General features: G+C 40.4%; 3 protein-coding genes across 15 annotated transcripts in view; 1 reads left to right on the top strand and 2 right to left on the bottom strand.

Moving 5' to 3' along the window:
• The first annotated feature begins 64,922 nt into the window (after positions 1–64,922).
• PKN2 (protein kinase N2) lies at positions 64,923–114,704 on the top strand. Of its 3 annotated transcripts, none has more exons than XM_080623563.1 (22): positions 64,923–65,260; positions 88,298–88,595; positions 97,047–97,198; positions 101,387–101,504; positions 103,072–103,217; positions 103,318–103,531; positions 106,078–106,263; positions 106,545–106,654; positions 107,119–107,262; positions 107,426–107,501; positions 107,825–107,999; positions 108,267–108,396; positions 108,844–108,980; positions 109,073–109,148; positions 109,236–109,327; positions 110,235–110,411; positions 110,976–111,038; positions 111,141–111,217; positions 112,011–112,153; positions 113,079–113,186; positions 114,267–114,347; positions 114,428–114,704. In XM_080623563.1, exons 1-22 carry the CDS (start codon positions 65,213–65,215, stop codon positions 114,629–114,631), a joined length of 2,955 nt encoding a protein of 984 aa, XP_080479689.1. In that variant the 5' UTR covers positions 64,923–65,212; the 3' UTR covers positions 114,632–114,704. The 3 variants fall into 3 exon arrangements, with proteins under 3 accessions (XP_080479689.1, XP_080479690.1, XP_080479688.1); XM_080623564.1 differs by having other exon boundaries at positions 108,267–108,400; positions 108,812–108,980; XM_080623562.1 differs by having other exon boundaries at positions 103,315–103,531.
• Positions 108,635–140,222, bottom strand: GTF2B (general transcription factor IIB). Of its 11 annotated transcripts, none has more exons than XM_080623571.1 (12): positions 140,179–140,222; positions 137,611–137,717; positions 127,715–127,848; positions 122,231–122,377; positions 121,965–122,094; positions 121,119–121,400; positions 118,979–119,848; positions 118,417–118,492; positions 114,698–116,046; positions 112,579–112,706; positions 112,359–112,489; positions 108,635–108,967 (listed from the first exon to the last, which is right to left on the bottom strand). In XM_080623571.1, exons 1-7 carry the CDS (start codon positions 140,193–140,195, stop codon positions 119,715–119,717), a joined length of 951 nt encoding a protein of 316 aa, XP_080479697.1. In that variant the 5' UTR covers positions 140,196–140,222; the 3' UTR covers positions 108,635–108,967; positions 112,359–112,489; positions 112,579–112,706; positions 114,698–116,046; positions 118,417–118,492; positions 118,979–119,714. The 11 variants fall into 11 exon arrangements, with proteins under 11 accessions (XP_080479697.1, XP_080479700.1, XP_080479693.1 ...); XM_080623574.1 differs by having other exon boundaries at positions 112,359–112,706; positions 114,698–115,050; positions 115,874–116,046; XM_080623567.1 differs by having other exon boundaries at positions 112,359–112,706; positions 114,698–115,050; positions 115,890–116,046.
• Positions 140,223–143,690: 3,468 nt separating this feature from the next.
• The window catches only part of KYAT3 (kynurenine aminotransferase 3), a 20,495-nt gene continuing 20,006 nt past the window's right edge, over positions 143,691–144,179 (bottom strand). The window contains exon 14 of the mRNA XM_080623724.1: positions 143,691–144,179. This exon is cut by the window's right edge and continues 1,213 nt beyond it. The gene's annotated coding sequence lies outside the window, so the exon portion shown is untranslated.

The following is a 144,179-nucleotide window of genomic DNA, read 5'->3' as shown; positions in this document are numbered from 1 at the left end:
AGTGATATACAAAGGAATATGGAATACCACAGTGCTGTTATAGTACAGGTATTTCTAACAGGAACACTACCTTAATGACTTCTTTGTAGACGCTTTGTAATTTAACCTATCTTTGCAACATGTGTCTATGTGTATCTGTGTGTGACACCTTCAGTGTCATCCCTAAAACCAGGTTTAATCAGACGTATAGGCTGTAAAGACCGACGGAGCTTTGACATCTCACACCTTTACAAGGCTTTCTGTGACCATGAGCACCTCAATATTTTTATAAACCTGGTCTATGTCCGCTGGAACACATGGATTGGCTCCCACATGAAAGAACACAGCAATGGACGAGCCGCAACTGCAGCTTCTTGTAAAAGACATTTACTCCATCTCTTTCTAAATAACTGCAGTTCTGAAATATAGAATACACAGACACTTTAGATTAACAAACCTTTATCACTTCTAGAAAAACTCTGATCCCGTTGCCAAATAGAGAACAATATTTACAGGAAATTCATTCAGACAATGGAAAGCAAACCTTCGGAGCCCCATACACTTTAGAACATGGGTATCTTTTAAAGCAATAAAACTTAATCTCCCAGATCTGTAAAAACAAACATATTGCCTTAATAAATATTTTCAATTGTGTGCCATGTAAAGAATCTGTTGGCAGGCTCTGGACCCTTTCCACAGCAAAACATAACAGGAAACTCCAGAGAAACAGAAACATACCAGTGCTGGACACACAGTGGGAGGTGCTCACAAGTCCAGCGCAGACTGTAAAAGGTGTCTAAAGGAAATTGTCCCATTTATTACTTCTTATTTAAAAAGCAGTATATACCTCTGCTCAGTGCCTGGAAACCAAAGAACATATGTGTAGGTAAGGCAGAAGACTGAACGTTCCTTAGCCGGCAGAACTTATCCACTCTCTTCACTGAAGCACAAAGCAGGGAATGTGATACCCCCTTGAACCTCCCGAGTGTAAACTTCTCCAATGCCTGAGACATCACTGGACAGAATGTGTGCACAATGGTTCTAAAATGCTAACACTATGAATGGATTTTCTATTCATGTTGAACATAAATATGACTACAGAATTGGCTTGAAGTATTCCTCATCTAACACTATTCCTATAGGGTCAACCATAAACAGCAATATAGATTTTCTTCTTTCAATGAGAGGTAAAGGGTCAAAATGTCAAGGATTCTCAATGGCATGAGATGACAAGCTTAAGACAAGATAAAGATGCCTGATCACCTTTAAAAACCAAGAGCAGGCACCCATGACACTCTCGGTTCCTGAAAACATGTCCTGCTCTCTGAAATGGCAAAATAAAGAGCTTGTGCTGGTCATACAAGTGGAACAGAGGAAAGTAATGATGGTATCGAGGTGCCTAACTGTGGCAGAGCTGTAACACACAATGCAAAGAGCACAGTCCCACTGCTCTTCACAAGCATTGACTTGCCTTGTCGCTGCATTTCAACAGGGAGAGGCACAAGGCATCATGAGTTGCTCCAAGAAGGCTGCAGTACCCATCACTGACCAAGGGCTGTCTTTGGGCATTCAAAGGTGCAAAGAGCAACTTGCTACTGCTCCTCTGTACACAGCTTCTTGCAGTGAAGTGAAATTGGGGCTTTTGATACAAGCCACATTATAAGATTATTTCTCCTAAAAAATAAACTCATAAAAAATGCTCTTAAAAAAATGCCTGATCCATGTTTTCAGCCCACATAGATATTAAACCGAGTTTCCTAGCCCCTGAAAAGCTAATTATGCATTCAATTAGGGTTTCTTAATAAAGATTAAAACTCTGAAGTCTATTACAGGCCCATATTTAATTCAACTGCCATTTTATCCATGCCATGAAAGTGTGAGTGGTAACAATGAATATAAATTATAACACATGCCATAGAGTGAACGCTATTTGTCCAAGTACGTTACTATAAAGAATTAAATTTTGCTATCGGTTCCATAATCTAGTTAAAATTGGTATTCTTTATTTGGTCTTTCAATGTAGTCCAATTTCCTACTTTGAAAAACAAATTCTAGGGAATAAAGAAAAGAGATTAATTTATCATTAAGACTCTGCTTAATTGAAGTCAATTCCGAACAAACTTGAATTCAATTTCTACTCATTAAATTGAATGTGCTCTGCGTTTCTCTCTGCATTGCTTTGAGCAAGCAGCTGAGAACAAGGGACTAACATCAAAATTATTAAATTGAGGAGATTTTATTTGGTCTTCACATGCCAGAGCCGCTTTGATGAGGAGCTGTTTTGGCACTGAAAGGAAACGAGAGCAGCTGGAGGAAAAATCAAATGAAACTAAGCCTCGGAAAATTGAAGAAAACGCAAGCTTAATAATATTTAATAATTAAATTTCCACAAACAATAGCGGCAAATGAAGTAATCTGCAAAGTCTGTGAACTCATTTGCATAATTGATGCCGGTCCCCTGTAAATGAATAATGAAGATAATAAAAGATGTTGCTAAAAATGGGCACAATAACAGCAAATTTCATCAAGCCGCGCGCTCTGATTAATCTGCTCTTGCAAATCAGCAGTGAGAGGGGGACGCGTGATTGCCTGTGCAGCGGCCGCAGCCGCCAGCAGCCGCCTGCCCGGGCCCCATCCCCTGTCCCTCCTGGTGGGTGCATACAAAGCTCTGTTGCTCAGGCTTGGCCTGGGCTAACCACAGTGTCCTTCCTGCTTGGTGACCACGCCACAAGGTCAAGCCCTCCCCTAGGAAATGCTCTGCTGAACTACCCAGGGAACAGGACAAGGTTCCTCTGTGTTACTGCCTGGTAAAGCTCTCAAAGCTGGAGAAGGTCTGCCTGGGGCAGCTGTGCACCTGGATCTTCTGCTTAGCCTGTCAGCTGCACCATCCATGACTCCTTTATTCTTCCCTGTGAGGGTGCTGAGGCACTGGCACAGGGTGCCCAGAGAAGCTGTGGCTGCCTCATCCCTGGCAGTGCTCAAGGCCAGGTTGGACACAGGGGCTTGGAGCAACCTGCTCTAGTGGAAGGTGTCCCTGCCCATGGCAGGGGTTGGAGCTGGATGAGCTTTAAGGTCCCTTCCAATCCAAACCATTCTGTGAATCAGAAGAATAAAGCTAGCTATGTGTGTAACCATCTAACCTTTGCACTGATGGAGCCCCCTTATGGCTCTGCTAAGGCTCATGACATGGCCCAACACCTCGCAACTCAGTCTCCACTCCCCACGGATGAAGAGTTAAGTGCCACAAGCATGAACTGCTGGCCAGGCTGTAATCAGTAGACATAAAGTAATACTTTCAAGCTTAATACTCAGTTATTACTCAGTATTCCAGTAAGTAGTAACTTTCCATTATACAGCCTCTACAATGTCTTAAAGCATTTAGTAGTAACCATTTAGAAAGAAATTACTTCAGTGGGGTAACTCATAGAAATATTTATAGGATCAAGACCCATGCTGTTATCTGTACATATAATTTAATACTCTGTCGCCCTGAACAAGTGATCTCAGATCACTGAACAATTGCAGTGAGTGAGAACTTTTCACTATATGCAATATTTTAGTGTCCTATAGCCAAAGTACAAGACACCCTCTATTTTAATTGGGTTACTTTGCTCAAATTCTAGGTCCACCTTACCAACTACCACTTGATGAAGTAAAGGGCTTGTATTTTACTATAGAATGGAAACTTCAATACTAGACAAACCAAAAAGAAGCCACTGAAAACCAAAAACCCCCATTATTTTCTCCTGTTTACGGTCATTTGCAAGCTGCATTTCCATCTGTTTAATTTAGTGAGCTTTCACTCACAAGCTACCATCTCACTCCTTTAAACATAAAGGTGAAGAGTAGTCTACCCTTTGTGGCAAATACATCTCCCTCACCTTTCCTTCTGCACTGATAGTAAACAAGTGCTTAAATTTAGTTATTAAATCTATGTACAGCACTGTTTAAACATGTAACACAGCTTGATATGTCATCATTCACACAAACATATCATGGGCAAACTGCATGCAGTACATACAAAAGCAGTTAAGCCATTCAACATAGAATGAGCAGGTTTTCTCCCCAGCTTGACAAGGAGGGCAATAACCAAGCTTATGATACCCACAGATCTAGATGGCAAGAAAGAAGGAGGTTTGGTTGTTCTATTAGGCATGTAGGGAATAGTTTTATTGGTGAAAGAGGAACCAATATAGAGGAAAGAAGAACACTGTATAGAATACAAGTCCATACTGTGCAGTTAGGAGAAGAGCTTTTAATCATATCTTTTTTATTTTTCTATTATTTGAGGAATAATTCAGTTCCTGGCATAAGTCAGGGCAACCTTAGAACTGCTACAAATTCAGTAACCTTGACATTGATCCTAAGGATCCTTCTTTTGGCTCTGGATCACTGAAGCACAACAACCTGTGGCTGTAAGTACAAGACAGCCATGAGCCAAAGGGAGTACTGAGGCACATAAACCAGTTTCATATCAACCAAAATTCCTCATGATAGGCAGTACAAAGACCATGGAAGAGGACTACGGATTCTCAGCCTTATGGGTTTGTAAACTTAGGAGTCAAAGATGCCATTAATAAGGGAGACTAAGTTAAAAAACCTAATGGAGATTTGGATTCCATTTCTGATGGAAGTGATGTATTTGGGGTGAAAGCTAGCTATTACAGGTGCAGCTCAATGTGAGTTTAAAGCACACCTTATGGTCACTCATAACTTGAATTACATTCAGTCTTGAGTCAAAGCGGCAGATGGAAGAGTTCCGGTTGAGCTCATTTCTATTCTCAACTTGATGAAATTGAGTCAACAAAAGGACATGATGACTGCTGAGTGAGATGTGAAATAACGGAAGAGCCACAATGACGAGAAAACAAAGATGGCTGTTGTCATCTGCAGAATAAGCATTGTTGAATTCAAAATGGAGATCAAGGGAAAAACAGAACAGGAGTTGCACTCTGAAGGATGTTACATCCAGGTTTATCAGGAGAACTGATAACCAAATGATTGTCCTGAGTGATATTTATGAAATGGAGGGAGAAGGCCACAGGGACCTAGAGTAAACACCCACCAAGTGCTCAGAGTATTCACGCTGGATATGGGATCATGAAAAAGGAGGACTCAAATGTGGGTCCTAGATGCCAGGCAAAAGTATTTCCATCCCTGTTCTAACCTACAGTCAGGCTCATTGAAGAGCTGAGGTTTCTGCTCTTTCATCAACAAGTCATTCTTATGCTAAAACCATATCCCAAAGACCAGTGGGGATTCTGAAAGGGAAATCTGAGGAGTATTTTTTGCAGTGTCACCAGAGCTGACACTTGAACCTGCATTTCCCAGTTCAGAAACCTGCATTTCTTTGTGGCTGGCACAAGTCTCCATTCTTTCTCCCACAGTGCAGCCTACAAATCATTTTCCTCACAGGAAAATGTCTGAAACTGGCATATTCAATACTTTCTCATCAATGCTCAGCATTTTCTAATAAAATATATCGTTATATTTTATTCTGATAAAATATGTACAGTTGCACTGTCTAATTAAATGGGAATTAACCATAGTTTAACACTAAAATATCTGGGCAAAAATAGTAATTCCACTGAACAAAGCTAGTAGAATCGTGCTTTGCACAGAAGCCAGACATACGGGTATATCATTTGTCATGACCATGGCAAGATGGGGGAACTGAAATCAAAAGGAAAGGTTTTTAAACATGTGATTGTCTGATCCACAAGTCACAAGGAGGGCTTACTGGAACTCTCAATTGCTAAATATTCGTACCTCGATACCAGGCTGTAACTTGGCATATAAGGACTCAACCAGGAATGTAATTATGCTGTTTTCACATCAGTTTGGGGCAGAGTTTAGTTCAGTCATTTTTAACTTAAACAATTGCAATAAAAAAAGAAGCCTGATGACATCTATTGTTTTCTTACACTTTTACAGCAAAACTTTGATATTAAAAATCTACCTTTACACATGGCAGTTAAACCATCATACTACACGTTGGCGATTCACACATTACCCACTCCAGAACCTCTGTAGCACAGCCACAGCTGAAGAATCTGCATGCATCTCACCCCATTGACAGTAACCAACAAAATTAGCTTGGGGGTTGTTTTATTGGTTTTGCACTTTTTCTTTTTTTAGTATTCCCACTTTTTTCACCTAATGCATTTCCCCAGGTGTTTTTAAATCCTAAAACTTGGGGGCTCAGCACATTTGTCCAAAGCAGGTGACAGCAGAAAAAACTGATTCCATGTGAACCTTCAAGCAGGAAGAGCAAGAGTTTGAGCTTCTGAAGGAGACAGACAGCTGTTCCAATCTGTATGAATAAAGGTGAAAAGAATGAAAGGCAAGATTTGCTCCACTCTGCCCTTCCTCACTGCCACACAGACCTCTCCTGAGCCAAGGCCCAAAGGTGGGAAGCAATGTGTGACAGATTCAGAATTACTTCTGTAGCCTCAGTATGATGATTCATTATTTTGTGTAAAATAAGTTCAACAGTCCAAGTGAGTGAGTGTCAGTGTGTGTGACACAGAGTGTATCAGGGGCTAAATGCAGTCATGGTCCTTTTAATGTGGAAAGTTTGAAAGCTATGTCAACAATAGCCTTTACAGTCAGAGCCAATGGAAAAGTTCAGTGGGACAGTAAAAATCAAAAAGCAGGGGTTTGACTGGTTTAAGAAATGGCACTCGCAGCTTCCAGCTAATAATACATGTCGATATAAAACTGATTTGTTTTCCAAGAATCATCTTTTATTTCCTCTTCTTTGTGAGCTCTACCATTGTTACACTGTTAGAAGTCATTATCAAAAAATCTCTGCCTGATAGTAGGACTGGGAATAATTAGATCACGTCCAGTCCAGCCCAATGGCTTTGGTGCATTGACTCAAGACCTGACCTTTGTTGACTAATTAATTAAAAGGACCCTGTATCAGATGCAAGTGTTGTGATTGGCTTTAATGCCCTACAGCAATCTTAGTCAGAAAAAACATTCTAGTGTGCTATTCTCAGCGTCTTTTAGTACAGGTATTTTTCATCTTTAAACATGAACAACTGTGGTTTTAATTACTTGCCTTTCCATTCAAAATATTGTTTAGCAATGAATTAGATACGCTCTCACCTCAATGGAACACTAATTCAGAGATGCTGAGACTGGTGCAGTATCTGGAGAAACCTACGATCTAAAAAGGCAGGAACAGCTTTTATTAATGTCTGCTTTTTCTTTCCTTCCTTCCTTCCTCTCCTCCCCCAGCTGATTCTTGAGATCCCTATGCATTCCGTGTTCTGTTCAACCACGCATTCTAGTATTGCATCTACACAGACTCCACCCAGAGAGCATCCTGCAATACAGATCTTCAGCACATCCCTGGTTTGCCCCACAGTGTTCCAAAGAAAGACTGACAGAATTTAGCAACTCTTGCAGGAAATTGTTCCATTTTAAGTTTCCCTTGATCTTAGCTGATAGTTTTCAGGCAGAAGCAAATTACATTGCTCTTAGTACAAGTAAACTCACAGACTGGATGAACTCCCCTGATTTCTATAGCTCCTGTGTGGAGCTGGTGGGTTTTACCTGCAGAGGCACCCAGGAAATCTGGCCAATGTCTTCATAGGCTAAGTCAATCTGGAAAGCTGTCTTAGACCTTTTTTGTACTCTTTGTCATTCAGCTGCCATGTTTCCCTCTAGACATAGTTAACTCATCAATGTAACTGCTAGCAAACAGGCTTTCTTTGACCACTCCAACTGTTCGTTTTCCTTGTATCTTGAAATTGCATATGATGCTCTTCCATGCTAACTGGCTCTGAAGACTGTAAACTTCAACTACATGTTCTGCCATGTTTCTAGGAAAGAAAAACTAAAAATTGCCCAGCCAACAGGACTCTTAGAATACTTTTGGGTCAGATTTCTTCCTGTGGAGGATTTCTCTTCAAACCTTACACCATTACATAGTCTAAGTTGCTTTTACTAAGTTAGTAATGGAGAAGACAGGTAAAAAGGTGTCACATAAACTTCAGGCAATGGCTTAAAGATTGATAAAAGTATCACTAGAGATCGTACTTCTACCAATTCTCATAACTACAGCTTTGGCTCATACTGCCATATATTTAGTCAGAGCTGGTGACATTTGGTTATGCAGTGTGCTTTTTTCTTCTAGTAAAGGAGGAGATTGTCACGCTATACCAATTCCCATGTAACTGCAAGTAGCGATGGGCAATTAAAATAATCTTCTTGGAAAGCTGTTGCTGAAGGGTTGTTTTGCCAAAAACTACAAGTCACTATTTAATTGTACTAATAACATTACATATTTTTCATTCAGAGGGAGAATCTTTACCCAAAAATAGTCCTGTCGCTACAAAACATCAGATTCTGGAACAGTTTTCTCTGGCTTGTTCAGCACCATGAAACCATTAATTCTAGATGGTACTTTCAATGACACTCCCTCAGAGGGACAATATTAGACATTCACTTGTATGATCTTTACCTTGTATGAAGAGAATGAATAAAAAATGAAGTTCTTCCTTGTGAACTATGCCAGGCTATTTTCATTTTAAAAACTGTTTATTTTACTTTGACAGTCTGAAGGTTAAATTAACTCGGAGTTTTCTGTTCTTCTACTGTGAAGCTAGTGGGAAGACTCAGAGCATACTGCTGCCTTTTAAGATGGTAGAGGAAGCTATAACATATGGCCCAAACATTAATACTCTAACAAAACGTCTAAGTTTCATCAAAACCTTTCTGACCAGTGATACAGTGTTCTCAAGGGCATACAAGACCTTCATTACTGATACAGAGCTACTGGAAATAAAAGTTAATTGTGATGCTCTTTCAAAATAAACATTTTCAGTGATGCAATTTGAATGCCACATGATGTTTCCTACATTCCACAACACACACTGGCTACGTACCTCCAGTAGAGATACGGTTCCTGAGTCAGAAACAGAAAGGTTTAGGTTTAGGTTCCTGGACACAATTTAAGAATTTGATCCCAATGCTGCATATACTGCCATTGCCTAAACAGAAGAGAAGGTTTTGACCACCCTAACTATGAAGAAAGCGTAGAAGTGTCATGCATATTCCTTTGCCCTTCTTACTAACCAGCTGTAATTAGAATTTGGGCCATACTCTGCCTCACAGATTTTGTAATTGCCTCCTCCCCATCATTAGTGAATCTTAACTGAATCACATGGAAGCAGAGTTTTCTGAACAGCAAGGAGGGTTTTGAAGAAGCCAAAGTTCCCAGGCTTTTAGCTGAGCTTATCAGAATCTATGTGGGGAATTGCACATGTCACTGCAGTCATGTCACAAAACGCATACACTGCACTGGGCAGCTACACTGAGAGCACCAGACCAGCTTTTGCTAGACTAAACCCATAAAGCAGACCAGTTCAGGAGGCATTTGCCTCCACCAGACAGAAATGAGCTCAGAGCCTTTCCAATTATTTGCTCGGTGCTCTACGTGATAAACCACAGCCTATTTACTACACTATTTATGCCTCATTGTTCAAATTCTACTTGCTTATCGTGAAAGGCTGCTATACTGTAACTAAATGCAAATCTTAAATACACAAAGTCCTAGCAACTATATGCACAGGATCTTTTAAAAGTATATCTTCAGTTGGATATTCAGAGTGACTACTTGCCTTAATTTATGCAAATATAGCCTATAGCTAAAGGCTTTGTATATTTGTTTCCCTATGGTATTAGTATGCAAAAAATAGGACATTCTTTCAAGGGCATTTTCTACACGCAGAACTATAATTTATATAGCAAATTAAAGCTCATACAAAATGTGTGCACTGAGGTACAGATTAACATATTTAATTTCAGTATTACCTGCAAACCTATTTTTTTCCATGCACTGCTCTAATTAGCCATATAAAATCAAGTCTGTATATTGTAAGCAATTATTTTAGTGGGAGTAGAAAGAGAATCTGAATTAAATATATGGTAAGAGATAATATCTTATGGAAATTAATATACTCATTTGTGTCAATAAAAATGTGTTCTAGCTAAATTTTATATGATAGTTTGGAGTTCAGAAATATGACTCATGTGGAAGTTGTAGTTTTATAGTTACTAAGATGTTAGACTTTGGAACTGCTTTTAAGTTCCTTACTAATGTGCCAGTGCTCATTCTTTGATAGCTACAGATTGTCAGTAGCTACTAATGTCATTTCGCATTGTGAATTTTCTCCTATTATGAATATTCACTCCCCCTACAGTCAAATGTGTAAACTGTTAGTAACTCTGTATGTTAGAAGTTTTTCTCCCATCACTCAAATGCATATATCATACTTAGCTCTTCGTATTTTTCACTTCCACAACTATTCACTCGAGAGAATTAAATGATGGTGAACATCAAAATGCAATTTTTGTTCCATTGAAATCTAAACGTAATCCTACAAGCTGGGATTTTTTCTTGCCCACTTTACCCTCAAAAAGTCTGACAGCTAAATATGAAAATTATGTGTAAGGAATGAGAAAACAAAACCTCATCGATGTGATAATGGACTTCAGCTGCCTCCTCCCAGTGCAGCTTCCAATTGCGATGGGATTCAGACAGCAGAAACCATTCTCTAGCAGGAAGAGCATTTAACTGATTGAGTTGCTGTAATTCAGAATCTTACACTCAATTTCAATTGTAGAGTCAGCAATATGTGCCATAGTTAAATTCCCTTTATAAGAATAATAGACAGACATTTCCTCCTACTCCTTGCTCACAATCTCAGGATACCCACTGAGTACTAAACCACATGGAAGTCTGATGCCTGCATAACTATCACGGCCTTAAAACAACTCTTCTCCATTTCTTGGCGCAGAAGTTGCTGTCTAACATAGCTGCCTTATACCTCCACTCTGCCCTGAGAGAATCATAACAAGGAATTTTATTGCTTGGAAAGGCCCATGGAAAAAAAGCAAGCAGATAATAAAGCCTTTTAGAAGAGAGGTACAAAAAATTGAATTATGTTTTTGACTTCCTGCCTCCAGCATCACACACGAGTAGCTAACGTGCAAGAAACTTCCTGGACCTAGAACTGTGAAGAAAAGTTTTCCCATCTCATGAAAATTCAAAGGCTTCAAAAATGCTTCACTGTTTCCTATCTGGATAAACCAGTGGCCACTATAAGAACACAGTGCACACAAGCATGTTCTAATTCTTCCTTTAGCCTCCTCTCACATCCCAGCTGAGCACCCTGGCCACTTGGAAGTCTGAGCCAAGTCGTTCTCAAACTTAGCACTGGAGCCTTTTCATCTTGTATAAACAGAACATTTCCACAGCAAGAACCTGTACCTGGACAGAACATCAACTACCGGCCAGTCTGAAGCAGATGTATTTTAGACATAGTTGGGGTTTTTTACATATATATATATATTTTTATATATATATATGTACAAGTGGGAAAATACTATGTGCATATATACACACACATATATATGCACAAACACACACACATTCCTATGAAACAGCTGGATTTGGACAAATCACCATCTCTAGTTAAACTCATTCTATGCTACATATTCCAAATCGTTTCCCCAGCTATAGCAGGAATAATTCCCAATCCTCTACATTAAATTGTACAAGTAAAAGAAGTGCAAACAGACTGGTTTTATTTAAAACTTCCCTTAACACTGTAGGACAAATTGGCAACGTGGCCTCAACCCGACCTCTCGAAATATGTGGAAGAACTTCAGATGCGATAGCTAAACCTTGCAACTCATCAGAAAGCGCAGGAGGAGTGACAGGAAAAAGTGGCAGGCAAATTAAAGAGCTACCTCTGTTTTAGCAATCTTTTGTGACAGCAGTTTCAAAGTTTGCTGGGCAATTGCTCTGAAATGACAGTGTGCTGCTGAGCGGGTGGTGTGCTGAGTCCAGACAAGAACTTGTCAATGCCTGTTTCAACAGGGACTTTCAAACTCCCAGGAACTTTAGTATCCATCATGGTATCATTAAAACAGTCAATTCTTTCAGCTTTCACAGATGTAAAAGTTTTGCTGTGCCGATCTTGCTAATTATCCCTGACATTTATGCTCCAAGCATAAATGTTACATAGCTCAGAGATGGTTCATTTCTACATGCTAATTACTAGTCTGCGCGTCGAGTCAACACACTTGTAATATCAGAAGCAAAAGTTCCCAAATACACAGAACTTTAGGCTCAGCGATGCAGTTCTGCATTGCATTTTTCTTCCTCTGTTTTTTCAAGTGTCCGAATCCATCTTTTGTGATACTCTAAAGAAGTTCTCTCCATGTACAATCTTAAATGCATTTTAGTCTCAGTGTAATGGAAATTATGTCAAGTAAGAGTTGTGATTTTGTTTCAAAACAAAATGTTTGGCTCACAAAATGAATACAAATATGGCCATGTATCACAGTATCACAGTATCACAGTATGCTAGAGACTGGAAGGGACCTCAAAAGATCATCTAGTCCAATCCCCCTGCCAGAGCAGGAACACCTAAATAAGGTTACACAGGAATGTGTCCAGGCGGGTTTTGAATGTCTCCAGAGAAGGAGACTCCACAACCCCCCTGGGCAGCCTGTTCCAATGTTCTGTAACCCTCACTGAGAAGAAGTTTCTTCTCAAGTTTAAGTGGAACCTCTTGTGTTCCAGTTTGTACCCATTACCCCTTGTCCTATCGTTGTTTGCCACTGAGAAGAGCCTGGCTCCATCCTCGTGACACTCCCCCTTTATATATTTATATACACTAATAAGGTCCCCCCGCAGTCTCCTCTTCTCCAAACTATAGAGACCCAGCTCCCTCAGCCTTTCCTCATAAGGGAGATGCTTCACTCCCTTCATCATCTTTGTCGCCCTGCGCTGGACTCTCTCCAGCAGGTCCCTGTCCTTCTTGAACTGAGGGGCCCAGAACTGGACACAATATTCCAGATGCGGTCTCAAACAAGAGCCTCTACAAGGTCTCTTGTAACAAGAAATAATCAAGTAACATGAATAAAGGAATATTTTCCATCTGCTCTATGTTACTTACCTTCCGTGTGCTTTTTCATACATATTTGTTCAAAATTAATAATGTACCATTTTGGCACTATGGATCACAGCCTTGCTTGAACAGCTTAGAGATCCTTTGTGTATTTCAGTCAAAATGGAATAGGTTCTGTCCCACACACATCAGAGGTTTTCCAATCACTTTAACAAGTACTGTCTAAATCTCCCCAGCCAAAGTGACTAGTGACATTTTTCGTCACATTACTCTGGCTGATGAGGTGTTAGAATAAGAATGATCCAAACATAGCTTACATCAGAATTATTCCAGTGATTTCCATGGGATACAGCCCTAGAGGGCAGGGGGGCCCAAGACTGTTGGTTGTTATTCAAGGATCACCTGCTACAAGCTCAGGAGTGTTGCATCCCAACTAGAAGGAAGTGCAGCAGGAGGGCCAGGAGTCCTCCTTGGATGGATAAGAAGCTGCTCAGGAAAATTCAAAGGAAAAAAGAGGCTTATAGAAGGTGGAAGCAGGGACAGGTGGCCTGGGAAGAATACAGGGATGTTGTCTGGGAAGCTAGGGACCAGGTGAGGAAGGCTAAGGCCCAGTTAGAATTGAACTTGGCTAGGGATGTTAAGGATAACAGGAAGGTATTCTATAGGTACGTAGCAAATAAAAGACAGACTAGGGACAATGTAGGCCCCCTCCGGAAGCTATCGGGAGAACTGGCTACCCAGGATTTGGAGAAGGCTGAGGTTCTTAATGACTTCTTTGCCTCGGTCTTCACTGGTAAAGTCTCTGACTGCACCACCCAAGTCTTGGAAGGCAGACGCAGGGACTGTGAGAATGAAGACCCTAGGCCCACTGTAGGAGAGGATCTGGTTCGAGACCATCTTAAAAACCTAAACGTACACAAGTCCGTGGGACCTGACGAAATCCATCCACGGGTCCTGAAGGAGCTGGCGAATGAAGTTGCTAAGCCACTGGCCATCATATTTGAAAAATCATGGCGGTCAGGTGAAGTTCCCAACGACTGGAAAAAGGGAAATATAACCCCCATTTTCAAGAAGGGGAAAATGGATGATGTGGGGAATTACAGACCAGTCAGTCTCACCTCTGTGCCTGGCAAAATCTTGGAGCAGATTCTCCTGGAAGGCATGCTAAGGCACATGAAAAACAAGGAGGTGGTTGGTGACAGCCAGCGTGGCTTCACTAAGGGGAAATCCTGCCTGACCAATTTGGTGGCCTTCTATGATGGGGCTACAAAACTGATGGACAGGGGCAGAGCAGTTGACATCATCTACCTGGACCTGTGCAAAGCGTTCGACACTGTCCCACACGACATCCTTGTCTCTAAATTGGAGAGACATCAATTTGATGGGTGGACCACTCAGAGGATAAAGAACTGGCTGGATGGCCGCACGCAAAGAGTTGTGGTCAATGGCTCCATGTCCGGCTGGAGACCGGTAATGAGTGGTGTCCCTCAGGGATCGGTGTTGGGACCGGTCTTGTTCAACATCTTTGTCGGTGACATGGACAGGGGGATTGAGTGCGCCCTCAGCAAGTTTGCTGATGACACCAAGCTGTGTGGTTCAGTTGATACGCTGGAGGGAAGGGATGCCATCCAGAGGGACCTCGACACGCTTGTGAGGTGGGCTGATGCCAACCTGATGAAGTTGAACCATGCCAAGTGCAAGGTCCTACACCTGGGTTGGAGCAATCCCAGGCACGGCTACAGGTTGGGCAAAGAAGAGATTCAGAGCAGCCCTGCAGAGAAGGACTTGGGGGTGTTGGTCGATGAGAAACTTAACATGAGCCGGCTTCAGTGTGCGCTCGCAGCCCAGAAAGCCAACCGTATCCTGGGCTGCATCAAGAGGAGCGTGACCAGCAGGTTGAAGGAGGTGATCCTGCCCCTCTACTCTGCTCTCATGAGACCTCACTTGGACCACTGTGTGCAGTTCTGGTGTCCTCAACATAAAAAGGATGTGGAACTGTTGGAACAAGTCCAGAGGAGGCCACGAGGATGATCAGGGGACTGGAGCACCTCCCATATGGAGACAGGCTGAGAAAGTTGGGGCTGTTCAGCCTGGAGAAGAGAAGGCTGCGTGGACACCTCAGAGCAGCCTTCCAGTATCTGAAGGGGGCCTATGAGGGTGCTGGGGAGGGACTCTTCATCAGGGACTGTAGTGACAGGACAAGGGGTAACGGGTTCAAACTTAAACAGGGGAAGTTTAGATTGGATATAAGGAAGAAATTCTTTACTGTAAGGGTGGTGAGGCACTGGAATGGGTTGCCCAGGGAGGTTGTGAGTGCTCCATCCTTGGCGGTGTTCAAGGCCAGGTTGGATGAGGTCTTGGGTGGCATGGTTTAGTGTGAGGTGTCCCTGCCCATGGCAGGGGGGTTGGAACTAGATGATCTTAAGGTCCTTTCCAACCCTAACTATTCTATGGTTCTATGATTCTAATGCCTTTGGTAATGTCGTGGTTTAAGCCCAAGCTGTAAATCAGAACCACGCAGTCTACTGCCCCCCCCACCTTTCTTCCCTCCGCTTCTGGAGGGACGGGGAGGAGAATCAAAAGAATGCAGCTCCCACGGGTTGAGATAAGAACAGTTTAATAACTAAGGTATAACACAAATCACCACTGCCGCCACCAACAATAACAACGACAAGAGAAATAACAAGGGAAGAGAATACGATACCGCCCGCCGGAAAAGACAGCCCGACCGACCAGGGGACGTGCCCTTCCGGGTAGCTCCCAGTTCCATCCCCTGGCATGACGTGCTGTGGTATGGAACACCTCCTTGGCCAGTCTGGGTCAGGTGTCCTGTCCCCGCTTCCTCCCGGCCCCTCCTCCTCCCTGGCAGAGCATGAGACTCACAAAGTCCTTGGTCAGTCTAAACATCGGTGTTATCAGTTTTTTGTTCCCAAGCCAAAAGTCAAAAACACAGCGCTGCAACAGCTACTAAGAAGGAAAAAAAAAAAAACCTGACTGCCACTGCTGAACCCAGGACAGGTAAAAAACGTTAATTCTGGAAAGACTCTGCTGATAGAGCACCCAGCCACAGATAGACACATTTTTTCACTCCCACATCGCCAGTGTGAACGTTGTACTTTAGTACTGTCCAGAAACTACCACGGCTGTAAGCTGGGCTGTTACTAATAGGAAACCAGTATAAAAACCGGTTGGAAGACAATCTGAAATACACAAGACTACAGCACTTTGTTAAATACTGAAAAGCCTGAGCCACCCAAGACTCTGTTCTATCCCACCAAACACATTCAATGTTCACATGCAAATGTGGGTAGAAAAATAAATGCTATTCAAGAGGACTTCCTATCAAGCACCACAAGTATTTCAAGCTGTGCTTTTTCCCCAGTCCTTCATATGGAATTGTACATGGCATCACTTCATGACTCCCACTTGCTTGCTTGACCTTGCATTCTGCAACAGAGAAAGTGTGACAGCCTACTGCGAGTCACATGAGTTTTCTGGATTTCTTACATATTTCTAGTTTATAAAAGCCACACACTGGGGTAGTACTTGTGGGGCTACAGCCACTTTGGCATCTTCTGAAACTGGAGTGCCTTTTAAAGCACCATAATATATACCACTCCCTGTAAATAGAGAGAGGCTGTAGCTGGGTGAGCATGTGCCCCACACTAGTACATGCTGAAGCCCGGACTCAGATCAGCTTCTGCATTCCAACACAAAATACATGGAGAAGATGCTACTGGTGAAAACATACCCAGTCCTGTTAATTAAAGTCCACACTAGAACGCCAGTGCACTGGCTCTGATGTGTCACAAAGTCCTGTATCTACCTCAATCCCTGCCCTCTACCTGTCCACAGACGCTGTACTGCTGAAGAGTAGCACACAGGCTCTCCTGCACCACCCACAAAAATAGATGAAATCTTGCACCTTAAGATTTGGTTTCACTAATTCTAACTCTAAACACCGGAGTGGTCAATAGTTTTACCCTATTCAAGTATTCAAAGTCATCCTCATTGATTTTGTAAGAAACTGACCAAAAATCACAGCACAGCAAAGAAATAGGGTGCTTTTTAAAATGATACATTGGTTACAAAACAATTCACAAAGCGATTAATAAAATGTGTTCTTTGAAGATTTGTACCATCTCTTCAGTCACTCTCATAGTAAGCAAAATAACACAAAACTAACGGTACAGAGTTTAGTTAACACTGATATCAAGCTATAGATCAGCTACTACATGCATAATGAAGTAAAGTTAAACCTACAACACCAAGGAAATTCAGCAGTAAGAAAACAGTTTTCCTCTGATGAGTACAGAAGAACTTGCAGTAGACATCTATCTCACTGAATTAACTTCTCCCCAGTTACAACAGTCCTACTGGAGTGTCAAGGAATTGGGTTTGTAACACATGGGCTCAATCTGCATTCAGGCAAAACTCCCGTCACAATAACTGGGAATCTCTTCTACAGGTCTGATTCTGAAAACACTTACACATGTGCCTAACTTCAGGCTTAAGTAGCCCCACTGAAGCCCACAGGACCACATGCTTGAAATTAAACCCACATAAATTTGTGGGCTCAGAGCCTAAAGAGGGAGGACAAAACTGAGCCTTATATGAACAATTGCTCAGAGTTTCCAAGAGGAATTGCTTACAGCAACTCACATTAAGGCTGCAGTGACTAACTCTTCTAGTCTATTCATTTGCCCCAGCTATTTCCTGAATAGTTCCAGGCTCTTGTGGGCCAGGCAAAAAAGAGATATCCTCACAGCCTTAACTAACACCAGAATCCATGCATCATATGACCAGTTTTGATCCAGATCAAGTTTTACACTTTATCAAATGGCATAAACATCCAATATGGTAATGCCAGACCTGTATTTATTACTGCCTTAGTAGATGGGGACATATGTTTATAATGGTAACACATGCTCATTTGGGAGGGAAAAGATCATTTTGTGACAGGCAAATTATTGCTCTATCTCATTAAGAATGTTATGAGTTAAGACATACCAATTGCAAAGTGGTAATCATCATAATATCATCAAGATGTTGCTATATTTGAACATGATATGAGCTCACCACCAGATCAGTCCATTGTCACCTACCAGCCTGGAGTACAGGGAAGACGCTGCTCTGACTCATGCACAGAGGGGAAAAAAAGTATCTACTATGAGAATCTACCAGAACATGTGTTTAATAATTTGTTTCTAGAAGCCTGTGATTTTACAACTGAAGGGTGGAATATTATGGAAGTTTCTGATCCTGCAAGGAAAAGCGTCTGATTTATCCAATACTGCAATCTGTCTACAGCATCTAATTATGTGATAGCTGCTATCTGAAAAAATCACACAAATCTGCAAGCCTGCATTAGTTATATACTAGACTATTTTGACTGAGAGTTAAAAAGGCCACTACAGCTATTTGGACTCCTTTTCCTGCTAGCCAGCTCAGGCAGACTTTATTTCATGAAAACTTGTCCCCTGCTAAAGAGCAAACCTTCAGATGCAGCAGAATTGTCTCTGACATCAGAAGTGCCACAAAGGGCTCAAAGCCTCTTACGTCTGATTAAATTCTCTCTCACATTAGAAGGTGTAAGCATTTAATACATAGAAAGTTAAAAACATTTTCTCAGTGATCTTACTGGAACGGGAGTTCTTCAGTTACAGACAGTGACGTGTTTCTAAAGAGATTCCAAGACAGTGCCAAGTGACAGAAAGCATCTCCCTTGTTAAATCTTACTCACAGAACTGCAAGTTCATTTGTGACATTGAAGAAAGAGGTTTCAGCTGCCCCTCAGTGCCTTTGAAACTCCTGCAGACATGGTGACAGAACTACACAGTGATCCCCGGGACCTCACAGATCACTGTGAAAGGAAGAAACATGTTCTCTTCTTGCGAAGCGTACTCACTGGGGCACTTGTTGGTCATTTTCTTATTACCTTTTCTCCTACAGAACAAAATGACCTCATACAGATTGGAGAGTAAGTGTGTTTTCCTATGCCCATAACAGCACAGGCACTTCAGTTACACTGGATCCAAACACAGGTAATTTCTTTCTTGGAGACCCTAATACACCCTTCTTCAGTTCTCCCTAGCAGGGGCTTATCAATTAGATAAGTCAAGATTTACATTTCTATTTACCTGCAAATTCTGTTTTAATTTACCTATCACACATTTAGCAATATCTAATGATCAAACAGAAATTTAAAGATTTTAAAACTAAAAGAAACCTGTCATTTCCTTATGTGTTTGGCAATCATTCAGCTTCACAGCTGAACAATGGTATTCCACCCCTTCTGCCTGTGTCCTATGCTTCTGCCCAAGGACAATCTCATCTAAGTTCAAATCCTTGCCCTTCATTGTTTTAGGCTTTCTCTTCCCACAGCTACACCTGTGGAGAGTTAAGCACAAAATAAAATGAAGAACACAGAATCAGTAATCTGCTCCTTATTTCTCCACCACTACCACAGTGGTTTCCCTTGATGAACCAGAGGAGCCTACTGCCCTTAGACAAGTGGAACCAGCGCTTCCTTTTCCTCAAATATCTCGTCAAGAGTAAAAACAAAATAGGAAGCAAAGACCTGAAGAAATTGGCCTCTATTCTTCTAAAGGGATCCTGTGCTTATAGATACCAGCTGTTTCTCTAGTACAGAATCAGCTGTGTTAGTATCATCTTACTCTGCAAAGAAGTCTTAGAATTGGCTCTGCCTGATGCTAAGGAGAGATGATAGCTCCATTGGACCAAGAGGGGTCCTGAACATCACCTGAGAGTTTAGTTGGTCTTAGAAGCAATTCTCTGTTTCCACACTCTCCTGACTGTACCAGTCTTACATGGGATTTTGTTGGATCCCTAAAGAAGACCACAGAAATTTGGGACCTCAGACTTTTAATTAGGAATACTAACATCCTTTCCTTCTCATGATACAGCTGAAATAAAACACACATAATAGCAACACTTCTAGTATCAGGCATTTTAAATGCAACTAAGATTTCCTGTAAAGGAAGTCAGTTCTTTCACCCTGATTTACTGCACTGACAAAGGAACCTCCTCCTGATTTACATTACAGTATGTGAATGAAAAATTGGTACCATATATGTCAAAATGTTACCTGATAGATTTTTTCAGAATGAGAGCTTACACCACAAATACCTTTAATGAAATCTAAAACCAGAGGAGTGAATTTAAGCATCTAATTCATTAAGAGCGAAACCTTCAAGGCTGAAGGCTGTATATCACTGCTGGAGAATTCCAAAGGAAACTGAATTTTTCACCAGGATTTCAGCACCATAGGAAAATGTGACAGTAGTAATAATACATGATATTATATACTGCTAGACAAGTTGGATAAATTACATCTGCTACTAAATAGATGTGGAAAGAGTCTCTATTAGAAAACTTCCTGCTGGGTCACAAACATACATCAGTAATGGTTTGTTTTCAGCACAAGAAAAATTGCCATTGTCATATTCCAAAGTGAGTGTAAATCGTTTTATTATAAACTCCCTGTTGGTCCCTGTTTAACTGAGAAATCATTCAATCTAAATTTATCTTTTCTCTCCATGGCATTGCTGTGTTGGTATCACTAAACTCTGCCTCAGTAACGAAACCCCTATTCCCTTAAAAGACAGACTGCACTCCTGATCTTCAGCAACCTTGCCATACATTAACTCTTGGTTTGCCCCCACTTACTTTGAGTTGTAATCCAAGGCTCTCAGCTTCACGAAGTCAAGGCTTCATTGTCACTGATTCACAAGAGAACCCCTACAAATTTCCACTATGCTTCACAATTAGACATTTATATTTTACATAGATGTATATTAATACATAAATTTGAAAACATATTTACATAACTTCCTGTAGCTTCAATAGAGAGAAAACCCTAGTCCAGATGAGCAATGATACCTATTCCTATTCCTGCCATCCTCCATACAAATCCCTATTGAATCTGATCTCTGAATAAGCTGACCTGTTCAAATAACCACACAAAATAACAAAATTCAAATGATGTACACAAAACAACTACGTGGCCTTTGCATTTTTCACCTTCTCTCACATTTTTAGCATCGGACGGAAACAGGGTAAGTGACAAAGACCCAAAGAGCACCACAAAACAACCACTCAGCCATCACAGAGGCTCTAGTTAGCTTGAGAAGATCTTACTGTTGTTTCCAAGAGCTCCACCAAGGAAAGCTTTGTTGAAGATGTAATTTTTCATGCTCAATGCCATGAACTGTCAACCTGAACAAAATCAAACCCCCCACACATAGTGTCACAAACACCTCTATTATATCAACAAAAGCAGAGCTGGGGAAAGTGAATGAATTTGGACCCACAGTAAATATTTATCTGTTAAAGATTAAAAGTGTGATACTTGCACTTATTTGTATTGGCAATATTATAGGTTTGATTTTCATATGTAAACACCTGCCCACATGCATAAAGGGACAGAGCCGTTGAAAACAAAACAGGAGGATTTCTTTCCTTTTCCTTAGCTGGTCATTACAAAGAAGAAAGGCATTACACAATACTTCCTCACTTAACCTCTGGGGAATAGGAATATACTTTGTAACTTACCGCACTTCACTGGAAACGTGGAGCAATTTGTATACTTTCTTTAAGAAAGGAGGTTGAAAGGCAGGATGTTACTAGAGTATAAGGTGATCCAGTCTTCCCTGTATCCAGCTTGTCCACGTTCTCACTGCCCAAAGTGTGACGTGCGAAGTCAGGCCAAGTCAGGTGATAGATGCTGTCTCAGCAGGAAGGCAGAATTGCTTCTCTAATGATGCTAATCAAGTGCATCCTTAAAGCATATCATTCATTCCTCTTTGATAGGGTTTTCCAGAAGAGGGAAACTAAGGAAGGGCACAGCAGAAGAGCTTTTTTTCCTTTTGTTCCTTTTTATAAGGAAAAAAACCAATCCATGATTTACTGGGTGTGAAAAACAGCATTCCTTCCAAATCTCTTTATAATGCGATTCTTCCAGTTCCTCTTCCGCACCAGGATTTTTATCAGGAGAAAGTAGAAGCCTCAAGTGGTGAAAAACAACAGTTTACTTCCAGGTGACTATGGGGTCTTCTTCCAAACTAAAAAGGGAGTTTGCCCATTATTGAATGTACAAATGTAGGTGTTTCTCTGCAAAGTGAGTGTTACACTATGGCTTTCACCCAGCTGAAACTGAGTAAGGGTTACTTTCCAATGAGAAGAAAGGGAACCCGAGTTTGCCACCGCCCTTCTCTTGCCTGAGTGCTGGTTTTCAGTTCAACAGCATGTGATGGAGGAGCTGTGACTGTTCCTAATGCAGCCTGCCGCTCTCCACCGGCAGCCAGTAGGTCCCAGATAGCCCAGTTGGGGCTAATTTAAGAAGTCTCAGGTGCAGCAATAATCTAGCAGCAGGAACTGTGTCATTGTGGTTGTTCTTCCGGATGCAGAACTGCAGCTACGGGCTGAGACCTGTCTTGAGGATGAACTTCCATCAGATCCTGGAAGAGAGTGAAAGTAAATCTTCAGCAGGAACCTCAGAAGTTAAGAGAGGGACAGGAGATCTAGCTGTACCCTGAATTTTGGGTGTGTGTTGTATACTATATTATCCTGAAGTTCCCCCAACCTAAAGTGAGATAAAAATTAAGACTATTTGTAATAAAAAGCAGTGACAAGTATTCCTGCTACTGGCTTGTCTTTCCTATTGGGAAAAGCAGTACGTGAAATATTACTAGATAGTTTGCTATAGCTGCATGATATCTGTTTATTAGAACCCACTGATGTAACTACGGAGCATAAACACTTCATTTGCCAATAAAACTATTGCTACAGAAAAGCACACATCACCACAGTTATAATCTTCACGTGGGTATGTTCCACAGAGATTTACACTGGACTAATCAATAATTTGTGGGGTTTCCGTCAAAAAAATCAGTGTCTCATGATATTTAAACATAACTTTAATCTTCCTTTGGACAAGCATCTAAAAATGAAAGAAGAAATGATGCATCTGAATTTAAGAGCCTTACAGGAAAAAATGATTTTCTATTAATCCAAGTCAAGAGCACATCAGAAATGCATCCAAAATGCATTATGCTTGGTGATAGGGTCTCACTCATTCCAAAGCTACCAAAATCAGAAATCTCTTCATGAAATAGAACTGTATAATTCAGATGCAAAAAGGACAAAGGGGTTCATCTTGTGAGAAAAGCAGCACAGACACCCCATTAAAGGAGAGATTAGAGCTGGAAGATGCGAGTTAGGAAACCAATACAGGTCAAATAGGAATAAAAAAGAACCAGCACACATTTTATTCCTGCAAACTTTGGGAAAAGCACTACTTGTGAAAAACAAAGGAGAAGAAATCAAAACAAAAGCTTGTTTTCTAACTTTCCCCTGCCAGGACCAGAAGCATGCAGACAGAATAAAGAAAAGCAGTATCTGAGGATGATGTAAATCCACTCATTGGCAGGCTGCAGAGTGAGTAACTGAAGTGACTTAAAGGTGAAGAACATTCCGAGTGCCAGGACAAATTACTTGTATATTAATCATTTACAATCTGGGAAAGAATTAAAATGCCACCCACTCTGCAGTGAGCAGCATTTCTGGGGTTTATTGTGGTGGAATTACTACTTAAATGGCAAAACATGAAGAAGTTTAAAGAAGTATTTTCTACTTCACCATACATTTCAGTGCGACCATAGTTCAAGTCGCATCAAGTCCTAACAAGAAAAAGTCTTTTTGTACCTGAATCTCCTGCTCATTTCAAAATTCAGCCAGGCAATGCATTCATTTCTATCTGCACATTGTAAAACACGTTTTGAATGAAAACTATCCATAAAGGTAAGTTCAATGCCACGCTTTCCAAGGCTTCTCTCCTCCCATCTCCAGTTCTGTTAATTCTAGCTGTTTGTTACTGCAATAACTGTTGTGCACTATGAACACTGTGGGTGTGAAGGGGTTTAGAAAGGGCATCTGGTTCAAGGTTAGGCTGAGATAAAGCCATAGCTTGCTTTAGACTTATCTATGTCTCATTTCAACTGTGTGATATGCCCGTATCTTCTTGCTGAACTGAATTATCTGATTTTGATACTGGGTATCAGCTGACAGACTTCTTGTTGAGCTTTACTCTTGCCACTGTGGTTTCACAATGAAGTATGGAGAAATGTCTATCTAAGACATGTCTATCTAAATAAATCTAAGGAAATTTGGGAAGAATTTTACTAGATAGTTTTAGAGTAAACTATTTGATAATAGTCACTATTTTTCAAACACGAGTCAGCTAAATATGGTTTTTGTAATAAAATAAGTACAATTATTCTCAGTGAAATTCATGTTTCATTAATTTCCAGTTCATTCTTAACAGTGGCTTGCTATTTTTATGTTAATCCAGACTACTTATACAGATTCTGCTGTTTGAAGTGTCCTATGCAACATTTGCAAAAGTAACCAATTGGAGAAACAATAGGAGCACAAGTTTACATAGGAAAAATCAGCAAGAGAAGAAAGGGCTTTAGGGCTTTTATTTAAGAAAGCCAAACACTGTTTTAAGAGCAGGAGATGGCTAGGTTTTGAGATTTCAGCTAAAGTCTGGAACTAATAGGTAGGAATAGGAACTAAAGTTATCCAAGCCACCCAACTTCAAGAGGCTTTCCAAGGGTTCAGCTTTGACCCACTTCAGTGCAAAAGCAATTATGTTGATTGTAGAATAGTTTTGACTTCCTGCATTACCGAAATGGCTAACAGTGCTCTACCATTAAAGACTGATCAGAGCTCCATGCTTCAGCTGGAACAGGTCCAGAGATGCTTACATCTGTTTATATACTTCAGTGACCGCTGAGTCTCAGTAAAGAAAGGAAATTGGTCAGATTTTGATTGTGTTCTACTCTTGTGCCATAACTGTTAAAGAGAAATCCATGTCTTCGGTCTCCCATCAACCATTCTAAAATGTCTTCTCCTAAGCCCATGTGTTTATTTATGAGAGCAGCTTCAAAGGGTTTAAATGCTGTGTTCAGAACAAAGGACACTAGATGTCATTTATGTTGCTTCTGCAGCACCCATACCTGACATGCTTTGTCACAGCTTCTGATTTATAGAACTTGAAGTTATACCAGAGGACAACCAATGGCCCAGAAATACCCTAACTGTAAAATACCTCCTTCTGGCTGATTTGGTTTACTCAGTTTCTTCGATTGAACCTTATGAAAGGATAGTTAGGCCTTCATTAAAAATGTTACACATCATGCAAAACTTGTAGGTTTTGTTATTCCACCACCTTTCTGAAGGCAGAAAGAAACTCCTAAAACAAGGATAAAAATTCTTGATGGCCTATCCCCTGCTCTGTTTTTCATTCAGCATTGAAATATTCAAGGTAATCCAAAGCTTAACCCCACACGTTATGAAAACTAACATTTAAAATTCATTTATGTTTTAAATGACCTAAAAACCTTTCTTCTGAATCTGGGTTGAGATATCAGTTGCTTCAATATATTCAACACATTTAGCAGAATCCTATCACCTTATTTAATTAAGAATTACCTTTGCCAGCCACAGGAGAAACAGAAGAGCTTTCTTTTGAGTTATTCACACAGTAGTAAAATAACACACACAGATAGAGCAGCTGACAACATAAGCAGGGTCAGTATTAGGACAAACTGGCCAAAAAGAGCAGCTTTTGGCATAATTTTAATCAGTCCTTGGGTGCATGAAATGTCATGGAGTTTCATATGAAATGAAATGATCCCTTTCTCTTAGCTTATTTCTGTTCCAACTAATCCTCTAACTCTTTATTAAACATTATCTTCACCATCTGCTCTGAGTGAATGTTCAACACCTTGCAGAAGAACTCTGGGCTGATTGGTTTTTATGGGCAACATGATCTGAGTTTTATGCACATACTTAGGATTATGTCAAGGACAAAAAGGATGAATAATCCATTAACCATAATAAGCAAGAACCCATATCAGTGCAGCTAGAACATGTGTTATGTTTCAAAAACAAAAGATGAATTAGAGATATGTGGATCATAAAATACCCATAACCTAGGACCCTCTCTATACTAGGGCATCGTTTCCATCTATACACACTCCGCTAAACAGCGTTTCTGGAAGTGATGTTTCAGTCGTGATGAATCAGACTTTTTAGTGCTGAAATGGCATTTCCAAGCCTACAACATGCAAAGAAATAACACCACTGAACTGGACATTTCCTCTAACACAGAACAGATGATAGCAAAATATCTGCCCCATACACAGGACTTTCAAGCACATCTATATGGTCAATGACTGTACATTCCTCTATCTTCATACTTTTTGTAAGCCTCTAAAATACATCGAGGAACTGCTCCTGTTTAAGTCACAGTCTAAAAATTTACATTTTAAGAAGTAATCGTCAAAGGTTAGTCAAATGTTGCTATCAATTAGATCCACTTATTGCTTCCACTACTTGATAACCACAAACATTAAAATAGCATTATAACTATTAATCATAATATTTAGTGTAATGTGCATCATCCTACCAAGACCTGACTTGCCACAAAACACATAATTGTAAGGGTTTGGTTCCTTGCTCACAACACTGCATGCAATTACTCACCTCTTTCACCTTTATGCATCTGTTGCAATAATTTGTCTTCCTTTGGCTAACCTTTCAGGCCAAAGTATTTATCCTCCCTAACACTATAAAGGTTTATGATCCCATAATGAACAACAATTATGATGGTATTTGATCACTTGGTGTATATTAATGACAGAAAGTATCTGGACAGTATGTCTTCACTCGTATCCTTGCAGGTTTGCACTAGATGTCCTCACAGTATGCTCTAAGCTGTAGGGACAGACTGTTCTTGTAAACCTTTTCAGCAATTTGCAGATAATTATGTGACCCAGAGTGAGCAGTATATTTCACTGCTACATCATTCTATACACAGAGGGGAAGATCAAGGTTTTCTATTGCTGTAAACCATCTGGATTTTCTTGATTTCGGCAGAACTACGCTAACGTAAGGCAACAGTGTGATCTGTACTGAAAGAGCCCAAAATAGCATTATATAAATTGACAAATGATAACCTAGTATCTTCATGTCCAAGTCCTTTAGCCACAGGCAGCATTCAGTGGTAGTAATAGGAAGGCAAAGAAAGTTGTGAATGCTTCATCCCTGGTGGTGTTCAAGGCCAGGCTGGACAGAGCCTTGGGTGACATGATTTAGTGTGAGGTGTCCCTGCACATGGCAGGGGGGTTGGAACTTGATGGTCCTTTCCAACTCTAACTATTCTATGATTCTGTATCTTAGAATCCTTCCATTTCATGGGACTATGTATGTACCCGTGGAATAAATACAACATAATATGGCACATATTCTGAGTGTTGTCTACATTTCTGTAGTTAAATATGCTTATGTCACAGAATTTCTCACGTAAATAACTGACTCCTTAACACACACACACACACAGAGAGTTCCTAAACTAACTAGTTTTTGTGAATCCCTCGATTCAGAATACAAACACCATTACTAAATGAAAGTCTTCCAAATAAAGGTACACTTAATACTCAGAGTAAATCCCATTTAAGATAGGATACTTCTATTCCTGAGTAGACAGAAAAATGGATTCTAAACACTCAAGTCTGTTCAGAGGCCTAAGCCACTCACCAGAAGGCACTTCTATCAGCTCCCATCCTAACCGCTGAACTTCAAAGACTCTTCAAAAGTAAGGAATGGAGTTAATTTTTGCCTGCTAATGCTTCCATTGAACCTCCTCATATGAAAGAAATTCAATTTACTTTTCAGACTGCCAATGTTCAAGCCAATAGGAATTTTAAAACAACAGATAACCTTAGTACTCATTGTCATCTAGCAAATGTCTCTTCCCTTCCTCAAATCTTGTTTACGGACATACATACATGCATGATATATCTAAGGTAGGACAGTGGGAGATGTAGAAGAACCCCCTCCAAAATAAAAACCTTGAAAGTATAACAAGAGGAAAGCAGAAGAGTTATGTAAAGCATTAAAGGGAAATAAAGATTTGATACATCTCTTAACTGTTAGCATGAGTAATACACAAAATGGATTTAGTTTAGGTTACCAGTTTTTATCCAGATTATCCAGACTATCAGCATCTGGTTTAAGTCCCCTATGTAACCATCTGTAGTAATGTCATATGAAGGATTAGCCTTATCTGACATTTGTAATGAATATATGGATGGAAGAAGAGGGATGAGTGTGAAATGGAGTACAATTGTTAAAACTTAAAATCAGGTGAAACCATATCTCTGTTTGCTGATTCTGATAATAACTGTGGGGGTGGGTTGACTTTTCAAATATTAGCATATGTATTACAAACACAACATTCTCATTGATTTTTTAATAGTAAAGCAGGCAAATTGAGAAAAAATGATCTAATATATTTTCATATTTGACCTTTTAAACATAACTAGAACATTAAATAAAATTAAAGCCTAATTCTCCATGTTCAGTTATGACAGATGGGTGTGATCACAAAAACATCAAAGGCAGGCTTATCCTAATCCTGTAAAGTGATAAGTGCCTCCTGAAAGGTCCTGAGTGCCTTCTAATCCTACTGAGGATAGGCTGCAAGTGCATCAAGAGGTAAGGGGAGTTGTAACAAGGGTAATAGCGGGCCTTCCTGTCTATGGGAGGCACAATATGCATCAAAAAGATCTGGTATGTTAGGAAACAACCTGATTTATCAAAACATAGAGATCAGAAAGTAGATGTATGTTTGTTTCCCGCTCTCCATGAGCTTATATTGTATGTATAGCATGTCCTTAGACACAAAGCATGCAGCTCTTAATTCAGGAAATCTGGCTTCTCTTCCAAGCTCTGTTATTTGCACGATATTGTACAGTGCTCCAGGCCAGTATCTTTACCTCTTGGCATCAGTGTCTTCTTTCCACAAATGGTGAAACCGAAATGACCTTGACAGATCATAAAGTTGTGCAAAAGGGACAAGACATAAGAACCTATGACTGTAATTAGTTCTAATGCATCAGAATGTACGATGAAAGCTGAATTTCTGAAGCAGAAAGAGAAACTCAAATTAAATCCCAAGAAATATTTTGATTTTGGGGGGTTCCCTTTGGTGCAATCAAATATTCAGGACAGAGAAAATGAGAATAAAGGATCCTATAGACAGGTAGCCCTACATTTGGAAGAACAACTGAATTGGAATGACTGTCAATCAGGTCAAGTTCACCAAGAACAACCTTTTTATTGTAAGATGGTCAGGTGAGAAGTCTAAACAAAGACTGGGCTGAGCATTTTGAGGCTAGGTGGTATGAGAACACAGTAAATAGTGCTGCAGTAGAACATAGCAGCTAATCAAACAAGGTATATTGTGACAATGCCAACCACTCCTCCCCAGCTTAAAGCAAGCCTGCTAAGTCATGAAGCAAAAATTCCTTGTGCAGAGTCACAGATGATATCTAGGGCTTAAGAACTAAGCCTCAGACAGTTTCCTCTCTTCTCAATGAAACTCTGCGATGATTCCTAATGGTCACATAACACATGGGTATCTCATTTCCTTTGGTGAAATGGCCACAATTAATAGCTGATATTAAACAAAGGCTTCTTCATATATGTATTATTAGATGTCACATGCCCATGAGGTAGTTTGGGTTCAGGGTTCTTTTGCTGTTACCAGGCAGAATGTCACTAATGACTACCTTTTCTAAATCTGTGTGAGACATTTTTATAGCACATGCTGTATTGGCACCATTGCCCCATACTGCATGCAACCACTTTGTTGTTGCTGTTGTTGCTGAGGGCCAGGCTCTAACAAATTAAATTTAGAGAAGGGAAATAGGCTTATATGCAAATGGAATTAAATGCTGACACAAGGATAAAACAGCACTGGATTTAGAGACAGGGCTCTCCCCCCGACTTTTTAACCAATCATTAGATTTAAATTGAGCAGACAGATTCATCTTTGATTTAACTCCACTGTAATCAATGGAACTGAAGCAGGGATGAAGCCAGAGCAATATGGTTTTGACAGGTTTTATGCAATGGCTATCCAGAATGAAGTAGATGAGACAGATTTTTTTTTGCTTATAATTTATGAAAGTATTTCCCCATCCCCAAATAATCCCTACATCAAGGAAATTAGTGCATAAAAATGGATAAAGTAGGCAGCTGCATTCCAAACACCAACTGCTGACCACAGGCTCTGTACCCATAAGCCCAAAGTCAAAGTATTTATCTGACTTACCTGTGATCCAGAAAGAATTCCCTAATGGTGTAAGTACAGCTGGGTAATTGCATGGTTTCTCTTCAGTATCGCTTGCACTGTGTAAAAACAACAAAGTACATTTAGTGTTTCTATAATATTAGTATCACATATAAATAATATTCTTTGGTGATCTATAGAAGACCTAGGAAGAATAACGACTGTTGGCCTGATCATTGCATTAGACAAGATCTGTATTGCAGTAAACTTTTAGAACCCCTACTTGCCTTTTGTGCCTTTCTTACATAACTGCTCCTACTCACGGCTTCCTCCCTTACCTATCTTCACTGGCACTTCTTGTGGAAAGAATAAATTGTTTATCACAGTACTTTGTAAATTAATGTAGGACCAAAGGACTCCGGCAACATTCACTGTACATGGAACTAATGAACTAGGGATCATTGCTCATTCCAATCTGCCAGAACCTGATTTTTTTGGCAATTTGTTCTTTGGCACCTAAACCTCTTCATTTTTCTCTCTCTTTCTAGTTTTTAACTGCTTCTTTTCAGCAGACAGTTCACTGCTTATTCATTTATTCATAGGTCTTATTTTTTAGGGGGGTGGGGTGATGATTCTTTATTCAGTGGTGAGTTCAGAGGAATTACGGTTTGTTATTCCACACAGCCACTTCTCTGTATTAAAGCCATCAAGTGGTACAGAACTTCTGTACAGGCATGAAGTTTTACCCTTATTGTGTCACGGTTTTCACTCTTACATTACTTTCTCCCACACAGATTTCTAGCTTCTTCTTCACTGGAGACTATAATGCTATTTCAGGCAACTGCTAATGGTTAACTACTCATATGTGAGGGAAGCATAACTTGGAAAGACTTTTAAGGCTCTTCTGACATGATCAGCATCAGCCAGAGTTTGCAGATGATCTGGATGAAGTATGAGAATAGTATAGTGCCTTTTACCTTGATGACCATGGAGCCCTGGTCCACAATAGGAAATCAAGAGAGGTCTATTGTCAAGAAATAAGTCCATGCATTGAAAACATCTGTTAACTGCTATAGTAGAGTTATCCTTAGCTGGTAGAGTAACCTTGGGACTGTAGGTTCTCTAGGCAAAGACAGCAAGGCAGACACATTGCAAAAAGGAAACTAATTTCAAAGCAAGTCTCACTTCAGATCAAATAGCCTTAACAAAGCATCTGTTTCCTTTCCACACCTTAGCTCTCATACATATAAACAAGAGGTAAGAATCAAGACAAATACCTAGTTAAACTACAATTGGTGGGATTACAGGTCTTTCTTTACATTTGCTGTTCTGTAGCAGATCACTGGGAACATAGCAAAAGAGTGCATATCCCCACTATTATACTAAACAAAGGTGCTAGAATCAGGTCTGAAGCACATACAAACCCTTCTCCCTTGCCTCTAAGCATATGTATTTCCTTCTTCCCCACCCGTCTAAAAAAAAACTCAAACAGATATTTGCTACCAATGCATTTTGCTTACTGGAGATTTCTGAAAGCATAATCAGAATTACTTTGGCAACATGCAGCCCTATCAAACTATGAATAACCAAGAGAATCACTGTAGTATCATGGTTTTTAATGAAAAGCTATTTTCAAAAAAGCCCACTTTAACTAAGTTATGAAGATATAAGCCAATAAAAAGTGAGGAAACCAACTGCTACATCCAGCTTTATAGAGAAAGAGGAAATACCTTTGCAACTACTTAACTGTATAAGTTACAGGAAAATTAAGATTTTAGAGGTCAGACACAGTAACTTCCAGCACATGAAGCATGAAAGTCTGAGTATTCCCCTTTTTTCAAGCAGTAAAGGCTTCGAGTTTCTACCCTGTTTCCATTTGTTACTACCTTCCCATCATTTAGATTTCATTGATTTCAAACACAGAAAATGGTCCATCAAAAAAAAACCTTTTACAGACATTACACACTGTATTACAATCCTTCTGAATTTTCATCATGGGAACTACAGTAATTTTCAAGTAATACAACTTTATGCTTACTTCCTAGAGTTCTAGTTCTAAACATTTTGTTCCGTTCAGTGATTCAGTGTGATCTCTTATTACCATACTCCAGAGTATTCATTCTTTAGAGAATTCATTCTTATGAGAAGAAAGCAGAGTTCTAGATTGTAACTAAGATTAGCATGAACTCAAGGTTCTAAGCAAAACTAAGATACAGGACATCTGTTACTGGAGAAGTCAAAGCTACATTAAGCTGTCCCTTTGAATATTACTAATATTAGTAAGTTTTGAACTCAAGCATTACAAGCATTTTCTTTTTCTAGTCTTTCAACACAGAGCATTTTAAGGAGAGAAACTTGCATTGGGTCTTACATCCAGGAAAAAAACAATTGCTGGATTACTCTCAGCCTCATAGAGTAACATTAAGAGCTTGAAACTCAAAGGTAAGTGCTCCATTAATTTTTAGATCCTTATTCTGCTCTAGCTTTGAATTTCTCCTTTTTTGTCTACCAAAATACCCAAATTGATTCGTAGTTGCAAGAATGTTATTCTCCGTGTGCTTCTTATGTCTGCAAAGAATCAGTTTCAAAACCAGTTAGGGCATTCAAACTGGAAAGAGGCTGTCCATATAATGAGTTAATCAATTCACACACATATTAGAGGGTTTTACACTGAAATAATAGGTGAAATTAATCCATGTAGTACTCTAAGATGCCTTTCAGCTCTGGGGGGTGACTGGCTGCTGCTCAGCGGAAGCTCTCCGCTGCTCTGGAGCCCCCTGCTGTAACGGGAACACAAACCTTGCCGGTGCCAAGGCGACAAGGGCGGCTGCCTTCGCCTGGCCCCTTCATCTGGAAGAGCTACCCAATTAAATCCACAGCTGCCAATGGTGCGCAGCTCTCAGTCATGTCCATAACATATTGTACTCTGAATACTCCCTCTTCATTTTATCCCAGTACTAGAACCTTATCTCATTCTCTCACCCAAACTAAATGATGTTCCTAAAGAATGTTTTATATTGCTTTGGGAATAAAGCAGTAAGTAAAGAAAATGAAAAAAGGATTCAAAATATTCAAGAGTTCAATCATCATAAGAATCAAATAAATATCCAAAATAGAATCCAAAAATGGGTTCATGGTGAGAAACCACCCCATTAACAGATGAGCAGCCACAACATAGATAGGAAAAACAAATACAAGTTAAAGGAGTCATCCAAACACAGAATCTGAGTATTCAGCGAAAGGTTTTCATCACCTTCCATATGACGAAACATCCAGCTTGCAAATACACAGCACGAACAGCGGGGGGGGGGAGAAAGTTACATTTGCAACTCAAGTTAAAATGAACCATTGGATGGCACTGAACTGTGAAACAGGAGAATGTGGATCCTGTTTGCAGTCTTGACTTGTTTTGAAAGCTGAAGGGGTCACTTCCTGATTCACTGCCTCAATATCCTTCATTCCCATTCTCAGAGCTACAGAAGGTATGGACCAGTTCTCACAGTGGGCACAACTATGCCAAAATCCAAAGAGTGACAGAGGGGTATGAGTGCAAACACTCCCTGACTAGCTTTATCCTAGCCCGCTCCATCATCCTAGTGAGATTTTAGTTGCCCAAATAAGCACTCAGGATATCTGGCAGGATTCTGCATCCTGTGCTGTAGTCCATGCTTCCTGTCCAAGTCTCTTGCTAAAGTTTCTTTCAGCTGTGCCTACCAGTCCCTCACTACTACCATTTAATTACAGCGTGCAATGTCACTTTGTATAGGTGGCACCGATCAACCAGATCTCTTAAGTACCACTTTACAACGCATAAAATTAGGTGCTGCTGAAATACAAGCAACTTTCTTGCACTGATGGTTTGTTGTTGATAAACTAGCCCTGATTTCCTTCAAATTTGGTATTTAGAAGCATTCCCTGCAATTCTGAGCAATTCACCCCCAGCTGCCCAGCATGTAGATCCTGCAGTCAGCATACTGAGCAGCCAAAGAGCCATTCCATGCCCTCCACACCAGGCCCTGCAGAACAGAACAGACACATACCCACACCCTGCCAGGTAGCAGATGTACTGCCTCCTTGTGCAAGCACTGCAACCGCCACTGCACAGGTGGTTGGTTAATGCCAACAATATGATGCATATTTCCTGTGCTGAGGGGAACTACGTCTTTCAGGAATTGTATCAGGCTCTGGCAAAAAAATAACACAGCTAGGGAGAACATATTTCAATATGAGTGAGCTAATTATAATTTTGGCTCCTAAAGCTTTCTAACAGCCAAAATATAAAGTCCAGCTGGCATGTCCTTCCGCCTGCCTGAAGGAAATAACCCCAATTTATAGCATAATCAAAAATCATGTTTCCATATTTTGGGGGGTTTATAAGTTACTGCCAATACATCAGCCTATGGAAAAGCCTCAGCTAAGTGATAGAGTGCCAGGAAGAAAAAGTTTCAATGCATACACATTTTACTGCCTCCATAGTGGTTTAAAAAGCACACGGGATTGCCTGGCTGGAAGTGAGGGGAAGAGAAATACCAGTCAAGTCAGGACTCTGTGAATCACATAGTCCTGTGCAATTAAGGGGCCATTGTTAATTTTCAGATTGTTATAAATCCATTGGAGAATTTGAGACAATCCAAAACCCAATTACAATAGAATGAAGAAGAGATTGGGCAATCAACTGAAATGAAATCCAGCCCACAGAAACAAAATGCTGCAAGAAATCAGCCCTGAAATATGCTGGAAGAATAAAAAGCATATGGAACTGAGCAACTGTGCACATATAGTCTTTAAAAGACGATGGTTATTTGGTGTGAAGGCAGAGGGTGTTGCTGAACCCTGTTTTGCTCGGGTCTTACTTGTTTCAGTCAATTATATGCTAAGAATATTGAAAGTATCACAGATGTAGAAGGAAGCAGTCGTATGGTCTTCACCCACTATACCTGTAGTAAGAAATAAAGAAATCTCTCTCAGAAATACACTATAGCACTATTTGCCCTTAAACAGCATTCTAAGTACACACCTGCATGGATAGATACATTTCTCTACATCTCATAACCAAAACAGTGCACCACAAATAGCAGTTTGCAATGATCAAAACAGCATTCATGTCTATTTTTAAGTGATGTTTCTTTAGAGACATAATTATGATTTTGATTACTTGTGCATCAGTGTAAACTAAATGAAACATATTCTAGGGTTTATTGAAAAACAACATAAGGGACCAATCCTCCAAACTTTGCTAAAATGAGCAAATCAAAGCATAGATTTCAACATGGCTCTTGTATGTATGTGAAAAGCGTACATAGTAACCCTAAATGACTTAAAGCCCAGATATGCAATCTCAATTAGTAACCTTGCAAACTAAGGATAGGAAACCACATTTACTCTTTAGCTGATAGTCATCTTGTGGGATCCGTAGTACCTCAAGTGCTGTAAAGCTTCAGGTTGGCTCAGCTTCTGAGACTGGAAGTGGAATAGGGTATGCCTCCTGCCTTCTGTGGTGCATTGTGACTTGAATGCAGTTTTCTTTGCCACACTCATCATTTGCATGCTCAGGTATTCAAATCCTTCCCATTTTAAGTCAATGCTTATCCAAACCATGTTAACACCAGAATCTAGATGGAGAGGGCTTTGTTAGCTGAGTGCCTGAAGAAACTGCTTAGCTTCAGCAAAATTCCGTGACATTGTTGCAGTAGTTCAAACTTAAAGCATGCTTTGGATGGCAATGAAGACAGAAAAGAAACCTGCCTCTGCACGCTGCCTGCTGCTTCAGCCTTTGGCCTAACACCAAACCCTTTGGCTGTTCCCTGTGCCTTTACACTATGCAGGCTGTACTTTGAAGTACCAGTATTTTCTGACCTCCTTGTTCAATCTACTGCTACATTATCAAAGCATACCTATCTGTTTAAGCAGCAAAGTAAGTATTGGTCTCCCACTAGTAATACCTAGTTACTTACAAGCAACTACAGCCAGAACCTTGAATTTTTCTCAGGATCCCTGAGGATTTTCTCTCTTATCAGTTACATACAAAACTCTATACATCTTTATATACCTTGACTCTCTGGGTATCTTAACTACGTGTCCTTCTGAGATAACATTTCCTTGGTAGGGATCAAGTTTGTAGCCAACCAAAGCTGAGGAATAGCAAGTATTCAGGGACAGCAAATACAGCAAATTTACTGGTAAACAGCATACAAGTGAAGGCTGTGTAGCATTGAAAACAGCCTCCTGCATGCAGAGACAGAAAATACGAGGCCACTGAGCCACTTGTCTGGGGGTAGTGGTGAGGACAGGGGAAGACAGAATATTCAGAAAGCCATCATTGTCACATAGTGGGAAGGAATGAGCTGGCTTCCACATGGACAACAGCATCAGTTGGAGCAACCACTCCTAGTACATCAGAGGTCTTTACTCAGAGAAGCTCCTGAGGGAGGATGCAGCTCTCCAGGTCTGGCTGCAGAGATTGTCATGGTCCTCTTCCTGAGGCTGGGGCAGGGAGGCAGTGTTCCTGCCTGCAGCAGTGAGCTAGTAGTGTGTCTGGCACTGAAGAAAGCCCACATCATCCTGAACTGGATTAAGCATAATCAGCAGGCTGACAGAAGGGGGTAGAGACTCATCACTTGTTAGATCACATCTATGGTTTGGGATCTCTACCACTAGAAAGACACTGGTAAACTGGTGAGACACCAATAGCAACAGGAACAGAAATATATATGCATATATATATATTTATACATACATTTATTTATATATATATAAAAATTATTCCGTGGAGGTAACTAACTGCATAGACACCACCATAAACATTTCTTTACTCATAAGTGGCTATAGGCTAGAGAAATATATAGGTGATATATTTGATGCATATTTTCAGCTTTTTCTCTAGGTGGGGTTTTGTTAATGGGGTTTATTTGTACTGTTAGAAATAGGATACTGGGCTAGACAGACCTTAAATGCGATATGAAAGGCTTTATCACATTATTCTCAACCGTGTCAGTAACATGCTAAGTTTACTATGACAAATATGCACATATCATAATCGAAAAGAATCCCAATAATCTACAAGGTTTGGATTAGCTCCTGTTTTCCATAAGGAAAACACGAGGTTCAGGAGACGGGGCGACAAGACATGCCATAAGAGAATCAGTCCACAGACATGGCCCACGAAAGTCTGAGAACTACCAAATCACTCAGTACTCAAAATTGTGTGCAAAATATGAATAAAATATTGATTTCATTAAAAATGTTAAGGACTACTTAATTCAACAACATTTTATATGTTTGCATATTTATTTCCACATTTGCATATCTGTTTGCATATATCTTGTAAAGCCGAACGTTAATTATACTTTAAAATCATGTATAAATTGTAACCAAGGCTGTTGTATGAATTTTTGAAAGAAGAGACACCCTCAAGTACCATTAATTATAAGCTGCCATTTAAAGCACACTGAAGCAGACCTCATATTGAAAAAATATTGAGCCCTTGACAAATAAAAAAAGGCAGCAAGAGTTATTAACTGGTCTGGCTGATTAAATGGTGCCTCCTACAAGCACAGCATAGATTTGTTTCCCCTTCACCCTCCAGAGCATGGCTTACTTTCACTCAGAAGAGACACATGGCAATTTGCTGGCCAAGATAAATCCTGCTCTGTCCTGCAAGTGTGATACACTGGTTGATAATTTCTGGTTAGGGCCATTCTCTTTTGGAAGTTTTCTTCTTATAGCAGTGACAGTAATAGGTAACAACAGACAAAACTTCATGGGTTACTTGACTGGACTAATGTCAAATGAGGTGAGTTGAAGTGATTTTAGCACAATTAGATGAGATTTGTGAAAGTATTATAAGCAATTTTAAAAGTATTTGCACAAGATTGAATCTCAGGCAGCTTTCAAAAGCCTAGAGTTGCTAAATATACAAGATATGATTATCTGACTACCACTTCAAGTGGCAATGACAGAGAGCCAAATTTCAAACAGTTTCAGATATAAATCCAAGGCCAGGTCAGGTATCCCAGTAATCATTAAGAGCCAGGAGTTCCCTAAAAAACTGTTCCTTAAGAATACTGCAAAAGTATTAGTTGCTCTTTTCAATTTTGAGAAGATGTGTAGAAGATCCATTAATAGTGAAAGAGCAAAATGCAAACCTACAGCTTGAATAGAGGAGACTTGGCAAATCAATGTTGCTGCCTTTAACAGCTAGCTACCTCTGCAAAAGTTTACCCCCTTAAGCAGGGACAGCAGAAAGGTAAAAATCAACAGCTCTCTCTACTCACTCCAAACCTGACATCTTAATCTAAATGAACAATGAAGCTGAGTTTGCATTAATCCATCAGATTGGAAAGTATATAAGTAGAGATACAAACTCATGTATCTTGTTCTGTCAGCTTTGCCTCAGGGGTTGTAACTTCTGTGAAAGGAGAAGAATGGCAGCCAGGAGCAGCTGAGTTCCAGACTTCTGCAAGTGAAAAGGACCACATCCATCAGCTTTAGTGATGTTGCACACAGAGATTCAGAGTGGCCTGTGTAGGTCTGGCCTAACACTGGCATGTTATCAGCCATTCACAGACATGGTCAAGCAAAAGAACTTTCTTCACAACTAAAGAAACTTCTTTGTGTGATCTGTATTTCCCATTAGAAGTAACAGACCACTACAGTGAGAGGGAGAGCCAAGAGATGCACCAGGAAAACACAATTCTGTGGTAATCACTGCGCTTGGTTACAGGAAAATTGCCAGACATCAGCCACCTTACACACACAAACCTCTCACTTCACTCTGTGTTCTGTGAGGCACCAGTTCTCTCTGCACATCCTTTCTTCTTCAGCCTACACTTGAGACTAAGCAAGTGGTTCCCTTAGAGGCCAGACATCCTCTAGCACGGAGGACTATGGTTAACATTTAACCTTGCTTCTACCACCATGCAACTGCTGTTCACATTTGCAAAGTTGAGTCAGATTTGCACTGTATTTTAATAGCTCTGGATTTATGGTCTAACATGTCAGCGGTTAAAAATCAGGGCCAATTTTCTCTGCGGGAACACAGCATGAAAACCCCATGAGTTTGGACTTTCAGTTTTCCAAGATTTTCTCATTTTACTGACTTTTCTTTCCCTTTTCCCTTCTGCAGAAGGAAATACCCTAACTCCTGTGCCCTTTCATAAAATCACGTGCCAACACTTCTAACAGTAACTGATCTTGGCTGTGGTTCTTTCTCCTATATCAGCCACATAAGTATTTAAAACAAAAGAAAAAAGGCACAAATGAACAAAGTGTACTTTTATCAACATGGCTCTGAGTTGTTAGTGAACATTAATTAACCTGTTTAGATCCTGAGGTCAAGTATATTCATATGTTAGATGTGTGTGCAAAGTAAAGCAAGATAGTAAAGTATAGAGCTTAGAAAATATAGTCTTTAAAATCAGCAACCAACACAGCATTAAGCATGGCTGTATAGAGCAAAAACCTTCCACCACAGTTGAAAATGCAATGAGTAAGTTACCTGCCATGGGATGGGTGCTTGTCTTCCAATGCCCATGCCCTTCACCTATAACCATGGAACATCTATTTTGAAAACAGAAGAAAGGAAAAGGGTGATTCTGCTTCTTGAAACTAAAGACATTGCTACAGATGGGAGAGGAGAACCTGACAGGATCCTGTAAATTTCCCAGCTGTAATTTTCTATTCTAATGAGGATTTATAGAGGATGAATTACTACAGTGCTGGACAGGCAACAAATAGTTCTTCCTGATAGATTGCACTCTAACAGCAACAAAATGTCATGGTTGAGGCACTAATGAGTATCAAATAACCCATCTGTTTGCAATAGGAGCATCCTCTCATTCCTGTAATAGAAGGACATCATACTGATATTTTGTTACAGCAAGGTCTAGAACTAGATTGCTTGAAGAACTGGGATCCAAATGCAGGTCTCTGTTGTAAAAGTGCCAATTGCAGGGATAAGCCAAAAACCTGATTCAGAGTTGATTCAGAGCTCAAGCTCTGGTACAACTTTAGATATCTAAGTACAGAATCCATTTCTTTCATTGAGCTTTCATGATTATAATTATCTATTTAGGTAAACAGGAAAGTAATATGGCAGAATGATTTTAAAAGATTGCAACACATGGTAAACTAATATGGCTCAAACTTTAATTTCCTCTGTTCCTTTATTATGGTTTGCTACTCTGACTCAAAAAGAGCAATTGTATCAAATTTGGGACTCAATCACTAAGGAGTAGGTGTTAGTGATATTAGTTAATAATGGTTCAGAAACCTTACTCTAGGAATTCACAGTTTGTGTCATCTTTGATTAACTTTAGTGTAGTTAAGTAATTCTTTATGGTCTGATAATAATCATTGTAGTTTGGCATATCCAAGACTTACGAGACTAACGGGGGTAAGATAATGGCTAACTAAAATCTTTCTTGATTTTTCAAGACAATTATCTTCTGCAGTGTTTTAGCTGAAAATACTTTACCTGCAGCCATCACTTCTTTGTTTATGCAAACAGCACAAAAACTAGTGTAGCAGTTGGGGATTTTCATTTGCAGCATGCTTTAGATGACTGCTTTGAAGTATGAAGCAAAAAGTGAGAGACCTGATAAATGTACTCTTTACTACTCAGCAGTTTAATTTTCAGTTTGATTCCCAATCATTGAAACTAATGGATAGAGAGGAGAGAGAAATGCCATTTTCTCCTTTTTCAAACTAGAATAAAGAATAATTAATTCAGAAAGATTCCTGTGAGAAAGCAGAGGAAATTTTTAGGATGACTGTTGTACCTTGTCATTGAAGTCTTAGCAACAGACTATATTCTGATCCCATTTCATGAAGAACTGTGCAAAAGTAATTAAGTACTATCCTGCACTTTCAGGTACTCTACAATGTGTATCCTCTGTCTTGGATCCTCTAAAGACACAAAAAAGACCATAGGCCTTAAAACATAGTCCACCAACCTCTGGACCAGCCTGCTGACTGCAGTTGTTGCCATGATTAAAAGAGATCTCAGGCAGAGTTTTCTCCATTGTTTTCATTTTACAGAGAGCAATCTGATCATAACAGTGACCCACAAAGGAAAACACAGGGCCCCTGCTAGTTTTTTACTGTTTTACAGAATGCCAAGATAATGTTGTATTACAAGATGCTTAAAAGCTTATTTTTGCTTTTTGAAGTACAAGGGAGACCAGGTTTTATTCAATACCAACTGGAAGGTGATGGAAATGCTGAACGTTAGTCAAGTTCTTTTCTCTCACAACTGTTGTTGCTCAGCATTTGAGGCATACTGAATATACTTTTGTTATGCTTGTTATAAACTTGAAGACAGCATTTTATGTAGTGTATCACCAATTGCTCAGCAATGGGAATTCTGCCTGGGAAAATATAAGGCTATAATATATGGACAGTTTGTGGTGGCATTCCACCTTTTCATGCACTCTCACATGCACAGAAGGCACTAAACCAACAAAAACTCATTTGATAATGTCAGGAAAGATAGTTTCTAATCTTAAATAGCTTGAGTTCTGCAACTGCTAAGCTAAGTGCGATAATACTACTTCATCTCTGAACAGCCTGTTCTGTAATTTGTAAGCAGTGATGTCAGCATTGCCAAAGGAAGGTCTGTATGGCCCTTTTAATGATCCTTTGACCTGCTTTCTAAGTGTCACTTTTCAATGGTAGCAGAAACTCTCACAGCAGAGCCTGTCCAAAACTCAGTAGCCATCACTTGATATACTTACCTTTGTATAGCCTTGGCGTTTTTAAACTAACTATATATTTCATTCTAACATGACATTAAAATGAGGCTTATGGACAGAGAGAGAATATGGTCAGGAGGAACCATTCACAAGTTGAATACAGTAACATTTTTTCTGGATGCATACAGGGTTGACAGACTCCAAGAAATTCCTGTGCACAGATCTACACTGAGCCATCTGATCAAGGAAGGGGCAGGATCAATGCCATTGTGTATATAACAGAACAAAGTCTTAACTACATAGAAAGAGATTTTCCTTCTTTTCTTTCCCAATAGTGAAATGGCCAGTTTGATGAAGATAAAACCAATGCTACTGGCTTATTTGAAGATCAGTCTGTTCTATTAACTTAAAAGGCAGAGTTCTCTTGCTTTGAGAAGTGCCTGTGCAATATATGATGCTCAAGACAGCACAGACCTCAATGATACTTGCACTTGTAGGATCACTTAATTTGTCTCTGAAAGCATTTATGACTTGTAATCTAGTCTTCAGATGAGTTTTGCAAGCTAATGCATATAGCCTCATACTTTCAAATGTTGTACCAACCTAATTAAAAGGAACAGAAAATTGAGATTGCTTCCTTAATGCAAGGTACTTTTCTAAAAAGATCAGTATATGAACATATATCCATAGACATACAGATATCCAAAGGTATCCATTCTTAGAGTAACTGCTTAGCGGAGCTGAACAGGGAATTCTGGAGGTGGGATTCCCCCCAGCTGTGTATTGGAATCCCCCGGAAACTTTCGCCTTAGTCATGTTCTGCAAATGGTTTCAGCTAGGGGGCGTCCAGCCAACAGTTTTACATTGCTGCACAGGAACCTGACAGCAGCAAACGGGAAAGAAGCCTCCTAATGAGACCTATAAGAGAAAAACCCTCATAGGCTGTGCCGATTTTACATTTCTCCATTACTCCGTATCCAAGGACCCACAAATTCACTATGAAGTTGTAACAACACAGGTAAATACGTATCTCATACAGAAATATGCTTGCCATTTGTCCTTTCTATAGCCATACCGTAAGAACTCTCATACCAGGATACCCCCAAAAGTTTTCTGATTGTGAATGTGACAGTGATGTGCATTACACCAACACAACGAAGCCAAAATCCACAGAACAAGTTACAGCAGCAACAATCCTGCCAGTGTAACTTCATGTACACAAAACTTCTAGTGGCACACACTGGACAGAGAACATGATGTTACCCCCGCTTTCCTAATTGTTACAAGTGACAGCAGGAGCATAACTATAACCTTAAATATTACCAGTGCAACTATTTTAATTTGGGGTATTACATTTGAGTTATTTATTGGGGCAAAAGCTTCATATTAGTTAAAGCTTGGCTTCCCTGACCATGTGGCTCCTGGGCACCAGCACCTCCACCTTCCTGCTTACGTTTCCTTGGTGGACAAAGTCAGAAGCAGTTTCCACACCATGTCCAGTCACCAGGTTCTGCAGGAACAGAACATTTATTCCTGCCTCTTCAGTGGAGGCAAGATGAGTGCATCAGCACCTTTTAACTGGCTGAAGTAAGGGACCCAGAGTTCAAAGAGTTGGACACTTTCTAAGTATGTAGAACCTGGATAACCAGCAAAAACCACAACTATAGGTGGGTCAATAAGCATGGGTCAGATAAACGTAGCTAAGCACTGAGGTAAGGCTAGTTAAATACTAAAACCTGCCTACCGAATCTGTAAACTCTTCAATATTGATAATTCTCTGCCTTAGCTGACCATGTTGGGGCATGGGGTCTGGTTCAGAAACTGCTACAATACCCCTTCAATTCATTTTGTAGGAGATTTCTTTTGCTGCCACCTCCCCTTCTGCAAATGAAAACCACAGGAAAATACACATTGCAGCAGGTAACTCATTATACCAGTAGATGCCCTGTGTTAAATTTTACATATGAGAAATCCCACCATTTCATGGGTGCCAATTTAAGAAACAAAATACACTGAACTTTCATTGTGCTGTGGGAAGCAAAGCTGAACAGCCCACCAGCAGTTACGGTATTACATATGGACTTCTGCTTCCTCCTGGGAGTTGTTTTCCTTAGAAACAAAGCTGATTTCTGTTTTCCACTTTGCTGATAGCTATGTTCCTGCATAGTCTGTGCTATGGTAGGAACTATTGTGCACCCTTCCCTCTCCCTCCCACCCCTGCATACCCACACACTTCCTCTTTTCCAGAACAAAAGCCGGTTCCAATTATTTAAGGAACTTGGAAAAAAATATATCCCTATCCTTATATAGTGATAAAAATGATGAAAGAATTAGTTCTAGAACACACTTTCAATAGGGAAGGTATAACTGTTACCCAAAAGCTATGTTCCTACCAACTTTGTGTTTTGCCTTAGAACAGTCATGACATTAAAGCTTTTGGGAAAGATGGGCTCCTATATCCACTTCTAGTTGCACTACCTAGGATGAAAACAATTCAAAGTCAGAGGATTACATACACAAGGATTCCACAACCAAAACTTACTGTAAATTATCGTTATCTTCAGATATTTCCCGTTACTGTCTTATGGAACTACCATTTGGGATTTGGTTCACAGCCTGCAAGCAGTAATGACAAAAAAATCAAGATAGGGCAGGTTAGCAGAGCTTAGCTACCAGACTCCTTGAAAATGCACCCTACAACCTTTAAAAAACAAGCTTTCAATAAACACAAAAAGCAGTTTCCAGTCTATGATCAGGAATTCTCTTATCTCTTAACCCTGGTTCAGAGGCTAATGAGACTACTTTGAGAAAACTGTCAGTGTCTCCCCTTTCTGCTTTCCAGAATTCTGCAGGCTGTGTGGCTCATCACAAGTTTCTCACAACACTGACTAGCCCCTGCCATAACCTGTCTCCTTGCTGCCTGAGTGCAGAAACTCCTCACATCACATTAAAGGGCCAGAAGCACAGGACATTTCAAGAACGACAAGGAGGTGGCAAAGACCGCTGACTCTACAGGGAGCAGCTGTTATATTTTAAGGGAAGTATTTCATCTACTCAGGAAGTCTGGAAGATGTCCTTTAGATGTACTTTACATTAGGAAGAAATTCTTTACTATTACCTTGTTTAAAACAGCCAGCCACACACAGAGAACAGGAGTGGACTACTCGAGATGAGGCAGTTCTGGGGCACCGTACTACAGAAAACACACAGAGCCACAAACTGATCTGTAACTAGCACAAGACAGTGGAATAGCTCTTGATAATCAAGCCTCAGGATAGGATACACTAAGAGGACAGCTCTTCTTGCCTTACTAGGAAAAGCACCACCATTCCTCTGATTTCTAAACAAATAAATAAATGTTTTATTTGATTATGCCTTTCTTTTTGAAAGTAAGTTTTCTAACAGCATGGCAGAGCTTAAGCAGTGCTCACTGTAAGCCTAGTTCAGCTGCCAGTGAATTCAGCAAAAGGATTTTCTTTTACATTACTGGAGATATAGTAGGCTTCACTGGGCCAAGTTTATAGGGTACATGCCTATAAACGTAGTCAAGTTGAAAACAGTGCCACTGCTCATACAAGTAATGATACTTCTGTGCTAGAAATGCTCACAGGAAGGAACGTGCTCAGGCTACTGCTCTACTGATAGCTTCTGTGGCACAAAATCACCCCAACAAAAAAGAGTAAGACTGCATATACTGAAGTTTAAAAACAGAGGAAAATTTACTTTGCTGTATAACAGACAAAACTGGAGTGTCTTTGGATACTTCCTTATCACACAAACCCCAAAATACCACAGAAAACCTAAGTCAGCAGTTTCAATCATCCATCCAGCATGAACCTAAGCACTTTCTAACAATTTCATAACAATCTGTGATGGTTCTGGAACAATAAAGAAAACATGTCAATTACACCAATACAATAAAGACTTGATTATGCAACTGCTTTGCCTATTTCACTGCAGCAATAAGCAAGCAAATAAGAGACTGAATGGAACACAATTTAGCAATCTTATACTGCAAAAGAATATTCAGTTGTGGTACTGGTCCAGCTACTCAAAATAAAAAATTTTAGTAAGTCATTACCATCAGGGGACCTTATTTAATGACTTTTCACAAACTACATCACTATAATCCTGAGACATGTTTCACTGTGTTTGAGCTTCACTCCAAGATTTTCGAGAGCGATGTTTTGCTCTCAAAAGATGGCACCATACTTTTTATATACCTTTTAGGTGCCCAGCATTCCATTCTTCAGAATTAATAAACTCAGTTATTTCTTTTTTCCTACTTTGGCAAGAAAAGACAGCAATGATGCGGTTTATGGCAGTGATAGGAGGAAAAAGGTACTTTCTATTCACCTACATGACATCTACATTTAAGAGAAGGTTTCTCTTCCCTGGTTGCTTCTCCTCAGAGCCACGGACCTTCCCTCATCACTGTGGGAGAGATTCGACATTTAAAATGTGATTAATTAATGCTGCTTGAAGCATCATCAGGTCATCCTTCATGACCTATGAGCTGTGAGAGAAGGGGTCACAGAGTACTAGTGCTGGCCAGCAGCCAGTGACAGCATGGCGAGCAGCCAGCCATTCTGCTAGGGACTGGAGGGGGTTCCGGAGAGAATTTTACTGTTCTTCCCTATTTCCAACTCTATTACAGCCCAAGATCTCCTGCAGAGCTTCATGTACAGCCTAGAGATACACAAGGCTATGCTCCTCTTGTTGGATTTTTGTGCTGTTGACTAGCAGTTACTTGTTCACTGAATGCTTCCATAAGGGAACCAAATCAGCAGTAAGACTTTTACACAGTTTCACTCAGCTCAAGTGCATGAACTTCTTTTAGCCAAATCATATCCACACATGATTCTACAGATTTGGTAACTTAAGGTATTCCTGCTTTCCTTGCAAGCTGAGAAAAACAAATATAGGAATTAATGATACTATCTTGTCCGAGTTTCCTTTTTAGGAGGAAAATAATCTTCTTTGTTGCAGTTTCCTGTACTTTAACCTTCTTACCAATGAATCACCGGATTTGGTCCTGAAGCACTCTGTGGCAAGATTTGGAAAATCTGTACATACATTATGGAATGAAACCACGTTACATGTGGCTTCCAAGAAAATAAATTCATCAGAGCTTGTATGCAAGGGAAACAGGCAGTACGGGTTATGGGAGTGGAGGGAGGGGGGGAAATGCATTTTGGCATGGTACAACAGAAGCAGGCAGTATCACCAATACATCATTCTCTCCTGCACATTTATAAAGATCCATATGTAAAAGCTTCCCCCTACAAGTGCACAACACACAAAAATGCATAGTTCTTTGGGAAATGGGCTTTGTATAATCTGATAGAAAAACTTTACTGCAGCATACTTGAAAAGAGATTGAAAATTACTGCCCCACTTTGACCATTTCCTGAAATGCACTGTAATATCAGTACAAAGCTGACAGCATCAATCAGGAATCTTCAGAGATGCTTCATTTGATTTTTCAGAGAGATGAGAAAGCAACGAAGTGACTGGACCAAGCAATTCCAAATACTTAGAGAACATTAATCAATTTGAAATGAACTCCTTTTGTCTGCAGCTGTAATGGTTTAGAAGACATTTCCTAAACAGATAATATTTTCTCTTCTATTACAACTGATCAAACTCCGAGACTGCTACGAGAATTGGGTTTTTTCAAAACCACCAAACAATAGCAGTGCTTTTTTTATTAAAGAGCATGCTTACAAATATGAAATCATGGTAACAGAAGTTCAAATAAAACTTATTTTTTACATTCTATCTGACCTTGTAGCTGACAAAACGGTATATGGGTCAAGATTATGAAAGAGCTTCCATGATGTGAAGTTATCTAAGTATTGTTCAGATGATGAAATACTAGCTGAAGTTTGTATTTACTTCATGCACAATCACTTTAACCTTGCTATTTGCACAGCAGATGTCTTCTTCACAAGACTACAGAAGCTATTGACTATAAATCTTGATAAGCTGTTCATTCCTTGCTTGTCAGAGCGCTCTAAAAAGTCGCATAAAAGAAAACAATTACTGAACCAAGGGAAATACTAAATGCTGATCCTAGAGTTCTTATGGGGACTTCTATAGGACTCTGTCCGAGTACAACCAGCAGAATTAGAACCATTGCAAGAAAGTCATTATACAGAATTCGACTCACTTGTGAAATTTAATTCATATGAATGCCAAAACTGCAGTTACAATTTATTCTAACTGGCACCATTTCTGAAACCTCAGTAGTTAAAAAGAAGATGAAATGAGCTGAATTACTATGCTACCTCCTTTATCCTTCCATCTACCCATTCAGTCATCAGTGATACAATGTGTGGCTAAAGCAGGAGTCAAAAAGCTTGTATTTCACATCCTATGGGGAAAAAAGAGTGGCCAAGACTGCCAACTCAATAGTTTAAATTAACAAAAGCCTACACTGAGTGCTTTCCACTACCTCTGGAAATAGTTTTGAAAAGCAGGTTTCATCCAGCTTTCTGCTTTACTTAGTTGATTAAGGAAGTTTGTTCCACTTACAAAAATGACACCGAATCAACACAGGAAGAAGGACTGAGGGCTCAGACCTCCTGTTAACAAGAGAAAGGTACAAAAAATACACAGCAGATGGTATTTTGAGCACGTGTGTCTTCACAACAATGGCTGAAAAAACCCTAGATGAGGTGGAGTACCCTGCAGAGATGGGAAGAGTGTTCCTTCATCTGCAGAGTTATTAGTGTGCTCAGGGCAAAGTTTCTAATAGAGCCAAAAAAAGCTTGGCATCTTTGAATCTAAATTAGTTGCCTTCAAAGAACTCACTGTAAGGAGAAAATTTTCATCTTCTCAATCCCTGTCCACAAGGCAGAACAGAAAACCACCATTCCTGTTATTTCAGTTGTCTTCTACAAATGAACTTTGCAGAAATACAAACCTGATTCTGCTTTTATTTATGTGATGCTAGTGAGCTGCTCCTGAACTTTCCGAAGGCAATAAGCAGTCAGGCTTTTTTCTAGTGCAAAATAGACTTTCTGTGGGATAGCAATTCACTAATGCTAAAAAGCATCAAAAGATACATTGTGATTGAAGTTCTTTTTTATAGGATACCATGCTTTGCCTTACAATATTCTACAGCCTTAGACACCTGAGAATCACAGAACAAACATAAATGTTATCCACAACCTTACCTGAAAAGAAGACTTAATGAATAAAATAACCAAATAATTGGCCAATCACTCAAAAATGCCATATTACAGTACCACCTTTAAAGCATATGTACATAGGGACAGGCCTCAGAAAACAACATTGGAACTACTGTGTGTATGCTGTTCAGATAATCTGTGTATACTCAGTTCAATCAAATGGATTTTCTCCATTCATACAGGGGATTCAGCACTAGCAAAACCAGAGTCAACATCTGTATGCTGCAGTTCAGTCTGCTTTGCCTGCATGCTGCTCTCAAAGCCTTCTGAAAAGCAGAGATTCCATGTTGTATTTTCTGAATGTTAAGAAACAGAAATTATGGAAGTATGCAATCGCTGCTACATCCCTTTTAATACTTTATTAGCTATCCAGTCAAAGAGTGAAACCAAGTCAGATGATATATCTGATTGAACTGACCCATTTCGATTATTTATCACACTGTTCTTCTCCAAGTGACCACAGAGACTTAACACAACTCATGAAGAGAACCATTCATCGGTTTCTTAGAATCAAAGTGTAACAGATCTGCTGGTAATTTTCCTAGCTCCCCTTCTCAGCCTTCCCAAGTTTCTTTTCAGCAGACTAATTCCCACTGGTTTTTGCCAAGTCTTCAAGTTTTTACCAAATTTAAAAAGCATGATATATCTGTTATATATATAGACAGATCTTTTTTCAGGCATATCTGTCCATAATTTTTCAAATCTTCATAGGAGTGGTAGGCCCTACTATCTGAGTACCATGACTCAAGTGTTCATTCATTCCTGCTGCACACAGCAAAGCAATTGTTTTGAGGCCATTTCCGAGTTACCTCTTCTATGGAAAAGAAGAAAATAGTCATTAGATCAGATACATAACCTTCTGAGGACAGGAAGTTACATGGTGACAATGATGTGGGTGAGCCTTTGAACGAGGTTTGTAACTGGAGAGCATTCGTAATAGGCCTAAACCCAGCAGACCGAATAAATGTGATGGTGCACATGAAATCCATGATGCAGACCTATTTGCAGGAGAAAATGTGCACAAGTGATTACTGTCTTAGAGCAAATAAACATGACATAACATTATCCTTAAAGAAGACAAATTTCAAACTAAGTTAAACATGATCTATCATCCTTCGTGGCAAAGTGCCTTAGGAAACAAATAATCTCATCGCTAGAAAGCCACAGGCATTGTTTCTATTTCTCAGTAAGTTAGGTGCACTTCCTTTAGCCCTGTTGGACTGCTATACTGCCTCCTTGTACATTTTCCTGATGTTTCTGTTACCTGTTAACAGGTACAAGATTATATGATCCAGGTGCATCAGCCTTCCAGACTCCCACATTGTTCAACTACAATAGCTAACAACTTTTAACTTCGGTTTGCACAAGACATATTGATACATACGCAGCTGTATCTGTATGTATTTCTCTGCCTTGGTTCCCACAAAGGCTTTTGGGGGCCTTTAATCAGAGGTTAAATTCCATCTCTTGCATGTTGTGGGCACCAAATACAGACTTTTTCCAGAAAACTGTTACTAAATAGATCTGTGTGCTTCAGAAGCAAATCCTTTCTTTATGTAGCAGCTTCACCTGATAAGGTTGGTGACAAACCTTTCTAAGTACCATCTTCTCCCCTTCTAGCACATACTTGTTACAACATAGTCAAGGATTTTCATGCAAGCTGGTACCTTTTTCCAGAGATTTGGCTACTTTTTACAGCATATGCTGTTCACTGACTTAATTCATATGTTTATGCTTCCAGATAGCACTTCTCCAAACCAGATACACTCCCATGATCTTCATACTTAGAGCATACTTAGCTCACAGATTTGCTCTTTGAAAGACCTTCCAAGTAAATTCAGACTTCAGACTAATAAGCAGAAGTTTCAAAGGAAAAACTAAGCAAACACCAACATTGCCACGTTTCCCATGAAACTTAATTCCCCCAGACACACAAGTACCCAAACACACCTCTTCAGTCCACAAGAAACCACCCACAAAGTCCAGTTCTAACTCACAAATCTAATGCTAAACCTGGAGAGAAGACTGAAATACGCTACTTCTAGGAGATATCTGCCTCCATTGCAACCCCCTGTTCTTTCCTACTCCAAATCAGCTTGCATATTGTAAACCACCTCCTACTCACAAGAAACGAGGCAAAACTTAAAGCCCACATTTCTACTTTGGGAGAATAACAGGACAAAATTCAGTTCAGAGAAAAAAAAGGGAAAAAAGATAGAGTCCTTAAAGAGTCCTTAAATACCTCAGTTTTCTCTACTATGCCTGGTTCATATCTCCAGCTGCCAGTCTGTCAAGTCTGACAATAACTGCCATGATAGAAATCTGCTAAAGAAAATAGGATGCCACAAACAGCCTGGTAAACGAAACAGTGAAAAGCTCACATTAGCAATAAACACAGGAAGTGTGAAAAGTCTTATCAACAGACGAGTAAAGAGATGCTTTTTTGCTCTGTACTTGAGCAGTCCTTTTCCTTGGTTATCTTTACAACGGAGTGGAGAAATTCAGGACTTTACACATGGATTCACAGGTATGTTAACGCAATACTATATATAATACTATTCCCCCTGTCCAGGATAAGAATGTTTTATTTGGATCCAGATGCTCTGCTTCTAAAGCTTCAATTCATGGGAACATGAATGTGGACATGGAGAGTTTGCTGGACTGGAAATACACCTTTCAATACGGACTTCTGCTTTGGTAGCAGTAAATCTGGAAAGGAGCAACAAAATAGCCCATGATCTGTTCTACAGTCACAGGAGAAATGCAATGAAAATCATTTCAGATGAGCTACAGTATCAGGACTGAAATTATTCCTGAAGACCACAAGGTATCAGAGGTTAAAAAGCCAAAACAAACAAAATGAGCAAAACTATTGAGTTGAATGCTTTTTACCTGTCAGTACGAAAACATGTGTAAGACCAAGTCATGTGCTTCATGAGAGAAAAGCAAGCTTTTCAAGCCCAGAATAAAGTTGAAATGACCCAACCACTCTGCAAGTCATGAACTGTCCTGTGGCAGCTGTTGAGAGAACAGGCTCGGATATCTATGCAAAAGTAGAAGAGTATACATTAAATATGCTCTCCCTTAATGCACAATTTGAAAGCCTACTTCCCGAGACTGCTGTTGTTTGGTTCAGGCTTGAAAAAAGTATCTCTCATGAGAAAAATAACGCATTTTGGATAGGACAAGGAGTACAAGGGTTTAGATGTTTTTCAAGATCAAAATAAGTAGAAAACCACAAGGCAACTCTAGACAAGAGCAGAACTGCACCAGTACAAACCATCCTAAGGCATACTCTGACAATGTATCTGTCTCAGGAAACAAGAAAAGTGTGCAAAAACTCCATATGCATATTCTGAATTCATTCAAAGGAAGTTACTGGTGTTTAAAGATAAAACAATCCCCAAACCCTGGAGTGTTCAGTACCACAGTAAACACTTCAAAAGTTGGAAATCTAACTAATTGAAAAACATCCCTCACAGCTGAGGACCTCACTGACAGAAAAAAAGCTATGTTGTCCTTGGCTACCTCCGAGACGATAACTCAGCATGCAACAAATACAACCAGACCCAGATAATCAGAGTTCTTTCCTAGCAAGAAATGTGTGCCAGGCTGAGAAAACTGGCATCAGTTAGCTGAACCATAAGGCACTTCCTACAACTGCCTAACACTGCCTAACAATTCCCACCAGTGAATACCGATCTAGGTTTGTAGCATACAGAGACAAAAACTTGCCAATTGAATCTCGATAACGGATTAAAGATGGGTACTTCTTAAAATGAGATGCAGATAAAATGAACTAATCTATGGCTTGAAAATATTATGAAAACCTCTTCTTTCAAAATAAATACAGGCCAATTGCCAAAGCAATCAGGGTAAGAACCTACCCCCCTCAAAATTACAATACCCATTAACTTGTTTCCAACTAGAAAAAATTAATTGGGCTCAGTTCCCAATGAAAAGTTTGTTCAGAAATACTAGAAACATGCAATTGTGTACGTCACATGATTTTTCAACAGGATACATATCTGAATTAGCAACACTTATCAAATTTGTGTCATGTTAGTGTAATAATTTCAAGTGACAAACTCGATGAAAGACACTACTTCAGACTGAAGCGTCCTTGCAACGTGTATTCCAAAGTATAACCAGGGAACTATTCAAGCAGCAGACTTTCTTTCCTCACTTTTGCAACCCTTTAGTAGTCACTCACCTGCCTTGAATCTTGAAAGTCACCAGTTAAAAAAAGAGAGTTACTGACACCTTTCAGCTTACAACAGAAGGAGGTGCAAAGGCCAAGGCTTTTTGTTTAGTTTTCTGTCAGTACTGCTGTAGGTGCCAGTACCAGGGAAGCAACTCGACCACAGCAACACTGATAAAGATTATCTGCAGGAACTACACTTTCAGAAAGAATAACCTAAAATCCACCAGGCGTTAGAAAAAGAAAGAGGTGGAGTACACCTAAATGGCTTTATTGCCTGAGAAAGCCTCAGCTATATAAGATGAAAAGCACCATTCCAATTCACAGCAATGTTAATTACTTGTTCATGCACTATTTTCAGGATGTGTTACCTTGTATTTCAAACACTGTAAGTTCAGCCAAAAGTAGAACAGCTGAGGTTAAAATGCATGCTGCAAGGAAACTTCAGTTAGCATGTAGGGAAGTTATGCAATTGTGATATTTAATGTGTTCATTTGCCTGGGAAAGGAAGATAGGAACAGTGATCTGCAATTTTAAGTGACCAAACTAACTGGGGAGAGGAAGTCTGGAAAAATGCACTACACGGTTCATGTTCCATTATTCAAGTGAATAATAACAACAGTCTTGGAATAAATTGTAACTTTTCTAGTCTTACAGAGCAGTTTCTTAACACAAAAGTATTCAGACACGGACTGAGAAGTGAGAACTAATCTACTAGGAAATTAAATGTGTACAATTTTTATGTAGCAGATTAACCAAAAGTGAAAAATTCCAGAAGTAAAAGACAGGGAGTAAACAAGTCCAGTGAATCCATTACATTCTCAAGAACAGCCATCTTCTTAATTTAATACCTAAATTTTATTTTGAAACCATTTTAGTACTTTTTCTTGCTTCTCATTTCAAATATTCTTGGTTTTCTGCAGGACTTCAGCTGCTGGCTGCACAGTTTGGAGCTCCATTCAGAAAGAAAACACCAATAGTGCTCAATCACCCTGAAACCAATTCACTATTGTATGATCTTTCATTCTTAAGTGCCTCAGTCCCCTGCACTCCAGTGGGCAGAGGGAAATGTCCAAGCTCAGGAGCTCCCTTCTTCTTTGTGTCTTTTCAAGGTGTGCAAAGGAAAAAGGCATCAGAGATGTCTGAATTAAGCCTTTCCTAGAACTCTGTCCTTTTCACTTTTCTCCTTGTTTTTGTATGACTGAGAAACATGGTAGGTTTTGCCTTGATTGGCATAAGAATTCCAACTGCTTTCAAAGTATGCTGGCAGTAACAAATTATTCAGTTAATCCAATCTTATTATGAAAAGTACAGTATCGATGCCAGTTAAGGTTTGAATGAATCTGCAACAGAAATTTACCTCATGTTAGAATATGAGATGCGTCTCAGTACGCTGTACTCAGTACATGATTCACTGTGTATTTTCACACTTTGCCAAAGACTCTCAGACTTCATCTTTATTGTATTAATTATTTATGCAATCCAGCTTCTTCATATTCCCTCCCAGCCCCAAAGAGAACTTGAACCAAAGATATCGTGGCACTAAGACCAAGCTCTCAAAAGCAGTTCACACGCATGGACACATGAGGCTTGCTTCCACTGAAGTAAACAGTTAAAATCCTCAGAACTAACTGGAAGGAAAATCAAGGTTTGTGACTGGTCACATGTGGAGTTCCCTTGCAGACAATTACCCATAGAAAAGAATAATTCAGTCTTAAATTCTTAAAAGGAATAATCATTACTATAGGATAATAATCACTAACAGAAAAAATATTCGTTTTAGCAGTTTGCCACTAGATGGAGCAATTTAATATTAAAATTTCCATTTACAGAGACAATCCTCCTGACGTTTTAGATCTTTCACTAATACACCTTTCCCATTACTCAGTTTGTGGGATTTTCAGGAATACTGTGTCCTTGCAGATTTTGCAAGTAAGAAGCTGCATATGAGTAAACACAAATGTTCTCTATTTAACCTATTTTAAAGCAGAGACTGGAAACAGTGTGAGGTAAACTGCAATTCTAATGCACTTCAGTTAAACTATTAATTTCATTTAACCATCAATCTACACCACAAAATCTTCAGAAAACTTAAGTATTAAGAAATATTAAGCAGCTGTTCACAGTATTATGCTCTCTATTCATCAAAGACACAAGAAGAACTTTCTGCCAGTTTATTCCAGACTAGAAGCCTTAAATCTACCCTGAACTTCAGCCTAACTATTAAATATTTAGAAATCTTCTATATTTTAATATCAAACCTGAAAATTAAAGATTTTGTACTGGCACATGAGAAAAAGAGACTAAAAATTTACACCAGTTTAACCTAAGGTCTCTGTAGAACTATGGGGTCTGTGTCAGTACAAGATCAAATGCTGAACCTATGGCTGGCTAAATTTCAAATGTTAACTTCAAGCAACAATTTACAGCTGTTGCTATCCAAAATGCTTCCTGGTAACATCCCTCTGTACCTTCTAAAAGGGACGTGTACGTTTAAAAACCAAATAAAACAACAGCGTTGTTGCTGAATGCGGTTCAGAGGCACCAAGGGAAGTAAATCCTCAATGATTACATGGGGTTTACAATCCTTCTTAAACATTGGATTTGCTGGGAAAAAGGGAAGCAATAAGCAGAGTTAAGGATAGCCTGCGAATGGCAACCCTCAACTGACCTCAGCTTCATTTTTTTCTTTTAAATTACTTCTCTTATATTATACTTATGAAATATTCATGGTTTTAAAGTATTATTTGATAATCTGAATATTATGAAAACAAGTTATAATATACTGTCTACTGTATCTGAAGTCTGCATGCCTCATAATACAGTACAGAACTTTATTACCCTACCTATTATTGCACTTTTCTTATGTTAAATGAACAACTTGCATAGCAGGTATTAATAACAACTGGATTTACTGTTATATTTAGCTTCATGGTGAGAATACACACTTTCAATGTCTAGATGTGGTGCTTTCTTCTAAGAATTGTTACTATTATCTATCATATTAATAAAAAACCCCATTAGGCTGCTTATGCAACTCTTGAGGTGCACCTCTGTCCTAAAAATTCAGCCAGCATTCCAAAGATACTATATAATACATATAATTGATGTGTCCCATTCACCTCCATCATAATTATGACCACAGTCAGTTCAGGTCCAGTTCTCTCCTACCTCAATCAAATAGTCTTTAAGGACACTGCAGTTCAAGACTGGCCTAGTAGATGGACCTCAGTATGGAGAGGAAGAATATAGGACAGAAGGAGGATAAACCTTATTATTATTATATTTATAGTCTTTTTATATTATTTATATATTATTATTTTTATATTATTACATTTGGTTTTCATGCTTTGCTCCATCACTGCATTACTTCCAGTAAGGGGGGTTTGTATGGAATGTGTGGTGTGTGTAAGGAACAGACAGAAGAAAGCAAAGAACAAGTCAAGAGGGAAAGAATGAGAACATGCTGAATTAGGTGGAGACATTTCTAACACTTGTGTAAAAGCTGCCTTCACTAAAGCTAACATGTCAACACTGCAGCAAGCAAAGAGGTAAATGAATGTAAAGAAAATCCAGGTTATCACATTTCAAATACCAACCCAGTACACTTCAGCCCTCTCCTCCATTAACTCCACCTCTGTGTTTGCCTCTGGCTGAATGCTCCTTGACAGAGTAGATAGAGAAAACAGATTAAGGCTTCAAAACGTTTTTCCACATGTTCTTCAGTAGCTTCTAACCTCATTTTTCTTACGAAGAAGAAACAAGTTTACTAGCTGCAAACTACCTGCTAGGCAGCAAACCAACTCAAAAGTGTTTTGTATTTCTAATGCAATATTTCATTATGTGACTATAATAAATAGTTCAAATCAGAGGCCATAGTGACAGCATGGGATTTCAGTGAATGCATTTCAAGATACTTTGAAGCTACGTAACCCAAATCAATTCAGCTTAGTCCTCTAGACATCAGGGGTTTGCCCTAAAATATAAAACCAGGCTAAACCACAACATTGTTTACAATAAGACACCTTACACTTAAAAAAATAAATCACTGGCATCTATGTATCTAAGCAAATTACAGAAGCACAAGAATGTAATTGTTGTAGCTCTTTTGGATACATCATCATTTCACTTTTCAGTCAAAAGAGCCACTCCACAATTAACTTGCCTGCTCATCTCCAGTACAGGAATCCCACCTAAGCCTTTCTAAGTCGTGTGTATTTTCAGGCAACACGAGAAGGACGCAGATTTATCCACACAAGAAAGATACTACTCTTACTTCCTCACTTGTGCTTAAACAACAGTTTATTAAGTGGAATACACTGTAACAAGGCATCTCTGAACCACAGGGTTCAACAGCAGTAGGACATGAATCAAAGGGCTGTGAAGCTGCACTAAATTACATGAGAGCAAGTTTCTTTGCCACAGCATGAGAATAAAAGAGTTGGGGGTGTGAGAAGACATGGAGTGAAGATAAGGAAGAGAGAAGGGGAAGCAGTAATGTATTTGGTATCAGCACTAACATTCTTTCAATGTGTATTTCTCTTGGTGCAGTTTGATTGTCAACTGCCATTTTCTCTGAAAATTGTTAAGCTCTCTTCTCTCCTGGGGATGTCAGTCCCAGCAGAGCAAGGAAAATGCAATTAGAGCTAGCTATAAACCTGCCCGGTAACTCTCTTCCTCTAAGTGTTCATTAGACGAAGATAGATCTGCCCTTTTAATTCAGAGACATTGCATACTAAGTACAAGTTAATAACATCTTAGGACTTCAACCCCTGACAGGGATACATATGTAGGCTACTGTCTCTGAGAGAAGATACAGACAGAGAGAGAAAAAACAGCCATGAAGTTAATCATGACCAAAAATCATTATCATCTAAGACTGAGTGTCTGATGAAGTCTGTTTCAGGATCATTTGGCATGGCTGCTTATAATGTCCACAAACATATTAAACAAAACTTTAATGTAGGGACACTACATCACCAGACACTGCACTGCAGCTGTACATGTTTTAATGCGAAGGACTTCCTGTCAGTCTTTGCTGTAGATTTCAAAACATCAAATTAAAATGGGCTGAGGACAACCAGAAGTTCACGAGTCACATACATCAACTTCCACAACACAGGGTGAAACCAGTCTGTCAGTACCAGGATGCAGAGGAAAATGGATGCAACCTTCTATCTTTTGCATACCCTGCTGAGAACTGCTAGCAAATCTGCAGTCTAGTATCGCTGGCAGCAACAAACTTTCCAAAGGCAGGTCAAATCCCACCTGGGAAGCATGCAAGAGACATCTCTGCAGCAGCCTTTCAAGCACACATCTCCTAGCTAGCAAAGATTTCTCTGGGGATGTCCATGTCTGACTCATCCTTTGCAATGCATTTTCCATTCCTCCAAATGCACGCTAGGATTTCAGCTATGCTGTGACTCCCAAACTATTTGTTTTATATTTGCAAAGCCTTTTGTAGGAACTTTTCCTAGAATCACAGAAAGTTGCACACCTTAAAGCTGCACGTGAAAATTCTTCCATTATCTCCACAGCTCCAATTTGTTAATGTCTATTCATAACAACTTCAGGTCACAGTCACTTACACTTCTTCAGAAAGTCAGTCTTCTTCATAACAGGATAACATATTCTGAATCACTCTTGAATGCATCTTGCCTTGTTTTTGTAATGAACTAAGGTTCTTCAGATTAGTCACCATCTGAATTCGTGTGCTAGCAATTGACAAAGACAAAGCAATGAGACCAGGAACAATATGAAGTTATAGTTACTTTGCTTGTACTCATCTACATTCACAGAAAATAAGGCCCTGATGTTACCAATGCTGCACTAGCCCCTATTCACTTCAGTGCATTCAATGAAAGCACAAGAATGCATCTGTTCAGAGGACATTACAGAAACACCACGAAGTATGTTAAGCTTGATCCTATAATCAAGTCTAATTAGAATCACTGGGACTTAGCATAGGTGTAAAGATCCATCATGTTGATCCACTTGTAGGATCATAGCCTTAATGTAAAGCATTTTGTTATTACTTCAAATAATCCAAGTTGATCTCCTTTAGAGACATGAGGTCTGATCTTACAGCTGGTTCTGCACAGGTAGGGCACTTCCTCTCCACAGAATGCCATTGACATTAACTGGCATAAGGTAGATTTTCCTCTGTAAGAGGAGGGAAAAGAAAAGGAGGCATTAATAAGAATGAACCTCCTTCCCCCAGAACACTTTTTGCACTGACAGCAAGTCTTCCAAAGGTCCAGAATTAATAAAAGAGATGGTAAGGTATGGCTTGTTGCACTTCACTAATAGCATCTCCCTACCTGGCTGGGTGACGATATATCCATACCTACCCCTGGGTAGTAGTGTGTAAACACAGAAGAGAAATTCTAACTAGAAAGTGCATGGCAAACTAACAAGGTTATGATTACATCACAGTAATCCACTCACAGTTGTAAGATAGCTGTGGAATTAAAACAGCAATAAAGGAATAGCTTAAGAATATGCAAAATTTTCAAGAACCACGAGAGTTCAATAAACTTCCACATTCATATTAGTTTTCTGTTGACATATCATCTCCTCTTCACTGGCAGTGGTACATCAGTAAGAGCCTTGGAGAGCTCTCATGCTTTCTCTCTGGAGCCTTTTCTTACATGGAATTCCCTTTAAGAAATCTGAGTGAAAGGCGGGGCATTAACTTCTAACAAATGCTATGGAAGAAGTGAGTTTTCAAGAAAGGAACCAACATTCTCAAGCTAAACACGCTAAAATTTGAATTTTGTTCCTCCTGTTCAGCATTTCCTTTATACAACAGCAGCAAGTTGCTGCTCTAAGAAAATACTAATTTCTTTCTTATCTCAAAGTTTAACCTGATCTAGACACATTTCTTCATAAATCTATTGCAAGACTTATTACTGGAAGCTTTTGAAAGCAAAGCCTTCTACTATTCCCACAATCATTTGACAAACAAAACAGGAATATGAAAAGTACTATTCTTCACTAATATACTATTTTTTAACAACTCCAAGCTGAAGTAAACAAAGACATACGCATTCTCTCATCTCTTTTTTCCTGTGCCTCATAGCTCCAGGATTTGATTAGGTTTTCAGGGGATCCAACCTAGAAGGACAACTGTGGGAATACAAGAGTAATGCTATGTCCAGAAGTCAGGGAGAACAAATGATTACATTATTAAAAATCTGCTTGTGTTCTTTCCTAAAAAAGATTTCTTTGACGTTGTCTAAAGACTACATTGTCTTTATTCCTAAGCAAAAGGACTTGAAGAAAATCCTATCCTGAAGTAGACTTGAATAGTGAATATTAGTGTTCCCACGCTGGTGTGTGGTGTGTCAGTCATTTAACGGGTATCAAGATTACTGGTAAAATTAAATCTTTACCCCACCCCATCAAAATGGTCACTACCTCCTAGAGCTTGGTCTGTGCCTAGAAAGGCGGTGGACTGGCCTTGTAGTGCTTTGCTCCCACTCACTTAGTAGCACTGTGCATGTAGATTGCTAGCTGACTTCTTCCTTACCAAGAATGTCATTCCCCCCCTTCCCAGGCATGTCTCTAGAGTGTTGTCCTTCCAGAACACATCACTAATTTAAACATGTGAGATTAACCAGAAGCTTAAACAAGAACTTAATTTTCCCTGGTAGTGTCTTGCTGGAAGGATAATAACACCTATTTGACGTTCTTCACATGTCCTTAATCCACATTTCTATGTTCATCACCATGTGAAAGCAAGTTCTTCCTTAGATGGCACATAGGACTAGATAGAGCTATTCTAAAATATACCCTAGATTTTGCTTACAGGATATTTTTCTAAGAGGTTTTGTACGATGTTCACAGGCTCACAAGGGATGCTTTGCACCACCTGGAACACTGGAATTCTCAGCTTTTCCAGGTCTTCGGGACAAAGACCTTAATAACACAACCAGAAGAAAAGAACTAATTAAATAAATTAAAATTAGCAAATGTCCTTTCCATTCAGTTTAATTTTCTAGTTAATTGAGGGTTGGGAATGAGCTAACAGAATAACGGCTGAAGAAATAGCATCCAGATATTTTAAGGCATGGGCTGAACTCAGGATTTCATATAATGCTAAATTCTCGGACTTACGTACTTAACTGCCTTCTATTTTGGGACTCACTTGGAATGTTCTTTCTTGTTCAGTGATTCACTGTCACAGTACTTAGACGTAGAGCTACAGTAATCCAGCACTGTCTTGTGCTGGAGGAACAATGGTTAAGGAACAATTCTTCTCGAGGACGAATGGTTAAGTATGAGAGATTTAGCTAAGCTAATATTTTTTCAAACCAGTTCCTCTTTTGATTCCTGTACCACTACACTTCTATCAAAAAATCTAAGACTTTGTCCTTCCAAGTTGTGGGAATACAAAAAAGAGTACAGGCCCTGTCTTAACAGGGATAACAATACATTTTAGGCTAGGTTAAGCATGCACTTAAGTCGGCTGCCTGTATCAGATAGAATCTCAAAGCTTCATTAACTTTGTTCAAGCATCCACCCATGTAACTATGATTTTGGAGAGCGGGCACAACCTGTGTTTCTTTCTGACCACATCTTGTAAAACATACATGCTAGCACACTGACTTCTCCTCCTTTGCAATGGGAGCAGGAGAGCAGATGAGCTGCAGCACTGGACCACATACACACTGATGAGTATACGAAGTCATTAAGTCAATGTCTTATCCAGGCATTTCTGATTACATACATATATATATACACACATATATATATCTCATTAAAAATCTGTTCTCGAAAGCAGTTCCAATGAATTTTAAGTACCGTTTGGCATCATTCTGTCATTGTCAAAATGAGAGAATGTTGTATCAATGTCTTTCTTTGCCACTCCCCTTCTTCCCCAATGTGCCCCAAACCATGCCATGCTCCACAAGTGAAACCAATTCATGCCTTTTGACACGTGACTGCTAAACTAAGAGTACTTCATATATGTAAGAGTAAGTCTGTGCTAGCCCAAATTTTACTGGATAACGTGAAGCTTTGGCTATGGGAAAAACCGAGGCAGGAAGTCTGGTGAAGAATAACCAGGATTCCCTCCCACAGCCTTCTTCACAACTGAGTCACACTAATTATTTCTCAAATTCTTCTTTATAACAAAGATATGCATTATGTATATTTTGGCGCTTGATCCCATAAAGATGATGCTCAGACTCGGAAAAGTGACCTGCATGACCTCCCAAGTTAACACTCTTCAGGTAGCTTAAAATCACACTGTCACTCAAGAACCCAAACTGCTTTTGAGGAATTTACTTTCACCACAGAAGGTGAATATGCCTCAAATCTTTTATTCAACTGCTGAGCCAGTTTCAGTACAATTTAACACAATTCACAATTTCTGGTGTCCTCAACATAAAAAGGACATGGAAGTGTTGGAACAAGTCCAGAGGAGGGCCACGAGGATGATCAGGGGACTGGAGCACCTCCCGTATGAAGACAGGCTGAGAAAGTTGGAGCTGTTCAGCCTGGACAAGAGAAGGCTGCGTGGAGACCCCATAGCAGCCTTCCAGTATCCGAAGGGGGGCTATAAGGGTGCTGGGGAGGGACTCTTCATTAGAGACTGTAGTGACAGGACAAAGGGTAATGGGTTCAAACTTAAACAGGGGAAGTTTAGATTGGATATAAGGAAGAAGTTCTTTACTGTGAGGGTGGTGAGGCACTGGAATGGTTGCCCATGGAGGTTGTGAATGCTCCATCCCTGACAGTGTTCAAGGCCAGGTTGGACAGAGCCTTGGGTGGCATGGTTTAGTGTGGGGTGTCACTGCGCATGGCAGGGGGATTGGAACTGGATAACCTTAAGGTCCTTTCCAACCCTAACTATTCTATGGTTCTATGATTCTATGTTTTATCTTCCTTTATGACAGCTACGATATGGTTCCTGTCATGTACTAATGCAGCAATGAACAGTAATTAAGATCTTACATTAGAACACTGTTAATCCCAGATTTATGAACTTTCAATATTGTCTGTAAGATTGGCAGTTGGACAACTGGCAGGTAAAGTCTTCCTCTTCTCTACTTTACCCTTTTCCTCCCAGCCTGTAATTGTCTGGCCACACAGACCAGAAATAGAGCCATTGGCTTCAATTGGACTAAGTCTACATGTAGATTTGTGTATGTGCAGGACTACGAACCATATCAACACAGCTACTCAGGCGTAAATCACTGAAAAAGACCACTTTCTGTGAAGACGTGCATTGTTGCTGTAATACTATCTTAGTATTTCTCTTATGTGAAGTTAACTGTGTGCATGTGTTCGTAAGCTTCTTGTCTGTTTGTTTGGTGCTCAACAGTGGAAGTATAAGAACACTTAAATACTTCGGATTTACTAGGAATAGTAGTGGTAATTTAACATCTACTTCTCCCATTCCCTTTTTATCAATAAATATAAGTAACCCCCAAACCTTCCAAACTAAAAGCACAGTTCTAGAACATTCTACTATGGGCCTGTAGCCAGACAGAGAGACACAAGCATAAACAGAACGAATGTTGATACCTGCCTGAAAACTGATCTATCAAAAATGCCTCATCTTCCACGACTTTGATACGAACTGCACAGATTAAAACCAGGCGTTGTAATTGCCTCCAGACAGCGCTTTGCACGAGTTCAATTAGCCTAATGTAACACCCAGTAGTAAGGTGGAATGAGAAGGCACACAGGTACAGATGAACCAACAGACAGTATTGTCTTACGAGCAGGTGACAATGAAGAAAACAGGGGACACAGGCAGGAAACAGAATAAATGCAAGTGTCACATGCTGCCGAGAGGGAAGAGAAACCACTTCCTCCAGACACTCAAACTGAAGCTCTCAGAAGCTTATTCCTCTTTGGACTAAGTGAACAGTGTCACCCCTCCAAACCCCCCTCACCAAGCACCCCAAGGACACCCTCTGAACTCGTAAGAACGCCATTAACAGCCCTCACTCACCACAATCTCCTAGGCCACCGCTCCAGGTCCCCATGGCAGCAGATGGCTGCCGTCTCTCCAGGCGCTTGGGGTACGCATGACCCCTCTCTGCTTCCTGAGCTAGCTGCTTTGGCTACAAACCGGCCACGAGGTTCTCACCGTAGGCCTGGCGGAGCCAAGCCCCGGCAACCCTTCAACACCGGGGAAGCAGCAGACGCCTCCTTCCCCCGCCAACACCAGAGGAAAGGATGGCAGCGAGGGGCCGAAGGATCTGAGGGGCCTAAGGGAGCCGAGTGGGCTCTGAAGGCGATGAGGAAGCTGAAGGGGCTCTGAAGGGGCTAAGAAACCTGAAGAGGCTGTGAGGGCCCGAGAAGGCTCTGAGGGGACCGAGGTGGTTCTGAGGATACCGAGGCGGGCCTGAGGTAAACAAGGGGGCCGAGGGGGTTCTGAGGGAGCCGAGGAAGGATCTGGAGGGACCGAGAGGGGCCTGAGAAGCCGAGAAGGCGCTGAGGAAGCGCTGAGGGAACCGAGGGGGCTCTGAGGGCGCTGAGGAAGCGCTGAGGGAACCGAGGGGGCTCTGAGGGCGCTGAGGAAGCGCTGAGGGAACCGAGGGGGCTCTGAGGGCGCTGAGGCGCTCGCGCCCTCGTCGCTTTCCCGCCCTCAGGCGCCTCGCGCCGCTGATGCCCGCGGGGGAGCGCGAGCCGCCGCCCCACACACACACACACATACGCCCCGCGTCACGTGCTCCGGGAGCCGCAAAGCAGCGACGCTTTTTTTGCGACAGGGTGACAGCCAAATGGTGCGACATCCGCGGCGGCCTGAGGAGGAGTAGCAGCCGCTGCTGCCGCCAAGCGCTGCCGGGTAGCCGAGCGCCGCGCCTGGGCGGGGGAGCGCACCGCGGCCCGGCGGGCACCGCTCCGCACCGCGCCCGGAGCGACCCCCATGAGAGCAGGGGGAGCTGCCCCCTGCCTGCCCGAGCACGGAGCGCTCCCCCTGCCCCTCATGCGCCCTTAGTCCCGGCCCCGGGCCCGCCTCCCTCGCTCCCCTCCCCGCCGGCGGCGGCGGCAGCGGCAGTGTCCAGGTGCGGACTTCAAACCCCAGCGTAATGGCGTCTAACGCGGCCGAGAGGGAGATCCTGTTCACCGAGCTACAGGTAAGCGGCGGCGGCGTTCTCGTTCCTCCGGGCACCGCCCGTTCCTCGCGGGGAAGGATGGAGCCGCCGCCGCGCCCCGCCGCCCCCTGCCCGCCGCTCGGCGCCCACCCCAGCCCCGCGGCAGGGCCGGGGAGGAGGCGGCGGCCAAAGCCTGTGCCCACCCCGGGCCTCTTCCCGCTGCTCTCCCCTTGGGAGCAGAGGCGCCGCCGCCCGGTCACGGCCCCACCCCGCTGCCGGCCGCGACCCGCTTTTGTCTGCCGTCGGCTCCCTCCTTCCTCCGCCGAGCCGCCGCGTCCCTCCGGCGGGGCCTGCCCCGGGCCGCGCCCCCCGCGGCTGCCCGCTCCCCCGGCGCGGCGAGGCCGCTGCGGTGGCCGGGGGTTCTCCCCGCCGCCCCGGGCATGGCGCTCGGTGGGGTCAGGCAGGGAGCTTCCCCCGGGTACAGTACACCGCGCAGGACCGGGAGCAGCTTCCTTTATGTAGGCCTTGAACCGGGAGCCCGTGCAGGGGAGAAAATGGTGCGGGCAGCGTTGTTTGTACCTGGCAAGTGTTTTTGTCACCTCAAAACCCACCCCAAACAGACCCCAGCGCTGTAAAAGGTGTTGAAAACTCAAAGGTCGGTTGTTTCCATCGGTGTAGTTTGAGTAGTTCGGGTTGCCTGTGGAACTGTTGCTTTTCTGCTTATCAACTGCAGGGTTAGATGCAATTCGGGAGCTTCGCTTTTGTGCTCTTATCTGTAAAGGTCAGCTCAACCTGCTGGCTCTTCCGCTTCCTTGTCCAGAAGAAAGCGTGCCTTTTTCCCTTCTCTTTATAAATATACCCTGCTAAATCTATGCGAGTTGTTATGGTTAACCAGGCAAAGAATGCGTCCCTGAATTTATTAGTTGGACAATTAGCCAAAGTAAGGAGTCCATAAATGGAAAGCTTCGAGTTTAATGCTCGGATAGGAATTAGAAAGGCATGCATTAAAAGGCAGAAAATTAATTTCCTAAATTCTTCTGTTATGTTAAACATTAGCAATGTGCTCACTTGAGTGACAAAGGAGAAGAAGGCACCACAGAGGTGTAGCAGTCTGCTTACTGTTGTAGCATACGAAATGGCTGAAGGCTAAGAATCCCTCTAAAATGCTGAACTTTAATCAGTGGCTCATAAGTGTCTAGGAAAAATCGCTATGTTAATACAGACTTGATACGATGATATATAAGCTGGTGAACCTGTTTGAAGTGGTGAGCTGTGTGAATAAGTGACTGTGGTAGCGTCACAGGTGAGCTAAATACAAGCAGAATTTCTGTAGATGTACAAAGAGTGGGGTTTGGATCAATTTAAACAAATGAATGGGGGTTTTATTTGAACAGAAACAAATAGGGTTTTTTTGCTTGGGGGGGGGTGTGCTGTTTTGTTGTTGGGAGTGGAGAGGGTTGTTTGGTTTATATTATTTCCTGTATCGCTACATAGAGTTCTTTGTGCAAGACAGAAAGGTGGCAAAGTTAAGGTGGAAATTGCACTGGGGTTTAAGCTTTGTGAATTGCTAACTTTTGGGTGTATTTAAGAGAAACTTCTCCATCAGGAAGAGCCACTGTGAAGCTGGTCTTTTGCTTGCAGTGGCACATATCAGCAGTGGAGTGCGAAGGCATCAGTATTATTTCTCTTGTGAATTCTTCAAAGCAAATTATTCTCTGTATACCTGTGCATAAAAGCTAGTTCAGTGGCATGTTCCCAAGTAAAGGGGACTACAGTGAAGCGTGAGATACGCCATTTCACTCGTGTTTCTTCAGGAGGAAACTTCCTCAATCTGAAGAACTCTAACCTAAAAAGCGCTTATATGTGAAATGGGCTTTTACTCGCAGAGTGCAGTCTTGCACAGGAAGATGAGGAAGTTGTAGAACGCATGGCTACAGCAAAGGGTGCAAGTGTCACGTCCTATATCATGAAGGATGTGTGGTTTGGGTGGTTGGTTTGTTCTCAGGAAAGCCTGCTGAAAACAGGCTAAACCCAGCGTTTATCCCAAGCTTGATCCTGACGTGGAATCTAAAGTGAGTATCAGTCGGTGATCAATACAACACATTGTTCATTGATATGTTCTCCTTGCACTTGGTTATGATAGCGCTGTGTACTCCAGTGTGCTGTTAAGTAGGTAACAGCTTTGGAGGAAGTAAGTAAAAGGTCATTTGTCACATATACATTGAACTCTCCTGATACAAGGGTTAGCAGACTTTAACAACTACAACACAGTGTAAAAGAGTGAAATAACCAGCTGCTAAGAAGAAACCAGTAGATGTGATGTGGTGTTAGTACTTGTCCAAAGGGTACTGCATTTAATTAAACAGGCCTTAAACAGGCCTTAGATACCACTTCTCACAGGCGGAGTTCTGTATGTCTAAAGAAGTGACAGAGAAGTTCTTTAAAACCCTCTGCTAGCAAATACCCACTGAGCATTTCTGTTCTGCTTTTCTCCAGAACGTTTCATCCGTTCTTCTGTATCTTGAACCATTTCACAGGCAGTTAATAGGACGTGGAAAGTATATCTTGCTTCTAAGCAAGTTCTCATGTGTGTTCGCTCAAAGTGAAAACCACAACACTTACTCTTTAGTAGTTAGCAAATGCACAGTATGAAATAAACCTGGCAGTAAGCAAATCCTCTTGTTAATTTGTTCTATTTAATAGCTTCACCAGAAACTTACCTGGTTAACAAAGATTGAAAGATTACTTTACCTTTTCACCTCCTTTTATCTCTAGTACAGGTCCTTTTGTTGGAGGGGAAAGGAGCTTGGGTAAGAACCAGTATTGCTGATGATGCCTTCCCTTCCAAAACTCTGTTATCCTTCTCTGAGCTTGCATCCCTTTAGAACTTGGTCTAGCAGGTAAACCACTGCTTGCTTTAGGTTAGCTGCACAGCTTTTAACTCTTTGCTTCCTGGTGGAAGGGGTGATTCTGTTTCCTCGTGAAATTAAGCTTTAACTTGAGATGCTAAAGGCTGTTAAATAAGGCATCCATGGACTAAAATATTTCAAGTTTTAGATTATAAAGGCCTTTTTTTTAATCATTATTTAAAAATAAATGTTTTATGAGCTAGTGTGTATTTCTAAAGACATGTGCTTTCTTGGTGGGGATCACAGATGTCAGCATAGTAAGCTGCTATGGCTGGGGTAACAGAGTTATTACTTAGAGCATTTAAATGCAGCTATTGTGTATGCAAAGTGATTGTACTTTTGAACTTCTGGGTGTTCTCTACCACTTCTTCTCTAGGCAGTAATGGCGATGTTTTAAACTTCAGACTTCTCGTGTTAATGTTACGGGATTTAAGAAAACTTTAGGTTCACTCAAAACTGTGCTTTAAAACCGATACCTGTTTAATGGCAGCAAACCCCAACATACTACTTCGTTCTATTTGTTCAAATGAAATTGTTTGGTCAAGATAGAGAACTTGGGCTGTGCCCTAAAGTAAATAAGCAGGTAACAGACCCTCATTTGCTTCAAATGGAAGTGTTAAAGGTCTACCTGGAATGAGTTTTTCAAACTCGGCCATAATCCACATTTCTAAAATTACAAAACATTGGCAAAAATGTCTTTATTTCTGTATTAGTCGGAATAAAGGGATTATTTTAGTGGCTGTTCTGTTTTAATGCAGGTATTATGTTGCATGATGCATGCCTATTCATGTAATTTGCTAAGATGCTGTATTCAGGGAGCCTGAAGTATGAATTTCAAGACAGGATCGTGTTTAAAGGCCATTGGTGAGTTTATTTCCTTTAAAAGTAGGGATGAAACAGTGCCACAACTGACACGCATGTAAACGATGCTTACACAGTGGCACATCCGGTACAGTTCTTAGTTTGTGTTTTTTCCGTTTCATTAAATGAGTCTGATTGAGAAATACTCAGTATTTTGTTAGTCTGCATGGTATAAATCAGGACAGTTGAGTTTTAGGCTACACAACTAGGTTTTGCATATAAAATTAGGCACTTGTGCCTGGGTTAAACTACTAGGTGGGACTCTGAAGACCTGCATTTCATTCCTGGCAGCTCTGCTCTCAGTAGGTGACATTAGGCAGATGACTTTGCTTACTCATGTCTCCCTTTCCTCTTTAGAGTAGAGGTAATGGCACTTGCTTTTTTAGAGATAAAAAGTACTGGATATTTATTATTAGCTGTCACCAAGTGCCTAAGGACACCTTAAAAAGGTTCAAGTAACCTAATTAATCTGTTTTGAACAGACACTGTAATTAGGCTGAACATTCCAAAGTAAGACTGCCGTCCAATACTTGTACAGCTAGGACAGATTAGCCTCAAATCATTTGGAGTTCTTCTTGTTTCTTCAAAACAATGAAATGTCCCATTCAAGTGAATGTATCCTGAGCTGGTCTACTGCTTGTGATGTGTTTAGGACTTGTCAGGTCCCTACAAATGCTTCCAGAACTGGTGGATTTAGGGCAGCACTTCAGGTTTTTCTTCCTTCTGTGGATATATATTCCTCTTTAAACAGGGCTCTGTTCAGAACTTGTGTTAGTAAAATATACATCCTGTTCTCAGTGGAACATCAACAGTCCTTAAAATACCTGTAGGTAGGTGCATGGGGTGGGGGTTTTGGTTTTAGTTCAGTTTGGGTTTTTTCCATCTTCTTAATTCTGTCAGTCTGCCTGTTAACATAGGAACTTAGATACAGTATAGACTTGGATACATTGGACTTCATCAGAGCAGATGCCTTTCTAAGACCCAGATCTGTTATTTTAACTTGAGATAAATTATTAGTGATGGCAAGTAGAAAAGTGTATTTAGTTACAGCATGTGTAGTAGTCCTGCTGGAACAGTTTTATACATTGTGGATGCTCATTCATTACAATGTAACCTAAAATCTGTGGTAGAGTAACTAGATAAACATGTCCTTTACATTGGGAAATGGTGGTTTAAGGGCTTAATGATGGGATTAAGACTTTCTTTGTCAATGTCTCAGGGCTTTGCTGAGCTCCAGACATTATGTGGCCTCTACTTGGATTTAGAGTAACAAAGCCTTATGGTGTGTTAGATGCAGCACAAGGGGGTCGTGCTGCTTTCTGGTTTAGCTTTTTGTAGGAAACTGGTACAAATTGGTTTATGGTAGGCTGTTTAGTTGGGTTTGTTTCCCCTATGTGGATCCTGTTAAGTGAATGGGCTCAGGAACAGACTGAACTGAAGCATCTCTCATGAGGTTCTGCTCTGTAGCAAGGCATTTGTATAATACTTCGATACTTTAATTATTAATGCTTAGTCTGCAGTTCCTGGCACAAGCAAAATAGCTTCTTTGCTGGTGTTGGGGGTGGTGAAGTGAGATTTATGTTGTAGAATTGTAGCATCCAATCCATAACTTGTGTTCCTTAGAGATACAGTTCAGGAGTACTGCATTGAAACAAACTGGTAGTGCTGTTGGTTTATAGAATGCTTTGAGCCTGTCCTTACAGTAGCATTAGGTCTGATCAGTGTGGTTATTTGAACTGCAACAGGATAATTATGTCCCAGTGGCAAGTCTGCACCATTTCTGTTACTGCCATTTTACTGTTGCTGGTTACTTACCGTTTGACAGCTCACCAGTGCATTGAACTACTTGCATGACAGTTTGGGCATGCATCCTGCAGAGCAAAGTTCTGCTCCGTGGGTTTTCTCATGGTGCTTTGTGGGGTGCTTTCTGAAATCCAGGAATTCAGTGACAGTGTGTCAAACTAACGCAGTTTTTGTGGCATCCATCAGCTTTGCCAGTGCAACTTCTGGCAGCCAGAAAGGAGGATATGGTTGAGTTCTGTGATGAACTGATATGAACAGGATAGTAGTGTGCAGTTGCAGGCTTATGTTGAGCTAAATGGACCAGCTCTGCTGGGAATTCTGCTGTTGTACTCTGGGTAATAGAAGAGGCTGAAATGGAGCTATTCAGGCTAATGCGTTTAACTTCACTAATAGGGTGAGTTGAGAGAATTCATGTGGTCGGTTGCTATGGCTCAGTTGTGAGGCCACCAACTGTGGGTAGTGGTGATCTGACTGTTGTTTAAGGGTTCATCACACCTGCTAGTTTGCTTGATATTTGGTATAAGTGCAGTTTCCTATACTGTGTATAAGTGCAGTTTGCTATACTGTGTATTGGCATTATGCTCACTTTGATTGCAGGTCCTGTTTGCTGGAATGTGATGTACAGAGCACTAGATGCACAGTGATGGTAAAACTGTGCTCTCATCAGTGTAGTTTGTCACTTCTACTGGGCAGCCAGGGAAGAAACAGGAATATTGCACAAGTGTATTTTGTTAGAACAACTGCATCTATACTGAAGGCCTGTGTTATTATAGGTATATAGATAGCTGTTAGGTACCAAGTAAGAAATGATTAACTGGGAAGAGCTGGGCTCTCAAAGGTTAATGTATGTGGATTTTTCCTGTTCCTTTTTTGTGCTATAAAGGAAGGTTGACATGTGGCAGGACCCAGGGAGGATTTGCTCTGGCCCGTTATGCAGATCAGGAAAACTGGGTTATGTTGGTAAAAACCTCAGTGTGGACCAGACTAAATGAGTTAGCTTTTGCTGCCTTCAATTCCAGTGGATTTCTGTAAGCCTTATTTTTTTTTCTGGAGATCTAATGTGTTTTAAATGGCAGAGAATTTCTGACTTGTTCTTTAAATAAGTACAGATCAGAGAGCTTGAATCAAAACCCCATAATATCTGTTTCATATAGTGTTGTGTGTGGTAGTGAAGAGCTGAAGCAAACTGGTTTTCTGTGGAGCTTTTCCCAACGTTTGCTATCTTGCAACATGGTAGCAGGGCTCAGAGATGTAAAGAACATGGTAATGTGGAAATGAAAGTGGCAGAACTGGTGCTAGTACTTCTGAGAAGAGCCAGGGGGACAGCTTTCCACTAACCCTCCACAATTGTTATTAGTGTCACGGAATACAATAGGCAGCAGATCTATAGCCAGGAGAAGGCATAATTAAGTCTGCAGTACCAAGGTGCTAATAGGTTGTGTCAAAGTCCTGAGATAAATCACAGGAATAATGCAAGCCTCTGTTAGTGTGGTAGAAGCGCTTGCAAGCAGAGCAGGGCAGAGAGGAATCATGTGGACTACTGCAACAGTAGTAGCTGTGAATTAGTGCTGGGCCTTAAACGCAGAAGATATTGCTCAAGTCTTGGAATGGAGTAGGTGATATACCTCTTGTTAGCTTGTGAAAGTCAATACCCAAAGCACTGAAAGCTCACTGTCACGTACGATTTTTTTACAAAATCAAAAATCAAATACATGTCCATGAATTTTATTAGTGCACATGTAACAGCCCGCTGTGTACTCACCTTTGTTAGACTATTGAAAGGTTACAGAAAAGGACCAAGAGCTAATAGTGTAATTGTTATTGAAGGGATTTAGAAATAGTGCTTGGAAGTAATTGTGCCCAGCTGTTCGGAGATTGGTTTTCTATCTATATAATTTTGTATTTTTTCCTATAAAAACTTCATGTAACTTTTGAGGAGAAATTGAGAGTTGTTGGTTAAAAAAAGGCACCCAAAAAGCGTAGTATTTTTTCTGTTTGAAGTCCCAAACTAATTCAACAGGAAATAATGATATGGTTTAGTATGTCACTGATGCTATAGCTTGCTTATGACCTTAGGAACTGTAACATCCGTGTGTTTGAAAACTGTCGAAAGGTACATTCAGTCTGGGGGTTTGGTGCAGATCAGTAAGACGCAAGGCAGGTCTGTGACAGACGTGTTAGGACAGATGAGTTCTCGTTGGCTCATTGACCACACTGTGTTCTGGAACTGGAAGCTTTGCCCTACTGAGTTGGGGCTGTTGTTCAAAGGAAGTGTCTGACTTTGTCAGCTGGTACTGCTGTTGAAAACAAGCATGTGCCGTGTTGTGTTGCTTTACATTTGCGCAGCCAGCTCTATGGTGAACAGATTTCGTTGTTAGTTTTGTTTTGCTGCTGTTTTCCCCCACCATAAATTAGCTTTCAGCCAGATCAGGCTCACATCCAGTTCACTGTGTGGCCGTATAAAGGTGTGTGCTGGCCTATATCAGCGAATGGTCTAGGGCAGGAACAAGCTGTTAGGGGAGAACAGGACTGCTGGTTCTTTAGGTGCTTTTTTTTCCCCTGCAGTGCATTTATGCAGTAAAATGTTTATCCGATTACAGGCTGAGATTTACTGTCATCTATGTGGCTTTGAGCTAGGGGCTATGAAAAGAGTCCAGTTTTGCCGCAGATGAACATACAGATAATGAACAAACTGTGAACTATCTATGGCAATTCTTTTCTTCAAGCAAAGGTCTCACAATATGCACATGACACTAAAAATCTGTTGAGCTGGAAAGGCATAGAAAATAGGATTGGTTTAGATGTCATGCATGGATGGAAGATGTAACTTCGTTTAGCTTGGTGTCGAAGGCTGAGAGCAGTGTTGAGGCTTTGTAGCCTCATGCTGGGGGAACGTAGGGATGTATCACAGCTTTATTTGCTAGCTTTCTGAGGCTGCTGCTGAACCTTTTACACACTCCAGGCAAGGAGGAGTTCTGAAAAAATCTGAAGTCTTTCATTTGAAAAGGCTTTGAAACAGATGGGATCGAGTTTTGGAGTGAAGACAACTTAGTGTGCAAATACTACTGCCCATAAAGGTAATGAAGAGTGTGAGGTATTACTTTGGTATGAATACACCTTCAGTTATTGAACAGTTTGGTAACTGTGAGCCATTTGAACACTTGTTAGGAAAAAAAAACATCAATGACCAGTTGAATGTCTGCAATAATGAATACCTCTGAATGTTCACACGAGCATCAGTTCAAGCATCACTTAGAGGACTTTGAACTACTGTGTACAAGACTGGTGCTGTGCTTCGGAGGTCCAGCCAAACTGGGGCTAGAAGCTGAAAACAGGGTGCAGAAATAACAAATCTGAGGTAAAGAAGTGCTTAAATGTTTTCAGAGTTCTGTGGTGATGAATCCTTTTTCAAAGTTACCCATTCTTTCTCCTTGTGCACATTGACAAACTGTGTGTGTTCTCTTCATAACTCGCCTATGCCATTAGAATCTGTGACTTTATATTTTATGCTGTAGAGGTGAAGGGTTAGTTTTAGAACAAACATTGAGAGTGTTCTTGGTGATTCTGGATGTTCCAAAGCTCTCTACTAACAACTGGCTTATTTGTGTAATGTGGGCAAGGAACTTTGTGCCAGTCCTTAGATAAATGGAAAATACTTGCTTAGCTCTGTCCTTCTGCTTACCTTTCTTACTTCTCTGCTGCAGGAAGAGGAACATAACCCCATTTTATGACTTACTCTGTTTTACATCACTTAGGTTATAGACATGAGGTTGAAATTGCTCTTTCATCACTGTGATGCATATTATCATTTGGATTTTTAAGTAACATAAGCCTCCAGAGCTAGTGTTGAGGATTCAGGAGGAATGCAAATTGACTGCGTGCCTTGTTGCTTTTTACAAGCGTAATATGTAAAACCATTCACTGCTTTTCTACTTCATGTGTTTATTTATATGAGAAGATTTTTGCAAAACAATGGGGTGGAATGTGCTTGAAGACGATGTTCCCTTTATAGACAGACCTGCATATGACATGACAAGATTATTTCTTCCCTAAGTCTCAGTTCACGTAGGCTAAAATTATAAGCCAAATGATAACAAAGAAGCAACAGCTTTTCTTCAAACTGCAAGACAAAAAGGATGTTAGGAACCTCTGAAGTTGTAAGGAGGCGTGCTGCTGACAACCTGTCTGGAGCACATGGGGAACAATGTAGGCATAATGGGGAGACAGAATACAGGAAACTAGACCCTACCAAAGGATCATGGAAGACGGAGTCAAAGACTTGTATTGAAAAGTACCCAGAAAAGCATACTACAGATCTCCAGAGCTTTTTCAACCCAGCAGGGCCTTTTTGTAGGACATGTTCTAAACTTAGTGGCAGCAGTAGAAAAGTAAAAGTACTGTAAATCGTACATGCCTGACTACTAGTGTAGCATTCTTGAACTGCTGCCCATTTAGGACTCGGCAATCTCCTTTAATGGAAGCATGTTTTCCTCAGTATCTGAGTTTGTTTGTTGCTTATTTATAAGCTCCTATAAAGCTGATGTTTTAGGTGGAGAATGGCCCAATGTTAGAAGCTGTCATTTGTACATTATAATATCTGCATAATTGGAGATCCTCGAGGAGATTGTTTAAATCTTGTTCTTTAAACTTAACCCATTATTGGATGCTGTTTTCTCCAAGCTGCTGGGATCTGTGGGCTGGATCTCTCCTCTTCTGAAGAGATGCTGTTAAAATTTAAACCAGACTTTAACATTAGAACCAACTGATTTATTTCAGAGGGCTTTTTTAGTTGTTATTCTCTACGTCTTTATTCATGCCAGTTAACCTGAGTCAAATTAACTGTTCATCTGTTGGGAGAAAACTGTAACCGCTTTTAACTCTTCATCTTTATCAGGTCAATTCAAATGAAATCACATAATCCACTTCACAAATAATATCTAAACCTGACTTCCTTCCTTTTCATTTTGTGTGTGCTCTTTTCAAATGAAGTTAGTATCTGTGGCAAAGTACATGGCGTTCAGCAGCAGCTCATTATTGATTGGGGGGTCAAACTCCTCATTTGAGTTCTGCCTTTTGTTGTAATCTACTTCAAAATGCAGAAGCAATGTATTGCTTGCAATGTAAATTCTTTCAGACTTGGTCTTCACCTGTAGTAGGAATCTGCATAAGAGTGTAGTAGAAAGTTTTAATTAAAGTAATTTTAACAGGTTAGAAACAAAGAAATCCTCGTAAGTTTTAGGTGCAGGAGGAAAAGGAGCATTGGTCTGCTGCAGAGATCCAGTGTCATCTTCTCTTCTTCAAGTTAGCAGCCAGCCAGCACCAATATTGAAGTGTTCTTTCCTGAACTATTTCCTTTTGATGGGAGTAACTTGGTGGCACTGTCAGAGCAGCGGCTCCCCTGCGTGTGGGAATTGGTTTCTTTTGACTCCAGTTTGATTCTTGCAGCAGGTGACCTTGGGTATGAAAGCAAGCCAAGGGAGATGCAAGTTCTGCAAGTGGTCCCCCCTTTTTGTAACTCTTTCCTTTCTATAATAGACAACACTTTGTTTTTATGGACTCAAAAGTAACATCTCATTTCTTCAGCATTTGTCTGCCTTCCAATCTGTTGCATGTACTTAATTTGCTGTCAATTTAAGGTTTATACAGGACTTCAAGTAAACAGATACTCAAAACTTCAGCTACAGGCATCCATGTTCCGAATTTATTCACATATATTTTCTAAGCTATGCAGTTGATTTTTTTTCTTCTCAATTTCCATCTAGCATGCAGTATTTTCTGCAGATTTCCTTCACTGATTTTGGTCTTGCACTTTTTATGTTGTCAGATGGCTCTAATTCCTTTTATGACTTTTTCCAGTGCTATAATGTCTGCTGTCCTGAAGTTTTTAAGTGTTTCTTTATTGCAGTGAATATATGTGAAGCTTAGTTACCTAGTCAAGTACATCCACTGGGAATTCCTGTAAATCTGAGCTACAGCAGTAGTGAGCGTTTTGGTGGCATATACTGGGAATGATCAAAGGTGCCACTTCCTTAGGGTTAGCAAAAGGCAAAGGGGAAGGGCCGGCTATGGTTCTGGCATCTTCAGCAAATGGGAAGAACCCTGTGTCTAAGCAAAAGCATTGGCTATACCCCTGCATGTTTATATTAATGCCAGTTCATTGCATTCTGGCTAGGTAAAACAGCAGGAAGGATGTGAAGTAGAAACCAATAAAGGTCAGTAATGGTACAGTTGAGGGGATGCTGGCCTGAGCTAAATATAGGATCTTATTTTGGAAGATGGTGTGGACAGATTGGAGACTGTACTTTATTCTTGTGTAGTTTAATTTCTTTTTGTATTCTAGAGACTGCTTTTTATTTCTCTCCTGTGACTCTGATGCTTGAGACAGCCTCAAGACACACACACTCTTTCAAATTCAGCTGGGACACTCTTTCAAATGCAGCCTTGACCTCCTAAAATTTAAGTATCCGTAAGAATATGCTGGTCTCTTTGATCAAATAGAAGCAGGATTTTTCAGTCAAAACTTAGTTTGTAGATTTTCAACTCCTAAAGATGACACACTTTAGATAGCTCATTATAGAGGAATACATAGTAGATACTCTTGGGAATGCAACAGGTTAAACTTCAACCATAAATAGCTTCTGACTGCAGTAATTTCTTTCTTTAGCTTGAAGGACTTCTTCGTGAAGGTTTTGCTGAATGTCAAATCTAGAGTATTTTATAGCTCTTGGGTATTAATAAAGCAGAATATTCTACTTGGGTTTAGCATCATTTTGACACTGTGGTTTCAATAACCGACTAAAGGTGTTTCTCGGGCTCCTAGGTAACTAAAATGCTTGTGAACTGGAATGAAGGGGAAAACTTTTAGCCTTGAAGAAGAATTGTGTGCATATCAAAATCCATGACATTGGAATATCGGCAACAAATATTCCTAGAATGTTGGAGTTTTTTAATTGTGTGTGTGAAAACTACTGTGTATATGTGCCCTGTAAAACAGGGTGAGGCTTTTGATGTTAAAAAGCTGATCAATATACAATAAACAGAGGTTAAATAGTACGTTCAAGACTCCATTCTCATGATTGGTGCTGGAAAACACATAGAATGCATGTGTAATCTTTCCCACTCTGAAAAAGGAAGGGCATTGAAATCACTAACAAGTATGCTTCATTGTGGGATTTCTGAACACTCAGCAGTACAAAATGCACCTTATCATTCCTCTAGTTTAATGCAATTATAAGGTGAGAACTTTTTGCCATTATTATGTAAACTTGGGTTTATAGAATATCCATTGAGATTTACTTTTATAGGCACATCTATACATAATGCATAGAAAAGCTGCTGGTTTGTGCTGCTTGCTTTCTGTTGTTTCAGGTCTCATTGATGTATTGGTTATTGGGACACTTGATGCTTCCCATTTTCAATTTAGCTGATATTGAAACTGAGCTGGTAACACGAGATAAATGGAGGAGAGTCCTCTGAAAGTATATATGAAGAACAGGAGGCAGCTTACCTGGGAGATGGTGCTGAGCCTGAGCATAAAGGGTAAAACTTGTTAAATGACCAGTAAGAAATCCTTCAGCTAAAGTCCTAGACTTTTGTTCAACACTTCTCACTGCCAACTTCATCCAAATGTCAGAGGGTTGGTTTGGGTCATAAGAAGATAGCTTTGGATAGCTGTACTGCAGGTCTGTGGGGGATCAGGGCTCCTACAGGCAAAGACAATGAAGATAGTTTTTAAAACCCAAACTTTAAGTAGATTTGTATTTTGAAATGTCAGTGTTTAAAGAATTTGTAGTCCACATAATCAATGAAATCACTTTCCTCTTTTTCACTGCTGTTGCATATGAAGCAGTCAAGTCAGGGTATCTTCTTTTTGCTTGTGTTGTAGGTTAGGATGGGCTTCTGTTTCTTCATGACTTCTCGAATACCTAGGGAATTCATTAAATAGAAAATGGATATTAAGAGCCAGTGAAAATTATCCTACCATATTTCAAGGGTCAGAGAAAGGATGGTTGCAAAAACACTCTTCAGATGTACCACAGCGTACATCAGTGATGCTCTGTACAAGTCTCAGACAAATGGGGATGTGAAGTAATGCTTCTATAAATAACTGTGTGTTCATCCGTAAACTTTTACTGGAAAGGCATGGAATGAGATGCCTGCATCTCTGCAAGTGAAATTTTGGGTGTGGCAGGATTTATCCCTATAGTGAAAGGTCATCTTTTCTGCTGGCCACCTGTAAAGGTGAGGAGAGGGTTTAAGGAAGACTTTCCATCCTCCTTTTCCTGCTGGAGGCAGAAACGGGAGCAGCATTTCCAGCCGGTTGGAATATAGGGTGTGAACTTAAGTAACTTCAGATGTGATACCAAGAACTACTGTGTTCTCTATCCTGGAGTATAAAGACAAAGTTCTTTAGTATAAATACAAGCATACATCCCTTTTCTGTACTAACAGATTCAGCTACCCATAAGCTGTGGTGAAGCACTATTGCACGGTCCTAGAAAGCAAAAAAATCAGGTTCCTTCACCAGGATCTAGTATTTAGCCACTTGGCCTGTTGCCTCATAAAACAGATGTTAGTATTATCTCTGATACGACTTGCTGCATTTCTAATGTACAAAATAGTTGGCTGCGAAAGAAGATGGCTTAATTAGAGTGGAATGTAGACTCTCAGCTCTTCCATTAGTTTCGCAATGGCTAAGAATAGCTCCTGTAAAATACAGTAAAGTTAAATGGACTGTGTATCAGTTGTCTGTGCTGAAAGCTGGAATAGTCAGAAACAGAGATTTTAGTTTTTTCCAGTTCACAGTTACCCAGAAATCCAATTACAGTCCCCCAGAAATGGAGATTCTCATACATGGATACATTTTTTGTGCTTTTCAGATTAAAGAAAACAGCGTATTGTAACACTTCAAGTGCCACCACTTACAGAGGTGGCAATAGCTGATACTGTAATTTAGGGATGAGCAGAATGGCCAATGTGTTACATTATCTGAGATACATAATAATGCATTTTAATTGGATAATGGTGGCTATTAGCTAACTAATTTTTATCATAATAGAAGAAAATCCCCTTACAAATGGGAGTGGGTCTGTTTGTCATTAAGTATTAATGACTGGGGCTTGGGTTCCTTGGGTTTTATGTTCCTGGGTAGTGACTGAAACCTCTTCACAGGCAGAAATTTACCCACACGTGTTTGTCTTAATGTTAACATTGCAGCCACTGAAAATGTGTAGTTGCAACGTTAACTTCACATGAAGGTAAGAGTTTACTGGGCGTGCATCCAGGAAACAAGCACCTTTGTACATTGTGCATTGTAGTTGAGAAGGAGTTATCAAAGTCATAAGGCGTGATTGTGACTCATGTCTGTTGACTGACCTTTTTACCTTCGAAATTCCCTTCTACCATATTACACATTGTATCCTGTAGCCTGGATAATACAGTAGTTACTATTGCTTTGCAACATCTTGAGCTGTAGTGTAATATTGTTCTGCTCAGTGTTAGACAAAATTAGGCTTTTTAAATGAAAAATCCCAAACAAACAATAAAGGTTTTTTGTATGGGATTACATAAACCAAATTATAGTAACTTTGTCTAGCAGCAGAAATGCTTGATTTTAGGTGTTTGCTTTAACACGCACTTCAACAGATGCCTCACTAGTTATGCATTATATATATATATAGTTATGCGTTATTTGGGGGACAGTGTTTATCTGTTGTGAACAGATTACTGGTTGCTATATTACTGTTACTTAAAGGCAAATTCTCCACACGTTTGCGTGACCTTAATTTTATCTTAAGTAATTCTGTTTCTTCAGTGACGTTGGACTTCAGGCATTTCAGAGCAGTAAAACAACTGCCTGCACCAAACTTTGAGCTTAATGTAACTGCAGAGAGATCAGTCAAGTCAAACTGAGACAAGAATTTCCCTCAAAAGAACCTTGATTTAGTCTGAAACAGTCATTCAAAATGAGTGTATTAATTCCTAAAAGAAATGGATACAGCATATCCATAGCATTGTAGTATTTGGCAAGAATATTAAAATGTACACTTGAAAAGTATGTACTCCTCATATCCAAGGAATAATTGTAGGCCGTTAGGATGATGGTGTTTTATATATATTGACATGGTACAGAAAATGACGTTGTTTCCATGATGAAAACAGTAACTCCAGGTGAATTTGAAGGTGTTTCAAGTAACAAACAAAATAAACCCCTTTCACTGCTTATTTTTACTATCAATTCTAAATTTCTAAGGGTTGCTTGGTTTGGTTTGGTTGGTTTTTTTCAAAGCAGCCTCAACCTGTCAAACACACAAAAATAGTGATTGCAGTGCTATTCCCCAGTCTTTACGCTTTTATTTATTTCGGAATTTTTCCCCAAATATGTCTCAAAAGAAGACTGAATTTCCCAGCTCAAATTTGGGAAATGCAGGACAAGTCTGTGCCTGGAATTCCTGTGTTGGCAGTAGGATATAGGACATACGTGCATGCTAATTTTCGCTGCCCAGTCTGGTATGCTAAATGTACAGCTGCAGATCAGAATCTGTGACTAAGGGGCTTCTTTTCTGAAAGTAAGTTCTTCTTTGAACTTGCTTCTCTTTGATTTACTGAACTGTTATTTAATCTGCTTGGTTTTCCTCACCTTTTAAATGGGAGTATGTGTATTTATCACATTCTGAATACATGCTATGATAACGTTACAGGAATTAGATCAGAAATTATCATTTCAGTATGATAATGTTATAGGAATAAGATGAGACATTATCATTTCAGTGCTTCTACTGCATGCGTCTAGGTGAGGCTGCATTTCAGTGGGAATGCAGTTGTGTTGGCACAGTTCGATGATACATCGTTACTGGAGATACTTCCAGCACGCAGTATGGTATTAACACTTCATAAAATCTTTTTCCCTGTATCTTGAAGGAGCTTGTTTATATCTTTGGCATTTAACAGAGCTTCTGCTACTGTGTGTGGTCTGCTTGAGACCATATTAATTATGTAAGATGCAGTCTTCTTCTGAGTATGCGTTCTGCTTCTTTATCTTACACTAACTCAGTTACTGTAGCACCACTGGTAAACATTGGTACTTCGTATGAACTTAACAATGAGAGGCTGCATTAAAAGTAAAACAGCAGGGTTTCATCGAGAATGGAGGAGTGGTTTTGTTAATGGGCATTATTTCATATGCTGACCTCGCTCCTGGGCACACACAAGCCTAAGTTGTGACAGCAGTCCCCATTGATCGCAGCGTGGATTTGAGCTGTTTCATCAGCACATCTGGAACGAGGGGTGGGGTAAGGGTTGTTTCCACTGTGCTGGGGTCTGTTGGAATTTTTTGGCTGGGAATAGGAACTCCCAAGTTATAGATAAAAGTTTGGAAACTACTGAAGTGTCTGTACCGTGCCTGCTGCCAGAATATCTAGTCACGCTTCTTGGATATTCAGCCTCTGCTGATCTGAGATTCAGGTGCTCATTGCTTGTGCTGTAACCTCTGTCAAGGCCTCTCATCACAGGAAACGTGACTTGGGATTTAATTTAATGTTGTATTTCTTTGGAAGCCTCCTTGCAGGTCCTTCTCCTCGCGTAAAATCATCAGGAGCTGCTAAAATGAGAAGCAGCTGAAGGCAGCAGTTCTTTAAGTGGTTTCCCTCTTCCATGGTGAGGAAATACCTATCTCTTATGCCCCTTTCTATAATCGCTTTTGGCACAGCACTGCACTGACACAACTTCCAGTGCTGTAAACAAGGCTGCTGCTGTTGGAGCACCTTCTGGAGGGGGGAGAATGCTCTTTGTGTTGCTAAACGCTGGCCTAATCAGGGATTGTTTGTGGCTGGATGCCTAGATCTGAGCAAGGAATCCCCAGGGAATTTCATTACCGTTTAGGTGCGATGTTCTGGCTGAGGCAGGGCACACAGCTTTTCACCCAGGTGTTGCGGGATAGAGTGCTGCAGCTCAGCAGCTATCGAGTCATTCAAAACAAGCATTCCTCCTGAAGCATTCATACGATGCCCTTCAGGGTAACAGCTAACACTGGGAGAGAGGATACCACTGACTGAGGACTTTGGGTTGGACATCCCTAGTTTAAGGAACACTGTCCTGCTTGAATCCATAATGCAATGCACTATGGATATTTATGCCTTAAACAGCTCTTGTTACAAAGCAGAGAGCCGTGACTTAGATTAAGTTTAAATCCTGATTTGTGACATGTTAGCACAGCAAACTAATGCCAAAATCTATTAAGCCTCCAGGGTTTTTTCTGCTCTTGACATTGGGTGAGTGCTGAGATCTTGACCACAATCACATTTGCTTTTGGGCAGGAGGAAATAGTCCATGTAGTTCCAGTAATCCAGACAAGGTGTCACATCTGGTTTTATGAATGACTTTGGGGGGAAGGGAAGTTTGCAGTTGATTAACATTGTTCTTAAAATCAAAGCCTACTCTGGTTTCAGGAATTACTGTGGAGAGCTCCAGGGACCTTGGCAGTAGCTGAGGAAAGCAACTTCTTTTTTTTCCTCAATTCTTCTATTTTGCTTTTTTATTCCTAAAAGAATATTGAGAAAATGATACTGAAAGACAGAACAGTTCCAAATCTGTGCTTCCAGTTCTTCAAACTACAATGGAAAACTAATAAACATTTAGTCTGTCTGGGTTTGTATTTTAAATTAGGATGCTTATATGCAATAGCAAAGCATTTTTACTGTACTTGTCGAACAGATTTTGTTATTTCTTTGCCTAGTATCATCTATTGGAATGGTTGCTAAAATCCAAGAGCATACAGAAATGAATGCTAATAGCTTTAGGAAAAAATAGACACCCTTTTACTGTGAGTTTTGATGTTGTTTTGGCGTTTTCCTAAAGGCAGGTTGAGTGCGCGCTCGTAACACATCCGTGCGAAGTGTAAATAACGTTGTGCGTGAGTGCCATCAGCTGTTAAACATGCTGGACTTCAAGACTCCACTTCTCATCCTATAACAATTAGTACCAGAATTCAGCAATCTGAATTCTTACCCTATCCAAGATTCTCTATGGTGAATACATGGTATAACACAGTGCAGCTGTACTGCAGTCTTAGGAGCAAGTCTTTGGGAGTTATTGATGCCCAGGATTTTAGCGTTATCTTTTTCTTCTAAGAGGTGGTAATTCAAGAATCTCATTTTGAATTGGAAGTCATTTAGTTTATACAGCTTAAGCTCTGATAGGTTCAGCTTCATGGTACTCTCTTCTATTCAGCAGAACCTCATTGTTAATCAGTTCAGGTGTTCTGTCCTTAAATGAGAGCTTGGGTGGTAGATGCAGTTTGGGAAGGCACCTGCCTCATAGATGATTCGGTCAGGACTGACCTGAGGAAGAAGTATGAGGCCCCCCTTGGGTTTCCAGAAACAACATTTACAGCTCTCTATCACTGCATCAGCCAGAACAGACTGTGTGTTATTAAAAGACATGCTCAGACCACTACCCATTATTTTCAGCAATTATACTGAAACCATTTCCCAGGAGTACAGAAATTGAAGGCTGGCATCTTGAATTCATCTGTGTAAATAGATAGTCTTGGAGCCAGCAATCAAAGTGAGGTTGAGTCATTAGGCCATTGCAGTAGGAAAGCTGTATATGTGGGTTCCTCTTTCTTTTTTTCTCTAAGCAGTGGTATCTAATTTGTGGTCCTTGTTAGTTTATTGTAGTAAACATAGCCTCAGTTTCATTACATGCTGAAATGTTCCCGAATTCTCCAGGCTGGCTCATAAACATGTATTTTCCCATTGCTAAGAAGCATGCACCACTGCCTCTAATCTCTTTCCATAGAGCCCAGAAGCAGGTTGTTAGGAGCAGCACCGGGTGCTGTCTGCCCTCTTCTGCTGTCGGGGCAAAGAGCTGGGTCAGCAGCAGTGGTGTGAGGGATGCTATGGGGCCACCCAACAAAGATGGGCTCCTCTCTATTAACCAGCAATCAAAACACCACCAGAATTGTAAAAGACACTGAGAATCAGTAACTGACTGCCCGTTCTGTTGTCTTGGATTGTAAAGCAGTGAGGCCTGCTCTCTGTTTTGCCAGCAGGAGTGGTTTAGTCATTGTCTGCTGCAGAGCATTTCCACTCTTAAGCTGTTTGATGTTAAATGATTCTGGAAGGGAGAGTAGAGGAAGTGGCTGTGCAAAATCCATTGATGGGTTCTTGGCATAGAGAACGTGAGTGATTTCTTGTCTTTGCAACCTGTCTGCTTGAGCAGTGCAAAGGAAAGGGCCTGGCCCCTGCCTCCAACTGTTGTTTCTTTCTACATACTTAAATCACAGGTTGAGGGGACAGAACACCTATGTCCTAATGGATGTGGGGCTCAACCTGGAACAGAGCTTATCCAAATGGGAAAACAAGTTTTGTTTGGAAGAATATTCAGTTCTAACAAGAGACATCAAATCAAGCTGGAATATTTTGTGGTTTAAGTCACTTCCCAGTTTAAAAGTGGAATTTGAGTTTGGCATTTTGGAAGGTGCTTTCCTTAAAGGCAAAATCTTACCTTACTTTTCTCGCCCAGCTATCTGATGCTACGTCCAGTCGTGTCCATCAGTTCTAAAATGGAGCATTGCTGAGGCTGCTCATCTCTCCGGCGTGAAGATCCGTCTCCAACCTGTGTTACATCCCAGCAGCAGAACGTGTCAGCACAGGAGCAGAGCCACTTTGCTTGCAGAGCATGCTCTTGCTCGGCATTCCCGGTGACCTTCAGGGTCGCTGAGTGCACGATGTCCTCCTTGGAAGGCTGCTTATTTCACCTTTGTGCCAGGTGACACATCTAGGTAACAGGTGACAGAACACTTCTAGTTTAAAAGTACAATTAGAGAGACTGGAGTATCACCCATGGCTTTGGGGGCAGTTAAAGACGAATGCTGAAATGCACAGGCAATGTGACCAGTGTTAGCATCCCCACTATTGACCTCTTAGATGTCTCAAGCAGATTGACTCTGTATCCTGAAACCCTGAGTCCAAAGATGCTGCAGAGACTGCTCAAGCTGAGGAGAACTTTAACCTTACTACTGGAAATTTGGAATGCAAATCACTAATGACCATGGAGATCTAATTTGATTGAAGACTTGTTAGACACTGTATCTGGAACCAGGGCTTCAAAAACCTGTTTATGGAAGAACATAACATCCCTTTAACAGGTGGCATGTAGGGCTTGGAGATGGATAAAACCCTCCCCCATTGAACATACGGCTTCGTTCAATACAAACAATTAACTGAAGTGTCTTTAGGAAACCCTAGTCCAGAATAATTCTGAATTATTTATATTTTAATTACGCTGTTCTGTTTGAGAAGTTTCTGTTCCTGGCATAATTTTAGCACACTTCAGGTGCTATTGGAATACAGCATAAAGGTTTTCTGTTGGATTTGGGGCTTGTTTGTCCTTTTTTGGTGTTTGTTTGGTTTATTTATAGAGGGCTTTTTTGTTGGGGGGGTGGTGGTCTGGTTTGGGGTTTGTCTTTTGGGTTTTTTTCCTACGTTCGCCACTAGTCTTTCTCCTGTGAACTTTGAGAAGTGTAATATCGTGCTTAGAAAGAGGTAGATGATGAGTTTATTTCTAGGAAGCTTGCAGAACAAGTGCAAAGGATTACGGTTTAAAAATACACACTTGTCATTTACAGCCACTGTTTTGATCTCTGCTTTTAAAGGCTAAATAGCAGTATACTAATCTTGAAGCTCTTTTTTTACATCCTACGTTTTTGTCTTTGACAAACAGGGGAATCAAAGACCTGAATCTAATTTGGATATACTTGGTTTGCTGTGTTGTAGTAGTTGTATTAATTTATTCTCAGTTTCAGTTGTTTCTCAAAAGAAACGACTCAACACGTAGTGGTTGGATTCCCTCACTATGGATGTGAGCACTTGGTACTAGCTGCTTATCACTATTGATTATTCTATAGGGGAAAAAAAAGGTTGATTCTTTTTATAGGCCTATATATGGAAGCAGTATCATGTATTTCCCAGAACAGCTATTAATAGGCTTTCTACATCTGCATAATAAATCATTTATTTTAGTGTGTACTGACAGAAATGTACTTGCAGGGATCACAAGTGCACTTTAGGTATCGATTTGCATTACTTCCCCCCCACACACCCTTTTGTTTCTTACTCAGTTTGTCATTTCTGAATTGCTTGTTTGTAGTCTCTGATAGACAAATTCTGTGGCAGGATAGAGATTCTGACTGCTTTCAGTATCTCAGAGTCTTTGAGTTTCTAACTTGTTCTACAGGTAGCAGCTATGGGTAGAAATGTTTTAATAAGAGGGGTTTGAGGATGATATACTCAACTTGTAGAATTATAGTTGAGGACTTGTAGATTGGATCTTGCTTCTGGAAGGCAGCATCAGTGGAATGCGCACAGATTGAAAGAGTTTGACCAGCGTTACCTGTTGACGTGTTCAGCACAGGCACAGCTGGCATGATCCCCATTGCCCCAGTTTCTTTGGAAAGCAAACAAGTCACTGTGGGCTGTATCTAGAGATGATGGGTTCTGGGATGTTCTTACAGTTTATTAGTGTGATGCTGTGTTTCTTAAACTCCTTCCTGAATGTTCCCTTCTATGGTTTTCTCTGCTTGTATTGCTGGTGTTTCCAACAGGAAATAGTGCTGACATCTAACTTTACACACGCAAATTTTTATCATCTGTTCCAAGACCTTCATGTTCACCCAAATATTTCAGAAATCTGAGCAATTTCTTCATTGTGTTCAATAAAAAATACTGGAATTTTGGTCTTCTGGGTAGATCCATGCAGATCAGGCCCCACATTTACTAAATACATCCTGAACTGCGACTGGATCAGAGTCTAAGTTCTGGAGAGCCCTTCTCTGACCTTCACTCACTTAGCTCTAGCTAAGACTGCTTGAATAGGACCTAGTATCCAAGTGTAAGACATACAGGAAGTGTTATTACGTATGTAATGATGTGTACTTTATTGGTGTAGGTTCTGTAATGTGCCCTTTGTACTTCTCAATGATACACAACCATACAGTAGGCACAAGTGAGATCTCATATGTACTGGTGGTCTGAAGACTTTTTCTTCAGTCTTTAAAAGGAATCTATTCTATGAATGCGTAAGAAATCATCATAGATAATAACTGTTAGAAGTTGTTCTTATTTCCTATAACCATTTGGTCTATTAAAACACACAATTAGATCTAGAAAATCACAAACGTGAGTCATTAGCTCTGAGGCACAGAACTGCCAGGCAAGCAGCCATGACCAATCCAGAAGTATTTAAATCTGAGTGTTAAAAATAGGCATAGTAAAGACGTCACTAACTTTAAAATAAATCTATTGCAAAAGGTAACTCCAGTTAACATGTCATGTCTTGTGACATTATTGCTTTAGGGCAACATGAGCATAGACCCATGGCTACTAAATGGCCTTACAAAGGGAGTGTTTAATACACAGAGGCCTAAAGCATGGCCATTTTAAGAGTGCAGCATGCGTTGTCAAGAAACAGTGTTTGCTGGTACTTATCTTGCTGTTTTTCTTTCTAGGGGGATGCCAAAAGTCTCCTTGCCTCTGAGAATGTGAGCACTGGCCAAAAGTTGGACTTTGCGGATACAATGGTACAGCAGAAGCTGGATGAAGTAAAGGACCAAATCAAGCGGGAAATAAGGAAGGAACTTAAAATCAAGGAGGGAGCAGAGAATCTCAGGAAGGTCACAACGGATAAAAAGAACTTGGCATATGTGGACAACATCTTGAAAAAGTCAAACAAGAAGTTGGAAGACTTGCATCATAAGTTACAGGAGCTCAATGCACACGTTGTAACAGACCCAGAAGATGTTGCAGGTACCATGCTTTATGTGAAATGAGTTTTTTTGCTCTTAGCTTAGATAAGCCCTATCCCATTGCACTTGAGAGAACTGTTCTGGGAATTAGCTAATCTGTAGCTGGTGAGTTTGTTACTTATGTATGCCCGTTTGATTCACAAAGAAGTCTGCAGTCCCTTTGAGTTTTGGTTTCTGTATTTCACGACTGCTTGATGATGCTCTAAAGATTAACATGTACCGATTCTTCACTTCCAGTTATTACTAGATTGAGATACTGTCTCAATCACTGACTTTCTCTCACTTACACTGTAGGCATCAGCATTAACACACCTTTTATTCTGGGGGGGCGGGGGGAAGTGTAACAATTGTACTTACAAGTTGTTGGCTTCTTTTTAAACTGAAATCTAACTTTCATAAACTCTTTCATGTCGTTTATCAGACTGAATGAACAAGCATTTCTTGCTGTGGCAGCTCTTTAAGTCTTCAGGCTCTTCTGTAATGAAGCCACCCTTTTAAAGATAACTTGAAATTGTTATCACAGAACAATTGTAATCCATAGTTTTAATTGGCAGTTTCTGTGGCCTGGCAGCGAGTCCATACTCATTTTGAATGTAGCTTTTTAAAGTACCAGGCTTGGTATTTAAAGATGGAATGTTGTGAAAGTAAACAGTCCTTTCTCAGCTTTGTGGAATGAGCTATTGCCAGCCTGGTGATTTCACATTGCACAGACTCGCTTTGGCAAAAAGCTGATACATGTGCACAAGCCATGGAAGGTGTTTGTGAAGTGAATGCCTTCAGAAGCTTGGGCAGTAGAGTAAGACTGTAACGTCCTTGTGAAGAAAGGTTGGTTACAGTGAGAATTTAGGGAAGTATTGGTAGATACTTTCATACTATCTGAGCTGATGACAGGCTGCAAGAGTATTGAAGTGTCCATGGTGGCCTGCACAGTTCTCTGTATTCTCTGCTTTTTTGCTTTTGATCCTCACAAGATACAAAGGGCAGAGAGTGGCATAGCTGGAAGTAGTGAGGCAAAGTACTTGCTGCATCGTGAAATGGGAATGAGTACAGTAATGCGTGCTTCATAGATAGCCACTGGGCTTTTAAAAGGCATGAAGCACTGTTCTATGTCAGCTGAGGTTTATGAAAGTCTGCTTCATCATTGATAGCAGTGTGCCTCCTTTTAAAGGAACAGGAAGAGTGGAACAGAAAGAAAAGCGTACACAAAGTGTGTATAGACTGAATGTAAAAATCTGTGTGGACATAAATCTGTGAAATGCATCTAGTAATAGCTTGGAAAATGGATGAGCACAGAATGCTCTTGTTGGAATGTCATGTTCCAGGATAGCATTTAAAAGCTCTATCACAGTGCGTTAATGAGCAATATTGTCCTTGTTCGTGACTCAGGAAATGCAGTAAACTCTAAGAGAGCATTTATGACTTGTAAAGAGATGGTTTGTGTACAAAGACCTAAATGGTGATGGTGGGAGTTGGAACTAAGTGATCTTAAGGTCCTTTCCAACCCTAACCATTCTATGAGTCTATGTTCAGATCCTCAGTACACTTCTGAAAAGGCCCGCAGTGCCAATTGCTTTTGTGAGTAACTGTTAGCAACCAGGCTCATCTTGCCCTGTGTTCAAATACCAGAAACTTCATGGAAGGGATAAAAGATCAAGGTTGATAAACTAATGTGCTTCTACCTGCTTTTGATGCGTGCTAAACTTCTTAGTATTGTGCTTTTAACTTTCATTCTGTTCAAAGTGTTATTGGTAGATAGCTTTTACAGTCTTACTTATTGAAATATGCAAGAGAAAATGACTCATCCTGTTGACCTTTATATTCCCTGTGAAGTATCACATCAGGCATTCCTATGTGAGACCCACTTTAACAGAACATATTGCGTAACCTTCTGAAAAATACCCCAAACTTCAGTTCTTTTAGTGTCTCTCTTTACATCAAAAAGCTACAAGCACCCACCCCCAAAACTGCAACGCTTGAGGGTTTTATATTGTTTGCCTTGTGAGTAAATTGCCTGTCTCCTCCCTCAGTCATGTTGCTAACTCATGGAGGGGAAAGCACTGTCAGTAAACATTCTATCTGTCTTTAGGCTAATGGGTGCAAGTCATCCAGGCGATGCTCTGATTTCTAATGCTGAAGTCTCAGGTTTGAGTTTAGGTATTGGTGAGTTTGGCCTTTGCAAAATAAGGTTGGTAATATCAAACTAATGATACGCCAACTGTATGGGTGTTTATGTGTGTGTATATACATATAATATTCAGCTAATACGTAGACACATGGCCCTAAAGATGACTGCCACCTGACAGAAGATACCTTTGTGTAGAGGTCACAGGTATCTGCTTGGGAATTCTTGCTTTTTCTCGGGATCAGCAGTGAATTTGATAACCCCTTACTGCTGAATATGTGAGCTCCCCAAGTAAGTGCAATGTTTCCAGAGGTTAGCTTTATCCTAAGCTACAGCTTTTCACTTCAGCTTGTGTTTGACCTTCTTCTGGTCAGTCAGAGGCAGGAGATTTAAAGAAGGGAAGGAAATACATGGGAAATCTTTAGATTGTGCAGAGCACAAATGCCGAAAGAAGGTAAAGAGGGTTCAACAGCTGCAGGAGTCAAGGTCTGTGTCCTCTTTATCTGCTTCAGTATTTTGGAGGATGGTCCTATGTTTTTCCCTGTCTTCTAGGCTATATTGTGTATGTTTTTGCAGGGTCTAAGTAGCCAAGTCAGGCATCGAGAAGTAATGCTAAGAGAATCATTGCCTATAAGATGATGATCTCTTTGACCTGTCAGGCCTGAACTCTGCAGACTTTCGGACTGCTCTGTTGACTGGTTGAAAGGTCATTGTGGTAACTTGCAACAGTCATTTAATCTTTCCTGGTTCCTGTATCTGAAAAGTGGGTGTGAACATACATTTGTAAAGCACTCCAGATTTAGAGCTGACAAATGCTGTGCAAGCTGCTGTGACTCTTACTGTTGCTTATGGGTATCAAGCAGTAACTGACATTAGTTTTTTAACACACCACTAATTTGTGTTGTAACTCTGTAATCAGCACAGTGTAACCAATACACATTAAAACCATTAAATGTAGTGTTAATGAATCTACTGTAGGAAAATATGTTTTAATAACATTCCATTTTGAGCAAGTTAAGATGTTTTGGTGCCTAGAGCTGAAAGCTTTCCATGTCCTAATGCCATAGGAAATTATTTTCACAACTATTTGAAGAACTGGCATTAAACCTTAACCAAAACACAGAGTTTGCCAAAAAGCTACATTTCTGAATGCGAGGGTAGATTTGGCAGCAGATGTATGACTTAGAAACAGCATTTAGCATAACATCCGTTTACTTTACAGTATGGGGTTGCTGGTGAGTCTGGATTTGGTTCAGAAGTGAGACTTTGTACCCAGGTCTGCCCTTACCGTGCAGTGTATTAGTCATACTAGGATATGGAGGCTTCAAATTAGTAAGTCAGCACTTAAAGAGAAGCAGAATGCAGCAATACAGAGTGAGTAGAGCAAGCCTACTGACCACTACTGCTGAGACTCTGACAGATTTACTTGAACATGAAATACAATATGGGACAATTACTTCAGTCTTGGATATGAAATCTTGTATCTTGAAAACATACTTCTGTAGAGTAGCTCAGATTAAATTGATCTTCTTTTCATGTGTCTAAAAAGTAACAATAGAGATGGAGGGGTTTAATATGACTCAGGTGTAAGATTGAAACAGCTCACCTACAGAGAATCACTGATTTAATGAGGCATGTAGGTGATAAGTAGGATATCTATAAATTGGGAAATGAATGTGATCCATAGAGCTGATGTAAAGGTGGATAGGGAGGTGAGATGACAGAAAACCCTTTGAGGGAACTGAGACTCAGTGAAACAGAACCATAGAATAGTTAGGGTTGGAAAGGACCTTAAGATCATCAAGTTCCAACCCCCCTGCCATGGGCAGGGACACCTCACACTAAACCATGCCACCCAAGGCCTCATCCAGCCTGGCCTTGAACACTGCCAAGGATGGAGCATTCATAACCTCCCTGGGCAACCCATTCCAGTGCCTCGCCACCCTCACAGTGAAGAATTTCTTCCTTAGATCCAATCTAAACTTCCCCTGTTTAAGTTTTAACCCGTTACCCCTTGTCCTGTCACTACAGTCCCTGATGAAGAGTCCATCCCCAGCATCCTTGTAGGCCCCCTTCAGATACTGGAAGGCTGCTCTGAGGTCTCCACGCAGCCTTCTCTTGTCCAGGCTGAACAGCCCCAACTTGCTCAGCCTATCTCCATACGGGAGGTGCTCCAGTCCCCTGATCATCCTCGTGGCCTCCTCTGGACTTGTTCCAACAGTTCCATGTCCTTTTTATGTTGAGGACACCAGAACTGCACACAATGCTCCAAGTGAGGTCTCCCGAGAGCAGAGTAGAGGGGCAGGATCACCTCCTTCGACCTGCTGGTCACGCTCCTCTTGATGCAGCCCAGGATACGGTTGGCTTTCTGGGCTGCGAGCGCACACTGCAGCCGGCTCACGTTCATTTTCTCATTGACCAATGCCCCCAAGTCCTTCTCTGCAGGGCTGCTCTGAATCTCTTCTCTGCCCAACCTGTAGCCGTGCCTGGGATTGCTCCAACCCAGGTGTAGGACCTTGCACTTGGCATGGTTCAACTTCATCAGGTTGGCATCAGCCCACCTCACAAGTGTGTCGAGGTCCCTCTGGATGGCATCCCTTCCCTCCAGCGTATCAACTGAACCACACAGCTTGGTGTCATCAGCAAACTTGCTGAGGGCGCACTCAATCCCACTGTCCATGTCACCGACAAAGGTGTTGAACGAGACCGGTCTCAACACCCATCCCTGAGGGACACCTCTCATTACTGGTCTCCAGCCGGACATCGAGCCATTGACCACAACTCTTTGCGTGTGGCCATCCAGGCAGTTCTTTATCCACCGAGTGGTCCACCCATCAAATTGATGTCTCATGAAATCAAAGGGGCAAGTTCATGACTCTTCCACTCTCCTAAGTAACTTATAAGCTATCCATTTTATGTCAAGTTTTGCTGTAGGGGTCACATAGAAAATAACTTACCTTGTTTAAGAATACAACTCGTTGACAGGGGAGCGAGACTGTTGTGTGTGGGCCTACAAATGGTGAGGTTAATCTGTCAGACAGCAGAGTGTCCATATAAGACCAATTATTGGAAACTGGGAGAGGCAGCAACCAGGTTGGTAGAGGTAGTGAATTTAGATGGCAGACTCCACCCGCAGGGCTCATATGCATAGCAATGTCATGGTAACTTTTGGAAACCTCAATGTGGAGTAACATAACTGAAGCTATTTGAACCAATCTCCTGTTACTTGTTTAGTAGTTACTGAACTGAAATGCAATTGAACTTCAAGAGTTTTCAGGAGGTCAGTGCTAGGTGCTCTGAGTGCAGGATGTCCACTGCTGCCTTTGACTTACTGATGGCTTAGTCCGAGTCCTGATGCAACCATCTGGCTCCCTGAGAAAAGCCTCTTTCTTCCCCCTTCCCGAAGTGCCCAAACAAGCATCATAGGTATCTCGGTTGGGTATGACACCGAGGCTAACTGCAATTAAATATCCTCAAAGAAGATTAAAATTAACTGTTTACCAAAGCACACTTGCTGCTAATGGAGTAGCTTAACAGCCTGCTGCAGTACCATCTGGGAAGCCAAATTCAGAGTTACATGGGGCCCTGGATCTTACACTGGAGAAATAGCATCTAGGGAAGAGTCCCCAAAGGAATGAGCAGCGGGCTCAGAGAAGCAGAGTTGTGTCAGTGCTCCAATAAATATCATTTAGATGAGAGCGCTGGTAAAAGGCACTTTAGAAGGAAGAAGATTTTGCTCATGTGAGTCCTAGGCAAGGACTCAAACTGAAAAGCTTTGCAGAAGAGCAAAGATCAGGGTTAAGGTAAATGATTCTGACTGAAAACTGCAATTGTCCTGATGCAATCCAGGTATTTTATAAATGTAAACTTGGTTAAACCATCGCTATTAACTTATTTTAAGCCTTATGAGTATATTCTCATGAAAATAGGCTATTGCAGGTGCTGAGAAGCAGTGCTACAGCTTTTCCAGCAGCCTGGATGTGTGCTGCACAAGACTTACTGGTGTCAAGCAACAACATTCATAGTTGTCCAGCAAAAATAACACTAAATACATCTGTTACTTCGCTTGATATTCACCTAATAGGAAAAGCTGTTGGTAAACCCTTATTTTGCTTTTTTAAAAAAAAGGGAATCTTTGTTAAACTGGATTGTTCCATGTTTGAGAGTTTAGCAAGCAGCTATTAATGCCTGAAAGCAAAAATGGATTTCTTCCTAGCAATGAGTCCGTACTTCAGAGAAGTTTCCTTTGCTGCTGGTTACTAATAAATCATATAGCAGACCCATTTAAACTAAATGGTAGAGGGTAGTTGAGGTCCACAAGTACAGACCAGCTCTGGAGATGACCCAGGTAAATGATGTAGTTATACCTTCCCAGTGGAGACACGCTGAGGGAGATAATAACAGCTGCCTGGGCAACCTGAGCCCTGGTATCTAATTAGTCCTTGACTTGCAACTTGAGTGTTGTTTTAATGCAAAGGGAGACTGCCTGTGTGCATCCTTAGAAGCTGTGAAAACAGACTACAGGAGCCCCACAGCCTTCCCAGGGATCATCAGAGGGCTGGGATCTTTCAGTGGTGGAAGCCTACATCTTAAATCTGAAGTTGGTAAATATTCATTTGTACCATTAAGCTGCTTTACAAGGAGACGTGACACCGGGACTTTCAAGTTTCACGTTTGTTCTACTTTTGAATAGATTATTAGGTGAGGATTAGTTGAATGTGAAGACATAAGTGAGAGGACAGCATGCTGTTAATCTTTCTTTTATTAAGAACAGATCTGAGGTAAAGCTGCTCAAATGCAGTTCCACCAAGAAACCCAGCCAAAACGCTGGGGGGAGGTTGAACGACAGAGCAGATGAGGAATAACCCAGAATTGTTTTATACATTTCTTTTAAATGTGATATTGTCTGTGCTACTTTTCAGTAGTGAGTATGCAGTAAGAGCCTTGAAGTGGCTTGAAGTGAATTAGCAGCAGAGGAAGTAAAAACTTCTCCTTTGGTGAAATCTGAATGTAGCCTCAGCAAAGTTTGCAGTTTAGGAGGAAATTACACAGCAAACTTGAAAGTAAAATGTATTAAATCTCAAAGAATGAGTTGCCAGAAGCTTCTAGAGAACCAGTGTGGAATGGCAGACATCTCGCCATTGCAAGTTACTAGTGCAATGCCTGTGTTTTCTAAGAATTGAGGATTTCAGGAACCTGATCCATCATCCTAGTTTTAAGTCAAGGAAGATTAATTACAGTCGGAAAAAAGACTGTACTGTTGGTATTGGGTAAATATTATCTTCCAGGAGACAACTGATGTCATTTGCCCATAAAGAAGGTATTCTCTCAGTTGCTGGAGTAGGAGAAATCAACAGCAAAAAAATAAGTGTTACAGTGGATGTAATTTATCCTTTCTTACAAAAATTTTGGAAGAGAAGCCATTGAGACTGTCAGAGAAGATAGCTAAAAGCAGAATTGTGTTGGGAAATAGTGAAGTCCTAGGAAATAGTGCAGTGACCATTTACTTTCAGTTCACTGACAGTTTATGCTGCGGAAGTCAAAATGTGACCCAGTGATGAACAGACTTTTCTGGAGGAGGTTGGAAAAGAGGAGGACTTTGACTGTATAACTTGATAAAACTAACTTGCATTCCATTAAATTAATGCAGCAAGATGGAGATCTAAACACAGTAATGTTGTCAAAAACAAAATCTTTAGCGTTTCTGCAATCACAGTAGTTCAATAACCTGTCTGCCTATAGATCCGACTATGCCAGGATTCTGTTACGATTCCAAAGTATCCTTCAGCTTTATGACTAAGGAAAAGGCTTATTTTATCTAGTCCTAATTTTGACATGAACAGTGCAGTGTTCACAGATCTACTCAATATCTGTATTTAGAGCATGCTCATTAGCATTGAATGTCCTAGTCCAAGTTTGGGTTTAAAACACTTGGATTTGAAATCAGGAGCGTAAGAAAGCTCAATGGGAAACTGCACTTGTAATTGACTCAAGACATTCCAGAGGAAAGAAATCTCCTTTGAAACGAAAATAGACCTCGCTGCAAACCTGCCTATTGTAGCGCTCCCGGAAGTGATTCATGTAAATTAGGACATGTGTAGGAGTCACCAGGCTTTCAGGAGGCTTTTCATGTTAAGGCGCATTTGCAGTGCTGCTGCAAAGTAGCTCTGGACAGGAGGCTCAGTCTTAATACTTAAGTATGATGTTCCAGCTTTGATTAATCTATAACTTCATAGAATAGAGCTTAGGGTGGGCTCTAAGGGGAGGTTGCTTTTATTCTTTTTGCTTTCCTTTTTCCTGCACACATTACATCTTACCCTTCATTCACAGATTGTCCCAGGACTCCTGATACTCCAAATAGCGATCCTCGTTTTTCTACTAACAACAGATTGATGGCCTTAAAGAAGCAATTGGATATAGAACTGAAGGTAAAACAGGGAGCAGAAAATATGATACAGATGTACTCAAATGGCTCTTCAAAGGTAAGGCTTTGGAATTTAAAGACCATAAAATGCCTGTGGATTTTCATATTGCTGTGGTGTGAATGTGCAATGTATGAAGAGTATGCAATTTCAGTACTTTGAGTTTGGGGTATATTTGTTGTTAAATGGCTATGTCAAACCTGCTGCAAATTCCTATCCCTTTTTTTGTTGTGGTTTGATACCCACTCAAGTGGCTGTTTGATCAATTTGTCCACATGCAGTTCAACCTAAATAACAAATCCGGCTTACTAAATTTAGTACATCTACTAATCTTTCACCAGGTGCAATTCACTGAGCAGCAAAGCTTGCCATGCCACTGACTGGTACCTGATGCTTTTTCCCAGCTCCACTAAACAAAAACCCCAAACAAACAAAACCCCCGTTAGTTTAAAGTTGTAACATGCATGATAGTTACACAGAATCATTACACAGAATTGCCAGTGTGCTTCTGAGATGGTCATCAAGTTGTAGTTGGCAGTAAAAGGAGTTACACCAAGTGTCTGTTCTAGTAAGATGCGTACAATATTCTGATAAAGTTGTAAACTGCATTACTATGCATGCACATAAGATACACTTATGGGTATATATATATAGTATACTACTTTTTACAGAAGTGTGATATTCTAGAGGTAGCATCTGGTAGCATCAGGAGATTAAAAGTAAAAGCACTCTTATTTCTAGATCTGAATTTTAAACACATGCTCGCTTGCTTTCTTTGTCAATAGCACCAGAAGCTCTCCAAGGAGGCAGGGAGAAGTGTTTGTTAATCCCTAAATGGGTTTTACTCATTGCATAGTCCAAACTATGCGGTAACATTCAGCTTAGTCTAAGAGCCCCTTAACTGAAGGACGAACCCAATCTTTCATATGGGGGGGGGGGGAAACTACACCCAAATAACCCCCCAAAACAACAATCAGAACCAAACCAACACAGAAACTCATCACCCCATCACCTCCCCAACATACATTTTATGAGTGTAAGGGAGTCATGGTTCTCAGATAGAAAAAAGGGGATCCTCTACTTAACTTCACCCTTCATTAGTTACTCATTACCTGTTCTTTCCACTTACTTTTACTAAATCATTAAGGAGATGAATTTCCAAGCTAAGGGGAAACAGGCTGAGATCTAACACTGTGTAGTAGCTTGGTTAGTTGTTTCTGTGTCCAGAGAGTAGTAAGTAAAACTGAAATGCTTTAAGTTCTTGACTGAGAGAGCCAACACCTAGCGAGGACAGTGGGAAGAAGTGTTTGACTTGAAGAGTAGACATCTATGAATTTAACCAGTAAGTGTTGGAGAAGCCTAGTATATTTGAGTCAATTTCTCATAGGGAGTGGTGGAGAGGCAGATCACTGTGTATCTGCCTGTTGTATGACTTAGACTGGGGAAAAATGACAGTGGATGTTGCTCACTCCCAGAAAAATGAGGTTAGACTATGAGAAAATGAGGTTAGATGGGACCATAGGTGTCATCAAGCACATTCTGTCTCGGCAGCACCTCTGTGGAACCAGCTGGTACGCTGGTAGCCTTATCTGAAAGTGACCTGTACCCTACTAGCCTGGGGCAGATGGAAACAGTATCTGGAGTGCACCTTATGACTAAGGGCCTGGGAATGCTGTCCATGCACCCCAGTCCCTTAGCTTCTGGAAACCCTGGAGTCTACAACCTCTGAGGCCATGTACTTAACATCAGGTACACTTAAAAATAATAACCAGCTGACCCAACTGGATCAAAAGACACACATGAGTTATGTTCCTAATAAACCCTCAGTAAGTAACCTTATAGCAGCCTGAAAAAACTTAACTAAACACTTGGGCTGTAATAGTAGACATTGGAGGCAGGCTTTGATCAGACTAAGTAAAAAGAGTAAATTCTGGTTTGCTTTAAGATTGAGGCATGTAATTAAAACTGATGATTGAATCTTGTATTTGCAATTGGTAAGTACTTAAATCAGCCTACGAGCCTGGGTGTATATAGTAACTGGGCTGGGAAGAGCAAGCTGGAAAACACAAAAAGCATTGCCAGCTGCTTCAACAAACAGGATGGAAATGGTGCGTATTCATTCTCTCATGTTCTTAATACTCAGCAGTGAGTTAATTTGGCAGGTTTAACCTGTAGGCTTGAGCATGGTGATTATGTTTTAAAGTAAGAGTTTAGAGCAACTCAAGTGTCTGGATGAGGTGGGCAAAGGGGGCAGGAAATTCCTGGTGTGAATCCAACCCTGGTAATCCAGAGTTCTTTAAAAAGTAGTCACAGGACCTTTTAAACATGTTAAACTCTGTCATGACCTTTATTCAAGTGTACTGTATGATCTGCTTTCAAACTGGTTGTATTATTTTCAGGCCTAAATTTGATGGTGGGAGGTCATCATTTGTTTCCTAAAAATAAGACAGCGGTTTGTTAGTAGTAATAAACCCATCATCTCATGGGAAGGTTTTCCCTCTGGACTTGCTTCAGTAACATTCAGCTCAGGCTATCTGGACTGAAGCGTTTCTGAGATACTGATCATCTTTGCTTGGACTTGTGTGGATTCTCTAAGATCCCACGACAGCCTTGCAGATCAGTTTCTTGGGCACTGTCAGTCCTTCTATGCTCAGGAGATGCCTTGAAGTGCTTTGTATTCAGCCTCCAGCACTAAAAGACCTGCTGAGTATAACACATCTATTTGGTTCTTAAGATGGGATTTTCTGTCTCTTGAAAACATAAGGATATCTCTATAATCCTGAATCGCCTTCTTTCTACACATTGAAGGGCTGATATTGCCCCTGAGCAAGCAAATCCATTGCAGTAAGAGGGTATGAGGGACAATCGAGAGGAGCAAGATCAAAAATAAGATAAAAGCGAAGATCCAGACCAAGAAACACAGCATATTTATACATCGGAATGATGCATGGATAAGGTTTAATACAGGATTCTAAATTTGCTTATAATCTATATTAGACGCAAGGTCATAGAGGAGCTCTGAAGGTAGATTTTTCTTCTCAGCATACTGATTTTTCTCACAGTATTCTTGGTAGTGCTAGTATTTCTAGCTCTGGGTATCTGTGCTACACTGTAGTTCTTTGTCGTGGTTGTGGAAAGGGGAAGAATTGAATTTAACTTCTTAAGTAAACCATAACTTCATTATAAAATTAAAAATATAAGTAAAACCATGTCCATGGGAAACTACCTTATTAATGAGGTTATAGAGTGCCTACAGAATGAGTTAACCAGACTACCCTTTGGCCTATAACAAGCGCGATGCTCATTTTCCCTGACTACTGTTAATTACTCTGATTGATTAGTACTGCAGAGACAGGACAAATAGACTGCCTTACATTTTCTTGTACCCCTATTTTTGTTCTTACTGCAAGTCAGATCACTTTTAAGTTACTTGGTTATTCCCAGAACATAAGAGAGAGCACCATGCAGCAGCCATAGAAGCACATGCACAGTTCTACAGCCAGGAACCATTTGATAAGCCATTGTAAGTCAGTTCTCCAGTAGCTGGAAGACAGAAAATGGTATTATCAGATAGTTTGAAAGTTCATCTTCAGAAAGGTTCTCTTCTAAATTAGTTAGCCTCATTTAGATGAAAAGTACTGCACTCTTATGTTGCTGATGAGATAGCTAAGGAAGTAACCCTTGTGTTATGTATTTATGAATGCAAAATAATCTTCAGCTTCGATTGGTTCAGGAAAACACACAGCAGACTTACTTAGAATGTGCTGTGTAAGCTAACTTCCTGTTTCTAATTTCAAAATTGAGTATCAGCTCAAGTGAATTAGTACAGTAATTTTTATATGTATTTAGTTGAGCAGTTTTGTCTGTTAGAAGAGCTCTCATCATACAGTAAATTTGAGTCCTTCATAAGGTGAAGGTGTTTTGCACGTAATATCTTATCCTTTCTTTAGTATCAGCTCACAAAACATTAATCTGCAGATGTAATGTTGCTAGATCATGCGTCCTTTATTCAGCTTTAAACAGACAGCTTTCCATGGGAGTACCTTATAGTCTTTAATCAACCATAACTAACTCTGTCCTGACTTAATTTCCACTAATACCCTAATGTGGTTAATTGTATCAGTCTGCTATACCAAATGAACTGCATACATTTAGTTCTTGTTCGTAAAGTGTGTCCGTTTTGAAGCTTTCAATGTGTTTTATTCCATGAAGAGTTTATCATTTTAACTTGTTTGTTCATTTTAATAGGATCGAAAACTTCTTGCCACAGCTCAGCAGATGCTCCAGGACAGCAAGACCAAAATAGAAGTTATAAGGATGCAGATTCTTCAGGCAGTGCAGACCAATGAATTGGCTTTTGATAATGGTGAGTAGAAATGAATATGAATCATTACCTTCAGGATGCCACATAGATGTGTACACATATGCAAACAGTGTTACCATAAATTTCTAGTAGTAATTGTGGACAGAGCTTACATGAGCCAAAAATAACATGGAGACCAGGCAAACCATTGTGTGTGCTAGGATGCCAGATACATCTCACTTGAAGCAAATTACCTCAAGCTTAATGAAGAGACATACAATCTCTCTTTGTCATCCTTTTCATACCTTATGCAGTCCATTTTTGCTTTATGGTCCTGCTTTCTCCCTTCATGCGTGCTTTCTTTTATCTTAACAATAACTAGTAATTTCCTTTAAAGCATATAATCTTTTCACTATCCTAAAAACCAAAATCTGACACAGGTTCAAAGCCTGCTTGTTATACTTAAATAGATTGACCTTATTAGTAATGAGAGCACAGATGGAGGTGAATTTTGGCTGTCTTTATGGGTATTTAGGCTAGACCGAGTAGTAAACAACTTGAAAGAAAAAAGCCTGGATTTAAAATGTCTTGAAATATTCATGGTGCATTTCAGAAATAGTTTTCAACGTGTATTTCTTTGGAAATCTTTAAATAAAATTAAGAAATAAAAATTACTCCTGAGCTATAGTGTGAGTGGAGTATAAAATTGTGGGCATATCAGCACATCGCCAATCTTGAACTTTATTCGTATGCATTTCTTAGTATTGAAGTTGTACGAAGAAGCTTGTAATCAGGTCCTGGATATATCCTAGATAGTGAAAAGCTTGTGTGTTTGTGACAGTGTGAGACAGGGGTTAATTTTTGCTGATTTTACTCTTTTAGGACACTTCTGGCATTTTTTAGTACCCCATCTTAGCCCATGAATTACATACATTGTAAGTTCAAAAGAAGAAGAAATGCATTCTAGCTAGAAGGGACTTTCAGATGCCTTTTTGTATTGCTACTACTCTTAAAGCTTCAAACAGAAAAGAATATATCCAGGAAACTTTCTAATTCTGTTCTAAACAGCGTAAGGAGTGGATGTTACAATGGTTAACCCAAATCGCCGGGGAAGGCAGCATATGGGACCTCTTACATTCTCTGTGCTGGCAGAAGCCAGATTCCCTGGGATTTCATGTGAAGCAGAAGGATTATCAGAAAGCAATCAGGGATCTACTTAGCTGCAGAGTAGCTTGAACGATTAATCCTCAGAGCATGGTTCAGAAACATGGAAGTCTCAAAACCTCCTTCTTGCCAGCTAAGTGATGGCTTTTGTCCCTTACTCAAGATGCATTCTTCTCTCGCATCCATTAGCAATCACAGCTCTTCAAGGAGTAGCACCTGGTTACTGGATTGAGGCCCTGATCAGTTATTTCTTCCTTCAAATGCGGATGCTTAAAAGCTCACTGTTGCTTTTATGACACACTTCAAGCTTTTTTTTTTTTTTTTTTGGAATATCAAATCAGCATCTTGCTCCTTTTTCCCCTTTTTTCTTGTTTTCTGCCCTCTATTTATATGGGGGAAGAGTTACTATTAAAGCAATTAAACCTGGGCATGGTCTTCATTGAAGATTGCTTATATCTCTTTGCAGCAAAACCTGTGATAAGCCCTCTTGAACTCCGAATGGAAGAATTACGGCATCACTTTAGGATAGAGTATGCTGTAGCAGAAGGTGCAAAGAATGTGATGAAGTTACTTGGATCTGGGAAGGTCACTGACAGAAAGGCACTTTCAGAAGTAATTTATGTCATTACAATTTCTGATACTTTATTTTAAATGCTCTTTCAAGGCAAAAAAAGATATGAAATATTTCATTATTTTTTCTTGTTCTAAGAAGGCTCAAGCAAGATTTAATGAATCAAGCCAGAAGTTGGACCTCTTGAAGTATTCACTGGAACAGAGATTGAATGAACTTCCTAAAAACCATCCCAAAAGCAGTATTATCATAGAGGAGCTTTCATTGGTCTCTTCACCCACGTTAAGTCCTCGTCAAAGTGTAATATCTACTCAGAACCAGTACAGTACGCTGTCCAAACCAGCAGCTTTAACAGGTAAGATTTATGGAACCTTTTTTTCCGACTTTATTCAGTGGTTTAGAACAAGGCTTTAATGCTAACTTTATTTCTTTCTGGACATACTTCATTGTCGTTCTTTTCCTAGACCAAGGCATTTAGAATTTCCAAGTGTCTGTGCACCAAAGCAATGCAGATAAGTTTCTTTGATTTATTTGTTGGCCTTTTTATAATCCTATTGAAAAAGCGAAGTTAGGTCACTATGGAATGGTACTACTAGCGTTTACCTAATGCCTTTCATCTTTTATTATCAAGAATGTTAAACGGTGGATAAAATTATCCCCGTTTTACAAAAGGGGCAACTGAGGTGCAGAAGGGTTAAGTGACTTGCCCTGATCGTATAACAAGTGAGTGGCAGAGCTGGAGATAGGCACCCAGCTTTTTGCCCAGTCTTTATTTTACCCACTGGACCACACTGGCTTTCCAGAAGGTGACATTTGTGCTACCAAAACATGTGTTCTATTCCTAAACCAAAGAGGAAGATCCTAAGAAGCATGCACGGAACTACTGAAGCCTCTATTCACTGTGTGAATTGTTTGCCTTGCAATTAAATGTGGATTATTTTTGGGTTTGAGACTTGGCTTACTGTGAGGGAACAGTACGTTATATACGAGACTTAGGAACTTCTCATAGTGTGTGTCCACCTGGAATTGTTCTTCAGAGGAAGTAAACTGTTACAAGAGATGAACCATGCTTTCACAAAGTTCCTAAACATTTGCCTCCCGGTGTTCTTAAAGAAAAAACAAATACTTGTAACTACTTGGGAATACGTGACTTTACTAAATTTATGTAATAAGTGGTTGTATAAGAATTCCTAGTACAGATAGGTTTGGTGTTTTGTTTCCTAAACCATTTTATATGTAACCATCAAGGGAGTAAGTTTATTACAGAAACAATCAGTAACTCAAATGTTACTCTCCTTATACATGTATAAGTGAAACCAGAATCTAGTTGTGAAGTACTGGGGGGTTATAGTTTAAAACAAAAAGAGGAACTCTTCTGCAGTAACAAGAAAATGGAGCGAGTCTTCTTGTCCTCCATTTTGGTTCAATGGGACATGTAGTAAAGAGTAGAAAGCACAATATATAATCATGGGTCAGATGCATTGTAGTGACAGGTAATTCCTCTTTAAATGTAATTTACTGATGCACGTGAACAGTTTGTATAATGCAGTTATCAGAACAGAGTTACAAGCTTGTGAAGTGTTCTTCATAGTTTCACTTTCGTAATGGCTACACAAAGAGCTTTTTGTATTGAACTGGATTTAAGTGAACGGTGTCTTTCTGTTTTGCCTCTAACTCTTTGTGAAAAATAGATCAGTGCTATGTCATTTTAAAGTGCATCAACAGATCTTTCTGTCCTTATATAAGATTATAGCCTTTCTGCTTTTTATTTATGTATTAATTTATTTCACCCCGTAAACAGAGGTTGGGAATAAAGTATTCTTTTATCCTGTTTTGGGAGCCAATAGCATCTCTTTATCTTGATAACCTAATACTTAGAGGTCACTTACAGCTGTTAGTTCCCTGCAGGATGGGATTTCTTCTCTGATCGGTTTCTTGATGTCTATTCTGTGGGCTGTAATGTGGCCAGACCATTTTTAGGTCAAGTCTGACTTAAGTTTCTGTTAAAAAAAGAGTACTTAACTGTGAAACTTTAAAAGTACATGTGCTGTCAGAACATTGTATTTGGGAGCTGCAGTTCTGGTGACAGCATGATTATGAACTGGATGATTTCACCACTTTAATAGTTAATTTTGTTGGTGGCAGTGGTGTCACAGTCTTAGAGATGCTATCTTGTACAGGATGAGGTAAGCCGACCATTCGTATGTGCTGCTGGAGGAAACTCTCTTAAATTAGAACAGCAGCCTCTAAAGCTCATTTGGGTAAAGATGTAGAAAACTCTGAAGAGTAGCGTCTTGTCTCAGCTTTTATAAATCCAAATTCAGTGAAGCTGGAACAATTCAGTGATTTTAGATTATGCAGTAACTCGAATTTGACTTCAGCATGAAGCAGACAAATGTGATTTCTGAATGCTTCTGAAACAAATACATAGTCAATGTGTTTCAATAGTGAATGTGTTAATTTTTATTACTGCAGCAATGTATCCACTATTAATTGGTTATATAAAGCTCAAGGAAAATTGTTATTGTCCCATCTGCAAGATCCATCACTTCAATGAGAAACAAGATTTGTCATCTTAAGAAGTGGTATTGCCTATAGCTTGAACCCAGGGCAGATCTTAGGTGAAGGAAACAAAGATACTTCTGAGACACAACGAAAACTTACTTTGTGTCATTTTGGTGAACTGCTGCTCCTTCTAGGAGGTTGAGTCCCACATATTTGTCTTCTAGTGCTTATTTTCAGTATATTTGTCTCAGATCTGTCTTTTAATTTCATCAGATACTTCTGTTGTAGCCTGTGAGGATCAGAATGTGAGCTATTGCCATAAATCAACATTAGTCATTCACTTCATTTACTCAGTAACAGACCTGTCTGATAAATCCCTGTCTGTCTTTATTCTAGGTACCCTGGAAGTGAGGCTGATGGGCTGCCAAGATATCTTGGAAAACGTCCCTGGCCGATCCAAAGCCACCTCGATTACGCTACCTGGTTGGAGTCCAAATGAAGCCAGAACGTCTTTCATTGGCAGAACCAGTAAAATTAAAAGTGGGAGTAGCAGAAACCTTCTGAAAAATGATGACTTGTCCAGTTCAGTATACTCTGCCTTCTCTTATTTTCATGCATTTATGTTTCAATGTGCATGCCCTGTTCCGTAACGTAAAATGCTACATTGATTTGAAGCTTTAAACTTGGCTGTTTCTTCATCTGTTTAAGAAGAAAAGGAACAAAAGCACAACTGCACTATTATGTCCACAAGAACCAGTTAAATATGAGATTACGTTTTCTAAAGGGAACTGTACTGAAGATTTTTTGTTTGTGGAAAATCTTCTTAAAGATTTAAGCTGAGTTTGTGTGCTTTACTTTTACAGATGAAGTCTGTGCTGTACTGAAGCTGGATAACACTGTGGTTGGTCAAACTAGCTGGAAGCCTATTTCCAATCAGTCCTGGGATCAGAAATTTACACTGGAACTAGACAGGGTAAAAATGTGCTCTTAATTCACTGACAGCCATAGTCAATTCTTAGATTAATTTCAGTATGTTGCCTGTTTTCTTTTCCTGTTGCTGCATTACCTTCTGAAATGTGTGAGTATTCCCATCCTTAACAGAATGAGCTCCCAGAGGTTAAGCTGTTATGCTGGGCTGGCACTGCAGAAATGTTACCTTTTCTGCCTCTAAACTGCCATAATGTTTTTAGCCTGTGATGGATAAGCTTAAATTCCTTATAAAGGATCATCAGTTTCTCCTTAGTATCAGGTAGTTTGGATGTTTCGGTAAAGCCATGTCATAGAATTTTTACAGTACTTCTCTAAAAGTGACACTCCTTTGAAGTAACAGCTCTGCACCTCAGTCCTTGAGTTGCTAGATGTTACAGTAGCACAGAGGTACCTCTTGCAGAACAATTGCCAGTAAGTAATTTCCTGTGTGTATGTTTCCTGTCGTAGTCACGTGAATTGGAAATCTCTGTTTATTGGCGTGACTGGAGATCTTTGTGCGCAGTCAAGTTCCTGAGGTTGGAAGATTTCCTGGATAACCAACGGCATGGCATGTGTCTCTATCTTGAACCCCAGGGTACTCTGTTTGCAGAGGTAAGGATGTTTCTTTTGAGCACGTGAGCATACTTATTATATAACTATATATTATACAGTGTAAGTGTTACGTTGCAGAAGAGTTTAAGAAATTGTCCTTAAACTGTTAAGAATGCATTTTGTCCTGAAACTTGAATTCTAACACCCATTATTTGAACTGCAGGTTACATTTTTTAATCCTGTTATTGAAAGAAGACCAAAACTCCAGAGGCAGAAGAAAATCTTTTCAAAACAGCAAGGTGATTGTTTAATATAAACATGTAAAGCTTAAAAATGATATGGATTTGTGATCTCTTTTATGCAGAGATCTAATATTTACCTGTGAAGAAAGCTGTCGATAATCAAGGATACGGCATTGCATTTAGAAATGTTTTGGTTTAGAATTCCTTATTATGCATTAACAGTTAACATGAATAATTAGGAACTTATAAGGAATATGACAAATTCAGTTTGTTCTTCATGAACTGATTAATATGAATTAATGTTTTTAATTAGAGCTTTTGGTAATAAGTAAGGAAATGACTTGCACTCTCTTTTCTTTTTTTTTTCACAATATCCATAGGCAAAACATTTCTCAGAGCTCCTCAAATGAATATTAACATTGCCACTTGGGGAAGGCTGGTGAGAAGAGCTATTCCTACAGTAAATCACTCTGGCACCTTCAGCCCTCAAGCACCAGTGCCTGCTACCGGGCCAGTGGTTGATGCAAGCATTCCTGAGCTCACACTGCCAGCAAGGTAGGGAATATCTACTGGTTTTAAGTACTATTTAAGAATAACAGTGAGATGCTTATGTGCTAATGTATGTAATGGGTGTCAAGTCTATTTACTGCGCAAGACTACAGACCTCTCAGTGTGTTAATTTTGCTCATCCATTTTATAGACAGATTTACATGCACCGATTGGTTTTAGGAGGAATCTACATAACATGCAGGTTTAAATTGGTTTTCATACCAGTAAAATGATGGCTGCTGTACACTGAGGAGTTATTTATTTCCTTGCCAGTGACTCTGCTGTAGCCAAGTTGGACTTTGAACTTGAGCCTGAGCCTCCACCTGCTCCACCGCGTGCATCTTCCCTTGGGGAAATATGTGAGTCTTCCTCTGAGATAAAGGCTCCTGATGTGCCATCTCAGGCAAGTAACTAAGTATTTTGGCCTCTACAGTTTAACAAGGTTGCAGCATTGGCATCTTTATGATGGATTTCTCCCCTTATGTTTCAGCATATGCTCCCTTAACTCACACGTACAGAACTGTCTCTGCAAAAAGCTCCAATTACTCTTGGTGGCAAAATGTTTGTGTGGTTGGTGTGTTTAACTCTCCATGGCATTGGTTCCTACACAGAAATAACAAAAGCCCCAAATCATTAGAGTATTCAGAGAAAAAACGGTTTTATTAACAAAAAGCAGAATGACTGGAGCAATAGGCTTCATCACTCAACCCTTGTTTCTCTGTATCATCTGGAAGTCTATTTTAGCTTGGATAAATCTTGTGTTACAAATTTCACAGGCCTCCAGTAAAATGTCTGCATTCATTTGCCTTCACAACCAGTTTTAAATCTTCAGCCTTGTTTTTCTTCACAGGATGAAGTAACAACTTTTGATTTTGAAAATGGCAGAAATAGTATTGTCCCAAAACTCCAGCCTGAAATAATCTGCGAGTCTGATCCTCCCCATTCAGACATAAAATACACCAACACCCGAGAGCCTGAAGACAGAAGGTAATAATGAAGTGGTTTTGTTGTTGATTTAGATACTCTTTCTTAAAAGTTAACCAACTAGAAGATTTTTGACTGTTGTTTCATTTACATAGATCACAACAACGATTTCAATTCAGTCTGAAGGATTTCAGATGTTGTGCTGTACTGGGCAGAGGACATTTTGGAAAGGTAAATGTCAAAAGGTGATAACAAATGTCAAGGCTTTATCAAAAACTGGGTATAGCTCATAAATGAATCCCTTACCTTCTGTTTTAGGTGCTGCTGGCAGAGTACAAAAACACAAATGAGATGTTTGCTATTAAAGCCTTAAAGAAAGGAGATATTGTTGCTCGTGATGAAGTGGACAGGTCAGTTTGTAACATGGATTCCATAAATCAGCTGTTCTCTTTCTGCATGCAGCACAACTGTGAGCCTTACCAAACAGTAGTTAAATTCAGTGAAAGAGCAGAACAAGCTGTCATCTCCCTGCTTGGCTGCTGCAGATGTGCAGTCCTCCTGAGGCAAGGAGGGAGCAGTGTAGCCCAGTGTTAGTGCCTCTCTTACCATGCCTGTGACTTGAAGCTGATGCTGTTTCTCATTGAGGGTCTGTTGCAATTTTTATTCTCATAAGTTGTTCTATAGAATTCCGTCCCATTTCAGAAGGACCGTGACTGTTCTGTTCAGTGGCAGAAACCCCTATAATGGTTTTTCTCAGCCTGTAACATACTGTCATACTTCGTCCATCATATTTTCCCTTAAGCCCTGTTTATGCTCTGCTTTCTGCCCAAACCTCAGATTTTGCTTTGCTTGGAAGTGGCAGTTACAAAACTGTCTAGTTTTAGTGCAAGAAAGTGCTTTTACAACTGTTTAATAGTGATGACCATATTCATTTGACTTGCAGGAGGAAAGGTAACTGCACTTAGAATAAGCTACAAATCAACCAATTGGCTTAAGGAGAAATATTCTGGAATTAGATGTCTCTAGTATTGATACTGTTTTCCACTTAATGTATTTGGAAGGAGAATTGGCAGGATACAATTTTCATGGACTGCTAGATTTACTTGTTCGCTGGTGAAGGCCAAATGTGACTGTGGAAATCTTGGCATCAACTTAATGTGTGAGCAAGTATTAAAATCTCTATCAGAACAAAAAATGTTCTTGCCTTATCCAGAAGAATATTAGAGGAAAAATATACGGCATCAATTGCCAATAGTTTCTGAGAGTTGAAAAACTGTTACTTAAAGCTTTAAATTTGTACTGACTTTCTGTTTGCAGCTTGATGTGTGAAAAGCGAATATTTGAAACTGTGAATAGTGTAAGACATCCCTTCTTGGTGAACCTTTTTGCTTGTTTCCAAACCAAAGATCACGTTTGCTTTGTAATGGAATACGCTGCTGGTGGGGATCTGATGATGCACATTCATACTGATGTCTTCTCTGAACCCAGAGCAGTGTGAGTATCCATCCCTTTTTGTGGCATTATGTGAAGGGCATTTTGTTCAGCAGATTAGAACTGTATCCCCACATGCCTCTACATCACGTCATCTCAGTAAATACTGTTTAAGAAGGGTCGGAGATTCTAAGTCTTTGTCCTAGAAGACGACGCATTCAGGTTTAATGTGCCTGAGTCTACACTGAATTCAAAAATTACAAACATTTAAGGTCTATAATACTTTCTAAAAAAAGAGATTACGTAAAAAGCAAAATGACAAAATAGCAGACAAGGCTAAAAAAAAAAGAAGTAATAAGCCAAATTGGAAATCCTTCAGTGCCCTGGCAGTAGATACTACAGAAAATTCATCCTCCAGGCCAAGCGAACATCCTACAGCTTGAAAGCTGCAAGTTTAAGCATCTTTGCCATCTGGCTTTAAAAACTCTGACCTTGTAATCTGTACTTGAAAAACCAATCAGTAATCTTCAGAGGATGGTTAATAAAAAAGATTGATAATAATGGACTTTGCACTCTGAAAAGGAAGACTAAAAGCCCTTGCCATTTCCACTTCAACTTTTTCAACAGATTCTATGCTGCATGTGTGGTTCTTGGACTTCAGTATTTACATGAACACAAGATCGTGTATAGGTAAGTAGTCACTAACCCATTCCCAACAGAGGGATTTCAGCTATCCTGAATAGTGCTGAAGGAACATCAGTGATGCAATTCTGTTTGCAAATGTTCCCTTAGGGATTTGAAGTTGGATAACTTATTGCTGGACACAGAAGGCTTTGTGAAAATTGCTGACTTCGGTCTTTGCAAAGAAGGTACTGGCCCTTACGTTTTCTTTCCAGGGGAATTCTGCAGTCTGTCTTACTCTTGTCTGTTCCTTGAGACTTTTGGACTGCCAACTGTGCCGCGTGTGTCCTTACCCTCTATCATTTGAATAGACTGTACAAACGTGGAGTAAGGGGCAGTTCCTTAGTAGGGAAATAGTGGGAGCCTCTGAGCATAGCGCTGTTTTTTTTACTGACCTTTTTCAGTTGTGTGCATCTCCTGCTCTGATTCCTACTTCATCGTATTTCTGCTTATTCAGAATGCGCACTGCTGCATTTTGCAAGTTAGCAGAAAAAGCAGTGTTTTTTCCTCGTTCTAAACATGTTAATTAAGACTGTACAATGAAGTACCAGTACAATCCATACCTTGCTGTTACTTTTTACAAGTTCATTGTCTTATTTGTTTAACTCTGAAATAGTTGCAACTCTAAGAATGTGGAAATGACATGCAGAGTATACTAACAGCTAGAAAGGTGACATTTATCCCAAAAAGGAAGCCTAGATGATAGAATGGTACTTTCAAGCATTCCATTACTGGCAACTACCTTTCAATTAAGACAAAAAATGGAGGTAGCAACTGAAATTAGTGTGTCCCCCTGATCACAGGAAGAAGATACGGAAAAGTCCATTTCCTTCTTCAGTTTGTATGGCCTCTCCTCCACGTTTAGCTTTTAGATAGCCTAAGAGGGAATTTAGTATATGCAGTAGGTGCTGAAATATTCACTGTGACATCAGCTACAAACAAATTCCTTAAGTGCTTGCTTTTCATTCACTAACTTTTCAGGAATGGGATTTGGAGACAGAACAAGCACGTTCTGTGGCACACCAGAATTTCTTGCTCCAGAGGTCCTGACAGAAACTTCCTATACAAGAGCTGTGGACTGGTGGGGTCTTGGTGTACTTATCTATGAGATGCTAGTGGGTGAGGTAAGTTCTAGTAAGATACAGTGGAGTCATTAATATATGTGTAAAAAGGTAACAAAACTCAAGATACTGGCCTGCCAACATTCAGTGTGTTCTACCTATCACAGTTGCATCAGTACTTCCATACCCAGTATGTACAGGCATACCTGGTTTTACAGTGAGCATCTTAATGTGTTTAAGAAGTATTAAACACTGAACAGCCACTTACCTGATACTAGCTGCTGTAATGCTATAGAAGTTGATGATCATGCCATGAGCTTGAATTATCAGTAGCTGTAGAAGTGAATGAGTTGTAGCTGGTCCAAGACAATGCTGTTTACCATCTGAATTACACCTGCACTAAAACAGAGTGCCCCAGTTCCATGTAAATGAGCTAGTATAAATAAATTACTACTGAGTAATTATTTACCTTGTGTATGCTGCTTTACCTTCCAGACCATTCTGTTCGAGTATCTCCCAGGTAGTACATAGATGGCCTATGTGTTAAAAGACAAAAAGCTTCTAGGGTATCTGTCAGGCCACTTCAGAAGAGTGAAATCCCTGGAGCTGTCACATGCTAAAGATACAACAAAAACAAATCAGTCTGGACCATGTTACTTGTGGATGGCAGCTGTCCTGAAGAAAAGCTGATCCATACTTCCCACATTCCCTGTGTATCTTGTGTCAATAGTTTAAAGATCATCCCTGTTTTAGGTGTTTCTACTTCTAAAAACATATTTGTAAAGCCAGATCCTGCAGTAGGAGTTTTAAGGGACAACACCAACTTGCCTTTTCTCTCTTCCTCATGGAAAACTACCATATTTGGTTTCTGGGAACAAGAAGACTTCATTTCAGGGTATATTCAGCTGCTGGTTTGGAATTAGACACATCTTTTCACCTTTAAGCGATGTTTAAGCTGGTTAATAGTATCTCATTACTTGCCTTATAGTCTCCTTTCCCTGGAGATGATGAAGAGGAGGTGTTTGACAGTATTGTAAATGATGAAGTAAGATATCCACGGTTCCTGTCTACAGAGGCCATCTCTATAATGAGACGGGTAAGAACATCATAGTCATAATACTACTACATTCCCCTCTTATCCCAATTAAGGAAATTAATTGCTTTCGTGAGGAACAAAACACTTGAAGAACCTATGCCTGGTGGTTTTTTTTTTCTACAAGTAAATTTCATCTGCTCCATTTAGGCCATGCCATGCTGCCCATCACCTTAAATGAAACCTCTCAGTGCCATTCCACTTCATTCAGGATCAAGTTTTTCACTTTAAAAACTAAAACACTAGAAGCTCTATTTTCTCCCTGAACTCAGTTTCCTGGTCTAACTAGAGAAGTTCAGCTCTCTTTTCCTAGCAGAACACTGCTGCATTGACCTATTTGGTAGATTAACATTGTCACATGAATATTTTAATTCAAAGACTTCTAAATCTCTCTAGATTCCTTCCAACTGGGGCAGGGAACACTGCATGTGGCATCTGCAGTCCCCTTGGCAAAGAACAGCTGATGTTGATTATGATCATTACTAGTGCTGTTCCTTAGTGCAGTGCCTCTGCTTACCTGAAAAAGATACTTGAACCTGTCTAAAGTAGAAGTTTACCCCAGTTGGTACCGTTTACTGGAGGTGATTCAGTGTCTTTGGAAGCAGCCCCTCCACATAGGTGTCTGACACAGAGTGGCAGTCTAGCACCCAATTCAGGAACCTGCTGCAGCGTATAAGTTAAAGCACCAGAGACAGCAGAGCGGGCTCTCTTTTATGAGCCAAGCAAGAAATACTAGTTCATTTAAATCCTGTATCCTCTCCAGCACAATTCTGACTCTCTCTGCTTAACACCAGACCCACCGATCACTTCAGGCACCAAGTCTCAGTCCCACAGACCTGCAGTCTGTGCCTGCTCTCTCTCTGGCTGCTCGTAGCTGAACTGCTGCTGGAGTTGTGCTAGAAGAGCACTGCTGCCACTTGACCTGTGTAAAGCTAAAGCGTCATCTTCCACTTCTTTGAGGACCAAGACTTTCCTTGGGGTCACTGTCCATCTTGGTGCTGGCTCTTACACAGTAGCTCTCAGCCTCCCTCATTCCTCCCCTTTCCCTGAATTTCTGCACTGAAATCATGCATGTTTTCTCAGCTGCTACGAAGAAATCCAGAGCGGCGTCTTGGCGCTGGAGAGAAAGATGCTGAGGATGTGAAAAAGCATCACTTCTTCAGGGTGAGTACAGACTAGTAATATTTCTAAGAACACAAAGAAGTAGAGAGGGGAAACTAAACTGTGGTTGGTTTATCTTACAGCTAATAGATTGGAATGCTTTACTGGCCAAGAAAGTGAAGCCTCCTTTTGTACCCACCATTAGAGGACGAGAAGACGTTAGCAATTTTGATGATGAATTTACCTCTGAAGCACCTATCCTCACTCCACCTCGCGAACCCAGGATACTTTCAGAAGAAGAGCAGGAAATGTTCAGAGATTTTGATTACATTGCTGATTGGTGTTAACTTCCAGACACTGTGAAACCCCAGCTGACTGGCTCACAAGAATGCCTCTCTCAGAAGAATACCCACCCTTCTATTGCTCTCTGTGCCACCTGTAGCTTGGTTTGTCTTTTTAAATCACATGAAGATCCTTTCAAGTACTGTTTTGACACTCTTGTGAAGAGTGGCTTCTTTGTATATTGTTTTTTATCTGAGCACTGGAAAGCAGGTCTACGGAGTTCTTGAGTTGGTGAACCCAGCTGTATTAAGCTTCCCACACATGGGCATACATGGGGTCTGCACTGTTTCTCTCACAGCAGATCACATCACTTCTTAAAGTGTCTGCCTTATACGGGGAAAGCAGACTCTGAGCTAGGTGATCACAGCCACACGGAGATAGAAGTTTGGGATCTTGATGACACTTGCACAGAACATGGCTCTAGCTGGAGAAGGCAAATGATTTCAGTTAACACATTATCATGTGCAGTCTATAAAACTACACATTTCTATGTACACCTTCCTCTTGTGTTCTTAAAATAATGGTATGGAGAACAGATATGCCTTGTTTTGTAAATTTTCTATGGTATTTATTAGGAAAACTGTTAAACGCCTTGCCTTTGAGATAACAACAGTGTAAGTGCTTCCATTACAACAAAGAAATCCAGAAAAATCCGGAAAGTTTACCAAAGCCACTTGCCAAACAGTTTTGCCTTTAAGCTCTTTAAGCATGGCTTAAAACCCTGGTTGATCTGAAGAATGTGAGGAGGATGTTGCTCAGTCTAATCCCACAGAGCAAAATGTATGCATTTCCCAGGCCCATCCAGCCACATCTGTACTCAAACCCATGCCTTTCCCACTCGCCGAGTGGACAGCTAAGTTAACCAGTCTGTATCTAACCACCTAGATCATCCTCTATCTGCTGTACAATATCATATCACTTTTAGAAAACATAAGGATTTTCAATGTATACATGCTGTGAACATGTATATTTGGAAGTTGTAATGTATTCTTATGTCCAGGCAAGTAATTTAATTATACCACTTCGTTAGTGTTAAGCAGTGGCCAAGCGAACATCCTGCAACTCAGTGAAATACTTGTTAACATACAGGCCACTGTCCTCCAGAACGTAGATTGGGTAAAAGCAATATGTTGTAACCGAATGTATAAATATTTTTGATAAAAAACAGTGTATATTTTCTAAGCCCCCAACACTAAACACTGTACCTCAAAAGTTCACAAATAACTTAGACCAGACACTGTGCATACTTGTATAACCCAAGACCTGGTTTTGGCATCTGGTGTTCTGTTCCGCACATGGTCCTTTGGCTCCAGCATCACTTGGAGCTGATTGCAGATGTCCTCGCCCAGGTTCATCCCAGCCAGGAGTTTGCTGTTCAAGGGCTAAGACAGTGAGACTCAGCACTCAACTGGATGCAAAGCTATGAATGAATAAAATTACAAGAAGAAATGTGAACCACTGGAGTGTGCAGCACTGAGGTGGTGGTTTAGAATCATGATGCTGGACAGACCTGCAGGGGAGAAGCTTTGGGAGGAAAAGAAATCACTGGGTACTAGGTGTAAGTGGGTGCTGTGCCCCTGCGAACAAGGCAGGCAGCTTCCCCACGCTCCACACGACATCTGGCAGCAAGGCCACTTCTCAGCATCACTTGTTTCCAGACTGTGATCAGTAAGCAAGCAAATCATGTTCCTGTATCCAGCTGAAACCAAGGCTTTTGAGGTACAGTCAGCTCGCCCTTCTTGGTTCCCAAATACATATATGAGCATCTAACAGGGTGCTTAACACTTATGAAAGTATCCTCAAAAAATACCATTTTTGTAACTACATCTTGTACAGAAATCTTTTTTTAATCTAAGTAAATCACAAAAAAAGAAAAGAAAAACAAAAGCAAAAAAAATTAGAGGGCAGGGTCTGTTCACCCAGGTAAGCGGAAAGAAAGCACTAATTTTATCTCTGTAGTTTTTAAAGTATTTTTAGGCAGATTAAGATTTTAAACCCTAGATTGTAAATATATTTTGCTATACTTTATCTGTATGTGGCTGCTCAAGCACTTTGTAAGGAAATTAGGATTATTTTAGAATGGTACACTATGCATTAAAATGAAATGTGCCTTTAACAAATGTCATTCTAAGTGTTTTGCAGTCATTAATATCACAAATTAAAAGTTTTAAATAGAGTAATTTGTAAAATGTGTCCCAAACATGATTTTGCTGTTTCTTGAAGTGACTTGTCATGTTTTTTCCACAGGTAACTTCAGAAAAGAACTTGCCATCAGGAGGGGACTTAGAGAACCCCAGTTTCTTGCCAAAGGCAAGCAGCCTCCTCCTGCCTGGGAGAGCAGTCCTGAAAGGAGCAGCAGACCATGGCTACTGGGGTCAGGCCAGTGTGAGCCAGCATTCTCCCTTCAGGGGCTTCCCTGGATGGCAGGGAGAGGTAATGCTTGCTCCCCTCCCTGGGTATTTATCCATTCTAATCTCTCTCTTCCCCCCATTACATAGGAAAGCTCTGCACACAAACCAAAACCCAGTGCCCAGGGGAGCTTGTTCTTTAAGCAGAGACTGAAGCTTTCTTTTCTGAGCGCATTTAGAAAAGAAACCTTTACTCCTAGAGAACAAACTAACATTGCACATGAGACCATTGCCTACAGCTGCTCAACTTCAGTACACAACTGCGCCATCACTTCAGAAAGGCCTGGCTCCATAGAAGATAGAAGCGGTTCCAAGAATTAATATAGGAAGTGCCTGGAGAATGCTATACAGGGGGAAATACAAGCCTGTAGTGTTCCAGTGCTCTCTCCAGGCTCATTACTGCAACAACACAGGTGTATAGCAGAGAACCCCAAACCAATGGAATTGCAGCCAGTTTCCTCACTTGCACTTAAGGCTCTACTTGTCAGTCAGCCCTTCTACCACTCAGCTGCAGTATCACAAGAAGGTAATTAGCTAAGACACTGCAGAGCTGCAACAACCTCTCCAGCTCCCCAGACCTACACCTGTAACTCCAAGAACTGGTGGGGTACCATGCACACAGCTGCATATAAGGACATCCCACATACCAGGAAAGCTCATTTCTGAAAGAGAAGCTTCTGTAAGAGAAGCCACATTCCTTAGCTTCAAAGCAGCTTAGTAAAGGGGCTGTAAATGCCTAAAAGTGAATTCAGTTACACTTTTTTTTCTGCATAGTTAACTATGGTTAATGCTTCACATTAACCATAGTCTACTGAGACCAGAAGTAACTGTTTTTCAGACTATAACACCCCTTGAAGCACAGGGCTAGTGCTGACTCTGGGCTGCACTGTTCTTACTATCTCCATGCTAAGGATGGCAGGAAGAGGCAGGGCCAGGTCAGGATACTATGACCCTGCCTTCACCTGCTGCACTCCTTAGCTCTGCACAGATGTATTTACATTTTAGTCCAGGCAGCTTGTGCTGTACGTAACAATATCAACTGCAAATGCTGACCTCTCGCATGTCAAGTGCTTATGCATAATGCCTGAAAGTATTTGAAGTAAGAGCATCATTGTAAGTTTCAGCAATTTTTAACCTGTATGTAGTAGATTTAACATTCTGCTCTACAGTACACTACTGTAAAATAACCTTCACCTTTGCATTTCAAACTGTAACAGGACATTAAAGGTCAGGCCCTGCTGATACAAAGCATCTCACCTTCTCCCATGGATGAGGTTGAGCAGCTCAGAGAAAGCCCAGGTAATAGAAAGTGTTGCAGCGAAGTTTAAGGAAATACATTAGCCATTAGAATACAATCCCTCCAACCTACCAAGACCACCAACCTTCAACATCTGCACCAGCAGTTTTCAGGACTGCACCCAACAGCCTCAGCAGTGTAACGCAACTGTGCAGCCTCTCCTGTTCACAGGGAAAAAAAATGTTGAGCTGCCACATGGCCATAGTCTCAGCAGGCCCAAGAGGATTAAACTAAACCAGCACTAGAACAGTGGGGGCTATTGACAATGGGTGCTATTAGCACTGCCCTCTGGCTGGCTGAGGACCAGATGTAGAGCAAGCTCACCCCTCAGCTGTTCATTTTGGTAATTCAAATTAATTTGCACCTGTGATACAAAATTAACTTGGGCACCAAAAGACTCCCAGTTCAGTGCATTTGTTGCTTTGCAAACAAAGGGACACTGTCAAGAGGCAGCTAGTTTCCAAAGCTGTTAGGTTTTTTTTTGGGTGGGGGGGTGGGGGTGCTGCTGAGTAACTTCTGGCCTTTGCTCCTCAGCACCTGGCCCATCATTTCAAACAAGCAAGTGCTCACACTTGGAATGTAACAGCACCAAAAGCTTGACCACTGGCCAGCCAGGCTGCAGGGTGAGATGTTCAACAAAAACTTACTAGAAATGCTTGTTACTTTGTGCAGTAGCTTGCATCACACAGTTGTCAGGAATTCAACTAAAGTAAGAGTCCTTACATTTCTCTTCAGCTACTTGGTTCTGTCAAATTCACAGGAGCGAAGCAGAGAGACATTAGTGAGAATCAGGGAGACAGTGCCAAGGATAGCACTCATCATTTGACAACAACCCACAAACCCAGCAGCACTTGTGCAAATATTCTAACCACTTGTCAGCTACTGCTTGCACTCTGGATCAGGTCACCCACTCAACTGTGCAGCTTACTACCGATACTAAAGCCACACTAGAAAGCCAAGAGCACTGAAGCAGCCCCTGACCGCATGTCAAGTTGCAGTCACGTTCACAAAGTGGTGTTTTTGGAAAATGGTTTATTTGGGAATTACATCATATTTTCAATTTTCCAAAATACATCTTACTAGATCCCTACAAAAGAAATCTAAATCAGTACAACAATAGGAAATTAAGTTGGTTGCAACAGTCATTAAATATTTAATTCCACTAATATATACATACAAAATGCCACACAACGAGTTTGTTTACCCTTGGAATGTGTGCTCCGTCCCAGCAGTTGTGCTCCATCTCCATATCCTCCAGTTCCACAACATGAAGACTCAATATTAACACTTTGTACATCCTTTATTATAGGCAAAAGATCAGAAGTTTCTTGGGTTGGGGGGAATAGGGGCAGTTTAATAGAAATTGACAGTAACTCTACAATTTCACAGCTGTGGTAGTTTGTCTACTGGGGTATCAAACTTGAAGTCTGCTGGGAACAGATCTGGAGCTCGAGGATAGATCAGCCTGTAGGATTGTCTGATCGTAACATCAGCCACACCAGCAATATCACCAATTTCTAAGACAAAAAACAGAGAAGTGATTAGTTTCCACTTCTGCCATTTGTGTAGAAGAACCAGCAAGCATGGTTTATCAACAAGTGCTTACACACTTTGCTGAATTCCCCATTCTCCAGCAGCCTGGTAAAAATGGTTTTAACCACAGTGACTAACACTTTGTACATTTAACTGTCTTCTCACATGCCACAATCTAACTTATGCTATCAACCTTGAAATACTACTAGTTTCAAATTGGAGGAGGGCCAAGAGAAACGTGTCAGAGGCATGGAGCACTGTTTAGCATGCTGAGGAAACACTTGGTTGAGATGCACAGACACTTAAAATTTATTCCATATTTAACTAAGTTTGGAATTAAAACCTTGAACTGCACAAAAGCATTGTCTGAGGACACTGAAGGAGTGTGAAGCCATGTCTGCAGCTGTATTTTGTTTTAACAATCACTCTTAAGAGACAATCCAATAGTTCAATGTGAGCAAGGATGAAGGCACCACGCTCTTTGGGCTCTAGATCACTCACATGCCCAGGACCCTGTCACCATGACAAAAGCTCCAGGGACAGAATAAGCAGTGATTAATGCAGAACAAGGCACCACAACCTTATAGATATTCTCTACCTAAAAGCAGCTCTCCACTAAGAAACTGCTAGATTTTAAATGTTTCTTATCTGAACTAGACACAACACATCAACAGAGCTCCCACAGCCAGCTACGAGCACTTGGATCCCTTTGTTACACCAAGTTTAACCACTGCAGCCTTAGCTCCTTTCCTTCCCTATGCTCTGCTCCCACATAGGCACAATTCTCTTCAGCTCCAGAAGCTGATCTACACTGTTCTGGAGCTCAAGAGCAGCCCTGAACTCTTCCCTGGCTTCCTAAGGGCTACCCTACCAGAAGAGAGTAATCTAAAGCCATAACACTACATGTGACTGCCCCTGGTTTGCATTTGGAGTGTTTTATCGTAGAAGGTACACATACCAATAGCACAGGTAAAGCTAAAGTTACGCTAAGTAGAATGCACTGGTCCACTGCATTCAAGAATCCAACTCCTAGGGCCAGAAGAAAGTGAACTTGGTTTATACTGAGCATAGCAAATTACTCAGTTTTCAATTTGGGAAGTGGGAGATCCTGTTTTGGTCCTTGCTGTATCCAATTCGAATAGCAGCTTATCACTCTTTGCACAGACCTCATCCAAATTTTACAGTAACATCCAATTCCCTTTCAAGCAGCAAGACATAGGGAAGGAAGGAAGATAAAAAGGAAGGAGGTTTTACCTTTTTGTGTCCTTTTCTCTGCAGAAGCTTGCGATGCCATGTAAATAGCTGCAGCTGCTACAGAGATAGGGCTTCTCCCAGGAACCAAATCTAATTCCACAGCTTTACGGGCAATATGCGTTGCTGCCATTTGTACTTGTTTGGGGAGACCCAGATTGGAACAGAATCTTGACATGAAGTCTCCAGTTGTAATGAGATCAACGCTGGTTTCAAGAGCCTTCAAAATCAGTTTAAAGCACCGGCCTATTTCCTTCTTTGAAATCCTGGACACTGCACAGATTTCTAAATGAAGAGTAAAAATTAAACTTCAGACTTCTGTTCCCCCAAAACAGTCAAATTTGATTCTCAGTATATTAAGACCTCAAAGAAGGCCAATGTCACAAGGACCACCATCATTAAATAAGCTTTGTATATTCTGAAACCTCCCAATCACATCAGTCAGTGAATGTTTTTTGTAAGGAGCTAACACAGTTCACTTGGTTATGGGAATTTGGCCCTCAATCCCAGAAGAAGCTGTACCCCTGTCAGGGACCAGTTGCACATATTTACTGCAGAACTGTTGGCTTAAGTTCATGAGTCCCCATCATTCTTTCAAAGCAAAACCTTTTAAGTTTCACCCACATTCAGCATGACTTTCAGCTGCTTATTTTAATACATTATGACTCATGCCTGAGAGCTTACTCCTCAAGTGTAAGACATCTCCCTTCCCTCCCTCCCCAAAAAGTGACCTATAGCTGAAAAAAGCCAATTCAACTAAGTCCAGGAATGAGAAAACCAACCTCCTACAGTGACAGTAACTAGGCCTTTACTCACAGCAAAATTCAATCTGTATCACCAAAACCTTACCTTTAAAAGTTCTTGGAACACCTTCTTGCCTACAGGCGATGTAGAGACAAGCAGAAGCAATAGCATCATTACTCCTTCCCTTCAGGCTCTTTTGCTCATACACTTGCTTGAATAAATTATTTGTTCGATCCTTCAAAGCAAGAAGACTAAATTTAATTAACTCAAGGCCATTTAATTAGCAGCAGTATCAAAAATTCATGTGCTCATTAGATTATGCTAACTAAGCCAATGCCAGAACAATATAAGGATAGGAAACATGAACTTACAACTATATTTCTAGGGAGGTTGATTCTGTCTGCCATGTTGGTGATCTCTTTAAAAGCATTCATCATCGCACGATCAGAGCTGCTCATAGTTCTGCGATTCTGGTACTTTGAATTCCCAAATTCATCAAAACTTGCTGCACCTGTGCCCTGAGAAAAGAACATTTTACTGTCAGTAAAACAAGCAACTTCCTCCTCATTTCAAGAGCAAACATCTTCCAGCTTTATACATCTTAATTCAAGGCATTCGGTTCCAACAATTGGGCAAATGAATATTACTGAAGTAAATCACACAATTGAGCAGTGTTCCAAACATCAGGTTCAAACACTGATTTCTGAGGACAACAGAGCAGGGATTTTTTCTTTCCTCATGTGACACAGTTTGAAGAATAAAATGAATACTCTGTAGCCAGTGTGTGCATCTCAATACTCCTGTCACCAATGCTGAGGGGTCCATGGGTCATTCGGGCTGCATCTGCACTGTGGTGGACCGGCAAGTCAAGAAAACTGAATTCTATGGCCAAATGGAAAACAGTTGTTACAATGACAATTCAATTATGAAAATGAAGGCATAGGCAGAGAACATCCAAACCAACGACCTATTCAAAACCAGTATGATACTGTGGCTGCTAGCAGTTGCAAGCCTTAATTGTGGCAAAAAGTAAATATCCATATATTCTGCCTTTCCAGGAAAACCTTAAAAGAAAAGCTTTAGGTCTTTGGAGAAGTAAGAGCCACCAACTCAACTTGGCAACTTCAAAACAAGCTTAAAACATGCATTTTTTCTTTGTACCTTAAAACCAATAGTGAAAATTGCATACTTCTATTAAATATGCAATCAATTTTGCCCAACTACAGGTCTAAAATGTTTGTCTTCAATAAGCCATCAATCTTAAACATGTCTGTAAATACTGGATGTCTCTGAGCTGGCCAGATGGAATCAGAGCTCATTTCCTCTCCTGATCTGTGTTCTCAGGAATTGCCCTTCTATTTTAAAACAGCCTCTAATTCCATAATCTCTGTGATACACATCTGCATTTAATACATGCTCTCTTTGGCTGACACTCATAATGCTCACTCTTGACCATTCACTTACACTGTTCCACTTCCCCACACCCAAGACCTCCAGTTACACCCCACTTCTGACGAGCTCACTGCAAACCTCTACTGCAACACCCGTATCTCTGGTGCACACACATCCTGCTGCGGAGACAGGACTCCAGCACAGGACTCTCGCTCCCACCCAGGTTTCTCTATGACAGATACTGGATTCAAAGATCATTCTTGGGTTTTTCCTACTCCTTCAAACATCCTTTCAAATGAAAAAAACCTGCAATACATTACTGGGGCCATCAAGTATTCCTCTTCACCACAGGGATTTCCCCTGGTCCACTATACAGCACCTAGAACATTAGCAGTAGTAGTAATAGTAGTAATAGTTCTCCTTTACCTCTCATGTTTGCCTTTCTTGCTTACAGTTATCCTTTCTTCTGAACATTTGCTTATGTACATAGAAGCTACCAATGCAGCTATAGGCAAGTATTCTTACATACCCTGTTGGTATGAGCACTTTCCAAGAGTCATACCTACATACAGCTCACAACTATAAAAGGGTTAGAAAATACTCTTCCATCTCAACCACTTAGGTGAACCACAACAACTCTCCCTGCATTTACTATTGAAATGCATCATCGACTTTCCTTCTGCACCTTTCAATCGAGAGACAATCCTTTTGGCTTCAGCCCCTGACAATCATGTTAGGAGTCCAGTTCCCTTCATGATAAAAACAGAAGCCAAACAGTTTTAACTGAAATCAAATTGACTTTAGGATTTGTGTATTTTACTGTTGTGGCCTTTACGAGACATCTATTCACATCTTTCCTATCTCCGCAAAAAAGGTACCTGTCCAAGTTATACCTGTTTGGCTTCCAAACAAAGCGGAAATCTCATGGATACAATCCTGGAAACAGCCTCAAAGATAGGTAGAGTGAGAAAACACAGTCCAGTAAACAGTGGGTATCTCTGAAAGGGCACAGTGGAGGTTGGTTTACAGTGTTGGCAACCAAGAGCTTTGTATGCCTTTAATAGCAGAGAGCAGAAGTATCATCCACATCATTGACCTGATGTTATCCACAGCGCCAAGGAATGCCCCCAGATCTGGCAATCTTCTTGCCCAGTACAACCAGCTCACACAGCTTGATGGAGCCTTTCTTCTTTTTCAATCATCAGCCCTTGATGTCTTGCTGCTGCTTCTCAATATAGCAATTCTAGATCCAGGCCACACAGCCTGACAACAGTCAGCTTTCTTACAGAGGCATCTGATCAAGGAATAGGAATTCTGTACCAAGAGACTGCACTAGTTTCTTGTTCGACCAACCTAAATTCTCTTGTAATTGCAGTTACTACAAGAGCTAATGGATTAATTACAAAGGGTGACAAAAGACAACTTCTTCCACAAGATAGGTGGCAAATCTTCAAGTTTTCTCTTAGAAAAGAGTTCTTCACATCACAGCAGTTCTAGAAGCTGCTTGCTCTTTTTGTTGAGGGTTTTAGAAAGAACTGAAATCTTCAGCAGTCAAGTCACAACTAATGCCAGACTTCACCACACCTCCAATTGATCTGCATCGGCCACCAAATCAAGCACAGTACACAGTATCTACCTTCAGAGATACAGGTCTGCGCCAATATCCTAAAGATCTGTCTGACAAATGCAAGCTACTTCTACCACAGCCAACTATGCTATTCACCCTCTTCTTCAGAGACACATTAATCTTTCTTCCTAAACAGGCTGTTGCTGCCTCAGACAGATGGGTCCCTTAAGTACTGAAACCAATTAGTAACTAATCCCTTTGCATGGGCAAAGCAGCCTCTCTTTTGCTGCTAGCAGATAAAGACCACATACTCCCAGCAGGAGTCCTGAAGCAGCACAGAGAGTACAAACCATTCTGTGAGGCAGAACTGTCTCCTTCCGTTACTATTTCAAGGAAATAGCCAGTCACCAGAACTTGACTGTTGTAACTGGCAAATCGTTCAGATTCCATTTCCACCTATATTCCCAGGAGGTCACAACAGATCTCTGATAATTCTCATTGCGCGTCGTATTAATGTCCCTCTCTTTCGGATTTTCCACAGTACAGGTCGCGTTTGGGTTCTGAAGTAGGGGCTTTTTGGTGGTGGGAGTGGTTTATTTGACTTAAAGATTCTATTATCTCTAATTAGCTCTACCTCAAGCAGAAAGGAATACCTCTGTTCCCTGTCCCATGCAAAAGGAATCTTCGGCATACAAATCTGGGGTCCATTCCAGGCCACTCTAAGAAATGTTGTTAACTGAGAAAATACAATCTTGCCCTGCTTCATTCTCTGGAATTCATTCTGTACTCTGTCAGATACTACTTATCGTCCTACTGACTACATCAATTTCACCCTTATTCAACCACTGCGCATATCTAGGTCAATCCTCATCCCAGCCTACTGCTGGCAGGGACTTCAGACAACTGCTTCAAAAATGTACTACTTCCCTTAGTTTTGCTGCAAAACTCATGCTCTTTCTGCACTGATAGGAAACCTCTTCAGCATTTGCTGATATAAGCCATTCTCTGGGGAAAAAAAAGCAGCTCCTGATACACAGTCCACATCTATGAGCTGACATCCCAGAGTCCCAGCTCAGCGGCAAACCAAACACAGGAACTCTAGTACAGAACACATCCTGGTTTGTCAAACAGATTCCCAACTTACTGTCTCTCTTCTGCAATTCCTCCCTGTGCAAATAAAATACTCAAGTAGGACAGACAGCCCCCTCTCCAAGCTGATCCCGGTAGTTCCAGTACTTGGATGTTTTTATTTACAGTTCTCATAGGTTCATGCCACATTGACATTCCCACATCCTGTCTTCACTGAATGGCACTCCTTGCTATAGCAAGTTTGGTCACACTTATTTTGGATGTTCTGGGTAACAGCAAAAATGTTTAATTAAATGAATATCCATCTCCAATTCTCTCTCTAGGGCTGCCATCCCTCTTAATTTATATAAGGATCTCAGCCTCCAGAGAGAAGAGGGTTAACAGCACAACTAATTGTTCACCTGGATACAAATTCTATACCTTTAGCTGAAATACCTTTTTGAACACAGGGGTTCTTAAAAGAGCTCAAAAGGTCATCCCACCTACTGAATCAACTGAGCCCCCAGAAACAAACATACAGGCCCCAAACAAGACAATAGGGTGAACCTGGAGCAAACAGTCCATTTCTCCACCTGTCTCTAAAAATGTATTTCTGATCTTTATCACAGCTGACAAATCAGCAACAGAAATCCAAGCCCTGAGATCTACAATCTTTCTGGACCTACAGAGGTCACATTAAAACTCCAGTGACTCTACAACACTACTTTACAGAGCTACTTCGCAATGCCAACCTTTTTAATGGAACAGTGCAGAAATTAATTTGCCTGAATGGATTCTAAAAGCCACCATAAGGCATGCTAAAATCTGGCGGGCAGCAATGCTTGGAGTTGTCCAAAACATAAGCATCTATTTGGACAATTCCTTGAACAGAAGGTTTCCTTTTCACCGGTGGTGAAAAATTAGCTGTCTGTATCTGTACTCACTAGGTGACTTCATCTCTGTGAAGAACTCTTGGTCAAGAAGTATTCATACAGACATCCATACATGTTTAAATGCATCTACTTCTTCATCCTAGCAACGTCACTGGAACAAAAGCTTCTAAGAAACCCTAGCGTGCATGTACCACCACACACAAAGCAGCAATGCATTTTATCAGCAACTGGACCAGCCCTCATGAAACAGGCAAGAAATCCACAAATCCATTTGGATCTTGCAGGGAAAAAAAACAAAAAAAACAGAACACAAAGGGCAACAATGAAAACTCACCTGAGTCACTACTTCTGTCATTAAAGGCAGTGCATTTGAGCAATTAACCTTGCTTGCTTTCTCAGGGGAAACTGCAGGGGAAATGGCCATACCACTAATTTTCAGCTCAAATGTATACTTTCTTCTGGAGCACTAACACCATGAAAGAATTCTACATTCAGTGCTTGAACATTAACTGGAAGAACACGTACAATGTGCATGTAGATCTCCGGGTCTGTAATAGGAATCTGATACAGATTTTATTACCAAAACATGACAGTTCAAGTTGGGCAGTACCAGCTATTAAGACCTCAAAACTAATTAACTGTTATTTCAGAATCATCCCAAATACACATGCTAAGTCAAAGGGTTTCTTTAAAGATTGCAACATCAGCTTTTCTATTTATAGCAGCATACCAAGGAGTGGCAAGTAACCCCAGAGCACTGCAAAGCTTCCTTCTGCTGAAGAGGTCAGGTCTTTCCTGCTACCCGCAGGAAAGAGCCACATTTTACAGACAAAATCTCTGTGTAAATATATTCTCTGAATACTTTCCCTGCAGATATACAAACATACTTGACATAAAAGCATTGAAATTTGGTAAAATTTAATTTTAAGTGTTACCTTGCCAATCATTGTACTCAAGTCGCCATCACTCAACAAAGGATTCTGGGTATCCCCAACTCGAGATGGATCTTTTGTGGCTTTGTCATTGCTGAAAGTTCTCCACTCCGATCCTACATCTATGACTCGGTCACCTGAGTTCACAGAAAGCAACAGTCTCCATTGAGTTTGAAATATTTTATTAAATATCATATCTCACATATCCATTAGAAGAGGGCAGCCTGTTGGCCTTCCCAAACAGAGCGGTAACTTGCAGGACAATGTACCAAAATGTTTGGGATTTACAAGTTAAGCTGAAGGCAATGGGAAAAAAGCAAAATGCAACTAGAGCTGCAGAGAAAACAGAGAAACACATCCAGAACTTAGAAAGTTATAGTTACCCTTGAAGAGTATTGTGAGGCCTTCAACACCAAAAGGAACCAAGACCCTGATTTCAAGCTGGAGGCTGTGGTTGCCTACAACATTTGCAGCATTTACACAAGTCAGTTACTGTAACTTAACAAGTTACCATGGCGTTTACCATGTGTTCAAAGTTGTGCATGATAGGTAAGTCACTTGTACAATCTTATTAAGCTGTAGTAAATCACTTCCGAGCATGAGCTCCAGGTGCTTGGTACTCCGAAAGATACCACCTTCTAACCCACCATAATGACATTTTGCAGTTTGATTCTTGCTGATGACAGCAGGTCTGACCCTGCCCAACTTTGTTTATGACACTTGACAGTATCAACTCTCAATATACATATACAAAACTATTTCTTCTTAAACTCAATCTACCCTGTTAAACCTGGAAGAGTTTAACTAAAGATTCAGAGTAAGAAGAAAAACCACACTAAACATGTTCTGTGAATGAACCAACATTCACAGGTCTGGTAAAAGCTGCATCTCAAAGGCACTGCCTAGAGAGCAATACTACAGAATATTTTAAGAACACACAGAAAAGCACAAAAGGAACACTTTTCTTAGTGTTTTGCAGTAAAGCAGATTACAGCTGTGTAGGATATCAGAAGAAACTACATTATAATTATACATTATAATTGTCACCCTGCTTTGCTAAACATGAAGAAATATTCACTATCTTTATCGGTGTTTAAGTGTGTTATAAAAGAAACATCTGCCAAAAAACAAGTAGATTTGACTGCATGAAAAATGTTCAGTATGGAAGTCTTAGGATGAAACCACAGAGGCTGATTTGAGCTGGTGAAAATACAAGCTGACAGACTAAAGCGCTCTTCAAACAATGGAAATACAAGATACGAAGCCAGAGAAAAAATAGCAGCAATGGACAGTGGTGTGACTGCACAATTACCACAGGGGACTTTTATTCCAAATGAGAAATATCATTCTTACCATAAAGGAATATGCTTGAAATTCAAAGCTGTGAATGAATCATTAGAAATCACCACGACCAAAAAGAATATATTTAGGTTAGAGTTAGCTTGGAGGTGTTCTCACCGAGATTTGCCAGACATGCTAACAGCTATGCTCCACCTTTATTTACTGCTCTAATGAAAACCAATGGAGGGAGAAACACATAAATAAAAACAAACTAGAAGGATAAGAGCATAGCAGGGTTAAAAATGGCACAGATCTATTCTTTCTGCAAGCTTAAATTAGCAGACAGCACGTCCTCTAGCTCCTGGACTCTGTAAATATTTGATTCAGTAATGCTCCTTCTATGGCCTAGCAGTAACTTTACTTTAAGACAACCCCCTAATACTGTTTACAGCATCTAAAAAAAGCAAAATGTACTTAAAATTCTGGCATGGTATAAATAGAACACTGAGTACAGGCCAATGATGTAATATTTTTCCACACAAGTGGGAATGACCTAAATGACTCACTCAGGGATCTGCCTTCTTGTGAGTTGTGAACCATTCCTGCTCTAACAAAAAAGCGTTATATCACTGCCTGATTTGGCAAACATATTACAAACAGAGGGTTGAGACTACTAGTTCAGAGTGAGAAAAGATTAAGTAGAACAAATCACTGAATATAAAGCATTTGTGTAATTAAGATGCAGTACGCAAATACCTTTACTTTGCCAAGAAATCTGCTATTGCAGAAAAGAAGTTTTTCCTGTATGTGCTCACTCTTCTTTAAAGCATACAGAGGTCCTAGGAAGTGCATTCCACTTTTCAAAAGGCTTCTATAAAAGTGACAGACACAAGCTAGAAATATGAACAAAAATGGAACAAATAGGCCAAAAGGTTTCCATAGGTGGAAAACATGCTCAACTACAAGCAGCTGATCATCCCATTCGACACACAGACACACAAAAACCTGGTGGCATTTATCATTTGTAACTCTTCAAAACATAAGAGCCAGTTTGCAACCGTGATGTTGGTACAGCTGAAATCAAGCCCCACCCTAAGTGATCAAAACAAAGTCTTGCAATACTAAAGTCAGTCTTACAAAAAGCAGTGTAAGGAACCAGCCTTAAAGACTGGCCCTGAGGTAACATTTCAAGTCCTAAACTGAACCGGCTGAGTCACACACCACTGACAGGCTTTCCTGAAGCACCTGAAAAATGGGCCTGACAGTCAAACATCAGAGTAAAAAATAAGCCTCCAATAAGTACCTTATAAAATCATCTCTGCTTTCTCACATCATCAGTATATTGGTTTTGGTAATGGTAACCAGCTGTGATAAGTATGGGAGTGGCTGCTTATCCCCTTCACTACTTCCTTTTGATGCAGTCCTTTTGAACAAAAACAAGCTTCACTCGATGTGGTTACACAAGACACTCCTTTATTTATACTTTCATCAAACCAATGAGTTGGTCTCAGCTTCCTCCTCCAAAGTACATACAAAAAAAGCAGTTTACAGGACCAAAACTGTGTGGAACGACCTCCAGACTGATGCCTTGAAGCATCTTTCTGACCATGAGTGTTCTTCCATTGCCCCACTTCATTTTGTCAAACTACACTTCCAGTATTGAGTTACTCTTTAAAATACAGTCTAATAGCCTGTCACACAGGTTCTAGTGGAGACACACACTGCAACCTTCACTGACTCAGGTTACCCACCATATGAAAAGCTCATTTAGTGAAATGCAGAACTGTTATTCAAAACGGAAAACCCCAGACCAGGGTTGCTTTTCTTCACAACTGCCAAATGCAAAGAGCATGCGCTACAGAAACACAAGAGGAAACTCAGGTCAGTATCAGAAAGTAAAATATCATTTCTAACTACTCCTAAAATTTAGCTTAAAATGTCTACACATCAAATTACATCTGTTTGCTCCCTCTCTTAACAGAAAACGCAATTTCTCAAGGGAAAATATTTTCCTTCAATAAGCCCTGATTATAGAGAAATAATCCCAGCTATTTTAACATTGCAGTTACTCATAATACACATGTATTTTGTTCTCTTTTTCCATTTTGTATTATCTGTTATATGAAGACAATACAGCTGCAAATTGAAGATGTTTAAACAAAGCAAGAAATAGGATGAAAGTCAAGCCTCAAGTAATGTTATCTTTCATATCTAGTCTTGAAACAGTTCAGAGAAGGTATGTTCTTAAAGTCTTTCAGGGAAGCTTCAGTGTTAGCTGTCCATTGACTGTATCAAGCTCCATATATTATGAACTAATACTTTAATCTTAACAAAGATAATATTAGAGTTTCTTTGCATTTTAAATACCTATTATATCTAATGTTTCATTCTTACAGTTATTTAAGGAATCTGCTGCCATCTAGTGAGCGCATACATTATACTTTTAATTAAAAGCGTTTTACAATGCCAAATTTAAGAAAAATAAGATATAGAATTACAATTCATTTCAGTCAACTCCTTATTAACCAGAGTAATGAGGTGCTGAGACAAACTACAATGAAAATCTTTGGTAGCAGGCTACAAGCTGGGAAGAATTGTGAAGACATGTAACTGCACAGAGCCAAGCTGAACTGAGCCTTCTGTTTTCCAGGCTAACAGGCCCAGCTACGGCTCATACAGAAGATGCTCCAATCCCTAAATCACTTTTGAAACTCCTGCTGGACTTGCTTCAGCAAATCTCTACCTTTCTACTACCAAGGAGCCCAGAATTAGACACAGCATTCCAGATATCTACTCTTCCATGTTCTTATTTATTAGCTTACACACTGCCCCATGCAGTAGTACTCAACTTTATAGCTTCCAAAACTACAAAGTTACCTTATTTTCAATAAATCATTAACACCACAAATGCATTATCACCAACAGCCTATTCACAAGGTTGAAATAACAAACAGAACCAATACAGGCTTAAACAAATACAGGTTAAACAAAACCAATCAAACAAAACCCCACCAAAACAAGAAACAAACATACAAAGAAATCAACAGAAAACCTCACTTAGTTTCCAGTCATCAATATCATCATGGGTACTACAGTACCTATAAGCAATTACAGATTGAAACAAGAGTAGGGCACTGCAGGCAAACAAGTGACAGAAGACTGAGCAGCTCCTGCTTATCAAAATGATGACAAATTCCAAAGGACTTCCAGCTTCCTAAACCATCAACTTGTAATAATTCTGAAAGAATGAAAAGGAGTAAAAATGTTAAACAGTCTGGTGGACAAGTCTGGTCAGTTGAAGTTAAACTCCTCCAGGACTTGTGGCCTTCCAAAGACAAAGCCCTCCAGTACTTGCAAAGGAGGTTCCAAGATGCGAAATCTCAAGGAAAAGCCTTGCGTCTGATATACACCACATCCCAGAAATAAGAGGCTTTGGACTCTTCTTCCATCAGAGGAGTTCAGATCATTTGTAGCCCTATTTACCCTAAATCACTTTGTCAACCTGATAAGGAAGTAAGTAAAAAGCATTCCCTAAATAGGATGATTCCAGTTCTTACTGTTACTCCACTAGATAAATCTAGCACTTCAACTAATGGAAACATTCTTCATAGTGGCTCTCAAACACCCTTGGTTCCCAGCCTAGAACCCACTAACTAGAAAGTCTCCTCCACCCTCCAAGAAACTTCATACCAATAGTGGAGCTTATCACAAAGCCTGACAAAACATGCCACCTTTTGACATCTAAAGTTTCCACTGTTGCAAACACACTTGCTGAAACAGCTAGAACCATTACCCATCTTTAAAAGTGAAATGGGCTCAACTTATAAAACAGGCTATTTAAAATGCTGACTGAAAAAAAGCTAGCAAATGACCTCATATTATGAATTGCCTGTGTAAATCAAGCATCCGTGAATGCTCATGCAAAAGTCTTACTCAGAATTTCTTTAAGTATCAGCATCCTTTATAATTAGCTTTCCTGTGGATGCAGAGGTTTTTTGCCAAGAATTAACTTCTGTCAGACATTTTTTAGCCCTCTGAATAGCACCTGCAGAAGCAGTAACCAGGTAAAAAGGTGCATCTCTAAAAATTTATGCCTTTTTATTTAAAAAATACTTTAAATTGAGACCTCACACTTTAGTTTTAAATGTTGGTAATACTCACAGAAAGAAATAACCACGAACATACACTCAAATACGAAGAGACTTCAGCATTTGGAGGTACAAAGATACTAGAATAGGTGTAACTGGCCTCTACTGGACCCAAGGCAGAAATACCTTCTCCACTTAGAAGATACTACCAATAACTGATTAAAAAAAAAAAGGGTTTCTTTGGTTTTCAGAAAAGCAACTATGTATAGATGTAATCAATCCTAGCCCTAATGACAGACAACCTGAGTAATGGACTGGCCAGCACAGAAGCAATAACAAAACCCCTTTCCACTATTCGTTATACTGCAGAGAGAAAAACCCAACATCTGCAGCACAGTTAAATCTTGTCTGTTCTGCATAGACCATACCTAAATTTAAGATGCATCATTTAGATATCAAACTTTTCAGAAGCATCAGCCATACCCAATGTTCTGACAGCATTTCCTAACAGCCTCGCTGCTGACTACAAGCTATTGAACATTTTTCCCCCCACATTTTCTAACTGAACACTCAGGTATACACAGAATCTGAAATAAACATCTGAATAGAGGTCAGAATCTGACTCACAGCTTTAACAAGTTGCTATATATCCAAAGCTTCTCACCAGGTGAAAACAGACTTCTGTTTCCAACTGTTTTCTGTTTCCAAATTAACTTCTCCTTCCAAACTCCTCACTGCTTCAACTCCTGCACACTAAGAAAACATATAATGAAAATACACAGAAGTTAAGGGATGTTTCAGATCAGAAAGGTCTTCCTTCCTAGCCGAGATGCTACACAGCTGTACCTGCCCCTAGAATCACCCTTACTCTGCTCTGAAATTCAGCTCACCACCCTGCTATATTGAGAAAATTCAGTTACTTGTATTCCACTATGATACTGCTTTCAGCTCCTTCTGGTTTATCAGCTGACTTACTACCTTTTAGGTAGTAAAAAAGGCCACAAGTAAAATATTTACTTGTCAAGAAAGAGATACTAGCCTTGTGTTCTTGAACAACATAATTCTCCCCCCATCAAGTCTGTCTGAAGAATGAGACACAGTCAATGTTAACTAACCACTTCTCCAAATCTAAAGAACCCTGCTGGTGAATTCTCAAGTCAGCACAAACACTCGCTCTACCATACATCCTAGAATGATTTGAGAGAACTATGGATGATAAAACACCAGACTTATGACAGCAGATAAACTTGGACATGGATTTGCAAAGTTTCAGATACATGCCATTCCAGGCTAACATAAAAAAATCCATGGATAACTGCCAAAGTCTCCAACAGCTTTTCATGTAAAAGGCAATAAGCAGGAAGAAAAGTTAACAAGCTGGAAACAGTTACCATGAAAAGATGGAACATAAATTAACCCAGGAAAGGTAACAATGAAAAGGCAGATTAGAGTTTTTAGTAGACTGAAGCTATATTTAGAAGCAATAATAAACCAGCCACCAGCTTCAATCATACTGACATGACAAGATTTAATTGTTTCAATACCGCACAGCAAAACAGCAGCTTACTCCAACCAAGTGAAAAAATGCAAAGAAAAAACAGTATACTGGATTTAATTTCAAATTCCCATCTTGTTGAGACACTAAGAACAATACCTATAAGTAAAAAGCAACTTTGAATAAAGAACTTTTTCAAAAAATCCCTTTAAAAAGTAATGCTTCCAATAGACAGCTCTGCCTAAGACATGGAATTCAACTGCTAAAGAGATGAGCTTCTCCTTTTCCTAGCCTCCCGCTCTCCCAAACTTACCCATTTCTTTCCCTCCCAGCTACAGACCTAACACAATCTCAGTCATGACATTAACTCCATCTCATATTCCCAGAAGATTGATTACAATCCTGAAAATTTTCTATGCACGAGCTATTTTATCCTTTCCCACAGTTATACGTTTAACTCACACTTTGTAGTACTTTGTCATAGCAAGCAAGAAACACCTCAAGTGGAAAATACACTTAGTCAAAGACTCTTCATCTGATTTCAGCTACATTGTACTAAAAAACAAAATCAGAGAAGTCATATTACTAAACACAACAGTAAAACAAATGCACAAAGTCAGCCTTTACCATTGAGCCCCACATAAACCAGCAGAGCTCTGGAAAATATCACAGTATTTTCAAGTAAACCTGTAACACTTTGGCTACTAAATGTATTGAGTCTTTTGGATTTTTAACTGTTCTAACTGATCCCCCTCAGTGATAAAGATCCCACTAACTTCCAGCCCACCTCCAGACATATTCTCAGGGGTCCCTATTCCCATCAGCTACACAGGATGACCTAGGAAAGCGTTGGAACGCAATTTCACAACTTCTCTATATGAGAAAGGAAATGAAATCACTACTCTCTTCAGGGGAACTTGTATCGAGGAATGTGAAACAAACACCCAAGTTCTCATTCAGGAACAGAATTTTGCCTTCACTCCTTTGAAACATCCCTATTTCACACTCATCACCTGCAAACAGGCATTAAGAACTGGAGCTGGTTTTCTCCTTCTCTAAATTTCTTGCCAGAACAGAAAACATTGAATATAAACACTTCTGTTCGCTCATGCACTTTTCAATTACTTATTAAATCTGATTTAATTGGGGTTTTTTCCAAACTAGCTGTTAGCTACCCTAGGTAATGAATTGAACACATGCAGGTAAACTACATTGCTGAAGTAAGGCAGGACAGAATGAGAGCAATTAGCATCACAAAAGTAAACGTTAAAACCTTTTAGTGATAAATATACAGAAAGGCCTACTTAAAATATACAGTATGCTTAAAGAAAAACACACTACATTTTTTACCCTCATGTTAGCTGTAAAGAAGACCAAGACCATTTTAAACACATTTTGAAAAATCAACTTGGCAAAAGTTTGTGTAAAGATTTTAATGATTCTGCTCATCTAAAATGCTGACAACTTGAGTTCAAGAAGTCTCCAACGCTACTGATTCAGAAGACAGCAGAGAGTAAAACTGAAGCAAGAATACCTTGTGACTGGGTAACAGAAGGTACATGAACAGAGATTTTTGAGAAGCTCCCAAGTTCTGAACAATGAAATAGATCAAGCAAAACCTCCTCTTCTTCTAAAGCCAGAATTAGCTATAAGTTGCTAACTGATGAAGATGGGCTTTTCTACATTTTTCGGTTCAACTCGTATGGTAGCCACACAGACAGCTGAATATGGACTAAACTATTTTTAAGCAGTAACTTAGACGCCAACTACCGTATTTCAATAGGAAATATTGCTGTGGCCATCTGAATTTCTAACCAGCAAATTTATTACATTTATCAGAATTTATGCAACTTAAACCAGCCCTTCTTTTAACAAAGCCAGTGACAATCCTTTCCCTTGATTTTAAATGGTTTCATCATTTTAAAGGAAACTGGTACTCCAGGTTCGATGCTTTAACGTTTACTTTAATAAACTATGTGGATGGTTGGTTTTTGCATAAAAAGGAACATATTTTAATTACCTAGCTAAATTAGTACTACTTTTGACACAACTTATTAAACACTTAGCTTTATGCTAACACCTGTATGAAAAACCTGAATTCAGTACAAGACAAGAGCCAACAAAATCACCACAGTCTAGGACAGAGAGGAACATAAAACCATCTGAAATATTTAGCATCACTGACCAAATCTCCTGAATATGTACCCTCAAAACTGAGGAGTTTCTTCTGGTCATAGCATGTATAAAAAAATTAATAGAAATAAATGAGGTTTAAAGAATGACCATAACACGAGCATGAAAAGTTTCCCATGCAAAAGGAATAAAGACAGTAAGATGCACAGTAAGATGCTCATCCTAGGAAAGATCCATGAAAATGAACACGCAGCATGTTCTACGACAGCATGGTTCTCTCTGCCTCTTATTCAAAACAACTTTCATTTTATTTATTCCATTATACTTCGAAATACAGTTTAGACTGTGGAAGTTGCTGCCACATGAACTGAGTAAGAGCTCAGCAGAATTCCAGAGGAAAAACTGGATATTTACTTTGGATAGTCATGCAAGCCTTAGGAGAAGCAATTAACAAGAACAGGTGCTGACAAGGATATAAAGAGAATTCCTCCAAGGCAGAAGATAAACTCCAACCAAGGGAAAACAGACTTTTTTTATATTTTTTCTTTAAGCAAGTTATTTGACAAAGAGCTTTTATTACATTTCTTATACTTTCATGACTGAAACAACAGTCATTACAAAAGACAGAACAATAGATTGACTAGACAGCACAATACTCTAATTCAATATTACAACATATTTTCAAGCTTTAAAAATAGTTTTGTTCTTTTCATAATGCAAGAAGTTACCAAAAGGCAGACTACTCAAAACAGGAAGCTTTCAGCCAACAGAACATCATAAAACATTTAGGCATGAAAAAAAAGCCTTTTAATACTCAAAGTACTATATACCAGTTTCGTGGGAAAACAAATCTACACACAGAGGTTATATGGTAATTCACAACAATACGAACAGCTACTTACCTACTACTAGCCCACACTCGGAACAGATCATATCACCTGCTCTGTAATCCTCTACTAAAATGGAATCTGGATGATTTGGGCAAGTCACTCTTGGAAGTACATCCAAGCTAAGAATAAAAAAGTTAGAAGCATTCGTTACTTTTAATCAAGCAGGCTGCATATCCAAAAGTAAGAGTTCCCTGCAGAAAAGAACACTTTAGTAATACAGAATTTACAGTCATTTAAGTGATAGAATATTAACCTTAACACCTGAACTTCACCTTTTAAGTGCTGTAACACTATATTCAACAATCAAGACTTTAAGTCATCTTAATCTCCTAATTTTTTTGTGATACATCCTTGTACCAAAACCACTCCAAATTAAAACATCAAAAATCTAATTAACAGACTTGATTAAGTGCAGTCTGACTCTCTGTCACTACATGAAGCTCCCCAAGAAGCTAGTGGTGATTGATTCATTGCAAATGAGTGTTTTCACTCCTTCTAACCAGATCACTATTATCTACCAGGCCCTTAATTCAGGAAGTAGTGCAAACACAACATACGTGTTTAGAAAATACCTGGTTCTATCACTGGTTTAACATTTTCAGTATCTGAAGAAAAAGGCCCATTTTAAATTAAGCAACTCATTAATTGTTGTATCTTAACATAAGCAATCAGCTCATGAAGGGGACTATGAGACAACTGCTCTGCTAACAGGGATCTCTCACACTCATACATCTTTAAGAATTACAGCAGATACACAAAAAACTTTATAGAAAGCATTAGCACTATTTAACACAACAGCTTTTAGTTACCCAGTAGGGTAATAATCAAGTGTTTTAAAAGTAAATACCTCATTCAAGCTACTAGTGACTGTTCAGTAATTACGTCAAAATCAATCATTTCAAAACTGAATATTTACAACTGGTGCCCATATATTCATCAAAACCATTTTGCTCAAGCTAAAAAGTAGAAGGCACAGAAAGTAATCACAAAGAATTTGTCATGAGCACCCACCAACCTCAATCAGATGATGCCAAAATATAACTCCTAATCCTTTCAATTTCAGAAAGTATCCTATCAAAACTTAAACTTATCTGAGTTTTCCCCTCTCCCCTAGTCCATTATTTCAGTCTAATCTATAAATTCCATCCAAATTTTTACTCTTTAGATATTTCTGACGAGTCAAAAGTAAAAAAAACACCCCATTTTTATCCAGTAACTGTTCAGAAAGACTTGAAAATTGAAAATCAACATCATTATTAATAATAAAGCCTCCAGAAAGAACATGTACACACTAGATCTTCAGATGTAAATTACATCCAAATACTACACAGAAGCTCTTTAAAATACTTTCCTTCTCACTATTCCCAGTCAGTAGTTTCATGACAAGAAAACAGCTGACAAAGCATGCACCATCATCTGACATCTGACTTTAACCCGAAGGCTAGTGACACGCTAAGCCAAAGAAAACAAACCCAGAAGCCTGGAAAAAATACTAACAGTGTTTGGGTTTATACATAACCTTCACAAAGCATTCTGAAAATTAGTCTTCCTATCCCAATTTTAATTCGTTTATCTATATATATATACGCACACACACTGTACTTCTTATAACATACAGGTTCGAAACACTAAAGGAAAATGAAGGCAATATGCTTAAGTACACTATACTCTGTTCAGTATACTGAAGGAAAATGCATGGCACGTGTGTAAATATCCGTCTCAGCAAATAGCTCCCGCATTGTAATAAGACTACCAGGAAGCACTCTCTGGATGCCAGGACGGGTTCAGCAGGAGTCGCAGAGGCACTCCACAGTCCCGCTCCATGGACCTCCCTTCATTCCTGACTTGAAAGAAAAACCTCGATGCATCTCCAGGGAAAAAGTCCGATAACTCAACAGTCTGGCCACCGCCTAGTACCGGTACGGATTTAGGGTGGGAGCCCAGAAGCTGTTTTCAGGACCCGATAACCTGGAGCCAAACCAGGGAGCAGACGCCTGGGCTCAGAGGCTGCGTTGAGCGTGAGCGACACCAGGGGCTCCGCGCCCAGGCAATGCCTACCCGGCCTGCGGAGAAAGGCACTCGATCTCCCGCCTTATGGCATATCTCCAGCCCAGCCGAGCCAGGAGCAACCCGCGCTCCGCTTAGCCCTACAGGATAAAGGGCTGGATCACCAGCGCCGGTAATACCGAGGGGGCCGGAACCACGCCACGGCTCACCACGACCCCCCCAAAAACGCTCACTTCCCCTCGGAGCGCTGCCGATTACTAACGCCACGAAGCCGCAAATCGGCGGGCTCAGCCACGGCGTTCCCCACCTCGGGCCGCGCTCGGCCCAACCCACACGGAGCAACCCAGAGAGGCCTAGCCCTCCGCGGCCCTGCAGCCACCCCGGGAGCAGCGCACAGAGCGGCCCGACACACGGGAAACCGGCGGCGCCACGAACCGAGAGCACCGAGCTACAGACACCGGCCCCTCTCCGGGTAGTAGCAGGGGCAACGCCGCCATTTCCTCTCCTGTGCTCTGGGCAGGGAGAGATGGCGCACCACCCCCCACCCCGGGCGGCGGAGCCGGCCTCCCGTACCGGCTTGTGGACGCCATCTTGCTTCCGTTCTGCCACACAGCCGAACGAAGTCAGGCAGCGCCGCCAGGGGCCCACTTATATAAGGACCGCGGAGGGCGGGGCCTGACGCGCACGCTACGGGTGCTGCGAAGGGGCGCTTCCCGACGGCGAAGCGTGCGGGGTGGTGGCTGCGGATTAGGGATCGCCCTCTGGTCAAACGAGGCCGGCTCAAACGCCCATATGCAAGCTCAGAGGCTCCAGTTTACACCGTTACGCCCCAAGGGACTAGCAGTATGCAAAATCAGTCTGTATATCTAGCAACAACAAGAGATTTTCAAGCCCAAGCTGTAAAACAGCAGGCAAAAACCTTATCCCTTTGGTATGAGTCCCTCCTCACTGATAAAGAGAGGAATGACTAGGGCAGGAAATGGAAATTGAAGTTACTTCAATGCTTTAAAGTGATCAGTATTGAAGTCTGAACAGTAGTAAACTGGCTATCTATTACACAGATACAAAGGGCTGCTCATGCCACTTAAGACCGTGTCTGCACTATACGACAAGAGTATTTTTCAATTTGCTAGCTTGAAGAAGAAAATTCAATGGGGTTGAAAACTTACCTTAACACTTGCTAATGCTGAGTTAAATTCATTATCACACAACTTCCAAACGCTTTTCCGTTGATAATTCTGTTAATTCCTTTTGGAATAAAAGCAAGCTGAACTATTAGAAGATACAGATGCTAAGATACAAATTTAAAGCATCTCTTTCTCCATTTACCATGACCTTTTTCATACATGCTCAACAAACCCCAAAGAAGAAATAGTAATGAAAGGAAAATCACTGTAATAGTCAATGTGAATACAGCATGTGGTATGAAGCTTCCCATAAAGTCTGAAAAGTGTATGCAGCTGTATCTGCAGCAGATGTGCCTCATCAGCATAGGCAGTCCCACCAAGCTTTCCAGGTTTGTCCTGACTCCTCACAGAATCTATTCTATGCAAAAGATCATCTGCCAATGGCTGCCAACAGTGGGTCCCCTCCTGACCCTATTCTCATTAACTAGAATTGAGAGTTGAATTTCCACCAGAGCAAGACAATCACTTTCAGAAATGTTGCAAGAAATACAACACATCATATCTCAGCATTTCTTTATTCCCTGTCCGCAGCAATTTTTCAAACACTTGTCCATCAGCAGCAGGGTAAATGTGGCAGATGGTAATACCACTGTTAACATCTCTGTCAACACTGGATCATTTAAATAACTTACAGAAAGCTCACCCAGCTTTCCCATCACAGTAGTTACAACAATAATCCTGTTTTGAAACTTAGTTGGTCATTCTGGAGTTTCTTTAACTCGCACACAAAGTATCTCATGCTAGCTATGGTCAGTAATAAAAATGGGGAATTGCAATTCTTACATTGCTAATATTACCAGCATCATTTCAATGGGATATTTAGATGCATTTGCAAACACAATGAACAGTACATTAATGAAAACAAGTCACTGGCTCTTACTTGTATCTCTAAAGGTCCTTTGTTGGTTTAGGCAATGGTTATTTTGCTAAAATAGCAGATGTCAGTTAAATGCCTTGAAGGAGCAAATGAAAGAAACAATAAGCAGACAGAGCAGCTGAATTATGCTTGGTATGTTAATTCATTCCTGTGCTGCATCTTATGGGTTTAGACATCTGATGAAACAAAAAGATTACTTCATTACAGCACCTGGACAAGATAGGAAGAAAGAAATTTAAACTACTCAAGTCTAATACAATGGGTCCTATAATGTGAGGCTTGTGGTTCAGCTGAGCACTACACAGCCCCTGGTGGGATGGGAGGAGAATATGAAGAGTGAAAGTGAGAAAAACTCATGGGTTGAGATTAAAAGTTCATTTATCCAAAATAAATAATAATAAATTTTACAAATTTAAGGAGAAGAGGGAAAAAAAGTCATAAGGGAAAATAAACCCCAAGACAGACAAGTGTTGCAAATGACAATTGCTCACCACTAATCAATGATGCTCGGTCTGTCCCTGAGCAATTGGGGCCCCTGCCAACCTCCCCCCCATTTTATTGCTGAGCATGAAGTCACAGGGCATGGAGTATCAGCTATCCCAACTTCTTGCGCACCTCCAACCTACTCACTGCCAGAGCAGTCTGAGAGGCAGAAAACACTTGGACACTGTATAAGCACTGCTCAGCAGTAACTAAAATACAGGTGTTACCAACACTGTTTTCAGCACAAATGCAAATCACAGCCCTGTACTAGCTACTATGAAGAAAATTCACTCTATCCTGGTTAAAACCAGCACACACAAATAAGGCTCTGCACCTACACTATCTTTAAACAATGGCCACCTGTGTGTCCCAACTCAAATCAGGCTTTAGCAGGTAAGTTATTATCATACTAACGAGATATTTGAAACAGTCAAACACAAAAATGGTAAAATTACTTTGCTTGATTTTCTCTTCAGGCCTGCATATCCTTTTTCATTCACGCATATTATAGACCGATCCTTCACAGGGTGTCCTATTTGCCAATGACAGTAATGTGTGTTACATAATCTTTTGGAAGCAGTGATGTACATTTTCTTGCTCTCATAAGATCCCACTGGAGTAGTGTGTTCAGCTCTGGGGCTTCCAAGTTAAGAGTGACATGGACTTGCTCAAGCGAGTCCAGAGGAAGCCACAAAGATGCTGCAAGGGCTGGAGCACCTCTCTTGTAAAGACAGGCTGACAGAGCTGGGCTTGTTCAGCCTGGAGAAGAGAAAGCTCCAGAGGCCTCAGAGCAGCTCCCAGTGCCTAAAAGAGGTCTACAAGAAATCTGGAGAGGGACTTTTGGCAAGGGCCTGTAGGGACAGGACAAGGGGGAATGGCTTTAACCTGCCAGAGGGGAGATTTAGATTAGACATTAGGCAGAAGTCCTTCCCTGTGAGGATGCTGAGGTGCTGGCACAGGGTGCCCAGAGAAGCTGTGGCTGCCCCATCCCTGGCAGTGTTCAAGGCCAAGTTGGACACAGGGGCTTGGAGCAACCTGCTCCAGTGGAAGGTGTCCCTGCCTGTGGCAGGGGGTTGGAACTGGATGAGCTTTAAGGTCCCTTCAACCCAAACCATTCTGTGATTCTATGATTTATTTCTTTAACAGAGTATGGAAACATTGTAAATAGAGGTGAATGGAAGAACCCTTAATACCTGACTACTGTTGTGAGGCCAGAGTTATGTACGTGCACACATGCTGAGAAGCCAGCTATCTCAGCGACATCTTAGACTGCAGGAATAGGGCTTTAAAAATACTCCAGAGATTTGTGCTCCGTAGCTGTCATCTTCAAGAGAAGCATGATGCAATGATCTTTAAAACTTTCTGTATACAACAATGATGAAAACAGCATTACTTGTGTAAGCCTTAATGGCATTGTGAAGTACCTGTTTCAAGGACAAGAAACCAAAATTAAAGTATTTTATTATTTTATGTCATTTCAGAGGCTTAAGAAATTATAAATTTTTTATTTGCAGATTCATACAAACAGTTCATAGCACACTGTGGTTTTATGCTAGAAAAAACGGTTTACTTTCATAACAATTTACTTCTCAACTAAAGCAGCATTTTCCTTTTCCAAATTCTCCTGCAGTTCAATACTGTTGCACTGCTCTCTTGGTTCCTGCAAAAGCACAGCTCCCCAGGGCAACTTACAGAAATGGATTGTAAAGTAGAGTTCAGATTTCACAGAAATTTAGTATCTTTAAAAAAAAAAAATAGTTCCTCCAGGAATTTAATGTAGGAATTTCCACATTAAATTCATGCTGAAATCTCAGTTATTTTAATTACTGATTTGATGATTCTTCTATACAAAGACTACACACCACCTTAACAATACCATCCTCTGGTGACATTTGGGGAATGGCAGTGTAAGACAGCTACAAAACGACAGAATTCCAAGCTACTGGACTCCCAAAAGCCCAAGAGCAAGAAGCACTAATGAAAAAGCCTGGCAGCTGTTCTCACAATCCAGTTTCTATACTTTTTTT

The sequence above is a fragment of the Psittacula echo genome (assembly GCF_963264785.1).
Source record: "Psittacula echo genome assembly, chromosome: 7".
NCBI lineage: Eukaryota > Metazoa > Chordata > Aves > Psittaciformes > Psittacidae > Psittacula > Psittacula echo.
The sequence above is the reverse complement of the archived record's forward strand: the minus strand, read 5'-3'. Positions and strand labels throughout refer to the sequence as shown.

Bases quoted from the DNA above. Each gene is read 5' to 3' on its own strand.
- PKN2 (XM_080623564.1), top strand. From the start codon at position 65,213: ATGGCGTCTAACGCGGCCGAGAGGGAGATCCTGTTCACCGAGCTACAG. The intron at 65,261-88,297 runs GTAAGCGGCGGC...TTTTCTTTCTAG, and splicing joins TCCTGTTCACCGAGCTACAG to GGGGATGCCAAAAGTCTCCT. The intron at 108,401-108,811 runs GTAACTAAGTAT...CTTCACAACCAG, and splicing joins TGATGTGCCATCTCAGGCAA to TTTTAAATCTTCAGCCTTGT.
- GTF2B (XM_080623569.1), bottom strand. The intron at 127,849-137,610 runs GTAAGTAGCTGT...CTGTGAACTCAG, and splicing joins CGAGTGTGGGCTAGTAGTAG to GTGACCGAGTCATAGATGTA. The intron at 122,095-122,230 runs GTAAGTTCATGT...CTTGCTTTGAAG, and splicing joins ACCTCCCTAGAAATATAGTT to GATCGAACAAATAATTTATT.